The 104,733-nt window shown below is 54.2% G+C and overlaps 4 protein-coding genes across 5 annotated transcripts; 1 reads left to right on the top strand and 3 right to left on the bottom strand.

Moving 5' to 3' along the window:
• Nucleotides 1-21,351: 21,351 nt before the first annotated feature.
• Nucleotides 21,352-22,350, bottom strand: POP7 (POP7 homolog, ribonuclease P/MRP subunit). The gene is made up of 2 exons (XM_083376866.1): nucleotides 22,258-22,350; nucleotides 21,352-21,899 (listed from the first exon to the last, which is right to left on the bottom strand). The coding sequence occupies exon 2, from the start codon at nucleotides 21,892-21,894 to the stop codon at nucleotides 21,517-21,519; it is 378 nt and encodes a 125-aa protein (XP_083232992.1). The 5' UTR covers nucleotides 21,895-21,899; nucleotides 22,258-22,350; the 3' UTR covers nucleotides 21,352-21,516.
• Nucleotides 22,351-27,382: 5,032 nt separating this feature from the next.
• On the bottom strand, nucleotides 27,383-35,408 carry ACTL6B (actin like 6B; the record flags this gene model as incomplete). Its single annotated transcript, XM_083376862.1, has 14 exons — nucleotides 27,383-27,746; nucleotides 27,955-28,041; nucleotides 29,093-29,188; nucleotides 29,761-29,841; nucleotides 30,621-30,735; nucleotides 31,634-31,695; nucleotides 31,922-32,011; nucleotides 32,351-32,457; nucleotides 33,388-33,482; nucleotides 33,736-33,833; nucleotides 33,923-34,023; nucleotides 34,245-34,410; nucleotides 34,496-34,572; nucleotides 35,384-35,408. The coding sequence occupies 14 exons, from the start codon at nucleotides 35,406-35,408 to the stop codon at nucleotides 27,666-27,668; spliced, it is 1,281 nt and encodes a 426-aa protein (XP_083232988.1). The 3' UTR covers nucleotides 27,383-27,665.
• Nucleotides 35,409-38,273: 2,865 nt separating this feature from the next.
• GNB2 (G protein subunit beta 2) lies at nucleotides 38,274-49,378 on the top strand. 2 transcript variants are annotated; one of them, XM_083376863.1, is made up of 10 exons: nucleotides 38,274-38,491; nucleotides 43,931-44,054; nucleotides 44,353-44,391; nucleotides 44,484-44,590; nucleotides 44,750-44,813; nucleotides 44,918-45,080; nucleotides 45,177-45,243; nucleotides 46,194-46,395; nucleotides 47,335-47,551; nucleotides 48,347-49,378. In XM_083376863.1, exons 2-10 carry the CDS (start codon nucleotides 43,998-44,000, stop codon nucleotides 48,451-48,453), a joined length of 1,023 nt encoding a protein of 340 aa, XP_083232989.1. In that variant the 5' UTR covers nucleotides 38,274-38,491; nucleotides 43,931-43,997; the 3' UTR covers nucleotides 48,454-49,378. The 2 variants fall into 2 exon arrangements, with proteins under 2 accessions (XP_083232989.1, XP_083232990.1); XM_083376864.1 differs by lacking the exon at nucleotides 38,274-38,491 and adding an exon at nucleotides 39,692-39,709.
• Nucleotides 49,379-50,176: 798 nt separating this feature from the next.
• GIGYF1 (GRB10 interacting GYF protein 1) lies at nucleotides 50,177-77,006 on the bottom strand. The gene is made up of 28 exons (XM_083376850.1): nucleotides 76,868-77,006; nucleotides 68,527-68,765; nucleotides 67,391-67,457; nucleotides 67,101-67,245; nucleotides 66,428-66,557; nucleotides 65,992-66,087; nucleotides 65,799-65,910; nucleotides 65,562-65,676; nucleotides 65,428-65,468; nucleotides 65,094-65,300; nucleotides 64,382-64,617; nucleotides 63,410-63,587; nucleotides 63,115-63,318; nucleotides 62,790-62,932; nucleotides 60,405-60,564; nucleotides 60,134-60,300; nucleotides 59,102-59,202; nucleotides 58,860-58,967; nucleotides 58,589-58,689; nucleotides 58,018-58,100; nucleotides 57,838-57,930; nucleotides 56,990-57,112; nucleotides 56,681-56,863; nucleotides 56,160-56,335; nucleotides 55,895-56,055; nucleotides 55,570-55,733; nucleotides 55,176-55,317; nucleotides 50,177-54,819 (listed from the first exon to the last, which is right to left on the bottom strand). The coding sequence occupies exons 4-28, from the start codon at nucleotides 67,133-67,135 to the stop codon at nucleotides 54,767-54,769; spliced, it is 3,312 nt and encodes a 1,103-aa protein (XP_083232976.1). The 5' UTR covers nucleotides 67,136-67,245; nucleotides 67,391-67,457; nucleotides 68,527-68,765; nucleotides 76,868-77,006; the 3' UTR covers nucleotides 50,177-54,766.
• Nucleotides 77,007-104,733: the final 27,727 nt, after the last annotated feature.

Raw genomic sequence — 104,733 nt, 5'->3', positions numbered from 1 at the left:
TGCTGGCCAGAGACAGGGAGGGACCTTCCAGGCCGCTGGGGGGGGCAGGAATAGGGGGTGAGCTGTCAGAAAAACACTGCCTAAGTGTGAAGGGCTGCTTTACAGGCTCCGGCTGGTTTCCGACGCCTTGGCAACAACTTTAAGATGGGTGGACTTCAGCTCTCAGAATTCCCCAGCCGGCGTCGGTGGGCGTCAGCTCCCAGAATTCCCCAGCCGGCGTCGGTGGGCTTCAGCTCTCAGAATTCCCCAGCCGGTGTCGGTGGGCTTCAGCTCCCAGAATTCCCCAGACGGCGTCGGTGGGCTTCAGCTCCCAGAATTCCCCAGCTGGCATGCTGCCTGGGGAATTCTGGCCCTTGAACGCATTTCACAGAATCGTAGAATCCGAGGGCTGCAAGGGACCCTGAAGGTCTTCTAGTCCAACCGCCTGACCGAGGCAGGCGTCCACCCATCTCAAAGTCACCAAGCCCTGAGAAGCCCTGAGTTAGGCAAAACGGCAGCTACGTCTCTGAGGACGCGCAGAGTGCTTCTCCCATCCCCCCAGCTGACTTGCATTTCCCTCCCCCCCCCCCCGTGCAGCTTGTTTAGTGAAAAAATCAAAGCTGGCAAATAAATGCTGGCTTGTTGGTGAAAGCAGAGCAACTTTTTAATCAGGATAAGCAAGAGCCGTCGCAGCCCCGTCCCGTCCATCCGTCGGGAACCCGCCTCGCTTTTTCCAGGAATCAACTCACAAAGCAGCTGCTCTCGAAGGAAACCCATAAATACTCAGAAAACTGTACACCTTTAACTTAATATCAAATATAAACTCTCAAGAAGTCGCTCAGAGTAGAACTATACATATGTATACAGACCCCGGAAGTCCTTTAAATTAAACTTGGCTGGGCAAAAGCCAGTCACAGGCAGTCCTCGGTTTACGACCACAACTCACGCCAGAATATCCATTGCTAAGCGAGGCGGTTGGTAAATGAGTTCACCTCCGATTTTACAACCTTTTCGTCCCGGTCATTAAGCGAACCACTGCAATTGTTCCATGAACTTCACGGTCGTTAAGTGAGTCTGACTTCCCCTGGAAGGTCGCAAAGGGGGATCACGTGACACCCCTGGACAGTGCAGAGCCGTCATATGTGCGTGCCCGCGGTCAGGCATCCGAATTCTGATCACAAGACTGCAGGGATGGTCGTTAAGTGGGTGAGCCAGACATATGTCCCTTTTTCCAGGGCGGTCGTAACTTTGAGTGGTCACTGAGCAAAATGGCAGTCAGCTGCGGGCTACTTGCAACCAGACCAGAGTCAGCCATTGGAGGGGCCGCCTGGGAGCTGTCAATCACCCCTTCTGACATCCTAAAAAGCCCCCCCCCTTTTCCACCTTTTGTGGGTAGGAAGAAGAGGGGGTGGCCCCTTCTGGAAAAGTCCTTCCTCACATTCTGACAATATATGGAGGCCTCACCTTACGACCACAACGGAGCCCAAAGTTTCTGTCGCTAAGCGAGACCGTTGTTAGTTTTGACACATTTTACGACCTTGCTCGCCACCGTTGTTAACTGAATCACTGCAACTGTGACCCGGTTGTTAAGTGAATCTGGCTTCCCCCTTTGCTTGTCAGGAGGTCGCGAAAGGGGATCACGTGACCCCCTCCTGGGACACCGTTGTAAGTCTGAGACGTTTCGCCAAGCGTCTGAACTTACATCACGTGACCGGGGGGATGCCGTAACGGTCATTAAGTGTGAAAAACGGTCATAAGTCGCTTTGTTTCAGCGCCATTGTGCCTTGAAACGGTCACTAAACAGACAGCTGTAAGTCAAGGACCACCCGTAAAGCTTCAGCCTTTAAAAAAGAGGATTTTTTTTTAGCTGAAAATGCTTCAATGCTGAATTTCCCAAGTCAGCCATGATTTGATTGACAGCAGGGCTGTTCCGTGATGGCTCCCCAGCTGATCCGTTCAGCTCTTATCTCCACAGGCACATGGCAGGGGTGTGTGTGTGTGTGTGTGTGTCATGTTCAGGTCAAGGCTGCCCCTCGGTTCGGCTTGAACAAGTGAGCCCCCTTCCCCAGATGAAACACCTCCCTAGCACCCCCCCATTTCCACAACTGGGTCTCCCCAACTTGGATAGATCCGTCTGACACCCCCCCCTTGGCACCCTCAGTGCTCCAGCCACGGAAAGAGGGGGTGCTGGCGCAGATTTTGGAGGTCAACACGAGCACCTCCGGGGACCGTCCACTGATGCCCCAGTGGGGAACCCCAGTTTTTCAGGCCTTGGTTTCTTCCTCTTCGCACGGATGCTGGTGGGAAACACGGACTTTTGGGGAGAGCCCCCCCCATTCCTGCTTCCTTGGGCTCCCCTCGTCCCGTCTCGTCCCCCCGGCTCTCGTGCCTCGTGACCCGGAGTCAGGTGGCGCCCGGAAGCGGGCAGAAGCGGCTTTCGGCTTGACTGCTGGGATGCCCCTCCCAGCCGGAGGGTGTGCGCTGCCATCTGCACGGCCCGAGTGGCCACCTGGCAGGGGTGTGTGCGCGTGCCAGAGTCTCTCAAGCGGCCAATCAAGCAAGCGGGCGGTGGTCGTCTGGCCTCCGAGGGGCCTCCCCCTCCCCGTCGTAGGGGAGGGATGCCAAGTGGCAAGCAGCCCCTCGCCCCCGGTCACCTGCCACTCCCCTGGCAGGCAGTGGCCAGGAACAGGTTGACCTTGCCACGCAGGAAACTGGAGTACACACTGAAGAGTTTTTGCACAGTTTGCACACTCAGTGTCCGAGGGAGGGGCTCCTCCTGGGGCTGTGCCTGCTGGAGAGAAAGGGAGCAAGGTCAAACAAGAAAGGGCTCCGGCATTGGGGACTGTAGTCCTTGACTTACGGCCACAGGGGTGCCCAGCCAGACGATGATTAAGTGAGCATTGTGCCGTTTTTCTTGCCACAGCGAATCCCTGCAGCTGTTAAGTTAGTAGCACGGTCGTTAAGTGGAGCTGCATTCACAGTGGTTCCTTCCGCTCCCAGAATGCCCCAGCAATGTCAGTGGGGGAGGTCTCTTGACTTTGCTGGGGCATTCTGGGAGTTGAAGTCCACCTCTCTTAGTGGCCACGGTGGGAGAAGAACGGAAGCAAAGTCTTCCCTGCACCTGGCACCAGCCCCTCCGTTCCCATGCAGGTGGGCAAAGTAGCCGAGGCCACCGTTACCTCTGAGCCCGTGCAAAGGGCCCTCCTGTCCCGGCAGGTCCTCACCTGGGCGTTGTGCCTGCGCAGAATCTCGCGGATGCTTCTCAACCCGCTTTCCATCACCTCCAGCTGACGCAGGAAAGGCTGCATCCGAGGCTGCAGCCTTTTGACCTGGCCCACGGCGAGGGACAGAAGCGCCTGGCCCCGCCAGACCTCCCAGGCCTGCCTGGACCTCTGGAAGAAAGAGGGGGGGCAGGAGGAGGAGGAGGAGGAGGAGGAGGAGGAGGAGGAGAAGGCGGTCAGCAGAGTGGCCCTTTCCTAGCCGTGGGGCTCCCGCGTGGCCTCGCCCAGAGACAACTTACCTCCATCGCTCGCCAGTCAGGAAAATTCACTCTGGTGTCGGACACCGTCACGTGTTCCGGTAAGTTGCAGGCATCTTCACAAAGGTCCACCTGTGGGGGAAAGAGGGCCGGGGGTTGGACTAGAAGACCTCTGAGGTCCCATCCTGCTTGCAATCTCTGAAATGTTTCAAGAGATTTCCCTCTAGTTCAGGATCAGGAAGAGCCCGTTCGCGGGCATCTTCTGCAGGGCCCGGCAGATGCCAGCTGGGGCTGGCACAAAAACTGCCCTACCCAGGATCAGCCCTTCCCGGCTTTTAAGGGTTAGGTCAACTTTGCTCCTCTGAGAAACGGGAGGGGTAGGCTACTCGGAGTCTGGCCGGGCAAGGCCGCCCGGAGTAGCAGCGCCTGGACTCACAATGTCCTTCTCCATCTTGCTGGCGTCTTGGATGAACTTGTTCATGACACTCTGGTCGCAGACGGGCTGGGCAGGGGCGGGCAGGGCCGGGTCCAAGGATGCCCACAACAACAGAAATGGAATCAGCCCTGCACAGGGGGGGGGGGAGAAAGGACGGAGGGCTGCGGTCAAGAAGAGGCCAAGAATAACAGGATAGCAGCAGAACAACGGCACAACAGCACAACGTGACACCCGATCAACAGAATAACGAAAGACTAAGAAAGTAACAGAACAGAACCACAGAATAATGGAGTAACAGAATAACAAAAGGGAAGCAGAATAACAGAATAGCCCAACAGAATAACAGAATAATGGAATAACGGAACAACAGAACAACAGAATAACAGGACAGAATAAGAGAATAAGAAAAGGGAAACAGAACAACAGAATAGAATAACGGAATAACAGAATAACAGAACAACAGAATAACAAAACAAAATAACAGAACAGCAGAATAACAAAGGGAAGCAGAATAACAGAATAGCCCAACAGAATAACAGAATAATGGAATAACGGAACAACAGAACAACAGAATAACAGGACAGAATAAGAGAATAAGAAAAGGGAAACAGAACAACAGAATACAATAACGGAATAACAGAATAACAGAACAACAGAATAACAAAACAAAATAACAGAACAGCAGAATAACAAAGGGAAACAGAATAACAGAATAGACCAACAGAATAACAGAATAACGGAATAACGGAACAACAGAACAACAGAATAACAGGACAGAATAAGAGAATAAGAAAAGGGAAACAGAACAACAGAATAGAATAACGGAATAACAGAATAACAGAACAACAGAATAACAAAACAAAATAACAGAACAGCAGAATAACAAAGGGAAACAGAATAACAGAATAGACCAACAGAACAACAGGAATAACGGAATAACGGAACAACAGAACAACAGAATAACAGGACAGAATAAGAGAATAAGAAAAGGGAAACAGAACAACAGAATAGAATAACGGAATAACAGAATAACAGAACAACAGAATAACAAAACAAAATAACAGAACAGCAGAATAACAAAGGGAAACAGAATAACAGAATAGACCAACAGAACAACAGGAATAATGGAATAACGGAGCAACAGACTAACAGATCAGACTAACAGAACAACAGAGTTGAACAGGACCTGGGAGGTCTTCTGGCCGGGGGGGGGCACCCAATTTCCTTGGGGCAGGACGGGTGACTTGGCTCTCCTGCTCCGTCTTTTGGCGCCTCTGTCTCTGCCCCCCCCTGCTAAGGACCCTGCCTGGCCTTCTCCCTTGGCCGGCTCTCCCCCACCCTGCTGGACTTAAGAGTCAACTGGGGGGGGGCACTGGCTCAAAACCGGCCAGCCGGCTCCCAGACCTTCTTCCCAGCGGAAGCCAGCAGGCAGGGGCTTTCCTGCCCCCTTTTTCCCACCTTGCTGGCGCGTTTCTCACCTCCCCTGCCCCACATGCCCACTTCAGCCCTCACCCCTCTCGGCCTGCAGTGTTGACAGGTTCCTTATCGGGGCCCGGCCATTCCTTCACGCTTAACTAATTTGGTTTCTCTCCAGGGTGGCCAAAGTCCATCGCGGTCAAACTTGGGAATATGCGCAAGATTTTTCCCACATCCTCAGCCTGGGGCCACCCAGGCAGCGTACGAGCTACTGGGCTCCCAGAGGGCATATAGACAAGCCTCATTTCTCTACCTGCCGGGAGAGCCACTGCTGCGAACCCACCCACCCCTCTCTGAATCCCCCCGAACTCAGACCCACTTGGATGGGGGGTCTTGCCCCTTCCTTCTCTTTGCAACGGGGGGATTACACCCCAGCCTGCTCGACAGGGTCAGTTTTCACTTCCCCAATCTGATGCCCACCAAGAGGGGTTGACGTCTCCGGCCCCCTGATGGTCGAGGGACCCCCCCACACACACACCAGCAGCTTCACACAGACAGACACACCCCTGATTTAAATGCCCGGTCTTCTGCTGATCTTGGGCGATGCTTGGCCATCTTTACTCAACAGGTGAAATATGACTGCCCCTCCACTGAAGCACTGTGTTCCCGTCCCAGGCCTCCTCCAGGCAGGGGACGATGGGCATCCCCCTCCCAAAGACCGTGGACTTTGACGGATGGGAAGATTTTCCCCGACAGCCAACCTTTTTGGCAAGTGCCCAGCGCCATCGATCGCCACGGTTGGCACGGCGGGCCTGCCCTCCCTCTTGGCAACCTCTGGAACAACACCACTTACCAGGGATCCCCATAGCCAAAACTTCATGGTCCCAGCAACTACCGGACCCCTCCCGCTCCACAGCTCTCCATCCACGGCTGTCGGGGGAGGCTGGCAGGGTTGGTTCCTCTCTGGCGATGGCGGCACGGATAGGTCCCCTTCCTCTTCCTCCTTCTCCGGGTCACTCCGCAATCCGCTGGCTTCCCCAGCAGCCGAGGTCCAGCAGGGGCCACACTCCGCAGGGCCAGGTGAGTCCCAGAGGCTTCCTCTCCCGGCCGGGCCTCTGCTTGACCGGATGAGCTTCTCCAGAACTTTGCTCCCTGCGCCGGCCTTCCTCCGGGGTCCCGGCAGCCCCCTGGCAGTCTCAGCTTCCTCCTCCTCCTCCCCTAGGACTGGGAAGTGATGGGGGAGACCGCCGCCCCGCTTGGGCTCTCACCTGGTGCAAACCTGCCCGCCCGAGTTTGCAGGAGACCCCTGGCTCGCCTCCTGCAGACCCCAGCCAGCACTTCCCCAGCTGCGACACCAGGCGCACGAGGGAGCCCGGTTAATGTTTCATCCGCTGCTCTCTTTGCTCTGCGTCCCAGATGGCCTCCCCCCCCCTTGCACCAGGCACCCTTGCTTCTCTGAAGAGAAGAATGTCACTGGACCGGCCCTGGGAGAGATGGGCAGTTTCCCTCGGCCGGCCGGCCAGGAGGAAGTCGAAGGGGGCTTTCTTCGCAGGTTGCGCCAGGGCTCCGCCGAGGCCTATGCAAGACGCGGCACGTCTCCCCCTGGCCCCCCGCCAGCCACAGGTTAAGGCGTGGAAGGGGAGAAGGTCAGCGGCTTGGCGGCTGGCCACTGACCGGTGCCAGAAAGCAGCCGAGGATGGCCCGTTTCCTCCCCATGGACACTTGGAGGAGGAAGAGGAGAGCAGGAGCCCTCTAGCCTGGGGGCCTGGGCTGTCCGGCTGCCCTCGGGGGCCGGGGAATCCTCTGCCCTCCCCCCCCCACACACACCTCTGATCCCTCAAACGGCCTTGCCCCTTTGACCTTCCTCCGGGGCGGCAAAGCCCTCTTGTGGGAAAGCCCCCCCCAGTGGACCCCGAGGAGGATGCCCAGGTGGGGGCCGTGGGGTTTCACTCCCCCAGGTGGAGGGCCTTGTGTGAATGCAGCCAGCCTGCGGTGGAGTCTCTCCGGGAGGCCGAACGGTTGATGTGAGAAGACGCCCGAGGAGCAGCTGCAATCCCAGCTCACCAAAGCCGGCCAGGGTTTGCCTGTTGTGTGAACGCAGCCGAAGGTCTCCCTTGACCCTCCGTGACAGTTCTGGGGCCGTCTGATGCCCACCCCCCCGGCAGAAGAGAGGCAGGGGAGATGGCGCCAGACTGGTTTTCCAAACCCGTCTCTTGCTAGCAACGTCTGAACGTGTCGCCTTCTTCTGCGTCCTGCCCTTGTCTTAAGCTTTATCCCTTTCAGCGGCTCAGTTTAGTGGGGGGGGGGACCCTGCCAGGCCAGCTTTTACCTAACCTTAATTCTACTTTCGCTTAACTTAGTTTACACTTTCTTTCTGACTTGGCCTGGAGTTCCCTCCAGGTGGAGGAGTGGGGTAGAAATTGGCCAGAGAAGTCGTGCAGCCCTTTTTTGATTTTTTTTTTGCCCAATCAGGATGTCCAGCACTTGCTGTCCTGTCCTGTCCTGTCCTGTCCTGTCCACTCTGTTTCCGGTAAAAGCCATTTATGTACACTTGGGAGGGGGGATCGGGGAGGGGTCCTCGGGGGAAAAAAAGGCTGGTTGTGCAGCAGCCCCTGGAAGGCCCCCCCCCGTCCTCCTCTTGGGCTCTGCCATTTGGGTGGGGGGGTGGGGGGGGCTTCCCTCAAGGAGGCTGGGGAGGGGGGCTTCCATATCCCGGCAGCTCAGATGTGGGGACACCCCAATGCTTCCCCTGGCCAGGGGGTCTGCAGTAACACCGGGACAGCCCTGCCTGGAGTTTGCAAAGGGTGCTGGTTGAGATTCTGGGGGGACGGGGGACGGGGTGGGGGTCTTGGGGCCTTTCGAGTGCTAGGAAGAAGGAAGCTGATCCTGCAAATGGTCACCCTGCGGAGGGCTCGTGCGGCTGTCCTAGAGATACGCAAGCTCAAGCAACTGGTTTAAACCAGTTAAACCATGATCGGCTAACCATAGGCTAATTTGTGCAGACAGGGCTTGAATTTGCAACTGTTTCGTTTAGTGACCAAGTCACAACGGCACTGAAAAAAAGCCACGCGGCCGTTTTTCACACTTAGGACCGTTGCAGCCTCCTGGTGGCCACGTGGTCAAACGTCAGGCCCTGGGCAAATGGCGTGTACTTAGGATGGTTGCCGTGTCCCGGGGGTGGTGGTCACGTGATCCTATGTTGCAACCATTCCGACAAGCAAAGTCAAGGGGGAAGCCAGACTCGCTTAACAACTACGTGTGACTCGTTTAACAGCTGCTGCGATTCACTTAACAACGTTGGCGAGAAAGGTCGTAAAATGGGGCAGAACTCACTTAACAATTGTCTCACTTAGCAAAGGAAATTTTGGGCTTAATTGTGGCCATAAGGCGTGAGGACTACCTATTCTCTCTCTCTCTCTCTCCCTCTCTCTCTCTCTCTCTCTCTCTCTCTCTCTCCCTCTCTCCTCCCCCCTCCCTCCTAAATGAAAAGCCAATTAGCACATCCAAAATTGACAGGTTAGAGCAGGGGTCTTCAAACTTGGCCCCTTTAGGACTTGTGGACTTCAACTCCCAGAATTCCTCAGCCAGGCTCGCTGGCTGAGGAATTCTGGGAGTTGAAGTCCACAAGTCCTAAAAGGGCCAAGTTTGAAGACCCCTGGGTTAGAGAGCACCAGCCTTACCAGGTAGACCAGGCAGGAAGTACAACCAGATCAGCTAATTCTACTTTTATTGAAAAGTTATATACAGAATATTGCAGTCTGAAAGTACAACTTTCCCACTTTTACAGCCTGAGAGAAGGGATGCTTTCTTATGAGCCTCTTGCCTGACCCGTTATCCAGCTGTGGGCTGTACAGCCTCTTCTCTCTTCCGCACCCAGCGTCTCTTCACTCGGTATGACCCCACGTGGAATCCTGCGTCCAGTTCTGGTCACCACAATGTGAAAAAGTTGTTGAGACTCTGGAAAGAGCGCAGAGAAGAGCAACAAAGAGGATCAGGGGACGGGAGGCTAAAACATACAAGGAACGGCTACCGGAATTGGGGATGTCCAGTTTAACGAAGAGAAGGGTGAGGGGTGACACGATAGCAGTGTTCCAATGTCTCAGGGGCGGCCCCAAAGAAGATGGAGCCAAGCTGTTTTCCAAAGCCCCTGAAGGCAGGACAAGAAGCAACGGATGGAAACTCGTCAAGGAGAGAAGCAACCTGGAGAAACTTCCTGACAGTGAGAACAATTAACCAGTGGAACGACTTGCCACCAGAAATTTTAGGTGCTCCAACACTGGAAGTTTTTAGGAAGAGATTAAACAGTCGGTCTGAAGTGGTTTAGGCTCTCCTGCCAGAGCAGGGGGCTGGACTAGATGACCTCCAAGGTCCCCTCCAACTCTGTTGTTCTGCTTTTCTGCTTTTCTCCCACTGCAGAGAGAAGGGAGGAAGTCCCGCCTTCACCCTACCTGACCAGCCAGGTGCTTTCTGGTAATGGCAAACCTGCAAGTTAGCTGGTTTTGAAGAGGGGAAGCTTCAGTGTGTTGTGCGAATGCAGCACATGGATTAATTCTGCCATAAGAGTGCCGGCATTGTGCTTGGCCTCCGGAACCTGCTGCCACAAGATGGGAGTAAAGGAACAGCAATGTGTCAAAAGGTCCCAGGGAAGAGTGGCCATACAGAACCTCCAGGGGCAGGAGCAGTGTAGCTGAGCCCTGCCGAAATGTAAACGGGACAAGGCTTCCTTCAGCTTGGACACAGCCGACACCCCCTGAAAGAAGTCCTGGAATGAGTTCAAGGACCCCCACCCCTCCGGGGGCTCCGTCAAAGTGGCCTTGTGCAATGGCCCTTGGGGGATGCCTGCCTTGAGTCACCTCTCTCTCCTTGAAGGAGACAAGACTCTTTGTGTGAAAAGGTGGCAACTTTTGAAAACGGGCAGAGGTCCACGACACGGAGAGCGTGTCCCTCCAGCCCCCCCCTCTGGGATTCAGATTCTGCTCGGCCCGTTTCTTTGTTTGTGTCTCATCTTTATTCTTTTTACAGATAACTCAAGGTGGAGACCCTATTCAAACAACTTCCAGCTCCTATTTTCTCCACAACAAGAACCCTGTGAGGTGGGCTGGGCTGAGAGAGAGAGAGAGAGAGGAGGGACTAGAACTCACCGTCTCCTGGTGACTGGCCCAAAACTGCCTAGTCGGCTTTCACGGCTGAGGTAGAACTAGAACTCACCATCTCCTGGTGACTGGCCCAAAGTCACACAGTCAGCTTTCGTGGCTGAGGAGGGACTAGAATTCACCATCTCCTGGTGACTGGCCCAAAGTCACCCGGCTTGCTTTCATGTCTAAGGCGGCACTAGAACTCCCGACCTCCCACTTTCTAGCCTGGTGCATAACCGTTACACCAATCTAGCACTCACTTCAGCTGTGGCATCCTGGCGAAACCCCCACTCCACCTGTGGGTCTCTCCGCCCCCCCCAGGTATCCCTCTGCCAATCAGCTATTTCCAAGGTGGGCCTGGCTGGAGGGGTCAGGGGTCTTCCCACCTCTGGAGTGAAGGAGCAGCGGGACAGCCAAAGAATGGCCTCCTCTCCCATTTGCCCCGGAAGGGGAAGGCTGGGTAATCTGGATTGCCTTTGGTCCCCTAAAGCGCCGTGCTAAGGAAGGGGTGTCTGGCTGGGGAGGGGGAGCCCTGGACACTGTCCCCCGTGACCTCCGAGGCAGCAGCAGGCAGCCGGGGACCTGATCTGAGGCCCACAAGAACCACGGGCAACTTCTCCTTGGGTTCCCCGCGAGGGGTTTAGGGGCACCTGCTTCCAGCCCAGAGGCCCCAGAAGACGTGGGGACGAGAGAGTAGACCAGTCCTCCATGAACTTCTTCCAGATAGTGGCCACCACCAGGTCTGACCGGGAAAGCTAAGGGGGTGGGGTCCTTTTCCATCAGCCTGAGGACCATCCTAGGCCAGATGCCTCCAGGAAGAGATGGGGGGGGATGGCCCCCGCAAGTGGGACTCGGAGTCCCCCTTTAAACCCATTCCAGATGATGGCCACCAGCCAATCTTGTGGGAATGAAGCCCACCATCTGGGAGAAGATAAGGCACGCCCTCTTCCGTCAGCCCGAGGGCCAGCCTAGGCCAGGAGATGGAGACGCCTCCCTCTTCATCAGGGCTTCCACGGAAACACGGATGTGGGCATATGTGGCGCAAGCCTTCAAGACTCTACTGAAAGGTGACCATCCAAGCTGTGCCCATCGCCCTATCTTGGGGCGATCAGTGCCAGAGGATAGCAGCCTGGCTGTGTGGTGTGTTTTCTCTCAGTCTCCCGGCCCTTCTGTTGGGGCAGGACCCTGCCATGGCATGGATGCTTCTCCCCCAGCCAAGGTCACTGCCTGGAGGGAGGGTCTCACCTGAAAGGCGTGGGAATTGAAAGGGGAGGGGACACGCGCTTGAGTGCAGATGTGATTTGCCTCTCTGGGGAGGGGCACAAGTGGGCCTGGCCGAGCTTGGCAAACTAAGACCCCCTTTGAAAGAGAATCTCTGTAGCTCAGGGCTGGACCGTTGGGATCCTTGGGGCTCTCTGAGCTGGGTGGCTTCCTTGAAGACGTTTCATGACCCAACTAGGGAACCTCATCAGTGCCAGAAGGGAATGGAGGGGTTTGAGGAGAGGAGGAGGAGGAGGAGGAGGAGGAGGAGGAGGAGGAGGACTGTGGGGTCCTTGGTGCTCTCTGAGCTGGGTGGTTTCCTTGCAGATGTTTCATCATCCAACTAGGGAACTTTATCAGGGAAAGGGAGGGTGGGGTTTGCAAGCCCCGCGCCATCTAGGACCATCTAGATGAGGTTACCTACTCAGGTAATGAAACATCTGCAAGCAAAGCACCAAACTCAGAAAGAATCAATTCCACAGATCCTCTCTGGTTCGTTAAGCATCCTAAATCCCACATGAAGAAAAATTCGTTTTCTGTAATCCTGCAATTTGTGCGAGAAACAAAGGCCCGCTTAACCCAACGCTGTTTTCAAAGTTGGCAGCTTTAAGGCGTGTTGATTTTCCTTCGGCTGGCTGGGGAATTCTGGGAGTTGAAGTCCACACAGCTTAAAGTTGCCAGCTTTGAAAACAGCACTGCTTTAACCCACGCTGGCAGTGGCCAGTTACATGCACAACTGGGCAGCCTCTGAAGGCAACAGGTACGCACGCAAACACACAATCTTTTAGTTGGGCCTTCAGCTCCCTTCTGGGTTGGCACAATCTCCAGGGAAAGCCCAGTGGATTCTCCGGAAATGGACCTGCCCCTCCTCTTTTCCTTCATCTCCGGAAGAAGCCCCAGCTCTTGGAATAGCCGGGAGAGGCCCTAAAAGCGTCCCAAATAAAAATTAATTTTGCCGTAAAAAGAAAACCCCACAATTTTTGAACCAGACAGAGGAGCCAAAGAGAATCATAAATGATTGTGCACCAGGAGCAATCCGTTTGGGTGTGCACTCTCTCTCTCTCTTACACACACATACACACACAGGCACACAGACACACACACACACACCCGTGTGCAAGCAGAGCAAGAAACCCACACCGCCGGGCAGTCTGGTCACAGACGCTGCAGCGTCTCCATTGTTAGGGCGCTTCCGCCCCCAAAGAGGTGATCGAAATACCAGACAGCTGCAGTGTGGAAACATTACACACACACACACACACACAAAACCCACAAGTCAGACTCTTCAGACGCTGCTGCTGCTGTGACTGAAGGCGGCCCGCCTAGTGTCTACGTGCCCCAAGGTCACAGGACAGGGGTCTCCCGGTCCCCAGCCCCCATCTCATCGCAGCCGGGTGCCCCCCTACCCCTCTCAGAAACAGTTGCACCCGTTTCACAGACAGGCATTTCCCAGGGGGCCGTTTCCTTGGTCACTTTGCCCCTTCCTGTCGGGCTGACCAGGTCGGTTCGGGAGGGGATTGAATTCAGCCTCCCCCCCCCACCATCCACCACAGCCAAGTCGCTAGTTCTCGTGAGCCATTTTTCTCGTGGGGCTTTTTTCTCGCACAAGGGGGGCACCCAGCACCTCCCCCTAAGAACAACCTGCTGCTTGTCCAGCGATCGACACCCCCCCTCGGAAAGCCCCCTCCCCAGGACGGAGGCCGCCTCCTCTGGCCCGGCCCCGCCGCCCGGCTACAACTGCTCCCATCATCCCCAGCCGGCAGGGATGCCCCCAGCCGAGGCTCTGCCCGGGGGAGGACTCCCCCCCTCCTTTGCGCCGCTGGGCCGGAGCCAAGGCTGGGCGGCCGCCGGGCGCTCATACGTGCCGGCTCGCACTCGCGGAAGCCTTGATCCGCCGACCCGGCGGCCGGCCGCATCGATCCTGGCCGCGTCTCCAAAGAGGCCGGCTCGCCTGGCGCCAGCGGGAGTCACAGATCAACCAGGCCGGGCGGAGGCAGGCCGGACCTCTGACCCGGCCCGGCTGGACGGAGCGCGCGCTTCCCCGGGAGCCGCTCGCCCACCTGCCCCGCGCCACCTGCGCCCCCCGAGCGGCTGCCCGGCCCGTTTCAGCCCCCTCCCTCCCCCGTTCTCCTCCGGGCGCAGGAGAGACCCCCTCGCGTCAGCCACGCGGAGCGCCAGGATGCCCGTGGAATTTTTTTTTTATTTTTTTAATCCCATTTATATCCCGCCCTTCTCCGAAGACTCAGGGCGGCTTACAAGCTTAGCAGTAGCCTTCATTCTATGTATATGCTTGCTTGTTAGGGCTTTCACACACACCCCAAGCGGCATTATTAGAAAGTCAGCTTAATTGTCCCCCAACAATCTGGGTCCTCATTTTACCTACCTCGGAAGGATGGAAGGCTGAGTCAACCTTGAGCCTGGTGGGACTCGAACCTGCACTAATCTCAGGCAGCTGGTGTTACTTAAGGCAGTGTTTCCCAACCTTAGGAACTTGAAGATGCGTGGACTTCAACTCCCAGAATTCCCCAGCTGGCTGGGGAATTCTGGGAGTTGAAGTCCACACTTCTTCAAGTTCCTAAGGTTGGGAAACGCTGACTTAAGGAGGCATTAGCCCACTGCTCCACCAAGGCTCTGTGCGCGCAGTCGCCAGCTTGCTTCCAGGCAGGGGGGCGGGGGACGACCAAGAGCATCCGACTCAACCAGCAGCGCCCCCCCATAATGTGCCCGAGGGGGGCTGCAACCAAGTGCACCTTTAGGCCAAAATGGGGGAGGGGGGTGGAGGGTTGAAGGATGGAGCATGTCAGTTTCCCCTCCCCCTCAAGCAGGCAGGAAGCAGGAGGATCCACCTGGCTATTTCTGCTCACTCGCACGAGTACCCCCCAAAAAGTGTGGGGTCCTTGGTGCTCTCTGAGCTCGTTTCCTTGCAAATGTTTTTAGTATCGAACAAACTAACATCATTAGACGTAGATGAGATGACAGTGGGGTTTAGGAGGAGGAGGAGGAGAAATAATGTGGGGTTGTTGGTGGTCTCTGAGCTGGGTGGTTTTCCTGGAGATGTTTCATGAGCCATCTAGGCAACACCATCAGTGTTAGAAGAGAGGGACGTTTGTGGAGGGGGAGGGGGCATGGGGTCCTTGATTCTCTCTCAACCTGGTTATTTTCTCCCAGACTTTTCATGACCCAACTAGGGAACGTGATCAGTGTTAGAAGGGGGGGGAGTTCTGTTTATATACCAAAACCCGTTACTGATGAACTGGGGCAGGGTTGTTAAAGAAGGGGCCAGGGTGGGACCCGCCAAGCCGTGTGTGGTTCTGAAATATTTCAGCCGGAAGCTTTGGGCTCTGACCCTTCCTGTCAGGGGAATTCTGGGAGTTGATGTCTGCCCATCTTCAAGGGGCCAAGGTGGGGAAAAAAACGATCCGGGCAGAATCCATTCAAAGGGACTGGATCAAGGGAAGCCCAAAGCCCAATCGGAGGAAGCCCCAGGCAGCTCTGGGGGAGCCCCACGGCACGGCAGCCACGCATGGCTGGGGATGCCCAGAGGGCCCTTTGGAGGCCTCGTTGTGGCAACACTAGAATAGAATAGAATAGAATAGAATAGAATAGAATAGAATAGAATAGAATAGAATAGAATAGAATAGAATAGAATAGAATAGAATAGTAGAATAATAGAATAGAATAGAATAGAATAGAATAGAATAGAATAGAATAGAATAGAATAGAATAGAATAATAGAATAATAGAATAATAGAATAATAGAATAGAATAGAATAGAATAGAATAACAAAATAAAGAATAGAATAACAAAATAAAGAATAGAATAACAAAATATAGAATAAATAGAATAGAATAATAAAATATAGAATAGAAAAATAATAGGAATAGAATAGAATATAAATAGAATAATAATAGAATAGAATAAAATACAGAATAGAATAGAACAGAACAGAGTAATAAAATATAGAATAGAATAGAATAGAATAGAATAGAATAGAATAGAATAGAATAGAATAGAATAGAATAGAATAGACGCTGGAAGGGACCCTGGAGGTCTTCTAGTCCAACCCCCTGCTCAGGCAGGATAACCTCTATCATTTCAGACAAATGGCTGTCCAGCCTCTTCTTAAAAAACCTCCAGTGATGGAGCACCCACAACTTTTGGTGGCAAGCTGTTCCACTGGCTAATTGCCCTCACTGTTAGGAAGTTTCTCCTTAGTTCCAGGTTGCTTCTCTCCTTGATTAGTTTCCATCCGTCACTTCTCGTCCTGTCCTCAGGTGCTTTGAGGTTAGGTTGCCCCCCCTTCTTTGTAGCAGCCCCCCAAATACTGGAACATTGCTACCCTGCCACCCCTGGTCTTTCTCTTCATTAAACTGGACGTACCCAATTCCTGCAACCCTTCTTTGTATGTTTTAGCCTCCAGCCCCCTAATCATCTTTGTTGCTCTTCTCTGTACTCTTTCTAGAGTCTCAACTTTTTTTTTGTATCCTGGTGACCAAAACTGGATGCAGAATTCCAGGTGTGGCCAAATTAAAGGCTTCATAAACTGGTTTTATCCCTTCACGTGATCTTGATTCTATCCCTCTGTTTGCAGAGTTCCTCAAGGACTGAAGAAGCTCCTAAGTCAGACAAGGCGGGCCACTTTGGATGCCCAACTGGGCAGGAGTGCGGGGGGGGGATGCCCCCTTGCATGAAGGAAAGCCCTCCGTTCCTCATCTCCCCAGCAGCACAATTCCAGGAGGGGTTGAGACGTCAGGGCTGCTTCTGGCCCCCAACCAGCCTCTTATCAGCGGTGGCACCTCAGCCGGGCAGTGGAAAAAATGCTATTTCCGGCCATCTGAGATAAGGCTGTCTTCTCACACGCAGCCTGCATGACACAATGCTCTTGCACAACAGCAGAGGTCAACCCCTCCCGTCCCAGCTCTCAACCCAGGAAGACATGTGGGAATCCCCTCCAATGGCTCTCCAATTCCCAGCATTCCTTAGTCAACTTCTAGGTCTTCCTCCCCTTCATGGATTACTGCCTTGTCGTGGCGAAGGGGCTTGCGTAATTCAATGAAGCTATGAGCTATGCCGTGCAGGGCCACCCAAGACGGACAGGTCATAGCAGAGAGTTCTGACAAAACGTGATCCACTGGAGAAGGAAATGGCAACCCACTCCAGTATCTTTGCCATGAAAACCCCATGGACAGTACCAAAAGGAAAAAAAGATATGATGCTGGAAGATGAGCCCCTCAGGTCGGAAGGCGTCCAATATGCTACTGGGGAAGAGCAGAGGGCTAGTACTAGTAGCGCCAGAAAGAATGAAGCGACTGGGCCAAAGCCGAAAGGACGCTCAGCTGTGGATATGTCTGGTGGTGAAAGGAAAGTCCGATGCTGTAAAGATTTTTTCTCCATAGGAACCTGGAATGTAAGATCCATGAATCAAGGAAAGCTGGACGTGGTCAAACAAGAGATGACAAGGCTGAACATCGACATCTTAGGAATCAGCGAACTAAAATGGACAGGAATGGGTGAATTTAATTCAGATGACCATCAGGTATACTACTGCGGGCAAGAATCCCTCAGAAAAAATGGAGTAGCCTTCATAGTCAATAAAAGAGTAGGAAAAGCAATACTGGGATACAATCCTCAAAATGACAGAATGATCTCAGTTCGAATCCAAGGCAAACCATTCAATATCACAGTAGTCCAAGTCTATGCCCCAACCACCGGTGCTGAAGAGGATGAAATTGACCGGTTCTATGAAGCCCTACAGCACCTTATAGAACTAACACCAAAAAATGATGTCTTTATCATCATGGGGGATTGGAATGCTAAAGTAGGAAGCCAAAAGATAACCGGAATAACAGGCAAGTTTGGCCTTGGAGCACAAAATGAAGCAGGACACAGGCTGATAGAATTTTGTCAAGAGAATACGATGGTCATAGCAAACACTCTTTTCCAACAACCCAAGAGACGGCTCTACACATGGACATCACCAGACGGTCAACACAGAAATCAGACTGACTATATGCTCTGCAGCCAAAGATGGAGAAGCTCTATACAGTCAGTAAAAACAAGACCAGGAGCTGACTGTGGCTCAGACTATGAGCTTCTCATTGCAAAGTTTAGGCTTAAACTGAAGAAAGTAGGGGAAAGCACTAGGCCACTCAGGTATGAATTAACTCATATCCCTGTTCAATATACAGTAGAGGCGAAAAATAGATTTAAGGAATTAGATCTGATAGACAGAGTGCCTGAAGAACTATGGACAGAGGTTCGCGACATTGTACAAGAGGTAGCAACCAAAACCATCCCAAAGAAAAAGAAATGCAAGAAAGCAAAATGGCTGTCTGAGGAAGCTTTGCAAATAGCTGAGGAAAGGAGGGAAGCGAAAGGCAAGGGAGAAAAAGAAAGATACGCCCAATTAAATGCAGAATTCCAAAGAATAGCTAGAAGAGATAAGAATGCCTTCTTAAATGAACAGTGCAAAGAAATAGAAGAAAACAATAGAATAGGGAGGACCAGAGATCTTTTCAAGAAAATTGGAGAGATGAAGGGAACGTTTAATGCAAAAATGGGCATGATAAAGGACCAAAATGGCAGGGACCTAACAGAGGCAGAAGAGATTAAGAAGAGGTGGCAAAATTACACAGAAGAACTATACAAGAATGAGCTTAACGTCCCAGATAATCACAATGAAGTGGTCACTGACCTTGAGCCAGACATCCTAGAATGTGAAGTGAAGTGGGCCTTAGAAAAGCTGAGCAACAACAAAGCTAGTGGAGGTGACAGTATTCCAGCTGAGCTATTCAAAATCTTAAAAGACAATGCAGTAAAAGTGCTACACTCAATTTGCCAGCAAATTTGGAAAACTCAACAGTGGCCACAGGATTGGAAAAGATCAGTTTACATTCCAATTCCAAAGAAAGGCAGGGCCAAAGAATGTTCAAACTATCGCACCATTGCACTCATTTCTCATGCTAGTAAAGTTATGCTTAAAATCCTACAAGCTAGACTCCAGCAGTATGTGGATCGAGAACTACCAGAAGTACAGGCAGGATTTCGAAGAGGCAGAGGAACTAGAGATCAAATTGCCAACATACGCTGGATCATGGAGAAAGCTAGGGAGTTCCAGAAAAACATCTACTTTTGCTTCATTGACTGTGCTAAAACCTTTGATTGTGTGGATCATAACAAACTGTGGCAAGTCCTTAAAGAGATGGGAGTACCAGAACATCTTATTTGTCTCTTGAGAAACCTATATGCGGGCCAAGAAGCAACAGTGAGAACTGGACACGGAACCACTGATTGGTTCAAAATTGGGAAAGGAGTCCGGCAAGGCTGTATACTGTCGCCCTGCCTATTTAACTTATATGCAGAGCACATCAGGAGAAAGGCGGGGCTAGATGAATCAAAAGTTGGAATTAAGCTTGCCGGGAGAAACATCAACAACCTAAGATATGCAGATGATACCACTCTAATGGCAGAAAGTGAAGAAGAACTAAAGAGCCTCTTGTTGCGAGTGAAGAAGGAGAGTGCAAAACCTGGGTTGAAACTAAACATTAAGAAAACCAAGATCATGGCATCCGGCCATCTCAATTCCTGGCAAATAGATGGAGAAGAAATGGAGGTAGTGACAGATTTTATTTTCCTGGGCTCCAAGATCACTGCAGATGGGGACTGCAGCCAATAAATTAAAAGTCGCTTGCTCCTCGGGAGGAAAGCCATGGCAAATCTAGACAGCACACTAAAACAGCACACTAAAAAGCGGAGACATCATCACCCTGTCAACCCTGGTCTTCCCAGTTGCAATGTATGGCAGTGAAAGTTGGACCATAAGAAAGGCTGAGCGCCAAAGAATTGAGGCCTTTGAACTGTGGTGCTGGAGAAGACTCCTGCAAGTCCCTTGGACTGCAAGGTGATCAAACCGGTCAGTCCTAGAGGAGATCAACCCTGACTGCTATTTAGAAGGCCAGATCCTGAAGCTAAAACTCAAATACTTTGGCCACCTAATGAGAAGGAAGGACTCACTGGAGAAGAGCCTAATGCCGGGAAAGGTTGAGGGCAATAGAAGAAGGGGACGACAGAGAATGAGGTGGCTGGATGGAGTCACTGAAGCAGGAGGCGTGAGCTTAAATGGACTCTAGAAGATGGTAGAGGACAGGAAGGCCTGGAGGAACGTTGTCCATGGGGTTGCGATGGGTCGGACACGACTTCGCAGCTAACAACAACAAGGTCTTCCAGTCATGGGCGGCACGTGGCTTTCTTGGCACAGCCACGGTGTGATATTTTTTGAGCGGTTTGAGGAGAAAGACCGCTTGACTTCACTGAAATCAGGGGTGTCCAACCTTGGCCACTTTTAAGACTTGTGGACTTCAACTCCCAGAATTCCCCAGCCAGCTATTTCCCCCCCCCACTTTGCTGAAATCAAGATATATTTACCGCATTCCCACCATCTATTAGGTAAGTTACGCTGTCAAAAAATGCAATAAAGTAGCCTAGCCGCCTATGTTCTCATCCTATCCATGCTGAATTCTGGGAAACCCTTGCTGGCTAAGGAATTCTGGGAGTTGAAGTCCACAAGTCTTAAAAGTGGGCAAGGTTGGGCACCCCGTCTTAAATTCTCACAGAATGCAGAAGTCTCACTCACAACTGAGTGCTGACCATTTCAAGTCGTGTCGAGAAAAGGGGGTAACGGCTTCTGTACAAGAGGACACAGCCCCTCCTTTCCCATTAACTGCCACCCCCCAATAAAGACCAAGAAGGGAGCAGGGAATGATGCTGCCAGGCTGCAAGGACCCCAAACCAAGCAGGCATCCCTTCGGAGCAAATTTCGCAGCTGCTGTGGCGGATATAGGAGGCAAAGCCGGTTGGATGGGGGGGGCTCCCCAAATACCCTCTGGACTTCGAGGCTGCCAAGGTCTCCCCTCCAGTGGCTCTGGGGCTGCTGATTAAGGCCATCCCTTAGCTGGGCTGAGAGGAATGAGGCAGTCGCAGTACCCCACCCCTTGGGGGGCAGAAAGGGACAGCTGCCAAGGTCCCCTTGCCCAGGCACATCCTTAGGGAAGAAGGCTGGGCAGAGACCCCACTTCCATCCCGGAAATGCTTTTGGGGCCCTTCCTCGCAGACTTAACCCCGTTCCCCCCACAAACCCAGTCTCCTGGTGCCTCAACTCCACACATGGAATCCAGAAGCAGGCCTCCATCTAAAACACACCGTGACTGAACTTGGGGGTTTCCTTGCCGTTTCATGACCCAGCTAAGTAACATCACCAGTGCCAGAAGGGAGTGGAGTTTGCAGAGGGGATGAGGAGGAGGATCGTGGGGTCCTTGATCCTCTCTGAGTTTGGCTATTTTCTTCAAGACGTCTCAGGACCCAGCTAGGGAATATCCTCAGTCTGATGATCATGGGTGGGCTTCATCTAGCACTGATGACGTTCCCTAGCTGGGTCATGAAAGGTCTGCGGGGGAAAAACCCCACCCAGCTCAGAAAGGCTCCCCCCCAGGACCCCTCCTTTCAACCCCCAGCTCCAAATATTCTCCTTGAGCACCCTTCCCAGCGGACTGAGATGCGTCCCCCTCTCCCCCGCCCCCTCAAGGGAGACCAAACAGCCACATCGCCAAGCTCGGAGATCAAAGCAACAGCCCAGCTACGAACATTCACGCGCGTTTCAATAGCCTCCTTTATTGGCAGACCCCGGTTTTATTCCAGGGTGGGGGGAACACAAAGAGGCCGCCCCCTCCCCAAGTCTTTTCCCGCAGTCGCTGCAGGGGGACCCTCCCGGGGTGGGTGGGGGTCCCCAGGGGCTGCTGCTCCTCCTCCCGCGGGGCTACTCCGGGGCGGCGCGCAGGACGCGGATGTGGATGGCGGAGTTGTGTCGGGCGCGGGTCAGCGGCTCCTCCCGGTCGCCCTCGGGCTCGGCGCCGTCGGCCAGCCGCACGGTGGAGGTGTTGGCGGCCAGGCGGAGGGCGCCGCTGCCGGCCGCCTCCAGCTGCAGGGCGATGTTGACGGCGCGCGGGATGGCCAGCCCCAGCCCGTGGATGCAGAGCTCGGCGCAGCCCCCGCCCGGCGCCAACAGCTTCTGGCAGCGGCCCAGCTGCGCCCTGAAGTCCGTCCGCATGTTCACGTAGACGTCGCCGCGGCGGCGGGGCAGGCGGCGGGGCAGGCGGCGGCGCAGGGCGCGCTCCGGCTCGCTCGGCTCGGCCATCCGCCCTGCGGGAGACACGGCGGCGGTGGGTCAGGGGGGGCCGCGCGGGGACTCCCCCCTCCCTCCCTCCCTCCCTCCCTCCCCCGGGAGGATGGGCTAGCCCAGGGGTCGGCAACCTCGGCTCTTTTAGGACTCGTGGACTTCAACTCCCAGAATTCCTGAGCCAGCATAGCTGGCTCAGGAATTCTGGGAGTTGAAGTCCACGAGTCCTAAAAGAGCCGAGGTTGCCGACCCCTGGGCTAGGCGGTGCCGCGCCTGCGAAAGGCGGAGCGGCCTCCCACCCCCACCCCCGGCGGCGTCCCCTTGCCTCCCCCCTCCCGTCCCCGAGGGGCTGCCCGGGTTTTTTTTTTTTCCCCCACCGACCTCCGACTCCCGCGACCGCCGCAGCCGGGCAGAAAGGCACGTGGCCGGCCGGGCGCCGCTAACCCGGAAGTCCGGGTTTAAAGCGAGGCGAGGAGGGGCCGCTCTGCGCTTTGGTCTCTATTGGTGTGCGGGGGAGGGGTGGGGCGGGACGGAGACGGCGAGTGCGCGTGCGCGGAGGGCTCCGGGGTTCCCCCTGGCGAGGCAAAAGCGGCTTTTTTTCTTTTAATTCCTGCAAAAAGCTTTAGAAGCCGCTCCCTTCGCTCCCGGTGCAACTTATTTGTCTTATTTTATTTTATGTTATGTTTTATAGTATTATTTTATTATTTTATTTTATTTTATTTATTTTATTTTATTTATTTTATTTTTTTATTTTATTTTATATATATATATGAGTCCTTCGGGAGAAGGGCGGTATATAAATTATATATATATATATATATATATAAAGAATTATGTATATGTATATGTATACAATATTTTTTATTTTTTATTTTTATATTATTTTTTAAATTATTTTTTAAATATTTTTTATATTTTATTTTATGTTTTATTTTATCCTGCCTTTATTTTTTTATAAATAACAAGGTGGCAAATATACCTAATAATCCATGCACTTTTTATTTTATTTTATTTATTTTATTTAGTTATATTTATATACCGCCCTATTCCCTGAGGACTCAGGGCGGTTTACAGGGAATTAAAAATCCAAAATACAAAAATTAAGAACAAATTAAAAAGTATTAAATTAACCCTGTAGTCAGTTAAAAAACCCCAAATTAAAAATTCTTCCTCAGTCTGGGCCCGAGAGCTGAAAAAGCCAGGTCTTCAGGCCCCGGCGGAATGATCGGAGGTCGGGGGCAGTCCTCAGCTCCACCGGCAGCTGGTTCCAGAGGGCAGGCGCTCCCACTGAGAAGGCCCTATCCCTGGGTGTCACCCGCCGGCAATCTCTCACCGGCGGAACCCTGAGCAGACCCTCCCTGTGGGAGCGCACTGGGCGAAGGGCGTTTGATGCCGGCAGCAGGTGTTCCCTCAAATATCCCGGACCCAGGCCATGTAGGGCTTTATAGGTGATAACCAGCACCTTGAATTTCACCCGGAGGGCAACCGGAAGCCAATGCAGCTCGCGGAGTAGAGGTGTTACATGGGAGTATCAGGAAACCCCCATTACAACTCGCGCGGCCGCATTCTGCACCAGTTGAAGCCTCCGAGTGGTCTTCAAGGGCAGCCCCATGTAGAGAGCGTTACAGTAGTCCAAACGGGAGGTCACAAGCGCATGAGTGACTGTGCGTAGGGCGTCCCGGTCCAGATAGGGACGCAACTGGCGCACCAGGCGAACCTGTGCAAAAGCCCCCCTGGTCACGGCTCCTATGTGATCTTCAAAATTGAGCCGTGAATCCAGGAGGACGCCCAAGTTGCGAGCCCTATCAACGGGGGGTAACACCTCACCCCCCATCATTAGAGGTGGAATAACATGGTTAACCCGGGACGCCGATACGCACAGCCACTCGGTCTTGGCGGGATTGAGACGAAGCCTGTTTCTCCCCATCCAGACCCGAACCGCCTCCAGGCACCGGGACATCACGGTGAGGGCATCACTGGGTTGGTTCGGGGTGGAAAGAAAGAGTTGGGTATCATCAGCGTACTGGTGATACCCCACCCCAAAACCACGAATGATCTCGCCCAGCGGCTTCATGTAGATGTTGAACAGGAGAGGTGAGAGAACCGACCCCTGAGGAACTCCACAAATGAGAGACCTCGGGGCGGATCTCTGCCCTCCTGTCAACACCGACTGCGAGCGGCCCCGGAGGTAGGAGGAGAACCACCGTAAAACGGTGCCTCCCACTCCCAACCCCCTGAGACGCCGCAGCAGGATACCATGGTCGATGGTATCAAAAGCCGCTGAGAGATCTAATAGGACCAGGACAGAGGAGCAACCCCTGTCCCTAGCCCTCCAGAGATCATTCACCAGCGCGACCAATGCCGTCTCCGTGCTGTATCCGGGCCTGAAGCCCGATTGGTACGGGTCCAGATAATCAGTTTCCTCCAGGAACAGAGGGAGCTGATGCGCCACCACACTCTCAACAACCTTCGCCAGAAAGCGAAGGTTGGAGACTGGACGATAGTTGTTTAAAACAGCCGGGTCCAAAGCAGGCTTCTTGAGAAGGGGCCTCACCACCGCCTCCTTCAAGGCGGCAGGGAAGACACCCTCCTTCAAAGAAGCAGTTATTACTGCATGGAACCAGCCTCGTGTTCCCTCCCGAGCCGCATAAGCTAGCCAGGAGGGGCACGGATCCAACAAACAGGTGGTGGTGCTCAGTCTCCCCATGATCCTGTCCACATCATCAGGGGAAACAGGGTCGAACTCAGTCCAGATAACATGCTCAAGACCGCCTGATTCCTCCACGTCGGACTCTGCCCAGTCAGAGTCCAAGCCGGTCCGGATCAGAGCGATTTTGTCCGCCAGATGGTGACTAAACTCCTCGGCTCGTCCCTGCAAGGGATCCTCTCTCACCTCCTGGTTAAGGAGGGAGCGAGTCACCCTAAACAGGGCGGCCGGGCGATTATCTGCGGACGCGACAAGGGTGGCAAAGTAGTTAGACTTCGCCGTCCTTATCGCCGCAAGATAAGACCTTATAAAGGTTCTTAACTGCAATCGGTCGGATTCGGACCGGCTGGATCTCCAACCGCTCTCTAGACCTCGTCTCCGACGCTTCATCTCCCGGAGCTCCACAGAGAACCATGGGGCCCAACGGGATCTGCGCCGAGTCAGAGGTCGCATGGGTACAACGCAGTCGAGTGCCCTGGTGGCAGCCGTTTCCCAGGCCTCCACCAGAGCATCGACTGGGCTGTGGGTAAGGGTGATAGGTATCGGCCCAAGCGCCCTCTGGAACCGGTCCGGGTCCATTAGGCGCCTGGGGCGGAACCACCTGGTCGGTTCCGCCGCCCAGCGGCGGGGGATGGCATGACGGAAAACCAGCCTCAGGAGGTGATGATCTGACCATGACAGAGGGGTGATGGACGGAGAACCCCCTCCCAGATCATCCAACCAAAGGTGGTTTTGACTTACCACCTTTCATTTAGTGACCATTCAAAGTTACAACAGCCCTGAACTTGCCTCCGTTGCAGGATTCCTTTCTTAAGAGAGGGTGGGATTGCAGGATGGTCACGTGATCAGAGGTCATGCACTTGGCAACTGATTCACACTTATGAAGGCCGCAGGGTTCACGTATCATATGATCCCCTTTTCAGAACTTCCGGCAAAGGGGAAGCCAGATTCACTTAACAACTGTGGCAAGAAAGGTCATTAAATGGGGGGGGGGAAGCTCAACTGTCTAGCTTAATGACAGAAATGTTAAGCTCAACTGTGGCCATAAGTCAAGGACTATTCTACTCCTTCCTCCTCATATTGCATGCTGATGCCTCCCAAGGGTTTGAGTTCAAGACAGAGTTCTCTTTCCTCTTCACAACAGCCCTTTGAGGTGGGATGGCCCAAGAAGTGGCCTGAGGGAGTATCCAGATATCTGTGCTGGGAATGATGGGTGCTGATCCTTTCTGGCATGGATCTCTGTGTCATGTGTTTTGTGCTTCAGAATTGGGTCCCCACGTCCATTTCAAGTGTCTTCCGGCAGTGTTCCAGTATCTGAGGGGCTGCCGCAAAGAAGACGAGGGGGTCAAACTATTCTGCAAAGCTCCAGAGGGCAGGACGAGAAACAACGGTTGGAAACTGACCAAAGAGAGAAGCAACCTGGAATTACAAGAGAAACTTCCTGACAGGGAATACAGTCAACGAGTGGAACAGCTTGCCACCAGAAGTCATGGGTGCTCCATCACTGGAGGTTTTTTAAGAAGAGACTGGACAGCCACTTGTCTGGAATGATAGAGGTTATCCTGCCCGAGCAGGGGGTTGGACTAGAAGACCTCCAGGGTCCCTTCCAGCTCCTATTCTATTCTATTCTGTTCTGTTCTGTTCTCTATTCTATTCTATTCTATTCTATTCTATTCTATTCTATTCTATTCTTCATTCCTCTATTCTATTCTATTCTATTCTATTCTATTCTATTCTATTCTATTCTATTCTATTCTATTCTATTCTATTCTATTCTTCATTCCTCTATTCTATTCTATTCTATTCTATTCTATTCTGTTCTATTCTATTCTATTCTATTCTATTCTATTCTATTCTTCATTCCTCTATTCTATTCTATTCTATTCTATTCTATTCTATTCTATTCTATTCTATTCCATTCCATTCCATTCCATTCCATTCCATTCCATTCCATTCCATTCCATTCTATTCTATTCTATTCTATTCTATTCTATTCTATTCTATTCTATTCTATTCTATTCTATTCTTCATTCCTCTATTCTATTCTATTCTATTCTATTCTATTCTATTCTATTCTATTCTATTCTATTCTATTCTATTCTTCATTCCTCTATTCTATTCTATTCTATTCTATTCTATTCTGTTCTATTCTATTCTATTCTATTCTATTCTATTCTATTCTTCATTCCTCTATTCTATTCTATTCTATTCTATTCTATTCTATTCTATTCCATTCCATTCCATTCCATTCCATTCCATTCCATTCCATTCCATTCCATTCCATTCCATTCTATTCTATTCTATTCTATTCTATTCTATTCTATTCTATTCTATTCTATTCTATTCTATTCTTCATTCCTCTATTCTATTCTATTCTATTCTATTCTATTCTATTCTATTCTATTCTATTCTATTCTATTCTATTCCTTATTCCATTCTACTCTTTTGAGCAGCCTGGGTGGGCAAAGGAGGCAGGGATGCTCTTTGGGGTCCCCACAGACTGCAGTGAAGAGCATCTGGCTCCCACCAGGCCTGAAGACCAGGAGGGACACCGCCGACTGAACTCAAGAGGCCCCACAGTGGGTTGGGTTGGCCATCTCAGGGAGCAGAGGGGGGCACTGTGGTGCAAGTGGGGAGGGGCTGACCTTGGATTTCTGGGGCGAACCTCCTTTAAAATCCCACCTGGATGAAAGGAAGCTTTTTTTCCCCTTAAAAACCGCACACATTTATTCATTTTTTAAATCAGGCCTCCCAAACAAAACACAACCAGGAGCAATTTTTGGAACTCACCCCCCCCCCCAATTCGGGAATCATGGTGCCATCCGGGCAGTTGGCGAAATGGACGAAGGAAAGTTGGAGCACAAACAGGGGAGGCAGCCTCTCTTTCCTGGGTCCCCTATGCCCCCCCTCCTGATCTTGGAGGGGGGGCTCTTGGGCGCAAGAGGGGGTGTGGTGAGAGGAGAGGGAGGGCACAGCAAGGACCGCGGTGGGGAGGGAATTGGGGCAGCCAGGCTGGGAAGGGCTGCAGCCGCCCCAGAGGTGGTGGGAGGGGGCACAGCTGGGGGTGGGCAAGGGAAGACATTCAGGGGCATTTCCTCTCCACACACTGTTTGCCCCCCTCTTCGTACTCCTGCTTGGAGATCCACATCTGCTGGAAGGTGCCCTGGGAAAGGAAATAAGGTGGTGAGTGGGCGGGGCGGCCCCTCCCCACCGCCCCACAGAGTGATGCCCTTTCCTTGGGCGACCCCCCCCCCCAGGAGGCAGACCCAGGTTTACGCGATCTCCAGACTTGACCCCTTGTGGACAGCCCCGACTCCTCCCCTCCTGCTCCCCCCTCCCTCGATTTCCCCCCTCCCTCCCCCCCCACTCACTAGAGAAGCCAAGATGGAGCCCCCGATCCACGGGCTGAACCGCCGCTCCATGGTGCTGTTGCTGGCAATGAGCTTCAGCCGCATGCTCTGGGGGGAAGGGGGGAAGAGGGTCACAGGGGGTGGGGGGTCCGGAGCAACTGTCATTCTGATGGCACGTCCTGACTCTCCCCCTCCCCGTTTTAATTGACATTAGAAACCCCCCCCCCCCGCTCCAGAAGGAGAGCCGTGTGAAGGCAGCCGAAAATCAGGAGCCGGATGGAATCCCTTCCGAGGCAGCGGCGGTTTTATCCAAGCTATGAAGGAGGGCTGCAGGGTTTGGGTCTGGCCAGCCTAGAGGAAAGAAGGGCCGGGGGAGGGAGGGGGGGCTGATAGTCAGATTGCAGTATTTGAGGGGCTGCCGCAAAGAAGAGGGGAGCGGGTGTCCCACTATTCTCCAAAGCAGCAGAAGGCAGGACGAGAAACAACGGTTGGAAACTGATCAAAGAGAGAAGCAACCTGGAATTAAGGAGAAACTTCCTGACAGGGAGGACAATTTTTTTTAAAATCCCATTTATATCCCGCCCTTCTCCGAAGAGTCAGGGCGGCTTACAATTTAAAGCACAAATCAATGTGCTTAGCAACAGCCTTCATTCTATGTATATGACTGCTTGTTAGGGCTTTCGCCCCCCCCCAAGCGGCATTATTACAAAGTCAGCTTATTGCCCCCAGAAGGTGGGGGGGGGAGTTGAAGAAGAGACCGGACAACCACTTGTCTCCTGCTTGAGCTGGGGGCTGGACTAGAAGACCTCCAAGGTCCCCTTCCAGCTGAACCCTGATTGATTGATTTTCAAGGGGAGAGGGTTTAGCGAGCTGGATGCATCGGGAAAGCTGCTTACCGACTCCTGAAGTTTCAGAGCCATTTCCCCCCCCCCCCCGGGCGAGCTCCGGACCCCTCGGCGCCCAGAGACCTGGGGGGCTGCTGGCATCGGAGGGGGCTGCCCGGTCGTCCGCTCTGCCCACCGAGAAGTCCAGCTGGGGGCAGCTGCCCGCTGTGCTTGTGCAGGTGAACCAAGCGGGGCAAACGCCCCCTCCCACGAAGCTCCCCCCCCGCGCCAGCTGACCTCCCGGCCTGACGCATGCGCACAGGTGTGGCTCTCACCGGCGGGGTCTTCTGGGACAGCTCCCGGTTGAGGCGGTCGGTGAAGCCCTGCAGCAGCGTGTTCCCGCCGGTGACGATGACGCTGCCGTAGAGACCCTGCAGAATTGGGCGGCGGGGGGGGGGGTCAAGGGGGCAGGAGATCCGATGGCTGAAGCTCCTCCGCTGCCCTTTTGGCGCACGCGCGCACACACACAAACACACACACACACACACACGCACACAGCCCACTGGGGCGCCTGAGGTTTCTTGTTCAGTTGGCCCCAAGAAGCTTCCCAAAGCTCAGAGATCTTTGTGGATCCATCCTTCCTTCCTTCCTTCCTCTCTCCCTCCTTCCTTCCTTCCTTTTTCCCTCTCTCCCTCCCTCCTTCCTCCCTCCCTCCCTCCCTTCCCATTGCACTATCCAAGGTGACTCTGGCTCACCATACATTAAAAACACAAATATGAAAACCTTAATTAAGACTGACAAGAATTAGAGCTACCTTATCTAGCCGCCCCTTCGTGCTTCTGTGAGGAGGGGGCCAGGAGCCCCTTCCCACCCAGCCCCTCTTCTTCAAAGGCAGAATCTTTCGGGAGCTGCAGCGCTCCTCCTTTGGCTGGGTGGATGGAAAATTCCGTCCTGGGGGGGCTTTCCTAGGGGGCAACCCTCGGGTGGGGAGAGGGGGACTCACCGGACGGATGTCAATGTCGCACATCCCGATGCTCGTGGTGACCACGTGTCCGACACCCAGCATGGTGTTCCCAGACAGACCCTGAGAAACGTGTGTGGGGGGGAGCGCTTGTGACGTCCAGAGTTCAGGTGCGCAAAGCGAAAATCACCCGTGCACAAGTCTTAAACAGCCACACCCCCAAATTGCAATTTCGTGATAATAATAATAGGGGCATAACCTGGGGAGGGTAGAAGAAAAGGAAGGGAACTGGCGGAGTCCAGGGTCCCCCCCCCCAGGCGCCTCTAAAGGAGAGCAAGGAGAGCCACATTTGCACAGCTGCTGGGGGAGCAGAAGCAGACAGGAAGGGCCAATTTGAATGCAAGCCCCCCTCCCGTTCAATCCGGTGCCTCTCCCCAAGGCCTCGATTGGGGGTGCTGGGCCCCCAAAATAGCCCGTCACAAGGAGTCCCCAACCTTTTCGCCGGGAGCAAAGCGGGACCAGCCACGGACGGTTAACTGAGCCAGGAGGAACTCCAGGCATCTGCCTTTGCCGGCTCTGCTCACACTTAAAACAATCACACTGGGCTGGGCTAGATTCACACTGCCCTTCAGGTCCTCAGCTGGGTTGGCCTCAGCCACGTCTTGGCTTGCCCCCCTTTGAGCGAGAGCTCTGGGCCTCCACTAGGGCAGGGGTCTCCAAGCCTGGCTGGGGAATTCTGGGAGTTGAAGCCCACAGGCCACGCTTGGAGCCCCCTGCTCTAGCAAACCAGCAGCCTGGCTGCTGCCCCGCACCACCACCAAAGTGCACATCCCACCTTCCCCGAGACTCTGGAAACACAAGGCCGGCACCCCTCTCTGCCCCTCCTCCACTGCCCCGCTCACCTTCACGTTGGAGGGGTCAAAAAGCCCCTCCGGGATCCTCAGGCGCTCAGCCCCGTAGTCCGTGTTGTAGCCGTTGGGCATTTCGTAGTGGACGGTGGGCATCTGCGCAGCCACCCTGCTCCAAACAAGGGGGGGGAGAACAGAGATCGAGGCAGATCTGGCTGGACTCGCAGTGCCAGGCCAGGGCAGAGGTTCCCCCCCTCACCTTCCTCTTCCCTTACTCCTTCCCCCAATGGCTTTTGGGGGTTTGCAGACCCCCACCAATGTTGCATCCCAGTCTCTGGATCCCCAGAGTGGTGCCCAGGACACCCTTGTCCCTGCCAGGCCCCCCTGCCCTCCCCACCGAATTCCTTTCCCTTTCTCACAACCTGGAAAGATGCAGTCAACCAATCAGAATGGAGTTGGAGGTCATCTAGTCGTCCAACCCCCCCTGCTCAAGCAGAAGACCCTATTTCATTCCAGACAAATATTGTCCAATCTCTTCTTGAACACCTCCAGTGACGGAGCACCTACCACCTCCGGTGGCCAGCTGTTCCACTGGTTAATTGTTCTCACTGTTCTGAAGTTTCTCCTTAATTCCAAGTTGCTTCTCTCCTCGATTAGATTAGATCCTCTTTTTCTTCTTGTAAAACAGTTTCATTTCTCCCATCAAAGACGCAGCGCAATTCCCTGTCATGGCACCCATCTATTTTGGTTTGTTTCATTGGGTTCTGTCTTCTACGGCCTACCTTACAGGGCTGTTTTTCTGGAAAGAACCTTGGGGAGCACCCAGGTCCACAGCCTTGAACTCTCAAAGCAGGAAAGAGATTTTGTCCCTTTTCATCCTGTTCCCAGAATTCCCAGCAACATGCCTGAAAGAGGGGGATTCTGGGAGGTGCGGTCCCAACCCATCCGGAGGGCAGCCAGCAGGCTGGGCAAGACTAGGCCAAGGGACCCCAAGATGTAGCCCCCCCTCCCCATTTATTCAAATGAGACCCTTGCCTTCCGAACTGCCAGACTCGCCTGATACTCACTGCTCGTCATACGGAGAATCAGAAACTTGCAGGACGGATGCCTGGAAGTCCTGTATCACTTCCTGTGGGTGTCAGCAGGGATGGAGAGGGGTCAGCATATCCTGTACAGAAGCCCCCTCCCAACATGCACCCTGCCCACCTTCCCACCCAGGAATAAGTCTTGACCCAAACCTATCAGCTGTCCACTTCAGCTTTTGTGCCACGGGCACTGAGTCAGCCAGCCTTCGGGCCCTTGACAGTGCAGGGGCCCCTCCCTCCCTCCCTCCCCCCCAAGGGCCCTGGGCTCACATTGCACATGTAGCTGTGCCAGGATTTGCTGACTTGGGGCAGCTTCTCCTTCTTCTTCCAGTTTGGGGGGGCTCCTTCACGGACGGCTTCCTGGGGAAGGTGGAGGAAGGTGGGCAGCCTGGCGGGTTGTGGGAACACCCCACTTGCAATTGTCTCTGGACCCAGCTGTTTGTAAGAGAGGAGGGGCTCTCTACAGCCCCTTCCCCACTTCCGGAGACCGCAGGACAGGGCTGGGAAGGGCAGGCAGTGGGGACCTCCTGGTCTGAATGACACCCCCCTCCCATTCCGTGCACTTTCAGCTCTTCCCACCCGCTGCTTCTGCCGCTCCTCCCAGGAGCAGAGTGGACGGACTGCCCAGCCCCCACTCAGCCCCTCCCCCCGGCATCCGTAGCTCTGGGCCGGGGTGGAAGGGGTCAGGGGGAGCCCTACCTTGGCTGCGATCATGTACGGAGGGGCGATTTCAATATTCATCTCTTGGAAAAGTTCACGACACTGCATGGAGATGAAGTCGCCAGCCAGGGGGGATTTGACAATCCCTGCGTTTGGGAGGAAGGGAGGGTGAAAAGGGGAGGGTGGGAAGGAGTAAGGAAATGGAAGGAAGGAAGGAAGGAAGGAAGGAAGGAAGGAAGGAAGGAAGGAAAAGAAAGAAAGAAGAAAGAAAGAAAGAAAGAAAGAAAGAAAGAAAGAAAGAAAGAAAGAAAGAAAGAAAGAAAGAAAGAAAGAAAGACAAGGAAGGAAGACAAGGAAGGAAGACAAGGAAGGAAGGAAGGAAGGAATAAAAAGAAAGAAAGAAAGAAAGACAAGGAAGGAAGGAAGGAAGGAAGGAAGGAAGGAAGGAATAAAAAGAAAGAAAGGAAGAAAGAAAGAAAAAGAAAGAAAGAAAGAAAGAAAGCAAGAAAGAAAGAAAGAAAGAAAAAGACAAGGAAGGAAGGAAGGAAGGAATAGAAAGAAAGAAAGAAAGAAAGAAAGAAAGAAAGAAAGAAAAAGAAAGAAAGAAAGACAAGGAAGGAAGGAAGGAAGGAAGGAATAAAAAGAAAGAAAGAAAGAAAGAAAGAGAGAGAGAGAAAGAAAAAGAAAGAAAGAAAGAAAGAAAGAAAGAAAGAAAGAAAGAAAGAAAGAAAGAAAGAAAGAAAGAAAGAGAGAAAGAGCGAGCTGGTCCTACTGTCCCCTATATGTCTCATTTTATCCCCTTGGCAGCAGCATCTTCTGCCCTTCGGAAAACCCCTCTCCCCAATGATTGGACCCCCAACTCAGGAAGTGCTTTGGCTTTCCTCCTGCCTCTGCCAAGGGCTCCCAGGCCTGGCCAAGCACACCTGAGGACAAGCACCCTCCCTGAAGAGGCAATTCTCCCCCCAGAGGTCCCTGGCATCCTGGCATGCCCCCCCAGAGTTTGGCACCGCACATAGCGGACCTCACAACAGCAGAGGCCAACTTGTAAGCCCCCTTCCGAAGACGGCGCCCCCCACCTTGCTGCAGGATGTAGCCGTCGTGGACCGGGATGGCTGTGGTGTGGGTTGCCCCACTGTCCAGGACCAGGCCGGTGCTGCGCCCGTTGGCAAAGCTGGTGAAGCAACGTCAAGGGCTTGGCGAGGCAGGGGTCCCGTAACGGGGCGCTGGGGCCGCGGAGGGAAGAAGCTGTGTCCCCCTCCCCAATCTTTTCCCTCGGTGCTCCTAGACGGCAGGAGCCTTAATAGGAATCCGGACTTCTGCCCTTCGGGGCCGAGGAAGGCAAGGCCTGGGGGCAGCCAGGAAAGGGGGGAGTCCCGTTCCCGGCCCCGAGCGGCTCCGGGGCCGGGGCAGCGCCGAGAGGATACGCCGTGAGCACCGCCGTCTTGCACAGGAAGAAAGCCGGGATACTGTAATGTTCGAACATCACCTCCGTCAGCTTCTCCCGCTTGGCGCGCGTGTTCCACTGGCGGGCGGGGAGGGGCGGAGGGTCAGGAGAGGGCAGAAGCCCACTGACAAAGGAGGGGGGTGGGGTGCCCCCCCCGAGATACCTACTGGGGCCTCCGACATGAGGACCGGGTGCAGGTTGGGTTCCGACTTGATGTGCTTGTTGTAGGTGTGATCCAAGATGGCTTGGAAACAGCCCCAGTCTTCGACTTGGGGGGGGGGAGGAGAAACGGGGGGGGGAATAAAGGAAAGTGGGGGCTGGCTGCCGGCTCCCCACACTCCTCCCGGGGCCGTCTCAAACCGCCGAGCGGAGAAGCCTCGCTTTCTCCCCTTCCAGGCGCACCGCGACCCGGTGGAGCCAGAATTTGGGGCGCAGGGGTCCCAGCGCAGCCTCTTCTACCTCCCACCCACCCCGGGCCCGCCCTCGTACTCATCCCGTTCTTGAGGGGCGAGACGATCTCCGTGTTCTCCCGCGGGACGTGCAAGGAGTTGGTATCTATGTAGTAGACCTTGCCGCCTTTGCTCTCCTTGTCGCCGTCCAGCTCCATGGCCGACTCGTCGTGGGACAGCAAGCCCACCGTGGTGGGGAAGTCCGCCTGCAAGCAGAGCAGGCGCCGTGGGGCAGGGGGGGATCCGGGGTCAGGGGGCCCGGTCCTCTAGGAAGAGGGCGCCGCTTCCTACCTTTGGACAGTCTTCCCCGGCATAGCCGGCCCGCACGGAGAACGAGCCAATGTCAAAAACCAGCGCGCCGACCTCGTCTGCAAGGAAGGCATCCGCGACGCGGGTGAGGAGGGGGCGAGAGGAGGGGAGGGGGTGCAGCCCCCGTCGGTTCCCTTTCAGCCCAAAGGAGGCGTCTGAACTCGCATTTCAACCCTCATCCGAGGGCTTAATTCCCGCAAGCGCCCCCCCCCCGCGCGTAGAGGTCCAGAGCGCCGGATTTAAGGATACGGGAGCGGCAGCCCGCAGTTTGGATCCCTGGACCGCACCGGGGGCGGGGGGGGGGGGAAGAGCGGGTTAGACTGGATGGCCTCGAGGGCCCCTTCCGGCTCTTTCCGATTTTATCATTTACATTTTGCAGCGCGCAAAGTTGGTTTCTTTTGTTGCTGGCTGTTCAGGAAGCTGCCCGCGGAATTGGGGGTGGGGTGGGGTGGGGGGGATGCAGGAATGGACCCGTCCGGAGCCTCCGAGTCGCCCTCGCACCGCTGGAGGAGGAAAGGCGGATGCTTCTTCGTAGGCCAGTCGCCCAGCGGGAGGGAACCCGACCACGATTCCTCCCCGCGGAGAAGCAGAGCGCCGCAGCGGGAGCTGGAGAGCCCCTTCGCAGGGGCGGCGTCACGCGAGGCCGCTTAAGCAAGTGAGCCAAGCCACACACGGCAACGAAGGGGAGGCCCTCCGATCCTCCCTCGGCTGCTCGGCCGAGGGGTTTCGCTCAAGGACCGGAATCCGGCGAGGCTGCTAGAATTCCCGGCGCCCGGTTGCCCTCCTTCCGACGCCCCGGAGCCAGCCCGCCTAGCCGAGGGCAGCCGCGGGGCAGAGCCGGCGGGGCGAGGGGGCGCCGCGCAGCCCTACCTCCTCCGTAGACCCCTCCGCTCATCCCGCTCCGGATGCGGTGCCGGTGCGCGTCGCGGTCGGGCTGGGCTCTCACGGGCGGCGGAGGTTCAGCACCTGGGCCGGTGGACAGCAGCCTGGGGAGGGGGCTGCGAAGGGAGCGGGGCCGGGAAGATGGGAGGGGGTGGGCGGGAGGCCCGCGTCTCGGCCAATCGGGGCTGCCCGCCCCTCCCCAAGAGGGTCTCCGATTGGCCGCCGTCGGAGACAATGAAGAGAAAGAGCGATGGGTCCTTAAAGGGGCCGAGGCGGCGGGGGCGACGGGCCGGCAGGTAACCGGCAGGGGGGAAGCGGACCCCGCACCCCACCCCGGCCGGGCTTCCGAGGGCCGTATAAATGTCTGGGAAATTCATTTAGCCTCCCCCAATATGGTGCCAGCGCCGCTGCCGCTTGGCCCGGCAGCAACTCCAGTTCCCATCCTCCTCCAAGCGAGCGCCGGCTTGGAAGAGGCTGCATAACTCAGGTCGGTGCCCACGCTACGAGAACCCGGCTGGGCCGGCATGCGTGTGTGGAAAGCAAGCGATTCTCCAAAAAAAAAGGAAAAAAAGAGGCGGGGGGGGGCAGAGGAGGAAGCGGGTTGTGCCTCTGAGCTCGTGCAGAGCAAACGCTTCCCGCCGTGTCGGCCTCCCCGCATCATCCCAGGTGAGGACGCGTCTTCACGAGCCGTGCGCAGAATTCAGTCCGGTTTTAGATCTAAGAGGGGACCGGTTGTAACCTGAGATCGGAGCGGCCATTCCGCCCGCGGATGTGCCCTTTCCTTGCCCCCCCCCCGTTAGGAATTTCCCTCCTTCCTCCTTGCTTCCTTCCTTCATTTGTTCCTCTTTTCTGCCTCCCTCCCTCCCTTCTTTCTCTCTCCCTCCCTTCCTTTCTTCATTCCTTCCTTTTCTCTTTCCTTCCTTCCTTCCTTCCTTCCTTCCTTCCTTCCTTCGTTCGCCATTTTTCACCAAGGGCAGGAATAGCGCTCCCCAGCTACTTAGAAGTGGAGTGCAGAATTTGGGGCTGGGGTATGAGATGGAGGCAGAAGGCTGCCCGTGGATTCCTAGGCCCCCAGTTTTAGGACCCCCCCGTCTCTGCCACCCTCACTACGCTCCCAATTACACAGAAGACGCAGAGATGACCCCACAAAAACAAGGTGCCAGGGTTGAACAACCACGTCAGCAATGGACAACCCTGAATAGGATTCAACCCTCACATGGCGTCTGCCAGGACTCTCTGTATAAATGGGGTGCAGCATCCTCCCCTCGGTGGGACTGTGGGGTCCCGGGTCAAACTCGGGGTCACACCATGCCGGCTGAAAGCCGGGGGCGTCTACCTGTCCGGCATCTGATCTCTTTCGTATGGACGGTGCTTGAGCTTCAGTGGTTAGATGGCCTAGAGATTTTGGGGTGTTTGAACACAGGCCTTCCTATTCCTATTTTAGCATTCCTATTTTACTGTGTTTTAATACTCTGAGTGAAACGATAATATATGCAGGTAATCCTCAACTTATGACCACAATGAAGCCCAAAATTTCTATTGCTAAGCAAGATATTTGTTAACTGAGTTTTACGACCTTTTCTTGCCACAGTAGTTAACTGAATCACTGCAGTTGTTAAGTTAGTGACACAGTCGTTAAGTGAATCTGCCTTCCCCATGGATTCTGCTTGTCAGAAGGTCGCAAAAGGGGAATCCCCTGGCCTCGGGACGCTGCAACTGTCATAAATACGAGTCAGTTGCCAAGAATCCAATTTTTGTGACTATGTGGATGCTGCAACCGTCGTGTGAAAAACGGTCGCGAGTTGCTTTTCTTGGTGCCCTTGTAACTTTGAATGGACACTAAATGAAGCATTGTAAGTCGAGGACTGCCTGTATTGCTAGTCTGGGCATGACAGGCCGTGTGCTAAATAAGGAATCATCACACTCCAGGACATCCCCAGCAACCAAGATCTTGGAATCTGGGGCGAAGACTCGTGGGGGGGGGTCAGAGCTTGTGCTGGGTGCAAGCAGCCCCCCAAACAGGCTCAGACTCCAATTCCTATCATCCCCAGCCAGAGCGGTATGAACCCAGGAGGTGGCCAGAGGGCAGTTCTGTTCCTGGCGATGGACCCGAGAGGCCTTCCCTTGCAGCCAGCCCGCTCTCGGAATCTCTCCGTGCTGCAAGGCAGGCAGATGTTCCCCAGGTGAGGTTCTGCCTGCCAGGATAACAACAGAAGCCCCTGTGGTTCCACTGGCAGCCCACTGCAAGGCTGCCGCTGCGGACATCCGCCTGCTCGCCAGGCTGCTTCTGAAAGCACAGAGCCCACTTTCCAATTTTTGCAGGGACCGATGGGAGTTGTAGTCCCGACGCATCCGGGGAGAGGAGGTTAGAAAGGCTGTTTCAGACTGTACCATCTTTCCTGTCGCCTCCTCCGGAGGGAACAACTCTCCCCTTATAGAAATGCGTGCACTCGCCCCTTCCTGACCTCAGGCGCGAGAGACTACAATCCCCAGAATGCCCAGCTCCCCTCGGGGGTCGCAGGTCTCAAGGCACCTGGATGCTTCTTCCCCGCCCTCAACGTGGGTCACCCCAAGGAATTGGTACGCCCCAAGCGCTTCTCCTCCCCCCGGACTGCGTGGTCTGGCCCTGCCCATCCGAGTTGGTATCGCCCGACTTGAGAATTATTTTCGGAGCGGGGGCAGGGAGGCGCGGGCCCGGCCTCGCCCCACACCGGGAGGCGTCCTCCTTGTCCCCCGCCCGCGCTTGACAGCCTGCCAGCTGCCGTCGCGCTCCCCTTGCTGCACGACTTCCCCCCCCGAACGGGCGGACTTGGTTTCTCCCGCTCCCCCCTCCCTGCGGGGAGTCCTTTCGGCCGCGTCCGACTCTGGGCGCGGCGGGATAGCCTCATCACTGGGCCGGCGGGGCGAGATCGCTCCGCGCGCTCCCGAGTCAAGTCCCGGCCGCCGCCGTCGCGCGCTCTGAGCAGCAGCAGCAGCAGCAGCAGCGGCCGAGCGCGATCCTTCCGCCCCTGGAGCAGCGGGAACGAGTCCCCCGCCCCCCGGCCCCCTCGTGCGGCGGCGGCGGCGGCGGCGGCGGCGCTGCAGGAGCAGCAGCGGGTAGGTGGAGGCCGACCGGGGAAGGCCGTGCAGTTCCCCCTTCTCTCCCTCCTCCTGCTGGGCTTTCCCTCCCCCTCCCCCTCTAGCCTGCAGCCCCCCGGCCAAGCGCTCCCGACCCCCCATGCAAGCCCGGAGAGCCGCCTAGTCCGGGCCGGCCGCTCCCCCCGCCGCCGGTCCCGTAGCAGCGCCCGCCCCATTGCACAACCTCCGGGCGCTCCGCCGGCAGCCGCCCTTTCGCCCCGAGCAGTGGGGAGGGGCCGCCCGCCCGCCCTCTGCCCCCCCCCCGCCCCTTTCTACGCCCCCTACCACGACCCCTGCCCCCGCAGCCCCCGCTCTCCGCGGCCCCTCCTCCCCGAAAGCGCCCAGGACGCTTCCCGGGCGAGCAGCCCCCCCTCCCTCGCTTTTGGGGGGTCCGCGATCGCCCCAAGTGTAAATTGGTGCATTGGGTTGCCCCCTCCCCGTCATTCCCTGCCCCCCCCCGAAGGAAACTGGGCTTCCTCCTGCACCCCCCACCCACTCCCTGGCGCCTCGGGAGGGGCTTCTTGTGCCGGGAGGGGGGGAGGCAGGGCGGAGGTGGGGACGCTGGGCTGGCAGGGGGGCGCCCCCTCCCCAAAAGAGCAGTCGAGGCACCTCCGGGGCTAATGAGCCTGGCTGGAGGCTGTCATTACGGGCAAATGACTCCCCGGGAGAGCCGGCGCTTTCCCCCGGGGCGTCCCAGGGCTCTGCCTTCAAATGGTGTCTGTGTGTGTGTGTGTGTGTTTGCGCGCATGTTTTGTGTGTGTGTGTGTGTGAGAGAGAGAGAGTGAATTCGGTATCTTGCCAGCAGCCAAACAGGATGTACTCAACTGGGCCAAGGTGGGCCTAGTTCAAGGCAGGGAGGGGCATCATGGCACCTGGCAGACTGCAGCATCTTGTGGGGGGGGGGGACCGTGGGGGGTTGCCTCTTTGCAATTGCGGGGGCGGGGGGCTCTGTGCCGTCGTGACTTTTGCAGAGTTAGGCCCAAGAACCCCCCCTCCCTCCCTCCCTTCACCAGCCTTGCATCAGTTCTTCTTGCACTTCCTCCTGAAAACCAGCTGGGCTGGCAAACACACCCACTGCCATGCCTCAGCCCCTCCACCAGTGGGGGGGGGAAAGCAGCTCTCCCAGGGACCCGGGTTGCACTGGGCAGCCCGGACCTTCGGTGGGGACCCCGACAGCGGCAGGACCCCTTGCGCCAGGTGAGATGCCCACCACCTGTTGAGGCCCAGAGTGGGGGGCGCTTGGAGTTGATGCAACACCGCAGAAGGGGAGGGGGTCTACTGCACTCCCCACTCTTAGGGTCTCTGCTGAGCTTGGAGGGTGGAGCCCCAAAGTCGTACTGGAGTTTCGAGAAAGGCAGGGAGAGTGAGAATGGAAGAGGAAATGCCAGCTGCGGAAAGTTGCCCGTGGGCACCGGGAGTCCCTCCCCCTGGGTGAGGGTCACCGATGGAGACTCTGGTTCTGTGGCTTTCCGGTTGCGGGGGGGGGCAGCCCTCTCCCCGCCGCAGCCCTCTGGGGAACCCACTGCTTTTTACTTCCTGTGCGCAGTTTTTTCCGCGTCTTTGTTCCTCTTCGGATGGTGTTTCTCAACCTCGGCTGCTTTCGGATATGTGGACTTCAACTCCCAGAATTCCCCAGCCTTCTTAAAGGGGCCAAGGTTGAGAAACGCTGCTCTAGAACAGGGGTCTGCAACTTTGACCACTTTAAGACTCGTGGACTATAGTTCCCAGAATTCCTCAGCCAGCATAGCTGGCTGAGGAATTCTGGGAGCTGAAGTCCACGAGTCTTAAAGCGGTCAAGGTGGCAGACCCCCACTCTAGAATACAAGTGGTCCTCAAGTTCATTTAGTTACTGTTTGAAGTAACAACAGTTGTGAAAAAAGTGAGTTATGACCGTTTTTCGCACTTACGACCGTTTGCCACAACCCCGTGGTCACATGATCAAAATTCAGATACTTGGCAGCTGACTCATATTTATGACGGTCGCAGTATCCTGGAGTCACGCGATCCCCTTTTGCAACCATCTGGCAAGCAGAGTCAATGGGGGAAGCCAGATTCACTTAACAACCGTGTCACTAACTGAACACTTAAGAAATGTCTCACTTAGCAACGGGAATGTCGGGCTCATTTGTCGTAAGTCAAGGTACGAGTGTGGTGTTCTGCTGCCAAACCAGGAAAGCAAAATATTTATAAAGTTGGATTAATACCGCCGGTGGGGTTTGGCTGGAAATTCGGGGTGCTATGCTATCTCGTGGAAAAGGCATTGCAAATAAAGTATTTTATATTTCAGAATGTACCGCTTTATAAAACCTTGGTAAGGCCACACCTGGAATACAGCATCCCGTTTTGGCCACCACATTACAAAAAAGATGTTGAGACTTTGGGGGGGAAAGTGCAGAGAAGAGCGACAGAGGTGATTAAAGGCCTGGAGATACGAAGAACGGCTGCAGGATTTGGGTTTGTCTACTTTAATGAAAAGAAGGAGGAGGGGTGACATGATAGCAGCCTTCCAGTATTTGAGGGGCTGCCGTGAAGAAGAGGAGGGGGTCAACCTATTTTCCAAAGCACCTGAAGGCAGGGCGAGAAACAACAGATGGAAACTGATCCAGGATAGAAGCAACTTGGAAATTGGGAGGAATTCCCTGACAATTAGAACAATTCAATCAGTGGAACGACTTGTCTCCAGAAGTTGTGGGTGCTCCAACACTGGAGGTTTTCAAGAAGAAATTGGGCAGCCGTTTATCCGGAATTGTATAGGACCTGCTGCTTGAGCAGGGGGCTGGACTAGAAGACCTCCACGGGCCCTCCCGGCTCTGTTCTATTCTAAATAAATACAGGGTTTCCCCCTGTTGTGAATCTGCCAGCCAGGCAGGTTTGCAGCAGGGGGGGGGCTGAGGACTCGGTCCCGCTGGGTTCCCGTTTGTCGAGTCTCTTGCCAGCCATGCCCCCCCCTTGCTGCGCTCCAGGAAGGCTTCCAGATTCCCACAGCGGAGGATCAGAGCGGCCTGCAGCTTCGGACTGCGGAGGAACAGGGAAAGCCTGTGATCTGGGATGAATTGGAGGACGTGTGTGTGTGTGTGTGTGTGTGTGTGTGTGTGTGTGTGTGTGAGAGAGAGAGAGAGAGGGGGGGGGGACAGTCTGATCCTCCTGCCTCCCTCCCTGCAGCCACTTGGGCTTCCCCATAGCCCTCCATTTCTAATGGGGGTGTGTGTCTGGCATCTTGCAGAAGTGCCAGGAGTCCATTCCCTCCCTGCCCACGGCAGAGATGCCCATTTTGGAAGATGGCACCTGGTGCTTCCCCTTCTATGATTCAGCTCTGCCTCCCCCGGTGCCCCCCCCCGCTTGCTTTGGGGGCCCTGGCAACTGGGAGCCGGGAAGTCCCAGCTTGGCCTGTTCCCCGTTCAGATTTTTTAAGGCTGCTCTAGGCTTTCTGGGCTGGAGCAAAGGCCGAGCAGCAGCGGGAAAGGCCACTCTTTCCTTGCCCCCCCCCAGGAAGGAGCAGCCCCCTCGCCAGAGGAAGCCGCACTTGGCTGCCTTCCCTTCCCACTTCCTCCCTCCCTCGAGCAGGCCGGATCCGTCCCTCGCTCTCCGCTTTCTCATCCCGTTGCCTAGGCAACCGCCTCCCGGAGCATAGAGCAGTGTGTGTGTGTCTGTGTGTGTGAGAGAGAGTGGCCGGTCGCCTTAGCAACCCTCTTTTTGGCTTCTTTGGGGTGGCGGCGGGGGGGGGGTGTTCCATAGGGGGTGACCCCACCCTTCTTTGCCAAAGGCTGCAACCACAGCGGCTTTGCCAGGAAGTGAAAATCCAGCTGCTCTGAGTGTCTTCCCCACTTCTCCCCGGCCTCTTTCCCATTCAGAAGGGGTCATGGGAATTGGGGGGGCGCCTACCGTGTTGGGGGGTGACTAGGAAAGTAACTCCTCTCGTGGTCAGTGGCGGGTCGAGATGCCTTCCTGCAATGGATTTGGGTGAGGAGCATTAAGGAAAGATGGGGACGGTTATCTTGGTATTTCTAAGTGGGACCCTTCCCACTTTTGTGTGTGTGTTTGTGTGTGTGTGTGTGTGTGTGCGTGTGTGCCTTCCCCCCCCCTTTGCACCTGTAGGTGTTTGGGGTTGCAATCAGTGAGTAGAGTCACTTCCTTTCTCTGCTTAGCAGCAGCAGCAGACTGGCCTGCCTTCTCCACCCCCCTGCGCCCCCCCCATGACTTGGGGATTTGAGGGGGCCTGGGTTGCAAGGGGGGCTGAGCAATCCCTCAAATCCCCCTTTTAGGGGTCCTTCGAGTGGGGTCAGGCACGGGAGGGTGAGCTTCCTGCAGTGGCAAAGGGTCAGGCCTTGAGTGGATGGCAGATGTTCAAAATCCACTCCCTTCTCGGCAGCCCCGCCTGGATCTGGTCCACCACGGTCAGTCGGTCCCTTTGCCCCCCGTAAAAGGGAGTCGGGTGTCCGGCTGGACCAGGGACAAACAGGGGAGACGCGAGGCACAGTGGCAAATTGTGGCTGCATCCATTTTTTCAGGTGCCATTTGTGGGGGGGTGTCTTCCTCTCTGGTGGCTTTAGCTTCCTTCTTCTGGGAGAAGCATGTGGCTGTTTGTTCCTCTTGCCTGATGATGACGGATGGGACTCCGTCGAAACGTTGCGCCTACACCTTTAATTCTACGCGGGGAAAAACCCGAAAAACCAAGGATCCACATACAGGCACCCGCGAAAACCTCAGAAAACATATATATATATATATATATATATATATATATATATATATATATATATATATATATATATATATATATATATATATATATATTGTTGATTTTTTTAAACGTGTAAAAATATTTTTAATCCAGCAGGCGCTTTGGGCTGCCACGTGGATGCTCTAGCTTTGTATATTTATTTATTACAGGTAATCCTTGACTTACAACCACAACGGAGCCCCACATTTCTGTTGTTAAGTGAGTTTTGCCCCATTTTACGACCTTTCCTGCCTCGGTTGTTAAGCGAATCGCAGCAGTTGTTAATAACTTGGTTAAGTGAAGGTGGCTACCCCGTTGAACTTTGCTCGTCGGAGGGTCACAAAAGAGGACGTGACCCCACCCACCCACCCACCCACCCAGGGGATGCTGCGACTGTCATAAAGCAAGCATCTGAGTTTTGACCACACCATCATGGTGTGATCCTAACTCTGAAAAACATGTCACTTTTTTCAGTGTTGTTGTAACTCTGAATGGTCACTAAATGAGTTATTGTAAGTTGAGGACTGGATGTGCTGTGATTGTGTGTGAATTCTTGGCTGCTGTTCGACGGTTCCCCTTTAATTTGACTGGAAAGCTGTTTGGCGGAAATGCAAGATCTTCTTCCTGGAAATCAGAGTTAATAATTTCCTACGATTGTGGTTTCCTATGATTCCCTCTCTCTCTCTGTCTTTCCCCAGGCAGGATCGTGGCTAAGTGAAAGGGGCTGCTGGCCAAGCCCCTGGGCCCCCCACCCGCCCAGCCACCATGAGTGAACTGGAGCAGTTGAAGCAGGAAGCAGAGCAGCTGCGGAACCAGATCCGGGTGAGTTACACGGAGGAGGAGTGGGGCTGCAGCAAGGTTCTAGTCCTCAGGGAGGTGACAAACGCATCTTGAGAAACCAGGTGGCGGCTTTCACGTCACCACCCTTGTGCTCAGTGCTGGCCATGGGGGTGCTGGAGGATCCAGCGCTCTTGACTTCCCCAGGAAGGGGGGATGAAGGGGCTGTTGGGACCGGGGGAGGCAGTGGGCACTTCCTGGTGGGGGGGGGCGAAGCTGCTGAAGGGCACCCAGGTTGTCTGTGGAGCCGGCGTGAGCCGCCTCTTCCTCCTCTCGCTTGCAGGACGCCAGGAAAGCATGTGGCGATTCCACACTGACCCAGGTGAGGCAGCTGGGCACAGTGAGGGAGGGGGAGGAGGTGGCCTTTGGGGCCCCCTCCCTCCCCCCACTGACCCCTCTCTTCCTCGACTCAAGATCACCGCTGGCCTCGATCCGGTGGGCCGGATCCAGATGCGAACGAGGCGGACGCTGCGTGGCCACCTGGCCAAGATCTACGCCATGCATTGGGGGACGGACTCCAGGTGAGAGCCAGGATGGGGCAGCCGGCAAGGGGGCTGAACCCCCCCCTCCCCCCAGTAAAGAAGGGTGGGAGAGTTGGAAACGTCCTTGGGGGGAGGTCCCCATCCCTGCCCCCCGAACGACCGAGGCTCTGAGCCCCGTCTCCCTCCTTGTCGCTCCAGACTTTTGGTTAGTGCCTCTCAAGATGGGAAGCTGATCATCTGGGACAGCTACACCACCAACAAGGTGAGGCCGAAGGCGGGCGGCCTGTGGGGGGGGCAGCTGGAAACGGTCCACGCAGGGCTTAGGGCCCTGGGGCCGCGCCCCGCTGAACGCCCCTCTCCTTTCAGGTTCACGCCATTCCGCTCCGGTCGTCCTGGGTGATGACCTGCGCCTACGCGCCCTCTGGGAACTACGTTGCCTGCGGCGGCCTGGACAACATTTGCTCCATCTACAGCCTGAAAACCCGCGAAGGGAACGTCCGGGTCAGTCGGGAGCTGCCAGGACACACGGGTGAGGCGACGGACTCGCTCTTCCCCTGGGGAGGGACTGGGGCCTCCTCCGTCCCCCCTCGCCCGCCCTAACGGGCGACCTCCTCTCCTCCACCAGGGTACCTCTCCTGCTGTCGCTTTCTGACCGATAACCAGATCATCACCAGTTCGGGAGACACGACTTGGTGAGTGGCCGGACTTCGATCCAAGTGGACACCAAGCCAAGGGCTGTCTCTGTGTCTCTCTGTGTGTGTGTGTGTGTGTGTTTGTTGTGATATATCAGCGACTCACTTGCTAGACAGATTTTGGAGCTGTCACTGTGGCTGAGACCCCCCCCCCCAGAAGTGGATAAGAAGTAGTCCTTGAACCGTTTGTTTATTGACCGTTCAGAGTTACAGGGGTGGCAGTTCGGCAGTTTGAGTCTCAGCCTTCCCTCCTTCTGAGGTCGGTAAAATGAGGACCCAGATTGTTGGGGGAGGGGGGGCAATATGCTGACTCCACAAACCGCTTAGAGAGGGCTGGGAAGCACTGAAAAGTGGTATATAAGTCTAAGCGCCGTTGACAAAAAGTGACTGACAACCGTTTTTCACATTTGGAACCCTGGCAGTGTCGTCACGGTCACGAGATCAAAATACAGAAAATTGATTGGCGACTGGCTTGTATTTAACAACGATTACAGTGTCCCAGAGCGTTCACGTGATCCCCTTTCTGACAAGCAGTCAAGGGGGAAGCCAGGTTCGCTTAACAAACCCAGTTGATAACGTAACAAGCGACGTGATTCCCTTGACAGCCAGGGGGACAAAGCTCATAAAATGGGGCTGAACCTACTTAGCAGCAGAAAGTTTGAGCTCAATTCTAGCCATAAATCTAGGACTCCCTGTACTTAGCCACGATCATCCCAGGGTATTAGAATTAAGAAAAATCTACAAAAAGACACCGTAAAGTCAGCCGGTGCGGGACAATGTCCCAAAGCGATTTCACTCCGATTCAGCCACATGTTCTCTAAGGCTGTCTGACTGTTCCGCGTCCATCTTGGCACGGTGTATTAACCCCCACCCCACCCCCAGGGAGTGGTCAAATCTGGAGTGCTGAAGCCGCGTGGGGGTCGTGCCTGACTGCCTTTCCTCCTTGCCAGTGCCCTGTGGGACATCGAGACGGGCCAACAGACCACCACCTTCACAGGCCACAGCGGGGACGTCATGTCCCTCTCGCTCTCGCCAGACATGCGCTCCTTCATCTCGGGCGCTTGCGATGCTTCGGTCAAGCTGTGGGACATCCGAGACAGCATGTGCCGGCAGACCTTCACGGGACACGAATCCGACATCAACGCTGTTTGTGTGAGTGCAGAGCTTGACGTGTGTGTATGTGTGTGTGTGAGAGAGAGAGAGAGAGAAAGAGGGAGCGGGTGGAGGGCTTGCAGGAGACCAGACTCGGAAGACACCGTTTGAGATGCTGTCTCGTGGCAAGCATCTAGGCCAGAGCTTCTCAGCCTTGGCCACTGTTAGGCACAAACAACCAGACTTACAAATGTAGAGTTCAAAGTAGCTACTTTATTGTTCTGTGCCTGTAGTGCAGGAATCTTCCCAACTGGCCGTTTGCCTCCGGGAAAGACTAGCTGAGTCTGGAGGGGGAGGTCAGACTTTGTCCTCGCGTGTTTACGTAACGAGTCTGTGCTAATTCAAGGTGCTGGTGAGATTCAAGGTGCTGGTGGTGACCTATAAAGCCCTAAATGGCGAGGGTCCGGGATATCTGAGGGAACACCTGCTGCTGGCATCAAGCTCCCTTCGTCCTGTGCGCTCCCACAGGGAGGGTCTTCTCAGGGTGCTGCCAGTAAAAGATTGCCGGCGGACAATACCCAGGGGGAGGGCCTTCTCTGTGGGTGCGCCTGCCCTTTGGAACCAGCTACCCGTAGAGCTTAGGACTGCCCCTGACCTTTGCTCATTCCGCTGGGACCTGAAGACCTGGCTCTTTGAGCTCTCTGGCCTGGTCTGAGAATATTAATTGGGATTTTAATTGTATTTTAACTGGGGATTTCAAGGTTAATATAATCTTTTTAATTGATTTTTTGTAATTGTTGTATTGTTTTTAAAAAGCCTTGTGAACCGCCCTGAGTCCTACGGGAGAAGGGCGGTATATAAATTGAATAAATAAATAAAATAAATAAATAATTCCCCACTTGATCTCCGCGACAGCCATTTTAAGGTGGGTGGACTTCAATTCCCAGGATTCCCTAGCTCTCTCTCCTTAGCCGTCTCCCCTTTTCCTTTCTCACCCAGTTCTTTCCCAACGGGAATGCCTTCACCACGGGTTCCGATGATGCCACCTGTCGCCTCTTCGACCTGCGTGCCGACCAGGAGCTGATGCTGTACTCGCACGACAACATCATTTGCGGCATCACCTCGGTGGCCTTCTCCCGCAGTGGACGCCTCCTGCTGGCCGGCTACGATGACTTCAACTGCAACATTTGGGACTCCATGAAGGGCGACCGGGCAGGTGAGCGGCCGGTAGAAGCTCGTCCTCATTCCACCTCGGCCTCAGAAACCAGATCAGACCACAGTGTGCCCTGTTTTTGGCCCCAAGAACCACGTGTGGAATTTTTTTGAGTCGCTTCTTTATAGTTTGAGAGGTCCCCGGTGCTCTCTCTCGAGCTCGGTGGCTTCCTTGTGGCCACTTTGTGACCGACGTAGGGAGCCCATCACTGCTAGAAGTGGGGGCGTTGGGGTTGTGAGGAGGAGGAAGCAAAGGACGTCTCATTATCCCAACTAGAAAACATCCCCAGTGCTGGTTGTTCGCCTGTAGACAGATCTTGCCAGATTGAAGCAACTGCCTGCAGTAACTATACGCAGACAGACTCTAGGAGCTGCCGTGTGTGTGTGCGCCCTCTTTGCCCTCCTCCTGCCTAGCAGACACTCCAAGCTCCGCTGCCTCTTTGCCCTCGGGAAAGCCACCCCTCCCTCCTGGGAATCCAGACTGCTTTCCACCGCAGCCAACCTGACAGCCCCACAAGGTGGACTAAATTCTGCACTAAGCCGTAGCTGTGGCCGGCCTTTGCCGCAGCCAGATTGGGTGACCTGCCCATTTGAGCACCTGGAGTCCCCTATCCCAGGCTGTGTGTGTGGGGGGGGGGGAGGGGGTGTCTGGCTGGGCCCATTGGGGAAGCAGGTGAGGGGAGAGCTCCCTGGAGTTTGGAGAGGTCCCTCCAACAGGAGAAGCCTTGGGGTGCTCTGCGCCCCCCGCTACCGTTCCTCCGGGCTCTTCTCCATTGCTAGCAATTCTCTCTCCTTCCAGGGGTCCTCGCTGGCCATGACAACCGGGTCAGCTGCCTGGGCGTGACAGACGATGGCATGGCTGTAGCCACCGGCTCCTGGGACAGCTTCCTGAAAGTCTGGAACTGAACCAGCCTCCAGCTGGATGGGGGCTGGGGGGAGAAGGGCAGGCGGCCCTTGGCGCCCCCCCCCCGGCTTCTGCCCCCTCTGCTGTGGCCTTGAGCCTCTGCCCCTCAGCTGGCTGCCCTCCCGCTGTCCGTTTCTTTTTCTGCTCCACTTCAACATTATTCCAAGCCAGATTTCCACCTGCAACGTGGAAAGGGGGGGGGGAAGGATGTCAGTGAAGCTGCCGAGGGGGAGCAGGGGGTTGCCAGCCTCGCAAATAAAAGGTGTTGAGGGGTTACAACGCAGCACTGTGTGATTCCGTCGAGGGAAACGGCAGGGCTGGGGAGGGGAGTGGGAACTTTTTGCACGGCCTCCTCAGCGCTACCTAAGGCAGGGATCTCCAAACTTGGCCAACTTTAAAACTGGTGGACTTCAACTCCCAGAGTTCCCTGGGACTAATGCATTCCTTTTAATAGGTATTACCCATTATTGGCCTGTTTACTCTCTTGTACCGGTAATCCCTTCCTCTGCAATCTCTACGCTCTTGGCCAGACATGTCAAACTCGCGACGTCACGTGACATCGCACGACGTATTGGAGCTTTTTCTCCATTGCCGGCAGTGGGGTGGGCACCGTTTCCTGATGACGCGTCCGGCCCGTGGGCCAGCAGTTTGACACCCCTGCTCTAGGCGGTAGAACAGCAGGCATGGCTAGCTGAGGAATTCTGGGAGTTGAAGTGCACCAGTCTTAAAGGGGCCAGGTTTGGAGACCCTGCCCTAGAGCAATGGGGTGGGGTGGTTGGGTGGCATTTGGATCCTGGGCAGATGTGGGTTCAGAACACGGGACGGGCCAGGCTGTGCTCGGTTCTCTTTTTTTTGGTGGGGGGGGGAGGTTTCCTGCAGAGATTTCCTCCTTTCTTCAGGGCCCGCCCTCCTTTGGGTCTGCTCTAACCTGCAAAGTGGCTAGAATGCGGTACTGCAGTCTACTTTTGCTGACTGCCAGACGCCAGCAGTTAGATCCAGACTGGCTCAAGGTTGACTCCGCCCCTTCTGTCCGTAAAAAATATGCTGACTCTGTAAACCGCTTAGACTAGGGCCGTGAAGCTGTATGATAAAGGCTGTTACTATTTGTGCCTGGACTGATTTTCTCTCCCGCTCAAGTGGCCAAAAGAGAGGCAGGCCTAAAGGTTAGCGCCAGTCTTGGGGGGAGAGGGCAGTTTTGATGATGCAACAGCTGATCCTACTCCTCAAAGACTGGCCACAAAGGGGGAGGGCTCTGTGCTTCTCCAGCTGCCCTTGGCCTGGCGAGACGGTCAGTACAAAGCTGCCCAACAGGTGCAGTAGGTCCTCAACTTACAACCAGGATTGAGCCCAAAGTTCATGTTGTTGAGAAATGAGTTTTGCCCCATTTTATGACCTTTCCTGCCGTAGTTAAGTGAATCGCGGCAGTTAAATTAGTAATATGGTTGCTAAGCGAATCTGGCTTTCCACCCCCTTGACCTTACCGGTCAGAAGGTTGCAAAAGGGGATCACATGATCCCCCTTGGACACTGCGACCGTCGTAAGCATGAGTCAGTTGCCAAGCGTCCCAATTTTGATTGTGTGACCGCAGGGATGCCGCAACAGTGTGCAAAACGATCAGTCACTTTTTCAGTGCCGTCGTAACATCAAACGGTCAGTAAACAGTTTTGAGTTGAGGATGACCTTTATCTGGGGGGGGGGGGAAGGAGGGGAGTGAAAAAGTCCAGGTAATTCCACAACAGCTAAGCTTTTATTTCCTTGCAGACAGGCAAAGCAGAGGGAGGGACGAAAAACCATTTACAAAACACGCGGCAAGTGGGAAGATATGTACAGAAGGGGAGGGGGGTTTAGCATCACGCCCCCTTCGGAGGGTCTGCCCCCAGCGAAAGCCAAACAGTCTCTATGCAGCTTAAGAGAGCAAAGCCGTCTTGCGCGCAACCAGCAGACACAACATACACACCCCCGTCCCCAGTTTAAGGCGCAGGAGTAGACTGGCTCTGGCTGGCCCCTCCTCGGCAGGCATGTGGGTGCCCCCCACACCCAGGAGGAGGAAGGGCTGCAGCAGGCCCGCCCCCCGTCTGCACCTCGCAGTCAGATTTGGCCAGTCCGGCTGCGGCTTTGTCTTCTGGCAGAAGAGCCAAGTCCCATAGGCAGCCGGGGTGGAGATGGGGGGGCACCCCCCTCAAGTCTTTCTGGCAGGTGGTCCATAGGGAAACATTCGGCACCCGAGAGACAGGGAAAGGTGGGGCCCCTCTCCCGGGCCCTGCCATTCGCTCCGGGAAAAGGTGAAGTCTGTAAACATCTTTCCACTCTCAGTGGGAGCTAAGAGACCCCCGGGCCTCGCACCTCCATCACAGTTTCTCGTAACACTTGGGAAGGAAAGACCGCAACAGTGTCCAGGCCTCGCCTGCCTTTGGGGGGACAGCGGCCGCAGCGGGGAGGTAGATGGTGGCCAGAGTGGGCGGCCGAGCCGGCAGGGCCCTCCCCACGTGGGGCGCCAGGGAGGGCAAGGGCCAGGCTCCCGTTGCTGCCGCCGTCGATGTGGGCAGGCGTCCAGTTGAGGCTCCCAGGCCACCTTCCCGACTCTGGGGGCATCTCGCCTGCTGGCCTCGGTCCGGCTTCCCTGGTCTTCCTCGCCAAGTGGTCCTCGGGCGGACCCCCCCGGTCTGCCCCTCCAAAGAAGTTTGTGGGTACAGTTTTAAGGCATCAGAAAAACACAAAAAGTTGTCAGGAAGTTTTGGAACGAGCAAAAGGACTGGGGGAGCCCGTCACTTCTCCAGGAGCCTGGGGAGGGGGCTGCATCGAGGTTTTCCCTCTGAGGAACCCCCAGTAAGAGCCCCCCCCGAGAGGGATGAGCCGGAGAGCGCACGACGGCTGCATAGCGTTTTAAGAGCCTTCTTCACTTGCTGTAGCTGTTTCCAACTGGACATGCACGGGAGCTATTATTTGTTCTGGCGTACACCAAGCTCAAAATTAAAACACTCCTCCCTCCCACCCACCCACCCCCCCGAAGCCCCCCCCCACAACCCTCCCAACGGTTGCGAAAAGGGACCGAGACAGACACATGTATACATTCATAGTCACATTCCATAACTGGTTGCCCCCCCCTCACAAAAATATTTCAACAGAGGAAAAATAATTGCTACAGGAAGAAAAAACCTTACGCGTTGTCTGAAACTGGCAGCAGTAGTACTAATACTCAAGACTGGCTCCGACTCGGATGCTGCTGGCTGTGGAGCATGGGAGCCGAAAGTCAAGGGGTGTGTGTGTGTGTGTGTGTGTGTGTGTGTGTGTGTGTGAAAGCGGGCCTCCGTTCCAGCAGCCAGATAAGCTCCCCCTCCCCACTGGACGTGGGCAGGAGCCCCCTTTTCCTCCCTTCTCCCCATCCTTGCTTTTGCATGTGCTACAACAATTCTCGTTGAAACATTCCCTCCTTATTGCTAATTTTCTTATATTAAAAAAGCTATATAATACTGAAAACAAAACTTCACGCTGTTCCCCCCCCCCCCCGTTATTTTTCCTCGAAAACTAGTAAGGCAGAATTGCACACACAAGTTTCCCATTTTTGTTCGGTTTCACGGGAGAAAATCCCGACGCGATTCAGAGGCTGAAAAAGAGAAGGGCACACAAGAGGTTTCTATGACAAAAGGGGAAGGGACCCCCCTCCCTCCCTCAAAACAACCATCTTCCAGGGCTGGGGGGGGGGTTCCCCCTTCCCAGGATAGGGACACGCATACCCACGAAAAACAATCAGCCTGTTTTGTAAACTTTTCCCGTACCTTGATTAACACAAACAAAAAGCAAAAGGTCTTAGGATTAGATTTCAATTCACATCCCTCCGCAATGTTTGGTGCAAAGAAAATAAAGGGGGGGGCAGCAAGAAGGGGAGGACCCTCCCCAATTTGCAAGCAAAGCCAGAGATGGGGGGGGCACTCCAAGTCAAGAGGCAGCTCCCAGCCCAAAGGCAGGCGGAGAAGCGATTTTGCGCATACATTCTGGCAGGCGGTGCGTCCCACGGATGTCCACGGCAAGCGGATGCCACGCTGAGCCCCCAGCGAGTGCTGCAGGAGGGTGCCCAGCCCCAGCTCACACCCGCCCCGGTTGGAGGGGCAGGCTGAGGACAGTGACCCCCAAGGGTCTCAATACTGCAAAGGCCCGGGGTGGCGAGGGGCCAGCGCTCCCACAGACTCTACCGGCGCACCAGGAACCCTCCAAGCATCACAGTATTAGTTACAAAAATCACTGAATTCTCTTGCAGATGTGCACACACACGCACACACACGCACACAGACGCACACACAATCCATCAGTCCCGGTTTGGAGTCTTACCTGGCTTGGCATAAGGCAGAAAACCCCAAACACGTCTTTCTTTCGGCATTTGGTCACAACCAGGCGGGCTTTCCGTCCTGCTGCAGTCAAGAGTGGGTTGGTTCGGGTGCCCCATTTCCCCCCCCCTGCCCCCCTACTCAAAACGCACCGCAGGAAAGCAAGCGGCACCTGGCACCCCAGAGTCCTCCTTGCCGCTCAGTGTTTTGTGAGACGCGTTTCCAGGGGAGCAGATCCTATCTCCCCCCCACACACACACACACTGTCACAAGATGCCATGGGTCACTTCCAGAAGGCTTTCCGTGTCCTCTTGCCTTTGCAAGGGGGAAAATCTTGGCAGGCAGGTGCAGGGGGGGAACGGGGTGGGGTCCACGAAAAAGACGACCACATGGCTGCAGGGCACAATCTGGTCCGTCAAGCCCTCGGAGGGCGGCAGGGTTGCCAGGCAGCGTACGCAACCCTCCACGTATTCCAAGTACGCTGTGTCCAGGCAGCCGACCCCCCCCCAGGACTCAGGATGGATTGTAGGCGAAAAAGGTCCTTGCAAGCAAACCAAAAAATCGAGCAGGTGCTTGTGCGTGCGTGCCGCACACACGTAGACAAAAAAGCACATTGGGACGCAGCCCCCGGGTAACGGAGAATGTGCTATGAACATCACGTCTCTCTCCAGCTTGTTTCAAAAAACAGTCCCACACTCACACATCAAGAGTTGTGTCCAGCACCATCGCTGACAACTGGGGGGGGGAGGGAGGGAGGGAAAGAAGGGAGGCCTGGAGCCAAAAGCGTCACCCAAGTAGGATACATTCAAATTTGGCTTTGGGTGCACCGAGTACTCCAGTTGTCGATGCCGCGGGCAGGGCACCCGCCAGAACACACGGTTCACGATTCTCATCCGTGCACGAAATGGGGAGGGGGCTGGAGAAGTGTGGAGACCCCCAACATTCGGCACCTGTTTTCCTTTGCTCGAAAAAGTGCATCCACGCCGCTGGAGAAGAACTGCCCGCTGAGCAGTGCGGGCAGGCAAGAGGCCGTGACCATCTCCGTGGAAGGGCGGACGGACGGATGAGGAACTGACCGCTGGGGAGAGGGAGGGAAGGAGGGGGCTCTGCCACAGATCCTGGAGATCCAGGAGGAGACGACGGAATCCGGGATCAGCTTGGAGAAGAAAGCAGCTTCTGGAGGAGCAACCCACTTCAACAGTAGTGTATATTCCTCGTTTTGCAGTCTTTTTTTTCTATTTTTTTTTAAATCAAACACAATACAAAACTGTTATGTCCAGGGTGGGGTGGAGAAAAGGAAAACGAGGTGGGAGGCATTTTTTTTGTGCAATCTTCTTAAAAAAAAAATTCAACGAAACCAAAAGAAACGTCTTATAAAATGGCCTCTTCGTAAGAGAAAATATACTGTGCGGATCAAAGAGTCTGAAGAGTATTTACATCTGTTCTCTATGCAAACAATTTTTTTTAAAAAAAAATCCTTTTTCTAAGTGCATTTCTTCAAGTTTTTTTTTCTTTTATAAATCTTTTTTTTTATATCAAGCTTCTGTGAAATTACCATTCACATTTTTAAACATATCCCCACGTGAAAAATAAGTGTTTTTTTTAAAGATAAACTTTTTTTTGTAGTTTTTAAGCTTTTTTTTTAAAAAAAAATTCTTCCACAATTTCAAAAAATTTTTTTTTCCTTTTTTTCTTCTTCTCAATTTGTAACAAGAAGTCATTGTAAAAAAAAACAACAAAAAAAAGTTCCGATAAAGTGCATGGCAGAAAAAGGGTGTTGTTTTAAGGTGCTTTTTTAAGGAATGAAGTGCGCAACAGCCTTCCGGTCTGATTGATGACCCACGCGCTCCCTCGCCGGGGGCCCGGACGGCCCCAAACCTGCCCCGGGGCCCCCCCCCAGCAGTGCACACTCAGCCGGAACTGAAATGGGTGGGATCAAGGCAGCAGCGGCAGGGAGGACGACGGGGGTCCCACGGCTGGAGGAGGGAGGGGCTCAATAGTCCTCCACCGTTTCCAGCTCGCTGGAGGCGCCATGAAGAGCGTAGCCTGCAAGGAAGGAGGGAAGGGTCTGCCACAACTCCGCCACGGGGCGACTTGCCGCGGGACGAGAGTCGCGCTAACGCCGGAGAAACCGTGGGAAAGAGCTGTCAGAGGAAGGCTGCCAAAGCAGGGACAAAACGAACAGGCGGACGACACAAAGTAAAACGAATTTTTAACTATTTTAAAGAATCGAACTGAACTGCTGGATTGTCCCGCGGCCGGCTGGGCCGTCCTGAGGAAGGAAAAGCCGGTCCCACAGGGCCAGGCTGCCACCCCCTCCTCCCAAGCAGCCCCCTCCCAATTCCCCGAAAGAAGCAGCCACCTTCTTCCCCTCCCCTCCCCTCCCCTCCAGGCTCACTCACCCAGGATGCTGGGGTCTGCGTGCAGCATCACCGGGCGCCTCTTGATCTTCACGGCTTGGCTGTTCTCGAAGGATGGCGGTTTGGGGCTGTGGTTCGCCTGGAAGAGCGACTGCAGGCTGCTGGAGCTGAGCCACGAGGCCTCCTACAAGGGGGTGTCAAGGGGGGGCAGCTGCAACGTGGCGAGGCCTGGCATCCTGGGACCGTTCGGGTGCCGGCCTCAGGGCCAAGGGGAGGGAGGGCGGGGAAGGCCCACGCCCGGAGACCGGCCGAGGGGGCAGGGACGGCCTCCTGCAACACTCGCTTAAGGCCTGGCAGAGCCGAAACCAACGGCTGCCAACGATGAAGCATGGCTGGGATCCCCCACCCCTTTGGCCCCGTGGCCGGTGCCCCGTACCTGCTGCTGCTGCCGCTGCTGATTGGCTCTCTGTTTGGCACGGCGCTCTAGGAACTGTTTTGCAAACTCTTTGGCTTCCAGGGTGTCTCCCAGGTAGGAGCGGATGCAGTCATGGACGTCGTAGGGCGACTCCATCTCCTTCAGGAAAGCTACCACGGTGGGCACTGGGGGACATGGGACAGCTACTGGCTACACCGGCCCCCTTCCTTGGGGAGGCAGACCGAGCCTGCCCAGGGGATCCCCCCCTCCCTACTCGCCTGGCCCTAACCCCCCACCCTGCCCAGCTGCAAGGGCGCCCTGCCTGAGGCCCCCCACCCCGACGTACCATCCAGGCTGCTGGAAGCGTTGAGGGCGTGCAGCATCTGCTCGCACCACTGGGTGAAGCCGTCCTGCTGAGGCTTGTGGATGCCCTGCAGCAGCTTCAGCAGCTTCTCCTCCTCGTCCGTTTTCTTCCTGCTCTGCCCCCTGGAGACCGAGTACGTGTCCCTGGGCCCACGAGAGAGGGAGAGAGTGAGGATGAGTGTGTGTGTGTAAGGGGGGGCAGCTCGGCCCCTTGGGCGCCCCCCCGGGCATCCCCGAGGCCGACTCACCCTAACGAGGGGCTGCTCCGGCTGTTCCTCAAGCCCAGGCTGCGGGCCAGGGGGCCGGGGCCCTTCATGCTGTCCTCCCAGAGGCCGAGTGGGCCGGCCTTGTCGTGGCTGCCCCACAGCGAACCTGCCTCCGAAGCCCACTGAGAGGGCAGGCTGCTCAGACCGTGTCCGCCATGCTAGCAGGCAGAGCCGGGGAGGAAAGAGAAATGGGTCACCAAGAGCGTCTGGGGAGCATCAGCCGCCATCTCTCCTGGCCATTTGCGAGGGGGGGTGGGGGAACGGAGACAAAAAAGCCGAGGGGAACCCTGGCACCCCTACAGCAGGAAGCCCAGCGGTAAACCACCTCCGTCCCCCTCAAGACCCCCAGGCAGCGCTCCCTGCGCCACTTGATCTGGGGGGGGTGCAGGCAGGAGCACAGGGGGGGGGGCGCGAGCAAGCCAGGAGACTTGGGATTGTCCTCCCCCTCCCGGAAAGCCAGCCTGCTTGTCCAGAGGGCAGAGGGGGTGCCGGGGGCCGCTCACCGCTCGCTGCTGGGCCCGGGGGGGCTGGGCCGGCTTCTGCAGGTGCCTCTCGCTCTCCTGCTGCAACTCCAGCAGGGCCTTCAGGGAGGGGCTCTGCTTGGCCAGCCCCCCCCAGAGGGGCTGCGTGCTCTGCTGCTGCTGCTGCTGCTGGAGGAGCTTTAGCAACATCTCCTGGTGCCGGCACTGGGGGGGGAGGGAGGGAGGAAGGGAGACAGGCAGGGCGGTTGGCATCCGGCACTCGCCCTCCCTTTGCCCGAGGCCCCTGGAGTGGGGAGGGGTGAGGGGGGAAGACTGGCGGGGGGGGCTCACCTCCTCTCGCAGCTCCCGGCAGGCCCGAGCGTCTCCCAGCTTCTGCAGGTCGGCCAGGCTGAAGCTGCTCTGCCCAGAGGAGGCGTTGACAGACTGCTGGCCCCAGGAGGAAGAGGAGGGCAGCTGGAGGGAGGAAGGCCACACTGCTCATGGCCAGGCAGACCCCCTCCCCCGGCCCCCTCCCCAAGGAAGCCGCCACCAGCCTCTTCCCGAGGGGCCCTCGCTGCTCTCTGAGCCGGGGTGTGTGTGTTCCTCGCAGACGTTTCATGGCCCGGCTAGGGAGCGTCATCCGTGCTAGGAAGGAGCGAGGTTGGCACTCTCGGTTGCACCTTCCGGGGTCTTGCCCTGCCCGTGTCGGCGCTCTTGGCCAAATTAGCCCTCAACAGACCCACCGGCGCAAAGGAGGCCTACGTGCCACGCAAAAGAGGCAATCAACCCTCCCAAAAGGGAAGGGAAAGACCACAACCGCTCCCCGCCGGAGGAAAATGAACATCAGACCAACAACTGAGTAAACCACGGAGGAACTGCCAGACCTCCCAGGGCAAGCCAGCAGGACGTCAACTGGGAACGAAGCCCCCCCCCCCCCTTCCAGCCCTGACGGCATTCCCTGGCTGGGTCACGAAACGTCTGCGGGGAAACCACCCAGCCCAGAACGCAGCAAGGACCCCTCATTTGAACCCTTCTCCTTTACAGGTATCTCCCTCCCCCAGGCGTGATGGCGCCCAGTTCTTCACCCCATTCGCCCCCCCCGGGCCGGAATGGGCCAAGGCCGGCCGCAACCCCAGGCGCCCCTCCCTCCTCTACCTCCCTCCCTCTCGGCCGTGGGGCCGCCCGGCACTTGCCCTTGCCTGCTTGCGCCGGTAGAGTTCTTCCTCCTCCCGTCGCTTGCGTTCGTCCTCGTCCCGCTTAGCCCTGAGTTCGGCCCCTCGGCGCTCTTGCAGCTGGAGGAGACGGGGACAGAGCGGGTCACGGGGGGGCCCTCCCGGCTGCCCCCTTCTTAGGGCCACTCTTGGGGGGGGTCAACTTACTTTATGTTGTAGTTGAAGTTGTTCCAAGATCGGACCCTGAGTTGAAGAATTAATTGGAATATCCCACAAACTGGCTTCACCGCCTGGAAGAGAAAATGAAGGTTAGACAAGAAGGGACCCCAGACTGGGGAGGGAGGGGGAGGGGGAGGAGAGAGAGAGAGAGAGAGAGAGAGAGAGAGATAAAAGTCAGAAGAAAGTGAGAGAGATAGAAAGCGAAAGAGACAAAGGAAAAGAAAGCGAGAGAAAGTGAAAGTGAAAGTGAAAGCAAAAGAAAGAAAGAGGGAGAGCTTTCCTCCTGACCCCCACTTCCCTCTGCCCCCCTCCGGGGACTGGGCTCTGCCACCCACGGGGAGAGGAGGACTCTATCCAGAAGACCACAAAGCCCAGCAGCCTGCCTTCCTTCCTTCCGGATCCTGGCCCTGCTGGGCCAAGCCAGGGGTTTCCAGATGGGGACTCTGGATTCCAGCCCTGGCTGCTTGGGGCCTTGCCCGACCTTGATCCCGGGACACACACACACACTCACACACACACACACACATGGAGGTTCCCCCCGCCCCCGCCCGTCAGCGACCTGCTTGCGGTGAGGCTGAGGTATGTGTGTCCCAGAGGGACCCAGTGTCTGGCACAGATATGGATCGGTTCATGGAGGGGATCAGGGCCTGCTCCCCAGCTCTGCAAGAGAAGCAAGACGAGGTGGGGGGAGTAAAAGCTGCCCGGGCTCCCCAAGTGTACCCACCCTCCAGCCCCGTCCCGTCCCTCAATTGCAAGCCACCCTCGGGGCCTCTGCCCGGCTCCGAGTCCGCCTGGGTGAGGGGGTGGGGTGGGGGGCGCAGAGGCCTCACCTGGGCTTGAGCGCCTGCAGCTGCTGCAGGAAGGTGCTGAGCTGCTGCTGCTGGGCCAGATCCCCCGAGGCCGCCTTCTGCTGGACGGCACACTGGGCGTATTGCCGGCTGCAAGACCAAGGCGGAGTAGCCAGGCGGGGGCCCCAGGCGGAGACCCCCCCCGGGAAGGTCCCGCCTGCTGCGGACGCCTCTGCTCGCCCTGGCCCAGCCGGGGCAGCCCCAGGGGAAGCGGCGTGGCCTACCTGTTGACGAGCTGAAGCAGCTGCTGGTGCTGGAGCTGCTGGTAGATGGCGGCGGCCGCCAGCTCCTGCTGCTTCTTCAGGCGCTCCTGGTCCATGTTCCCCTGGGGAGGCGAGAGGTCAGCCAAGACAGGACCCTCCCCGCCAAAAGCCCAGGGAGAGGCTGAAAGGGAGGGCAGGGGTCTTTAACGCCCCTCCTCGGGCTCTGAGCAGATGTGGGGGGAAGGAGGGAAGGACTGCCCTTAACCAAGGGGGCGCCGAGCCCCCCCCCAGAATGGCCCCGAAGGGCTTCAACGAAGAGCACGCCGCATCGACCAGGGGTGTCCAACCTTGCAACTTGAAGACTTGTGGACTTCAACTCCCAGAATCCCCCAGGCGGCTCTTTTTACGCTTTGCTGAAGTCAAGATACATTACATCTACCGCATTCCCACCGTCTATTAAGAAAATTACACTAGCGAAAAACGCGACAAGTAGTCTAGCCGCATTTGCTCTGGCCGTAATCCATGCTGGATTCTAGTCAGCGCTGGCTAGCTGGCTGGAGAATTCTGGGAGTTGGCCTCCATAAGCCTTAAAGGGGCCAAATTTGGAGCCTTAAAGGGGCCAAATTTGGAGACCCCTAATGGAATCTAGCAGACCACTGGGAATTGACCTTCCTTGGCTGTCCTGGTTTTGTTTTTTTTAAGGAACTTTACAGCGGGGGTGTCCAACCTTGGCCACTTGTAACAAAACCTGTGGACTTCAACTCCCAGAATTCCCTAGCAAGCTTTTTCCCCACTTTGCTGAAGTCAAGATATATTAAATTTAACGCATTCCCATCCTCTACTAAGAGTTACCCCTTATCAAAAAAATTGCAACAGTCCGGCCAAATTTGTTCTTGTCCTGTTCATGTCGAATTCTGGCAAACCTTTGATGGCTGGGGGGATTCTGGGAGTTGAAGCCCACCCCTGATGTAACGCTGCCAAATGGGAGAACCTAGGAAAGCAGGCCAGGTGCCCAGCTGCTCCTGCCCAGCCCTCCCCGCAGCCCGTGCTCACCAGTAACGGTGGAGGGGATGGACCGGGCGCGAAAGGCACTCTTCCCCACATCTTGATCACTTCTCCGAGGGGCTGGAAGCCCTCGTCGCAGCCCCGCTTCACCAAGAGCGACATGGTGAAGTAGCCCGCCTGGAACCATTCGGCCATCTCTTGGGTGGTAAAGGGTCCTGGTTTGGGGGGGGGAGAGAGAAAGGGCCCACGTGAGTTAAGTCCGACTGATGCCAACTCTCTCCGACCCCCCGCCCCTGGGCTCAAGGAGGGCGGGGCGCACCTTGGATCTCCCCCTGGGGGTCCTTGTAGAACCACTTCATGGCTGCTTCGTGGGAGAGGGGCAAGGCGGCGGCCGTGTTGCGGTGCTCAGCGATGGCCTGGCCGAAGTGCTCCTCTTCCAGCGAGCTGTCCTGCAGGGAGGCCACCATCTTCTCCGCTTCCTGGAGGCAGAAGGGGACGAGGGGTGGGATTAGGGCCGCCGAGGCCGAGGCTGCCTCACGGGACAGAGGCCGCCAGGACGAGGCTCGGGGGGGGGGCTGATCTCCCTTGGCTGTGGATGAGTTGGGAACAGCCTCTGATCGCCAGCAGGGACCGTGTGTAGCGGGTGCCCAGCTTTAGCTTTAGGTGTCACCGTAAATGAGGCCCTGACCTGGAGTGCTCACATCACAGCAGTGGTTAAGAAGGCCCAGCGGAGGTTGAATTTCTTGAGACTTCTCAGGAAAGAACAACTGAATGAAAAACTGCTGGGGACCTTCTTCCGTTGCTCCAGAGCATTCTAACCCAGGGGTCCCCAACCCTCGGGCCACAGCAGGCCAGCAACCAGTCCACACAAACAAGCAAAGCCCCATCCGCGGGACGCAGGCAGCACACAAAACCACGCACTCTCCGGTCCGTTGGAAAAACTTCTCCCCACGGAACAGGTCTCTGGTGCCCAAAAGGTTGGGGACCTCTGTTCTAGCCTATCGCATTGGTGTGTGGTTTGCAGATAGGAAAGCGCTCCGGAGGGTCATCACCATCACCCAGAGGATTATTCGCTGCCCTCTCCTCCTCCCCTTGGACGAACTGTACAGTTCCCACTCTCTTAGGAAAGCTCAAAACATTCTTAAGACTCACCTCACCCCGGACATTCTTTTTTTTGAACTGTTACCGTCTGGCAGACGGTCCAGGATAATAAAAAGACAGACAAATAGGCTGAAAAATAGTTTTTATCCCAGAGCTGTAACCGTATTAAATACCACTGTATGGTGCAACACTGAAGTGCAATATCCAGGGGAGGGCAAGGGTGAACAGAATGTGAAGGATGTCTTTATATAGTGCATGTTTTTACTTGTTTTTACTTGTGAGTAGCGTGCGCTGTGGACAGCACTTAATTTCATTGTGAGATACCTGCCTGCCTGCAATTAGTGCAGGTTCGAGTCCCACCAGGCTCAAGGTTGACTCAGCCTTCCATCCTTCCCAGGTAGGTAAAATGAGGACCCAGATTGTTGGGGGCAATTAAGCTGACTTTGTAATAATGCCGCTTGGGGTGTGTGTGAAAGCCCTAATAAGCAGGCATATACATAGAATGAAGGCTACTGCTAAGCACCTCCTCAGGGTGCCGTCGGCCAGGAAATGCCGGCTGGCGACCCCCAGAGGGAGAGCCTTCTCTGTGGGCACGCCGACACTCTGGAATGAGCTACCCACGGAGCTGTGGACGGCCCCTGACCTTCGTTCCTCCCACCGTGACCTGAAGACCTGGTTGTTCCAACAAGCGGGCCTGGACTGACTATGTTTTTTAAATTTGGCTTTTATTGAGTTAAATTGTCACGTATCTATTACATTTATTGTTTAATTCTTTTTTAATTTTTTTACTTTATGTTTTTTAATTTTTAGGGTTGTGAGCCGCCCTGAGTCCTCAGGGAGAAGGGCGGCATATAAATTTAATCAAATCAAATCAAATCAAAACAAAAAGGGGAGGACCATTTTTCACCCTTAACCACCGTCTACCACCGTCGCAGCTTCCGCAGGGTCACGTCGTCAAAACTCAGAAGCTCGGCAACCGACACGTACTTAGGATGGTTTGCAGTGTCCTGGGGTGTGTGTGTGTGTGTGTGTGTGAGAGAGAGAGAGAGAGAGAGATGTGATCCCCCTTTGTGACCTTCCGACAAGCAGAGTCAATGAGGGAAGCTGGATCCACTTAACAACTTAACAACAACTTAACAACAGTGATCCGCTTAACAGATGAGGCAAGGAAAGTGGAAAAATGGGACAAAACTCGCTTAACAAACTTCTGGAGTAACATAACTTTCGGGCCATAAGTGGAGGACCACCTGTAATCTACACAAGGGATGAAGAGTGCTCTTGGCCCCCCCCAGACGGCAGGAAGCGATCGTGACCCCTCCCCCCCCGCCCTGATCTCTGAGATCTCTCCTTCCAGGCCTTATTCTTTTCTTTTTCATTCTATTGTGTTAATTCTTTAATTTAGCGTAATTTCTACTCCGCCCGTCTCCCTTGCAAGGTGACTCCGGGTGGCTTAGGATGCCTTGCCCCCCCCCCGCCCAGCTCCCCCCCCCCGGCACCCCCAGGTGGACCCACCAGGCGAAGGCTCCTCCTCCTGGCACAGCTGGCAAATCCCTCTGACACACACACACACACACACACACAGAGGGCGGGAGAGCCTCCTTACCTGTTGCAGGTGCTTCATCCCATCCTCGTCCTCGTTGTCGCCCACTGTGAACTCGGCGGCAGAAGCAGCAGAGGGGGCCGCGGGGAGCGGAGAGACGACGGCCTGGCCGGGCTGGGCAGGGCAGCCGAGAGGGCCCGGGTCCCCTGGGCAGGTGCAGAGTAAGATACAAGAGGGCGTCAAGCCAGGGGCTTCCCCTGCCCTGTCCCTCGCCCCCCTGCCCCTGGCTCCAGGGACCCTTGCCCAACCTACGCCAGCTCCTCCTGTGGGCAGGAGAGGCGGTGCCCACTCAGCCCCACCCGCCCCCACCCTTGCCAGGGCCACCTACCGTCCCCCGCTTCCACCTCGGGGTTGCCAGAGGGCAGCAGTGCCAGCTTCTCGGCTTTGGAAGAGTTCCCCGGTCCGATGCTCTCGCAGTCGCTGGCGGCGCTGGGGGTGGCAAGAGGGCCGAACGGGGGGCTGGGCTGCCAGGGGGTGCCCGGGGGAGCAGGCAGCTTCTTCTGCTCTGGGCCTGGCCCGGGCTCCTTTGCATCTGGGGGGGGGAAAGGTCTCAGCTTCCAAAGCCCGGTGGCTGTGTCTGCCCGACCCACTCCTCCAGCCCCGTCCGTGTGCCCTGCCCTCACCTCTCTCTGCCAGGGCGGTGGGGCTGAGGGGAACCTCTCTGCTGGTCCTGGGGTTCCCCTCCTTGGGCTCGGGCAGCTGCTCCTCCGGCCTCTCCTCCTCCTCCTCCTCCTCCTCCTCTTCCGGCAGCGGCTGGAAACTCAGTTCCTGCTCCTCCAAAACCAGCTCCTTGGGGCCTTTCTGCACAAGGGCGACAAGGGGAGCCTGGGAAGGCCTTGGCACAAGACACCCTCCGACCTGCCCGCTCCCCCAGCCCCTTTGGGGGGAGTTCCACACCCACATCTATGAGGACTGGGGGGGGCTGAGGGGTGGGAGGACGTGATAGCAGTCCTCCAGTATTTGAGGGGGTCCACTTGTTCTCCAAAGCACCAGAAGGCAAGCCGAGAAACTGGTGGAAACTCATCAAGGAGAGAAGCCCCCTGGAACTAAGGAGAAACTTCCTGACAGTGAGGACAATTAACCATGGGAAATGCTTGCCACCGGAAGGCTTTTAAGAGACTGGGCAGCCATTTGTCTGATATGGTCTAGGGCAGGGGTCTTCAAACTTGGCCCTCTGATGACTTGTGGACTTCAACTCCCAGAATTCCCCGGCCAGCCATGCCTGTTTTTTTTCCACCTATCCTTTAAAGCGGAGAGATTGGAGAGGAAGGGATTGTAAGAGAGTAAGCAGGGCCACAGGGAGTATGATGGCTGGGGAATTCTGGGAGTTGAAGTCCAGGAGTCATAAAAGGGCAAAGTTGGAAGACCCCTCATCAAGGGTCTCCTGTTTCAGCAGAGGGTTGGACTACAGGACCTCCAGGGACCCTTCTAGCTCTCTTTCGATTCTGATTGATCTGAGTTTTCCGCGGCACCGTCAAAGCTCTGGGTGCTGCCCAGCCGGCACCTCCAAGCCAGGGGGAGGCACAATGCGGAGGCCTCCCTTTCCAGGGGGCTGCGGGGACCGGGAGAGGGGGCCAGGGGGGAGTAGCACCTACTTTGAGGGACATGAAGGCCCCCGAGGAGTCGAAGGTCCCCATCTCCTCCGTCTCGTCCTCCAGGCACCACTCGGGCAGGCCGTCCTTCTCCTCCTCGAAGCTCTCGCTGCTCTGCCGGTGGCGGCGCCCTCCGCGCGGTGGCAGCTCCTCCTCCCGTTCCCGGAAATCGAAGTCAAACTTCCGCCGACGCCCGTCCCCGCCGTGCTCTCGCCACCCGGCCGAGCGAGGCCCCCCATCTGAGGGGAAGGCAAGGAGAGGTCGAGGCTGCGGGCGGGTCCTCGGCTTACGGCCACAATCCAGCCCATTCCTCTTGCTAAGCGAGGCGGTTAAGTGGGTTTCGCCCCATTTTGGGATGCTTCCTGGCCACCGTTGTAAAGCGAATCGCTGCAGCTGTTTGGTTAGCAATGGGATTAACTGAATCCGGTTCCCCCCGTTGACTCTGCTTGTCCAAAGGTTGCCAAAAGGGGTCGCGGGACTCCCCCAGGACGCTGCGACCATCATCAATATGAACCGTCTGAATTTTGGCCATGGGACCCCAGGGAAGTTGCAACGGTTGTTTAGAGTGAAAAGGTCATAAATCAGGTTTTTTTTGGTGCTGTTGCAACTCTGAACGGTCACTAAACGAAGCACTGTAAGTCAAGGACGGCCTGTATTAGTCGGAGGGCCCCACTCCAGCCCCCTCCCTTTGGAGCCAGGCCCACAGGCAACTCACCTGGGCTGGCCGACCGCCAGCGCTCACTTTCTCGCCGGGATACCCCGCTCTGCCGCCAGCTTCCTCCCGACCCGGTTCCCACACTGCCACCGCCACCGCCCTCTTCCTCCTCCTCGTGCTCCTCGCGCAGTGTGCGCCAGTTGTCGCTATCCGAGCGGGCAAAGTCTTTGCGGGTGGAGGGAGCCCCCTCCTCAAACGGGGCCCGGGCTGGGAAAGAGAGCGGCCGTCAACCCACCCACCCACCCGCTTTGCAGGGACAGCTGCCTCCCCCTCCGCCCCAGCGGGACCCCCTCTCTGCGGCCTGCTTGGAGGACGGGGTGCCTGCCGCACGTACCTCCTTCCCGCCGGATGGGCTTCTCAAAACGCCGATCCCCTCTGTGAGAAAAAGAGGGGGTCAGGGTGGGGAACAGGCAGGCAGGCCCCACCACCTCAGCCCCCCTGCCCCCAAAGCCCTGCCCTCCTACGCACCGGTCATCCCAACTCTGGCTGCGGTGGATCTCACGGAGGCCGCCCCGGCCAAAGGCGCCACCTTCCGTCTCCTCAATGCTTCTTTGGTAAAAGCCGCTCTCGCCTCGCCCGCGGCCTGCTTGTTTTGGGGAGGGGGGGGACAGGAGAGATGTCACCGAAGCCGCCCATCACCCCTGATGGAAAGGGAGCTGGGGCCCAAACCCTCATGGTCTGCCGCCCCCCCGAAAGTCTCCTTACCTCGGCTCCGCGTGCTGCCTCTCCCGCGCGAGACCCCTGCCGGGGCCACCCCAGCCCCCTTCCCCATCAGCCGCAGCACAGCCACGCTGTTCACCGACATGGAGAAGTTCCTCTGAAGGGACAAGGAAGAGAAAGAGGTGAGAGAGCAAGGTGAGGCCATCGCGTCCTCCCGGCCGTCCCACGGACGCCTCACCTGCTCTTCTTCCGTCAACGGGACCAAGGCCAGGGGCTGCAGGGGGTCCTCCTCCAGGATGGCGGAAAATTCCCTGTCTTGCATTTCGTCAGGGACCTGTCCGGGCGGAGAAGAACAGTGGCCTCGTGTGACCGAGAGCAGAGGCCTCTGAACCGGGCAACGTTACGATGTGTGGACTTTAACTCCCAGGATTCCTCATTCTGGGAGTTGAGGTCCGCACGTTGTAACATTGCCTGGTTCGGAGACCCCGACCGAGAGGACAAGAGCAGCGGGTCCCTCTGTGTCCGCCTGGCGACAGTGTGCGTGCGCTTCGCACCGGCTTCCTCGTGGGTGTGTTGTCATCTCTCCTGCAGCCGGGCCAGAGCCAGGCTCCCCAAGGCCAGCCCGGCCCGGTCCCCGAGCACCTCCGGCCAGCTGCCAGGGCGTCCAGGCTCACCTTATTGTCTTTGACGTAAAGTGCTAGCATCTCTTCCCGGCCGTATCGGTACTCGGCTAGTTTGTACTTTGGCATGGCGGGGGAGGACGGCGGGGAAGCCACGCTGCCCCCACTGGAGAGTGCGCGGAGCCTGGGGGAGGAGAAGGCCCAGGTGAGAGCAGAGGAGAGGAGGGGATGGTGGCCGGTTAGAGTGGCCCACCCCGGGGCCTGGCAGCCTGCCAGCAAGGGGCAACCCGGCACGGGGGGAGGTCAAGAAGGGTCAGGTCAGGCTGGAGGACCGGGGTGGGGGGTGGGGGGAGGCCCCTTCTGGGACTCGGGGCTCCCGGCCAGTTAACAGAAGAGGGAAAGAGGAGAGGCCTGGATTCCTAAACTGAAGGAAGGCGGATCTACATGCCCTGGGATCCTGTTGCGGGATCCAGTCTGGGTTGGTCAACGGGACTGGAAGCTCTATCTTCTGAGCTTTCGGACGCCTCGGGGGACTTTTCCCTTAGTCGTCCCAAAAGCTGGGAAGGATAATACTTTGGCCCTGGGGACCGACTCCCACTGGATCCCGCGCGGACGAGGCCCTCAGCACCGCCCAGAGCAGCCTGAAGTGGCCGTTCCAGGACAGGGGTCTGCCCCCCCGGCCCCCTGCCCTCTTGCGGTAGGGCTGGCCCTTCCCTGCCCCACTCACCATTCCGGCCCGAAGGTCAGCATCTCGGCTGCCATCCTCCCGTCCTGGGGCTGCTCTCCGGCCGGCCGCAACCACCTCCGCTCTCGTCCCCAACGCCCTGGGAGACCGCCAAGCGCCAAAGGCCGCCCAAGGAACGGCTCTTCAACTGAAAGGCAGAGGTGGCTACTGCTGCGCCCCGTTTCTCGAGGGAGGAAAAGTGGGGCGGACTCATGGCCCAGGCAGGAGGGGACGATCCACGGGTCAGTTGGCGCAAAATGCCGCTCTTGGGGAAGGGTGCCCTCTCCACGTACCTTAAAGACCGGCTGTCAGTCTCTCCCTCCGGCTTGGGGGTGTGTGTGTTAGGAAAGCCTCAAGGACCTACAAGAGGAAAGGGCACCAATGGGCGATGCCTTCACGCCGATGCCAACCTGGAGCTGCCAGATAGGCGGGGCAGGACCTGAGCAAAGCAAGGTTTGCCTGCTGCCCCGCCTTGCGCCAGCCCAGCCTGCAGGTGCCCTCTGGGCCCAAGAGGAGAGGCAGACGCCCGTCAGCCACCTGCAAGGCGCCCAAAGGTTCATGTATTTTTGTTTCAGGCAAGGGACACGCAATTTAGGCAACTGTCCCGAGGCCAGGGTGGCACCAGGAGCGTCACCAGAGCCTCACCTTGCTGATAACCCTTTTATGATCCTTTTTATTTCCAGGGCTATTTTTAACCTGCCAGCGACCAAACGTGGAACTTATCTCAAGGGGGGGGGAAAGCAAGATAGAAAGACCGAAATAAATCAGGCTTGTTCCCCCCCCCCAAGATAAAAGGTCACTGGGGTTCATCCTACGGGCGGGGAGGGCCGCCTCCAGCCTGCTTCAGGGTCAGCCCCCACCCTCCACAGCTTCTCGGTTTGGCGGGTCCTCAACTTACAGCAGTCCATTTAGCGACGGTTCGAAGTCACAAGGGCACTAAAAGAAATGACCCCGTTTTTCACACTTAACGACCACTGCGGCATCCCCAGGGTCACCTGATCAAAACTCTGTGCCGTTGCGCCCACAGTCAAAAACGACAATGAAGATTGTTATTAAGACGCCTGGCAACGGACTCGTATTAACGACGGCCACGTGATCCCCTTTTGCGGCCTTCTGGCAACCAGAGTCAACGGGGGGAGCCGTATTCACTTAACGACCGTGTGACTAACTTATCAACTGCGGCGGTTCACTTAACAACCGTGGCAAGAAAGGTCGTAAAACGGGACAACATTTACTTAACGACTGCTTCACTTCACAATTTTGGGCTCAACTGAGGCCCGCCTGTCTTTCCATGTGCCAAACGAGCTTCCTGGGGTCTTTCCTATCGCTGGGTGCCCCCCCCCTGCAGCCCGGGTGGAGGGGGAAGGACCAGATCCCGGGAGAGAAGCCACTTCTGGGTGGAAATGACCCCTGTCATCCGGGCACTCACCTGGCAGAGCCCGTGCACCACTGCTGCCCCTTGGCAGGAGGAGGGCAAGCAGGCTGGCGGGAGGAGGGAGGGGGGGGAGGGAGGGAGGGAGGGTCAGCCTCCTCCTCCTCCTCCCTGAGCCGGCACAGTCCCACCGATGCGGCTTCCGGAGCCCGGGGTGGCCGGAGAAGAAAGTGGTTTGGCTTGCCCCCCCCCCCAAGGACGAAGCCCAGCGGCTCCACTCCCGTCCGAGGAACACTCTGGAAAAGAGGAGAGGCCCGAGTTAAAATGACAGACGGGCTCCGTCCTGCAGGCCGGCCGGCCCCCGCAGCACCTCAGCCGGGGGAGCCCCCCCGGGGTGGCAGGTGAGAGCGGAGGCAGACCCCCACCGCCCGGTCTCTCCAGAGCAGCCCCAGAAAGTGGCCGGAGGGGGACCCGGTTAGCACACGAGACGTTACAGGGCCACTACCCGGAATACGATACGCCACCTCTCTCTGGCGCCAACTTTTCCATCAAAGCAGAACCAAAGAGAGGCAGGCTGGTCCAGGGGTTAAGGCCCCAGCTAGAAAGCGGGAGGCTGCGAGTTCGAGTTCCGCCTCGGGCACGAAAGCAAGGCGGTTGCTAGGCCACCGTTTGCAAAACCTTGAGCCTTGCAGCAGCGGCACCTGGAGAACGGGAGCCTCCCGACAGTGAGAACAATTAGCCAGCGGAACGACCTGCCCCATCGCTGGAGATTTTTAAGAAGAGACTGGGCCGCCGTTTGTCTGAAAGGTTATATAGAGTTTGCTGCCTGAGCGGGGGGTTGGACTAGAAGACCTCCAAGGTCCCTTCCGACTCTTGTTATTCAGAGCTGTGGCGCCGCAGGGGTCAGAACGCAGCGTTGCAGGCTGACTCTGCTCGATCCTGACTGGGCTCAAGGATAGACTCGGCCTGCCGTCCTTCCGAGGCGACCCCAAGTGTTGGGGGGCAAATAACACCGACTCTGTCAACCGCTTGGGGGGGGCGGCTGTGAAGCAGCACGTGTCTGTGTGCCACGGCCGTCCTGTTAACTGGAGCAACGTGCCGGGAGCCCCAGAGGAATTTAAAAATCTCACGAAACAGCAGCTCAGCCAACTCCCCACAGCTGGAGCCCCTCCGCCTCCCACTGCGTGGCCAAAGGGGGCACCGGTCCCCACGCAGCGCTTGCCAGGAAGGTCAGCCCCAAGTCCTGCCCCCTCATTCCAAAAGCAAGAAGTTGCGCAACTTCCTCTGCAGGCCTCCCGAGATTTTCCTCCTGGAGCTCGGGACCAGGAGCCAGAGGTCCCGACTGCCACCGTCTTCTCCTCCCAACCCACAGCGCTGTCTTCCCGCCTGCTCTAACCATTCTGCTTCCGCTGCCAGAAAAGTCTGGGCCCCGCCAGGATTGGTAAAAGCAGGAAGAACGTTCTGTTGCCCAGCAGGCCATCGGCAGCGGTTCTGGGGGCTGCAAAGATGGCAAGGGGACCATCCCAGGACAGGGCACGATACGGGCAGGATAACGAAGGAAGCCTTCAGCAAAAGAGGCGGACGCCATACTTACATTCGGAGTGAAGATACTCTAGAACAGGGGTGTCAAACTGCTGGCCCGCGGGCCGGATGCGTCGCAACGAAACCGCGCCCACCCCATTGCCGGCAATGGGAAAAAAGCTCTGATGCGTCGCGTGACGTCATGTGACGTCGCGAGTTGGACATGTCTGCTCTAGAACGGAAGTCCCCAGCCCCTGGTCTGTGGATCGGCACCGGTCCGCGGCTTGCCAGCAAGTGGTCCGCGCAAACCCAGCAAAGCCCCATCCGTGGGATGCAGGCAGTACACGAAACCACGCACCCTCCAGTCTGCAGAAAAACCTCTCTCCACGGAACCGGTCCCTGGTGCTCAAAAGTTTGAGGACCTCTCCTCTAGAACAGTGTCACTCAACCTCGGCAGGTTTAAGACTTGCGGACTTCAATTCCCAGAATTCCCCAGCCAGCACGTTAAGGGGGATCTTCCGTTTTCTATCAACTGACTGCAGCTGTGGTGTCACCTAGCCCCTATTTTGCCCTTTTATGAAGAAGTCTATTCCGAGACAATCTGTCAAAACCTTTGCTGAGGTCCAGATAAAGTATGTCAGGATGTTTCCCCAATCTACTAAACGAGTAGTTAACTTTTTTCAAAGTTTTAGCTCAGGGGTCTTCAAACTTGGCCCTTTTAGGACTTGTGGAATTCTGGGAGCTGAAGTCCACAGGTCCTAAAAGGGCCAAGTTTGAAGACCCCTGAGCTAAACCTTTGAAAAAAGTTAACTACTCATTTAGTAGATTGGGGAAACATCCTGACATACTTTACCTCAGGGGTGTCAAACTCAATTTCATTGAGGGCCGCATCAGCATTGCGGTTGCCCTCAGGGGGCCGGGTGGGTGTGGCTCGGGTGGGCATGGCCTACTGGGTGGGCGTGGCTAAAGTGTGTATGGCCTACTGGGTGGGCGTGGCCAGCTCTACGTCGTTCACATCAAGGGTGCCTATGGGGGCCTGGGCAGGAGTGGGACAGATCTGAGGGTCTCTGGCAGGTGGAGGGTCTCTGGGCCAGGGCCAAGGCAGTGGGGGCCGTTCCCTCCCTGTTTCCAGGATGGCTTCACGGGCCGCATGAAACCACTTCGCGGGCCAGATCTGGCCCCCGGGCCTTGTGTTTGACATGTCTGCTTTACCTGGACCTCAGGCACTCTGACTGAGCAATTCTGGGAGTTGAAGTCCACAAGTCATAAAAGGGCCAGTTCCCTAATGCTGGCTGAGGAATTCTGGGAGTTAAAGTTCACAAGTAATAATAGGGTCAGAGTCCCCTCATGCTGGCTGAGGAATTCTGGGAGTTGAAGTCCACAAGTCATGAAAGGGTCATAGTTCCCTCACGCTGGCTGAGGAATTCTGGGAGTTGAAGTCCACAAGTCACAAAAGGGCCAAGTTTGAAAACCCCTGCTCTAATGCTTGTCACATCTACAAAAAAGGGTCCCACTTTTACGTCTCTTTTATTTGGCATATTTATACATAGGACATGTTGGACACAATTCTGAACTCTAGAGAAATCAGATTTCTAGGTGATAGACAAGGCCTCTGCAATTCTCCAGTGCAGCTAACCCTCAACCCTCAGTTTGACCACAACTCAGCCCAAAATTTCCACTGCCAAGCAAGACCCCTTTGAAGTGAGTTTCACCCCGCTTCACCACCTTTCTTGCCCCAGTTGTTCAACGAATCGCTGCAGCTGGTAAGTTAGTAACCCGGTTGTTAAGTGAATCTGGCTTCCCCGTTGATTTTGTTGGGTCAGAAGGTCGCAAGAGGGGATCACGTGACACCCCCCCGGGATGCTGCAACCGTCGTAAATACGAGTCAGTTGCCCAGCGTCTGAATTTTGATCACACGACCACAGGGATTGCTGCAGCGGTTGTTAAGTGTGCAGAACGGTCACCAGTCACTTTTTCAGTGCCATTATAACTTCGAATGTCACTAAACGAATGGCCGTAAGTTGAGGACCAGCTGTACTCCACAATTCCTAGTCCCCCAGTCAGAACATCAGGATCTTGTCTTAATCTCTGCAGACTGAACTGCAGCACGCCAACTCGAAGGGAAGACCAGGAGCAAAGATGAGAACACAGAACACAGTGTCATACAACCGGAGGGGACCTCAGAGGTCTTCTAGTCCAACCCCCTGCACAAGGCAGGAGGAGATCGCATATCACCCCGGTCAAACTGTTGTCCTATTTTTGAAAACCTCCAGGGACAGAGCACCCACAACTCAACGCCCACAGCATCCTGCAGACGGCACCATCCTAGCTAAGCAAGACAACCCAGGATTTTTCGAACCCCACGAACGATCCAGGCTTATTTTTCTAGAAGAACGTGGCGAGCGTCGCTCCCCTTGAATTTCAAGAGGGTGACTCCAATCGGCAGCCTTCCTCAGGGAGCCAAATGTGGGGGTCATTCATACAGGGAAAATATTAACCCTGGGGCTGGAACACAAATTGCTGTAACCAAGTTGTTGCAGGGGGGGGGGGAGTACACTTTTACTTACAAAAAGTGCCTGAAGGAACATGGCATGTGTAGCTTAAAGCAGTGAAGGCTGAGAGGGGACATGACATATCCAAGGGGCTGTCCCAGAGAAACAAGTCTCCCAGTTAGGTCCTTCGGCATGGCTGGCTAGGGAATTCTGGGAGTTGAAGTCCACAAGCCTTAAAGTGGCTAAGGTTGTGCTCTATGGTGCAGACTGAACCTGTTAGGGCACGGGTCTTCAAACGTGGCCCTTTTAGGACTTGTGGACTTCAACTCCCAGAATTCCTCAGCCAGGCACGCTGGCTGAGGAATTCTGGGAGTTGAAGCCCACAAGTCCTAAAAGGGCCATGTTTGAAGACCCCTGGGTTAGGAGCTCCTACTCTAGAAATGCACTGTGAGGAATGCCCCAGGCGCAAATGGTTTGTAAAGTAGGCTGCGGAGTCTTTTGCTCTGGAAAAACCTATCAGCTCCTAGGTCTACAACCGAAGCGACTGTAAATCTGTCAAGGAGGGCAGCCTGCTGCAATGTCACACTTCTCTCAGCATTAAACCCCAAGATTCACCACCGTTGGCATCTTTGTGAGCGGAAGTCCACGGGTCGTAGTAAAGGGGCCACAGCTGCCCACCCCAGCATCTAACCTACAAGTTTAATAAATAATAATTGCTGTTATGTTTGAAAGTCCCTCTGGCCAGCTCCAAGCATGTTCACCTCTGGGGCTCTGGGTTATTGAAAGCCCACCCTCAGCCACCCAAGCCGCCCTTCTTCCCATTAGGCAACTTCTGCTCCTCACTGGCCTAGTTCTTAAATTCTTACAACAGATTTACCTGACTGAACTTTAAAAAAAACAAAAATGCATAACCTGCGTGTTTGAGTCCCTCCTGGTTCAAGCCACATTTGTGGATTGAGCACTGAAGCGCATCAACCCGAGAGTCAAAAAGAAACCGTGTTCTCCCTGCCAGGACCCCTTGGTGAAATCGAGAAAGAAATTCAACGTTCCTTCCTCCAATGCCGGCCACCCCGCCTCAGGTAATTGGGGCCAAACACCTTCAGATCAGGAGGATTCCTGCTCAATTCCTCCTCGCAACAGGTGACCTTCGGCACATCTCCACCTATCAACAACCAGTCAGGTGCCACTTGCCACTTTTACAATTTTGGAAGACACGCAGGGCTCCTCACAGCCCAAAATACCAAAGAATTAGGCAACACCTGGATTCAATTAAAAAGCAAAGTCACCTTGCCATACTCCTCAGCCTCCTAACTGTTATACGCTCACAACATTCTGCTAATCTGTGAAGATTCTCAGTCCTCCAGATCGGAGTTGCAACAAAAGTGTTTTTTTTTATTTTAGAAAAGGCAACTGATAACGTAAGACAGTATAACATAATATAATAATAACCAAGTAATCTCAACGGTCAATATCTCTCCTTCCATCACTCACAGCATCAAATACAACCGATAAAGCTTCCCGGATAGGAAGCCAAATATATTTTTCTTCTTCCTCCTCCTCAAAAAAAATCAGCCTGGTTGCCTTTTCTAAAATAAAAGCCACTTCTGATTTTCTGCAAACCACCACCATACCTTTTTCCCAACCACAACCTTGTATGTAATCTGGTTTTCTTCTTCATAGACTGGATATTGTGAAATATTGAAAGCAATTCCTGAGCACCAGCCAAGGACACTTTTTTTTTTAGAAATAACCCTACTGGAATAGGGTTATTTCTAAAAAAAAAATGCTCAGCGTGTATAACCAAGAAGGCATCCACCACATTAACAGATTTTGAACATTTTTGCATAGACCTTCCGTTCAAAACTCAATCAGACAGGACAGGGATTTCCACTCCGTGAAATCTTGTTGGAAGCCAATCTTTTCCACGGCTGCCCCTCCGTTGTGAAACTCTCTCTCCTTGGTAATTCGACAGACACCCCCACATACACACAAACCCTTTTGGGAGTCCATTAAGATCCGAAACTTCACTGAGGGGCTGGGATAGGATTGAAGAGAAAAAGTATGTTGCTTTCTTGCCACAGAAAGTATGGTAAGACGGCAGGTGGAGCTTGCTACCTGCCATCCCAACAGGATGATTAAGGCACAGGGTTTTGTCATTGTCTCATTTTATGGTTTTAATGCTTCATAACTGTTTTATAGTTACGGTTTTATTGTTGTTGCGAGCCACCCAGAGTTGCTTAAGATGGGTGTCTGCGTATTTAAAATAAATAAATACTTGCACAACCATTCCTTCTATTTTAAGTGCATGGGAATTAGGGGTGTAACGAAGCGGTAGGAAGGGAAAGGTTGCAGAAGTAACGTGGGTTTTGCCTGGTACTTAAAAGGTAAATGAGAGGCCCAAAGGACTCCTCCCCCACCCCCCATCCCAGCCCCTTCCGCCTTCCTCAGAGGAAGACCCCAGCCCTGGGCAAAGTCTCAGATCCTTAAGCATCCATGTCCCTATTCAGGTATGACTTTACAACTGAGATGGATAAAAGTCAGCAGGTTAAATGCAAAAGAATCGAAACTTTTTTAAAAAGCACTGCCATACAGATAGTCCTTCGTTTACTGGCGATGCAAAGTTACAACGGCACTGGGGGAAAAAATGACTTCTGACCATTTTTCACACGATCATTGCAGCATCCCCGTGGCCATGTGATTAAAATGCTCGGCAACTGACTCGTGTTTATGACGGTCACAGGGTCCTGGGACCACGTGATCCCCTTTTGCGACATTCTGTCAATAGGGGAGCCAGATTCACTTAACAACCGGGTTACTAGTAACTTATCAGCTGCAGCAATTCACTTAACGGTGGCAAGGCAGGTCATTAAAAACGAGGCACAACCCACTTAACTGTCTCACTTAGCTACAGAAATTTGGTCGTTAAGTCGTTAATACTTCCTGTATGAAAATTCTGTTTTCAGAACAATCAAATCTCACTGCCGACCCGATAAACTGCATTAACACCCTGAGAAAGGTAATAGAGTTGGAAGAGAAACCTTGGAGGTGCAGGTGAAATGCTAGCTGTGATTAAGTACAGACACACAGAGCAACCCACCAACTCAACCTTTCCCCATCAATCAATCAATCAATCAGAGCAGAGCTGGAAGGGACCTCGGGGGTGGCCTAGTCCAGAGGCCCCCAACCTTTGGGGCACCAGGGACCGGTTCCGTGGAGAGAAGTTTTCCAACAGACTGGAAAGTGTGTGGTTGTGTGTGCTGCCTGCATCCCGCAGATGGGGCTTTGCTTCTTTGCGTGGCCTGGCTGCCGGCATGCTGTGGCCCGGTACCGGTCCACGGACCGGGGGTTGGGGACCCCTGGCCTAGTCGAACCCCCTGCTCAAGGAGGAGTCCCTCTATACCATTCCAGACAAGTGGCCGTCCAGTCTCTTCTGGAAAAGCCTCCAGGGATGGAGCAGCCACGACTTCTTCCGTCCCACCGGTTAACGGTTCCCGCTGCAGAGGAGCCCTCGCAAGGGTCCATGTTTACCCACCACGTTCAAAATCAGGTCGTGCCCCTGACCGGAGGGCAATCATTAGCCAGGCCCTTTGGACCTCCCTTCGCTAAGCCAACATCTCCGCCCTCCTCGGCCAGGGCTGACCCAGAGCGGCATCCAAAGGGTAAACTTTGCTCAGGTGAAGCCAGGTCAGCGCGGGGGAGAGAAGGCGAGAGGGACCCCCTTCAGGAGGCTGAAACGAAGCGCCAGTCCAGGTTACAGCAGTCCCTGCAATCCTTTCAACACACCCACAAAAGCTCCCTTTTTTCAGGGTCTCCCCCCCTTTTGCAAGTCCTCCTCTTCCAAAAAGACCCCCCCACCCCGCTTTGCAGCAAAGGCCCGAAACGTGACCTGGAAAGAGCCCCCCCCCACAAAAACCCGAACTGCATGCAGGGGGGGTCTATTAGGAAGGGGGGGCAGGCAAGGGGGGGTCCCTCCCTCTCGGCCCCAATCAACCCCGCCTCCTCCTCAAGGCCGGAAAGCTGGGGACCCCCGTTCTGCAACCTCAAGCCCCCCCCCAATCTGCCCGGGCAGCCCCGCTTGCCCCCCTCCCCGCGCCAGGAGGAGGGGGCGCCCCCCCCAAGGGCCCCAGCCCCGAAATGCGCCCCCCCGGGGAAGCCACGCCCCCGCCGGGGGGAAGGGGCGCGGGGGGAGGGGCGGGCCGCTCCCACGGGCCACGCGGGGCGGCACGTGCGCGGAGGCCGGGCAGGCCGGGCGCCGGCGGCGGGCAGCGCGACCGGGGACGCCTCTTCCTCCCGCGGGGCCCGGCGGGCAGGGAGGGAGGGAGGGAGGGGTGCGGGGGGGAGCCCCGGTTCCCATGGCGACGGAGGGCCCCCGCGGCGAAGCTTACCCGCCGGTGGGTGGGTGGGTGGGTGGGGTGGCGCGGCGGCGGGGGCGGGCCGGGGGGGCGAGGAGGAGGAGGAGGAGAAAGAGGCCGCGACGGCGTCCACGGCTCTGCGGCTCCGCGTCTCGCGCTCCTTCCTCCTCTCGCCGCTTGTTTGTGTTTGTAACCAAGATGGCCTCCCTCCTCCCGGTCACGTGACGCGGGCTCCCCGAAGGCGCGCGGGCGGGCGGGGAGGCGTCACGTGCCGGGGGAGCGAGGAGAGGGGGGGGCGGGTGGAGGGGACGTCGTTGGACGTGACCCCGCTCTCCCTCAAGACTGCCGCGACGTCGCGTCAGACGCGCTCCAGGCCCCGCCCACTCCCCCACCCCACCCCCTTTTTTTTTTTAAGTTCCCGGTCATGGCCTCCCTCTGAGGCGTTTCGCGCTGCGGCGCGCGGTGACGTCACGCGGGAGGCCGCGTCTGTATAAAATGACGTCACGCCAGCGGCAAAGGAGGGGGCGGTCTGGGTGTCTCACGGGGCCTCTGAGCGTCCGCAGAGTGCCTTTTGTTCCTTTTCTGCCCAGTTTGGTCCTGGTGAAGCTCAACAGCGTTGAGAAAGAGCCTGGGGGATTTTGGGGGCTGAAGGGAACGCTCTTAAAGCCACCAAGGCTCGGACTGTGCCCTGGAGGTGGCTGTAGAGCCCTGAGGGAGCTTTGTCCTGAGGACTTGAATCTGCCTGCTGGCCTTTGGATTTAAGGCAGAGGTCTTCAAACCTGGCCCTTTGATGACTTGTGGACTTCAACTCCCAGAATTCCTCAGCCGGCATGGGGGGAACTGTGGCCCCCTTCATGACTTATGGACTTCAACTCCCAGAATTCCTCACCCAGCATGCCTAGCTGAGGAATTCTGGGAGTTGAAGTCCACAAGTCATCAAAGGGCCAAGTTTGAAGAGCCCTGATTTAAGCCATCAAAACATGACTCCACAGCCCTATGTGGCAGGCACCCACGTGTGGCTGGTTAGTGCCTCGAAAGCCCTTCCTTGGCCTTCAGACTAGATCGGTTCTCCAAACTTGGCCGCCTTAAGACTGGTGGACTTCAATTCCCAGAAGGCTGGGCAGGGAATTCTGGGAGTTGAAGTCCATCAGTCTTGAGATGGCCAAGTCTGGAATCCTCTGGATAGAGTACAGTAGAAAATGAATAGAATAGAATAGAATAAGAATATAGAATAGAATAGATGGAATAAGAACAGAATAGAAAAGAATAGAATAATAATATAGAATAGAATAGATTAGATGGAAATAGAATAGAATAATAAAATACAGAATAGAATAGAATAATAATATGGAAGAAGAATAAAATAGAACTTTATTGGCTAAGTGTTACCGGACACTACAAGGAATTTGTCGGGTGCATAAGCTCACAGTGTACATATAAACAGCAAGTAATAGGTCATAACCATAGTTACAACAGTTACAAACAACAACTAATAAATCATAATAAAAAAATGAGACATGCTATGGGAATTAAGTCTTCAGCAGAGTGATGGCATGTTGTAAAAAAACATATAGCGGCATGCTGAGAGAAGCTGAAAGAGTTTATGTCCAGGATGTGAGGGGGCCGTAGATAATTTCTCAGCCCTCTTCCTGGCTCATGCGGTGTACGGGTCCTCAACGGAAGGCAGGCTGGTTGCCATTGTTTTTTCTGCAGTCCTAACTATCCATTGAAATCTGTCCCTGTCCTATTTGGTTGCTGTGCCAAACTAGAAAGTTACTGAGGTACAAGTCACAGACTCGGTAATTCCTCTGTAGAACGGTGTCAGCAGCTCCTGCGACGGCCTGATCTTTCTGACTTGATGCAGGAAGAACTTTATTCGTTGTGCCTTTTTAGTGATGGTCCTCATGAAAGATGACCATTGGAAGTCCTTGGAGATAACGGGACCTGGAAACTTGAAGATCTCTGCTGTTTATGTTGTGTTGCCCAATTTCCTTGCCTCCTCCTCCATCTAACTTTTATAGACTCTGTGTAGACTGTTTTTAAATTTTAACACTTTATTGTGCACCGCCCAGAGTCCCTTTCTGCAGGCGATGGCCATTCAAACGTATAAAAAATAAATAGAATGTTGTTTTCCACCCAGTTGCCTTGTGCAGGCTCCCACACCTCCTGAATGCCAGGAATGGGCAAAGATGGACCCTGACCGGTGTCTCTGCGGCCTCTGCAACCCTCTACAAAGCGGGGAGCCCAGCCCCACTCAGCCTGAATCTGCCTTTGCCCATTTTGCAACTGCATTGGATTTGCCGATTCACGTTTGTTTTGCAATCAGAGACTGTTCCAGAATCTTTCTTACAAATGTGGTTACCAAGCCAGTTATTTATAGCTCTCAGTTGGGTTCCTTGTTCAGTTAAAGAACCTTTACTTTTGTCTCCTAAAATTCATTTGGATATTTTCCGCCCAGGTCTTCGTTGTCAAGGTCTTCCTAATTTTTAACAGACTAACGGAAGGGAACTTGGGGGTGGGGGGTGTCTTGTAATCCAACCCCCTGCTCAAGTAGGAGACCCTATGCCATCTCAGACAAATGGCTGTCCAATCTCATCTTCAAAACTTCCAGTGTTGGAGCACCCACAACTTCTGGAGGCAGGCTGTTCCACTGGTTAATTGTCTTCACTGTTAGGAAATTCCTCCTTCGTTCTAGGCTGCTTCTCTCCTTGATTGGTTTCCATCCGTTGCTTCTTGACCTGTCTTCGGACAACATTTCTCTTTTTGACATCTACCGCATTCGTTGTCCCAAACAATTCTGCCTTATCTGCAGGTGTGTAAGCGTTCATATCTTCCTCCAAATTGTACATCACTAAAGTATTCAAAGGGGACGCGGTGGTTCAGTGGGTTAGGATGCTGAGCTTGTCGATCAGAAGGTTGGCAGTTTGGCGGGTCGAATCCCGAGTGCCGCGTAACAGAGTGAGTGCCTGTTACTCGTCCCAGCTTCTGCCAACCTAGCAGTTCGAAAGCACGTAAAAATGCGAGTAGAAAAATAGGGACCACTCCGGTGGGAAGGGAACAGCGTTCCGTGTGCCTTTGGCGTTTAGTCATGCCGGCCACATGACCACGGAGACGTCCTCGGACAAGCGCTGGCTCTTCAGCTTTGAAACGGAGATGAGCACCGGCCCCTAGAGTGACTAGCACGCATGTGCAGGGGAACCTTTACCTTTACCTAAAGTATTCAAGATGACTGACTGCCTGCAGGACCACACCTGTTTTCCATTATTCAACTCTTGTTCCCCCAGTGACACACAGCCCTGTGAAAGAGGATGATTTTCAACCATCAGCCGGGGTCTGCCCAACCACACCCCGTGCACATCGGAACATCAGGCAATATTTCGTGTTACGCTGGGCTGAAGTCACGATATCACCAGAGCGTTCCAGCAATCTGATAAATAAGTTGCCCGATCAAAGATCAACTACGTTCAATATATATATATATATATATATATATATATATATATATATATATATATATATATATATATATATATATATATATATATATATATATATATATTTATCTGGAAAGCAGAAACAAAAACAGGCCACCACCAGAGACCTGGCAGAAGTGGAGAGACACTTTAAAAACAGAGTGAGGTGCAATTTGTTTATCAGTTTAAAGTTATGGCCTGGGTGGGTCCTTGGAGTGGAAGGGAGTAGCCTCCAATTTCTTATCTGGTGACAAGATAATCTGGTCCTTATCTGGTGATACTTGAGAGTCGTTCACCCTGGGTTTCAAATTACCCGTGTGATGCAGAGGGTCTGTGGCCCTCCTTCTAGCCAGCAAAACTCTCGAATCACCCCTCCCTCACTGGACGGCAGCACAGGGGACCCCTCCCCCCTTTGAAACCGGCTTCAAGGATGCTGGCCCTCAAGCCCGGCTCCAGGTGAGATCAGAGGAGGCTGTGGGTGCTTTTTCAAGCCAATCAAAGCCTCTGGAAGCCGGGGCCACATTGCTCCAAGGCCACCTGAGTCTTCTCTGGAGACCCCAGGTAAGTACGTGCCCCAGAGACCCCAACCCCCCCCCCCACACACACACACAGACACTGGAGAAGACCGGGTGAACCAGCAGAGGAGGCTGCTCGGCTGCTGGGGGCTCCACTGCTCCCCAAAACTTCTGCCTGCCAATTCCCCACCCCTTTCTTTGGATCTTTGCCTGGGCCCCACCCCATGAGACATCAGCACGAAAAGCCCCAGCGGTGGAGCGGAAAGTACAAGGTTCGAGAGGGCAGACACTCAGGTTAACAGCCTTGTGCCCTCTGCCCACGGAGGGTGGGTGGGTGGGGATCCGAGCCCAAGTATATTAATGGGAAAGGGAGGAATTCTCCTCCTTTGCGCCAACTGCTTCCCAGGATGGGCTGCCAGAAGGGAGGCCTGCAGCTGCTGCTCCTGACCCTGGGGGTCCTCCTGGCCACCAGACCCACCAGGTAAGCAGCAACGCTTAGATTAAAGCCAGGGACGGCTCCATCTCCAGATAACCTCCTTCCTTCCTTTCCCAGCAGAGCAGCAAAGATAATGAACGGCTTCGAAGCTAAACCGTATAAGCAACGAATGGAAACTAATCAAGGAGAGAACCGTCCTAGCACTTAGGAGAAATTTCCTGAGAGTGATGGACCATTAATCAATAAATCGGCTTGCCCTCAGAACACGGGAGCTTTTTCAGAAGAGGTTGGACAGCCATTTGTCTGAAATGGTGGTCTCCTGCTTGAGCAGAAGATCTCCAGGGTCCCTTGCAGCTCTGCTCTACTCTACTCTACTCTACTCTACTCTACTCTACTCTACTCTACTCTACTCTACTCTACTCTACTCTACTCTACTCTATTCTATATTTTATTATTCTATTCTATTCTATTCTATTCTATTCTATTCTATATTAGGTATTATCTCGCAGCGATAAGGGCGGCGAGGTCTAATCACTTCGCTACCCTTATCGCGTCCACAGATAACCGCCCGGCCGCCCTGTTCAGGGTGACCCGCTCCCTCCTTAATCAGGAGGTGAGGGAGGAACCCTTGCAGGGTCGTGCCGAGGAGTTTAGTCAACATCTGTCGGACAAAATCGCTCGGATTCGGACCGGTCTGGACTCCGACTGGGCAGAGTCTGACGATCAGGACACAGGTGGTCTTGTCGATGTTATCTGGGAGGAGTTTGATCCTGTGACTCCGGAGGAAGTGGACAGGATTATGGGAAGGTTGAGCTCCACCACATGTTTATTGGACCCTTGCCCTTCCTGGGAGGGGACACGAGGCTGGTTCCAGGCCTCTTTGAGTGAGGGCAGTTTCCCCGCCGTCTTGAAGGAGGCGGTGGTGAGACCTCTCCTCAAGAAGCCTGCCTTGGACCCAGCTGTGTTAAATAACTTTCGTCCGGTCTCCAACCTTCGCTTTCTTGCGAAGGTTGTTGAGAGTGTGGTGGCGCATCAGCTCCCCCTGGTTCTGGATGAAGCGGATTATCTGGACCCGTACCAATCGGGTTTCAGGCCCGGGTACAGCACGGAGACGGCATTGGTTGCTCTGGTGAATGATCTCTGGAGGGCTCGGGACAGGGGATATTCCTCTGTCCTAGTCCTATTAGACCTCTCAGCGGCTTTCGATACCATCGACCATGGTATCCTGCTGCGGCGTCTCAGGGGATTGGGAGTGGGAGGCACAGTTTTTCGGTGGTTCTCCTCCTATCTCCTGGGACGTTCGCAGTCGGTGTTGGCAGGGGGGCAGAGGTCGACCTCGAGGCCTCTCGCTTGTGGAGTTCCTCAGGGGTCGGTCCTCTCGCCTCTCCTGTTCAACATCTACATGAAACCGCTGGGTGAGATCATTCGTGGTTTTGGAGTTGGGTATCATCAGTACGCTGATGATACCCAGCTTTTTATTTCGACCCCAAACCACCCCAGTGATGCCCTCAACGTGATGTCCCGTTGCCTGGAAGCGGTTCGGGTCTGGATGGGGAGGAACAGGCTTCAACTCAACCCCGACAAGACCGAGTGGCTATACGTACCGGCATCTCGGGATATTCAGAATATTCCATCTCTTTCTATGGGGGGTGAGCTATTACCTGTAAAGTCGCGTGCTTCACAGAGAGACGGACACAGAGCTGGGTAACGATGCGTTTATTCAGGAACAGAGCGAACTGGGGAAAAGGGGATACCTGGCGTCTATTTGTACCTGTCCAGGTGGATGACATCCAATCAGTTCAAACCTGGGCTTCCCGCCAGTGCAGGTGGCCAATGGGTTTAAATCCTGGCTTCCCGCCAGGGCTGACCATGCCTGGGGCTGTCAACAGCTTAAGCCGTTCAGGCTTTTCCCGCGTGAGCGGTTATAGCCCGGAGCTGTCCAACCTCCTGCTGAGCTGCTCATTGTGTATGCTGAGTGGCATACACTGCACCACCACCCCCGTAGATAGGGCTCGCAACTTGGGAGTCCTCCTAGATTCACAGCTTACTCTGGAAGACCACATAATAACTGTGACTAGGGGGGCCTTCGCCCAGGTTCGCCTGGTGCGCCAGTTGCGGCCCTATCTAGACCGGGATGCCCTGCGTGCGGTCACTCATGCGCTCGTGACCTCTCATTTAGACTACTGCAACGCTCTCTACATGGGGCTGCCCTTGAGGACCACTCGGAGGCTCCAACTGGTACAGAATGCAGCCGCGAGAGTTGTGTTGGGAGTCTCCCGATACTCCCATGTTACACCTCTGCTCCGTGAGCTGCATTGGTTCCCAGTTGTCTTCCGAGTGAGATTCAAGGTTCTGGTAATGGTTTTCAAGGCCCTACATGGCATGGGTCCGGAGTACCTTAGGGATCACCTGCTGCCGGCGTCAACTTCCCTCCGCCCTGTGCGTTCCCACAGAGAGGGCCTCCTCACGGTGCCTCCGGTCAGAGAATGTCATCTGGTGGCCCCCAGGGGGAGGTCCTTCTCTGTGGGCGCCCCGGATTTATGGAATCGGTTGCCGGTTGAGCTCCGGATGGCGCCCGACCTTCGTTCCTTCCGATGCGATCTGAAGACTTATTTGTTCGAACAAGCCAGCCTGGCCTGATGGGGGATGGGTTGGGATTTTATTGTTGTTTTAAATATATTTACTTATTGTTGTAGCTTGGGCATTTCGTTTAATTCTTTTTTAACTTTCATATTTTTGTACTTTTATATGTTTGCCGTGTTCACCGCCCTGAGTCCTTCGGGAGAAGGGCGGTATACAAATAAAATTATTATTATTATTATTATTATTATTATTATTATTATTATTATTATTATTATTATTATTATTATTATTATTATTATTATTACTATTATTATTATTCTGTATTTTATTAGTCTATTCTATATTTTATTAGTCTATTCTATTCTATTCTATTCTACTCTACTTTACTCTATATTTTATTCTTCTATTCTATTCTATTCTGTATTTTATTAGTCTATTCTGTATTTTATTAGTCTATTCTATTCTATTCTACTCTATTCTATATTTTATTCTTCTATTCTATTCTATTCTATTCTATTCTGTATTTTATTAGTCTATTCTATATTTTATTAGTCTATTCTATTCTATTCTATTCTATTCTATTCTATTCTATTCTACTCTATTCTATATTTTATTCTTCTATTCTATTCTATTCTATTCTATTCTATTCTATTCTGTATTTTATTAGTCTATTCTATATTTTATTAGTCTATTCTATTCTATTCTACTCTATTCTATATTTTATTCTTCTATTCTATTCTATTCTATTCTATTCTATTCTATTCTATTCTATTCTATTCTATTCTATTCTATTCTGTATTTTATTAGTCTATTCTATTCTATTCTACTCTATTCTATTCTATTCTATTCTATTCTGTATTCTACTCTACTGTTCTATTCTATATGACGAACAGATGAAGGAGCAAGATATGTCTAACCTATCAAAGAGAAGGAATAGGGGGTGGGGGTGGGGGTGGGGGGCGGGGGGGGGAAATAGTTGTCTTCCAGTATTTGTCATAAAGAAGAGAGGGCAAAGCAGGAAGTAATGGGTGGAAGTTTGTCGAAAAGAGACCCAACCTAGAAGTAAGGAGAAATTTCCTACATTACATTTTTTTATTAGTTTAGCAGAATAGAAAATAATAATAATGAAAATGAAGGGGAGGAAAAGGGAAAAAGTATCGGGTAGAAGTGAAAAAATAAAAAAAACGTAGACTTCTGACTCTTTTAAGCACAGTCGAAGACAGACTAGTCTCAACTTTTTTACTTTTGCACAGTAATAAATACTAGTCATTTCTATAACACCAAACCCATCAATCAGTAAAATCAAAATTTCACGTTTTTTTCCCATCATAAAATCCAGAAGCGATAGACTGGACATCCATTTGGCTGGGGTGGTTCAAGGTCTCCTGCCTTGAGCAAGGGGCTGGACTAGAAGATCTCCCGGGTCCCTCCGTTGGATTCTATGATATTTTCTGCATAGAAGCGAAGACTGGAAGGGGCTGAATTGGATTTGAAGGCAGAGATTTGTACTATTGCTGCTGTGAGGAGCGGCCTTTTAGCCCTCCCCAGGGCAAGGCAAGGCAGGCCGAGCCAAAGCAGGTTAAAATGAAAAGGGTTGTGTTGTAGCACTTTTAGAACAGGGGTCTTCAAATGTAGCCCTTTTATGACTTGTGGACTTCAACTCCCAGAATTCCTCAGCCAGGCACGCTGGCTGAGGAATTCTGGGCGTTGAAGTCCACAAGTGACAGAAGGGTCATCGTTCCCTCACGCTGGCTGAGGAATTCTGGGAGTTGAAGTCCACAAGTGACAAAAGGGTCATCGTTCCCTCACGCTGGCTGAGGAATTCTGGGCGTTGAAGTCCACAAGTTACAAAAGGGCCCAAGCTCCTTGGATAAGAAGCGAAATGTTTTCAAAGAAAAACCAGGAGAGGCCACTTGCCTTTTGGAAAGCCCCTTTGAGGCAGTATCCACCTTCCGGTGCAGGAGAAACGGACTGGATCAGCACCAGCCAGCTGTAATTTCCAAGAATGTTCCCTTTGGTCTCCCTGCAAAGTCAGGATCTGCAGCCCGAGTCACAGCCAGCCCCTTTGCAATGGGCACGTCAGTGGAGACTCAATCGCCCACCCCACCCCACCCAACCCCCGGGGCCAAAAACATGTAAAAAAAGGCTAAATCAGGGCAACTGGACCCACGTTTATTCAACTGAGACGTTTCGTTGGTCATCCAGGCAACGTCTTCAGTCAAAATGAAGATTTTTGGTTTAGGCATAGAGTCAGATCAAGTTTGCTCCAGTTGCCATGATTTAATATTTTTACTCCATTTACAGGTGGCATTTCACTTTGGGGAGAAACCCCTGCAAGAGTTAGCTCATTTCAATGACACCCCCCCCCCCCCGTTTTCATTTTGAACTGAAGAAGTTACTTTAAATTAAATTAAGTTACTTAAATTCGTTGTGAGTTACACAGTGACAGTAAAGAGCTTCTGTTCTGCTTGGGTGAGTAACGAAAGCTCTCAGTCTAATGAACTTTGGCCCAGTTGCCATTATTTAACCTTTTTACTTGCCAGGGGGGCCCTCCACACTCTCTTCGGTGGGTCTCCCGGGGCCTGGGGTTCAGCCCCTCCCCCTCCAAGCTGGCTTCCCCAGAGGGCGAGGGAGACCCACGCCCTGCAGATGGGGGGCTCCAGGTGGAGTCCCAAAGATTTCTTCGTGGTACTTAAACTGACAAGGAGATGAACCGCGGACCCCTTTCCCAGGAAGATCGTGTGGGGCGCAGAGTGAAGCAGCTGCTCTGCGGGATCTCTGGGTGGTAGCCTGTCCCGTTGTCCCCCCTGCTGCAGTAAAGTGGTCGGGAGGTGGGTGTGGGGCAGGGGGCTCTGACTTCTACTTTGCCTCCGTGCAGCGGTTAACCCTCCCTGCCTCTTCCTTTCAGGGCACGCTCGGCCCCAGGCGTGGAGACCCCGCAGAAGGCCCTGAGCACAGACTGTGAGTCGCGTTTCCCTCCCTCCCTGGCTGGTCAACCTGGCCTCTGGCTCACCTCGGGCCTGGAGGGAGCAAGGGGCATCTTCTCTGCAGCTGCCCAGCGGGCACCTGGCAGCTTTGGGGGCCGAGGGGCCGAGGAAGGGGTCCCCCAGCTCCCAGCCCCTCCCTCCCTCCCTCCCGAAGCAGGAGGTGGCTCTGTTGGGTCAGGCCCGGACCTTCCGGCCGCCGGGAAACCCAGCCTCTCTTGCGCCTGGCGGGCTGCATCCCGGTGGCCGGAGGGGCTGACCCTTTGCTCCCCCTTCCCCTCAGACTACTGTGACTTTGACAAGACCGACCGTCCCTTCTGCGACTGGAGCGTGCCCCCCGACAGCCGGTGGCTCCGAGAGCGTGGCGGGAGGCCCGGCGACAGCCCCGGACCCCCCGAGGGAGACATCGCACGGAGTAAGAGCTTCGCGGTGGCCCCGCCCTCCTCCGCGGAGGCTCCTCTCAGGCCAGCACCCCCAAGACGGGCAGGCGCCCCTCGGGTTGGCAGGGGCTGCCCTAGGACCCCGTGCCAGGATGTCTCCCTGTGGCTGCCTTCATTGGGGGCCTCCCCTGGCTGGGCTTCCCCATGGCCTGGAGTGGGCCCTGGCTTCCCAGCAGAGAGGAAGGCCCCTCCTGGGCGGAGGTCCCTGGGCAGCAAGCCGAGAGACCCCCCCCAGGGCTCTGCCCTTCGGGGTGCAGCTGGCGAGGCCTGGCCAGGCCCCTCTTGTCTGCAGCCCCCTAAAAAGGCCAGGGCGTCTCCCCCCCTTTGCAGGAGACTATTACATCCATCCAGCCGCTGGGCAGTTCGCACAACTGGAAAGCCCGGAGGTGGACCCGGCCGGGGCGGAGGTCTGCGTGCGGTTCCTGTATTATCTGTACAGCCTCAGCCTGGAGGGCCAGCTGAGCGTGGAGATCCGGGACGCCTCGGGCACCGTCGCCCCCTTGTGGAACAGGACAGGAATGCAGAGCGCGTCCTGGCTGAGTGGTGCCGTCACGGTTCCTGCCCAGGCTCAGCGCCCCTTCAAGGCAAGTGGGAGGGACAAGGGGGGGGACGAGGAGTCCTCATCTTCTAACCTGTTCTGTACCAGCCTGCTACCGGCCCTGCAGAAAGGGCAGGGACAACCCCTTTTACAAGAAGGCAAGAGGCTGGAACTAAGCCTGCCAAATTTATTAACATAAAAACATAAACAGAGCAAACAGAGCAAAGAGAGCAAACACGAACCATGAAACAGGAGCTATTCAAACGGTTGCCTTCAGCAAACCAGCCCTCCCACGCATTCCCCTTTTAAACAGTTCAGGGCGTGGCTTCTCTCTGCCTCCTTCCGAGGTGCCCCATTGCCTTCCTCTGTTTACTCCTGATTGACTGCCTCCTGCGTTGGGCGTCCTTGAACAGGGCCAGCTGTGGGTCATCTTCATCCGTTGTCAGGCTCACACAGCTGGGTCTGTGTCATGACCAGATGGGAGGGGCCTAGCTGAGGGCTCTGTGGAGCCTCAATATTATTCTCAGCAAGCTCTTCAACACCCCCCCTCCTCCTCTGAATCATCCGACCCAACTGCCGAACCCACAGGCTGACCCTGAATCACAACATAACCGTCACCAGTCATGTGTCGCGATGGTTGTAAAGCAAGTCACCACATGGCCAGAGTCATTACAACCTTTCGCATGGCAGTCGTTGAAGCGAACATGACAGTCACAAAGCAAACGCCCTGGTTGTTAAGCAAATCCTTTTCCCACGATTGTCTGGCTATTTTGTGGGGATCTGGAAGCGAGCCCTGTTTTCCGGCAAAAACGGAAAATGGGCTCAGGGGACCGCAGGGCGTCGCAAACAGCTGTGGATGCAGGCAGATCACCAAGCATCCCACAATGCAGTCACGTGACCGCAAGGGGTGGGGGCCACGTGAGAACTTCGTAACCAGGTCGTAAGTCCATTTTGAAGGGAGTGATTCGTAGCTTCAAGCAGTCGCTAAGCAGTCGGTCATAAGTTGAGGATTGTCTATACCAGGAGTAGGCAACCTTGGCTCTTTTATGACTCGTGGACTTCAACTCCCAGAATTCCAGCTCAGGAATTCTGGGAGTTGAAGTCCACGAGTCATAAAAGAGCCAAGGTTGCCTACCCGTGGTCTATACGCAGGTCCTTCTGCCTTCTTGGCCGCCTCCGGAGTGCCACCCGCGAAGGAGACTTAAGGAGTTTTTGCAGCCTCTTTCCAATTCAGACAAGGCATTCTTAGCTTGCATTTTGTTTTGTTTTGTTTAATAATAATAATAATAATAATGTTAATAATGTTAATAATAATGTTAATAATAATAATAATAATAATAATAATAATAATAATAATAATAATAATAATAATAATGTTGGAAGGGACCTTGTAGGCTATCTAGTCCAACCCCCTGCTCAGGTAGGAAACCCTACACCATTTCAGACAAATGGCTGTCCATTTTTTTTATTTTTTTATTGTTTTATTTTGCATTTTATTGTTCTCTTTTATTTTATTTTTTATTTTACTTTTTATTTTATTTTATTTTGTATTGTTATTTTATTTTATTTTATTATTTTATTTTATTATTTTATTTTATTTTATTATTTTATTTTATTTTATTATTTTATTTATTTTATTATTTTATTTTATTTTATTTTATTATTTTATTTTATTTTATTTTAATATTTTATTTATTTTATTTTATTTTATTTTATTTTGTTTTATTTTATATCTAGCAATTCCATATAGCTGCCCGTCTCATCTAAGTGACTCTGGACAGCATTCAACAAAAATTGGAGAGTTAAAAACATACATAAACTAGTCTTAAAAACAAGGAAACATAAACGGAAGCGAGAGTACAGAAGGACAACCAACATCCCAAACCCAAACATATAACAGAATAACAGCATAACAGATTTGGAAGGGATCTTAAAGGTCTTCTAGTCCAGCCCCTCGCATGTATCTCGGTTATATCTCACAGTTGGCCCATCCTAAGCTCTCAGCAAGTTGATCTTTTACACCGTAAGCGTTTGTCTTTGTCCGATCTGTGTTTCATAAAGCAATCAACGTAACTCTTGGGTTTGTAAATGCCCTGTTTAGAGAGCAGGAACAAACCCTGATCTGTCTTTCTATTCAGGTTGTTTTCAGAGCCAAACAGATCAGCACAAATGAAATTACACTGGCTGTGGACTCCATCTTCATCCAGCTGGGACCTTGTTCACGTAAGCTTCTCACAGGTTCACACTTCAGGGTCGTGTTTCTCAACCTTGGCAAGTTTAAGATTGAACTTCAACTCCCAGAATTCCCTGGCACTAATACATTCATTTCGATATATATACCCATTGTGGCCTGCTTACCCTCTTGTAATCCCTTCCTCTGCAATCTTTCTGCTCGAGGTGGTAGAATTCAGGCTGTGGAATTCTGGGAGTTGAAGTCCACCCACCTTAAAGTCGCCAAGGTTGAGAAACACTGGTTTGGGGAAGAAGGGTCTTGCTGTATAAGGGGGGGGTCTCATTCTTCCCCCCCACCACCACCGCTCCTTCTCCTACAGCCTGTGTGACCAAGTGCGATTTTGATACTCCAACTGACCTCTGTGGATGGAGCAACCCAGAAGACGGGGATGTGTCTTGGGGACCGTGGAATGGCCCCACAAACATGCCTGGTGTGGGGCCATCAGATGACTTCTCTAGGCCTGGAGGTGAGTACGTACGGGTGAGAATGTCCTGAGTAGCTATTGCTAAAGTGCTTCCCTCTAATACAAGGGTGTCAAACTGCCGGCCCGCAGGCCGGAGCGTCACGGAGAAACCGCGCCCATCCCATTTTCGGCAATGGGAAAAAGTTCCGATATGTCGCGCGACGTCACGTGACGTCGCGAGTTTGACATGCCTGCTCTAATGCAAGCAGAGGTTTCTTTCGAGCATAATTCTTAGTCACTTTGCACCTAACAGGTGAGAATCTTCGTTTCCTCAAATTAGCAACTTCTGACCATTTTTGAATTTGGCAGCTGAGAGAGAAAATTTGGGAGAAAACCAGAGCAAAAGGGGACTGTGCTAATTGTCACCAATTTGGCGGCCCAACGTGGGCTCGGAGACGCTTCAGTCTGGATTGTTCACCCTGAGGGGGCAGGCTGTATTCAGATCCAATGTAGACATCCTGATAAACACCCAGACCAGCCGCCATCGGTGTGGTCTACCTGCCCCCCACCAATGCATTAATATTTATTTATTTAGCGTACGGCATAATATACAGGGACTTACAATGTAGATTAACATTTCACCCAGATTAAAAGGAGCACGGCGGCTCAAGTGGGCAGGAGGTTAGCAAGCCCGTATTCAAGACCCAGGAGATCCTGTGTGGCAGAGTTGAGCTCCTGTCCTTCACTCCAGCTCCTGCGGGGGACAGGAAACTTCTCAGCGCTTGTGACACAAGTGCAAATCTAGATTAAAAACACAGTAAAATAGGAATGCTAAAAAGATCTGTGTTCAAATACCAATGTCTCTAGGCCAGGCAGCCATGGCTCTTTTGTGACTCGTGGACTTCAGCTCCCAGAATTCCTGAGCCAGCATGGGGGGGGACTATGGCTTCCTTTAGGATTCATGGACTTCAACTCCCAGAATTCCTCAGCCAGCATGGCTGGCTGAGAAATTCTGGGAGTTGAAGTCCACGAGTCATAAAAGAGCCAAGGTTGCCTAGCCCTACTCTAGGCCAACCACTTAAGCTGAGCACCGTTCATATGAAAGAAATCATACACTGGACGGGGAGATGCCCTCGGCTTACAGATGGCATGATGTGGCCCGTAGTTTGACCTGGGCCCCCCCACAGTCCCACTGAGGGGAGAATGCTGTGCCCCATTTATACAGCGGGTCCTGGCAGAGGGCGTGTGAGGGGTGAATCCTATTCAGGGTCGTCCATTGCTGACGTGGCTGTTCAACGTCTGGAACCTTTTTTTATGGGCTCATCTCTGCGTCTTCCTGTGTCTGGGCGTTCAGCAACCCCTTTGGCTTTCCGTTGGGAATCAACGTTAAAGTTGTTAAGCAGAGGTTGTGCAAGTGCTGGCGGGGACAAGGGTTCAGGTCATGGAACCCGGGCTCCTAGTTGGATCCAGCCGGGAATCTCCTGCACGTTGCTGGTGTCCACCTCTCCTGGCGTGGCGGCATCAAGGAAGCAGGAATCACCCCCACCTCCATCGGGGAGCTTGGACGCAAGGATTGGGGGTAAAGTACCTCATGGGTGAGGTTGACAAGGTGTAGTTTCGGTGAAATTCTTGAATCTTGACTCACCGGGACTGAGCTGCTGTCGAGGAGAGGGTGGACTATGAGCTGTAGGCCTCTCCTGTTGGCTCGCGATGGGCACCATCCCTCCAGAGGTTTTTATTGCCCAGGCCGCCTAGCCTTTTCGAACTCGCTCTTCCCCCCCAACACACCGACTCTTGTCCCAAAGCCAATTCAGATCCTTTTCGACTTTCGTCCTAGTCGGTAACTTCATGTTGCTGGATTCTTTCGATGTGGCAAGCCGAGGAAGCGGCTTTCTGAAGAGCCCCACGTTCAGTTCTCTGGGAGGGTGCCTGCTCCTGAATTTCTTCTACACTCTGCATGGCGTCTCCAATGATACCGCCCTGAAGATCTACGCGGCTCCCCCTGGCAAGTCCCTGGGCTTTCGGAAAGGTCCCCTCCTCAAGAGCCTCCGAGCAGACAAACCCTCGAGTAAACTTCACTTTCTCCATGTGTTTTGTATAAATAGGGGGAGACCTGGGGGTCCCGCTGCTGACTCTCAGAGGGGAGCATGGTCCCGACTGGAGGGGGAGTTCTGCTAATTATACCGGGAAGGGGGACATACAGGTAAGGTGGTCAACGGGGGGGTCAGGGGGGGGAGTGAGGCCGGGGATGTTGAATAAGCTGCTCGCTTTGGCCACGTGGGAGGAGTAGGGACAGAGAGTAGCACTGGTAGTCCTTGACTTACGATCGCAGTTCAGCCCAGAGTTTCCACTGAAAAATGAGACAGTTGTTAAATGAGTTTGCCAACCCCATTTTACGACCTTTCTCGACACCGTTATTAAGTGAATCACTGCAGTTGTTAAGTTGGTAGCACGGTTGTTAAGGGAGCCTACCGTCCCCATTGAATTCGCAAAGCAAAAAAAGGGCTCACGTGACCCCGGGACACGGCAACCGTCTTCCGGGTGAGGTTCAAGGGTGAGGTTCAAGGTCTTGGTTATGATCTTGGTTATGATCTTTAAGTCCCTACATGGCATGGGTCCGGGGTACCTCGGGGACCACCTGCTGCCGGCTTCAACTCCCCTCCGCCCTGTGCGTTCCCACAGAGAGGGCCTCCTCAGGGTGCCTCCGGTCAGGGAATGCCGACTGGCGGCCCCCAGGGGGAGAGCCTTCTCTGTGGGTGCCCCGGCTTTGTGGAACCAACTGCCGGTGGAGCTCCGGACGGCATCGGACCTCCGAACTTTCCGTCGTGGTCTGAAGACCCATTTGTTTGAATTGGCCGGTCTGGCCTGATGGGGGAGCTGGGTTTTAAATTGTTATTTTAGATTGTATTATTGTTTTTTAATTGGGCATTGATTTAATCTCTGTTTTAACTTTTGTATAGTATTGTATTTTTATTTATATGCCCTGTGAACCGCCCTGAGTCCCCAGGGAGAAGGGCGGTATATAAATTAAATAAAACGTAAACGTAAACGTAAATACACGCTTCTGAATGTTGGTCACATGATCCTAGGGACGCTGCTACAGCCGTCAGTGTGAAAAGCAGTCGTGAGTCCTTTTTCGGTGCTGTTGTAACTTCCAATGGTCACTAAACAAAGGGCTACCTCTCTTCACATGACAGATTTTGGGGCTCGAAAAACCAAAAACGAGATCCTTTGAAGCAGTTTTCTTTATTGTTATTGACAGAATCTTGCCAAACCGAAGCAGACTATTTTCACGGTAAAATATATACATTCTGGGAAGTAATGGGGAGGAACTGTCTTCGCCCTCTTTCTTCCACACAAACTGTGCTTTCTCTTTCACCTTTGGAGTGCAGCCTCTCCCTCCCTCCTGGGAATCCAGACGACGTTCCACCACACAGACTTTCAATCTGGAACATCTCACCTGTTGAGAGTGCCCAGCTCTGCATGCCCTAGAACAAGAGTCTCCAAACATGGCAACTTTAAGATTTGTGGACTTCAGTTCCCAGAATTACCCATCCAGCCATGGCTCCGTTTCTTTCTCCTACCCCTCTAGAGCAGGGAGATTGCAGAGAAAGGGATTACAAGAGGATAAGCAGGCCACAATGGGTATAGATATCAAAAGGAATGAGTTAGTGTCAGGGAATTCTGGGTATTGAAGTCCACCCCTCTTAAAGCCACCATGTTTATGGCTTTAAGTGGCTAGGTTTGGAGACCCCTGCCCTAGAATCCAAGGCACCTATGTACTGCTGTGTGAACTCAACTCCTATTCAGTCAGGCGTGTCTTGATCAGCTGGCAGAGAGCCTGCCAACCACACAGCTGCTTACTCTACTGGCTGGATGCGTGCCCACCTGACTAATATGGCACAACATGCCAGGTAGCCTTGCTTTACACAAGTGGTGGAGTAGTTGTCACCAACCTAGGCTGAACCGATTAGGGTTGAGAGCCCCCATTGCAGAACACGAACAGTCAACGGAGAGAAAGGAAGGGAAAGGAAGAAGAGAGGAAAGGAGAAGAGAAGAGAAGAGAAGAGAAGAGAAGAGAAGAGAAGAGAAGAGAAGAGAAGAGAAATATGGAATAGAATAGAATAGAATAGAATAGAATAGAATAGAATAGAATAGAATAGAATAGAATAGAATAGAATAGAATAGAATTAACAATAGGAAAGAATAAAAATAGAACAGAACAGAATAGAATAGAATTAGAACAGAACAGAACAGAACAGATTAGAATAGGAGCTGGAATGGAATGGAATGGAATGGAATGGAATGGAATGGAATAGAATAGAATAGAATAGAATAGAATAGAATAGAATAGAATAGAATAGAATAGAATAGAATAGAATAGAATAGAATAGAATAGAATAGAATAGAATAGAATAGAATAGAATAGAATAGAATAGAAATAACAATAGGAAAGAATAAAAATAGAACAGAACAGAATAGAATAGAATAGAATTAGAACAGAACAGAACAGATTAGAATAGGAGCTGGAAGGGACCCTGGAGGTCTTCTAGTCCAGCCCCCTGCTCAAGCAGGAGAACCTATACCATCTACACAGAAGGTCCAATTTCAGAGAGGGGAATTAAAATAACTCTTGCCCGCAATGCTACTACACCCAGCAGCTGAGTAGCAGCACGTGGGCACCCTTCACAGCTGGTGGTGACTCACGTTTTTCCACTTCTAGTTTGTCTTCGAAGGCATCTATGCAGGGAAACGTGGCCTGGCAGTGGACAACGTGGCAATTCTTCCCTGTGCAGGTAGCCTAACCCCAACGCTGTGGGCAAGTGGTGTGGGGGGGAGTGGGCCTGAAGAGCAGCCAGGGGTTGCTGCCCATCCCAGCTGACTCTGCCTGGCTGGCTTCCCTGCCCCGTAGATATTTTCCCCACCTGTGACTTCAACAACAACATGGACCCCTTCTGTGGCTGGAGTGTCTCTGTGAATAACGCCTGGAAACGAACAAATCAAAGCACCCCAACTGAAGACACCGGCCCCCCTGGAGATTTTCCCCATGGTGGTAAGAAGGGGGAGACACAGCTGGGATCCCAATAAGGCGATTTCATCTCCTCCACCCCGGGGGAATTGGGCAGGGGTCTTCAAACCTGGCCCTTTTGTAACGTGTGGACTTCAACTCCCAGAATTCCTCAGCCAGGCACATGTCTGCCCTGTCTTCTTTGGTGTTGTGTAGTGGGTTCTTTGGCGCAGGAATGAAGACGAGGCAAGTGAGTATAGGAAAACTCATGGCTTATTGCTTGCAAGATCTTAACAGAGAATTGGGCTGTAACCGGCCGCAATATATAGTCTCGCCCCTAGGCGGCAGCCAATAGGTTTGAAGCAGCCATTGCCGCCTACGGACAGCCAATAGCGGCACTGGAGACTTGTAGTCTGAGTTGCTGGAGAGCTGTTAGCTGCTCCAGCAGCCCACTGGTATTACCACTGAGCCCAGTACATAACATTTGGGATCCTTCCAGGAGCCAATTTCTTGTATGATTTCTAGCAAAGCACAAAACACAATATTGTGTATCAACAAAGGAAAATATTTGCAGCTCAAGATTGAAAGGAGAGGTCCTTTGTGCTCTCTGAGCTGGCTTGTTTTCTTGCAGGCATTTCATGACCCAAACATCAGTAGTGCTAGACGGGAGTAGGGTTTGTGGGAGGAGGAGGAGGAGGAGGAGGAGGAGGAGGAGGAGGAGGAGGAAGAAGAGGAGGAAGAAGAGGAGGAAGAGGAGGAGGACTGAGGAGTCCTTTGTGCTCTCTGAGCTGGCTTGTTTTCTTGCAGGCATTTCATGACCCAAACATCAGCAGTGCTAGATGGGAGTAGGGTTTGTGGGAGGAGGAGGAGGAGGAGGAGGAGGAGGAGGAGGAGGAGGAGGAGGAGGAGGAGGAGGAGGAGGAAGAGGAGGAGGACTGAGGGGTCCTTTGTGCTGTCTGAGCTGGCTTGTTTTCTTGCAGGCATTTCATGACCCAAACTGGATAACATCAGCAGTGCTGGAAGGGAGGGGGGTTTGAGGAGAGGAGGAGGACTGGGATAAGACCACTTGCCACAACCAACTTGCCACAGCTGTAGCCAGCTCACCACAGCCCACTTGCTATAGCCATCTCACTGCAGGACAGTTTGCTACGGGACAAAAGTCTCATTATATCAAAGAAACGGTGGAACAGAATCGTTAAAGAAAGGATGCAAAAGGAGGGGCTAAACAAAATGTAAATGACAAAAATTAAAACATTTTTAAAAACTGTTTTCAATAATCCAATAAAATTGTTGAATTGTCCTACGGTGAGTTGTCCCGTGGCGAATTCGCCATGGTGAATTGGCGGGGGTGAGTTGACCGTGGGAAGCTGGCCCTGGCGAGTGGTCCCATTCCGGGGGAGGACTGTGGGGGTCCTTAGGGCTAGATGGGCTTGGCTGTTTTTCTTGCAGACATTTCACGACCCAACTAGGTAACATCACCAGTGTAATGATTACTGATGAACCTCATTTAGCACTGGTGATGTTACTAGTTTGGGTCACGAAATGTCCGCAAGAAGAGCAACCAAACTCAGAGAGCACCAAGGACCCCTGACAGTATTGTGTGGCCCGATCTCCTTCCTCTGGTGCCTTTTTCCTGTCAGTGTTGACACAATGATCCTGGATGACCTGGTGTGTTAAGTTTCCGCCGTCTGGGCTTTGCGAGTGACTCTGAGGCTTTGTTTACCTTAAAAGTCCTTGATTCAGCCTAATACATCGGCAAATGCTTGCTCGAAGGAAGCTGGAATCTGAAATCTCCGCCCCTTGCACAATATATTGAAACACAATTCTCCACCTTTCTAATTTTGTCGTTAATCATACTCTCCAATTAATTTAAAGAATCAGTTTCCCTTCCGTTAGAAGACCCGCCAAGTTCTTATCTTCTTTAATTTCAGTTGGCCTTGAAGGTACAATCCGCCTCTTCCCCCTCCCAACCTTAATCCAATCTCTTAAAGCAATACACAAGTTTAACCTATGAAATGGCTACTTTTTCATCTCTTGTGAACATTCGATGTTAGCAGCGTTGACAGGTGGGTCTCCCTCACCTTTTTCCAGAAGGCTACTACATCTACGTAGAAGGTGGCCATCTGAAGCCGAATGAGTCTACGCGTTTCTCCAGCCCGCCGTTCTGCATGCACTGGGAGTCCTGCGTTGAGTTCTACTACCACATGCACAGCATCGTGGAAGTTGAGACCCAGCTCCGGGTCCTACTGGAGGAGCCTTCGGGAAGCACCGTTCTTCTCTGGAACCGTACAGGCTGTCAGGGTCCCAGCTGGCTCTATGGATCTGCGAGATTGCCGTACGGTGGAGCACAGCCAAGCAAGGTTAGTGGAAGAGGAGGCAGATGGGCCCCAAGCATACACGAGGACAGGCGCAGTTTATTGGCAGCCACCCACATTTGCACGCAAGCCTTGTTGGGGGGACAGGTCAGAACAGATGTCTGCACATCTGCGGCAGTCCCAGTTTTGGGGTAAGACGAACCATGGCTGACTACCAACGAAAGAGAATATATTTGTAGCTCAGGATTGAAATGAGGGTGGTCCCCGAGCTTTGTTGTTTTCTCCATTACCCAAACCAGGTCACATTGTCAGCGCTAGTTAGTTTGGGTAATAAAATGTCTGCAAGAAAACGGCCCAGCTCAGAGAACACCAGGGACGCCCCCGTGATTGACTCTTTTCCTCGAAAACCAGGTCACTTTTGAGGTTGTCAGAGGAAGCAATGCCTACTTGGACGTGTCGTTGGATAACATTTCGGTGCACAAGGGCCTGTGTGCAGGTGAGGCAGCCTAAGCCGGATTGGCACACTTAGGTAGACAGGCATGTGGATTTGGGCAGCACTGTCAGTTTTCTCTCCGGGTGGGTGGAGGGGCACACCAAGGCCAAGGTGTGACAGTCCACCCTGTGCTTCTGTGCAGAGGGGAGACGCTGGCTTGGATTACCTGGTGTAAGGTAAGCTTCCTTAAAAAGGACATGCAAGAAGTTCAGAACAGAAAGGTCAAAACAGAGAAGAATCCCACCCATCTATCGATGCCTCTCGGAGCCCCTGTCAGGGGTTCAGGCTCCCAATGGCACCGGGGGCCCAAGAGGCTTGTCCCTGAGGGTCCTAATTTCAGAATGGCTCTTTCCAGGTCACCCGACAACTCCTGCGCCTCCAAGCACCATCTCAACCGCTCCACCAACTGCGGAGGGACCAGTTGTGACTGTGCCACCTGAACAACCTACCATCTCCTGGCCTACAACACTCAGTGCATCCACTGCCACAAAAAGCACAGGGACCAGGCCCCAGCCAGCAACACTCAGCTCCACTGCCCAGTCCACCAGGCCAGTCGCCGTGTCTACAAGCACTCCTGCACTCACCAGGAACGCAAGTCTGGCCACCACGCCGGTTCCTCCCATCACCACCACCAAGGCTGTCCTTCCCAACATCACCCTACCCAGTGGAGCAGCCTCTACTCCCAAACTGACAACTTCGTTGCAACCGACCACTGGGACCCCCAGACCAAGCAGGCCGTCTTCCCCCAGTTCTACTACTTCTAATCATTCCACCACGCAATGGACACTGACCACCACCCCAGTTCCTCCCATCACCACCACCAAGGCTGTCCTTCCCAACATCACCCTACCCAGTGGAGCAGCCTCTACTCCCAAACTGACCACTGGTACCTCCAAGCCAAGCAGACCACCTACTCCCAGCTCTACCTTGACCGGCTCTACCACTTCTAAGAGTTCCCCCAGCCAGGTTACTCCTGTCCCCAGCAAGAATGAAAGTCTGGCCAGCACTCCTGTTCCTCCCATCACTACCACCACAGGTACCCCTCCCAACATCACCATTCCCATCGGAGCAAACTCTACTCCAAAATTGACAACTTCATTGCAACCGAACACTGCCATCTCCAAGCCAAACAAGCCATCTTCCCCCAGCTACCCCCTGACTGGTTCCACCACTTCTAAGAGTTCCACCACCCAAGGGACTCTGAGCACCACGCCGGTTCCTCCCATCACCACCACCAAGGCTGTCCTTCCCAACATCACCCTACCCAGTGGAGCAACCTCTACTCCCAAACTGACAACTTCATTGCAACCCACCCCTGGGACCTCCAGACCATCAACTTCCACCTCTACCCTGACCAGCTCTACTACTTCTCAGTGTTCCACCGGCCAGGATATTCCTGTCCCCACCAGGAACGAAAGTCTGACCACGACTCCAGTTCCTCCCATCAGCACCACCAAAACTGCCCTTCCCAACATCACCACTCACCCCGGGGCAACCTCTACTTCTAAACTGACAACTTCATTGCAACCTCCCACTGTAACCCCCAGACCGAGCAGGCCATCTTCTCCCAGCCCCACCACTTCTAAGAATTCCACCACTCAAGGGACTCGGAGCACCACCCCGGTTCTTTCCATTAACACCACCACAGCTGGCCTTCCCAACATCACCGTCCCCAGTGGAGCAGCCTCTACTCCCAAACTGACAACGTCACTGCAACCTCCCACTGGCACCTCCAGACCCAGCTCTACCTTGACCAGCTCTACCACTTCTAAAAGTCCCTCCAGCCATCCCCCAGTTCCTCCCATCAGCACCACCACAGCTAGCCTTCCCAACATCACCGTCCCCAGTGGAGCAGCCTCTACTCCCAAACTGACAACGTCACTGCAACCTCCCACTGGCACCTCCAGACCCAGCTCTACCTTGACCAGCTCTACCACTTCTAAAAGTCCCTCCAGCCATCCCCCAGTTCCTCCCATCAGCACCACCACAGCTAGCCTTCCCAACATCACCGTCCCCAGTGGAGCAGCCTCTACTCCCAAACTGACAACGTCACTGCAACCTCCCACTGGCACCTCCAGACCCAGCTCTACCTTGACCAGCTCTACCACTTCTAAAAGTCCCCCCAGCCATCCCCCAGTTCCTCCCATCAGCACCACCACAGCTGGCCTTCCCAACATCACCATCCCCAGTGGAGCAGCCTCTACTCCCAAACTGACAACGTCACTGCAACCTCCCACTGGCACCTCCAGACCAAGCAAGCCATCTCCTCCCAGCTCTAACCTGAGCAGCTCTACCACTTCTCCGAGCGCCCAGCCCTCTGATCCCACCACCACACAGCCCCCGTGGACGGATCCAGTTAATACCCCCAAACCTACAGTGGAAGGACCAGGCGTGGACCAGACAACTCCTGGACAGCCTCCAGGTTGGTACTTTGGAGAGCTTGTAATCTAGTAGGTCTCACTGTTTTGGTCATTACTTCAGACGTGGACATTAGGTAAGGTGTAAAAAATGACAAATCTATTTAACCATGACAGTAGGAACAGAATAACAAAAGATAAAAAAAGAAAATCAGGAGCCCTCGATGATTCATACAAGAAGTAGAGCAAAATATTGTTTTCCTGACGAAAGAAATGTTGTTCACCGTTACACCCGGAAAAAGAGAAATTCAGCAAAGACTCCTGGCATCACAACAATAGCAATAGCCCTTAGACTTATATACCGCTTTGCAGTGCTTTACAGCCCTCTCTGAGCGGCTTAAAGAGTCAGAATTATTTGCCCCCAACAATCTGGGTCCTCAGTTTACCGATTTTAGAACCAACCTGGTTTTTATTGTCGTAGAGAATACCCTTCAGCTTTTTAAAACCTCTTTTTGCTTTCCAAGTACTGATAGGTCCCAAATATCTCCCTTTTGAGGGGCAAATATTTATAGCTATGGGAATCAAAATGGGGAGCAGAAAAAAACAACCAGTGTTGACCGTAGGCACCTCGCGAAGAGAAGAAAACCACTTGGCCCATGCTCAGAAACATAGGCAACATGCTGCTGTGGTCAATCTGTGGGAGCAAACAGCTTTTCATGTGTCCATTGCCCAAGTCGGGGAGGGGGAGGTGGCTAACCCCACTTTCTCTCCCAAACGTCACCCTCTATTATTTATCCCCAAGATTCTGCACCCTGCATAGTGTCTGGAGATCCCCACTATACAACGTACGACGGCCGTCTCTTCCATTTCATGGGGAATTGCACCTACCTGCTCACGGCCACCTGCAATGCCACTCCTGATCAGCCCACCTTCCAGATCCAGACAACCAATGAACATCGCGGGAGCAACACCAAGGTTTCCTACCTGAAGTCGGTCAACGTAACTGTGCACGGGGCCCAGATTGTGCTGCTGAAGGGGAGGAGGGTCACTGTGAGTACTCCAGGTCCCACCTCCTGCAGGGATACTCCTTGTTACTGGAAACATTAGTCGGACCCCGCCTCCTCTTGGCTCTCTGCCGTACAGGTGGACGGAAAGCGAGTTACCTTGCCTGTCTCCGTGGCTGGGGGCCGAGTGTCCGTGCGCCTGAGTGGCACTTTCGTTCGGGTCCAAACGGATTTCGGCCTGTCGGTGAGATTTGATGGGAACCACCATGCGGAGGTCTCCGTCCCATCATCCTATTTTGGGAAGCTGTGCGGCCTTTGTGGTAAGGAGTCAGGCTGGTCACTTTCTCCCTGGGCTGGGGAGACAATCGGGCAGAGGTGCCCAGCCTTTGGGGCACCAGGGACCACCGGTTCTGTGGAGAGAGGTTTTCTCACGGACCAGAGGGTGTGTGGTTTTGTGTGCTGCCTGCATCCTACAGAGGGGGCTTTGCTTGTTTCTGCGGACCGGTTGCTGGCATGCCGCGGCCCGGTACCGGTCCATAAACTGGGGGTTGGGGACCCATGTTCTAGGACTATTCTGGAAAAAAATGGCATGGCCATTTTTCACACTTACAACCTTTGTAGCATCCCCACAACCATGTAATCAAAATCCAGATGCTTGGCAACTGCTTCATACAAATGTCTCATTTAACCACAAAAATTTTGGGCTCAGCTGTGGTTGTAAACCAAGGACTCTCTTTGTATGTGTGTGAAACATGCCTCCTCCTTTTCCAGGGAACTTTAACGGACAAGCAGGGGATGACAATCTTACGCCCGATGGCACCTCCACGGGGGAAGATGCCAACCAGCTGGGGAAGAGCTGGCTAGTGCCAAATATAGCTGATGCCAGGTGAGTCTTAGACCCACACCTCTGTCTGAAACCCCGGCTTCTTCCCCAGCAAGAAATTTTGGATAGGAGAGTTTCCCCTAGTCATTTCTGTAATCATTTCTAAACTGGGCCATCTGAGATTCCTAAAAAATGTTTTTACATAATTTAATGTCAAGATTTGAAACAGAATGTTTTTGTTCTCCGTTAAAGTCCTCCGTTGTCTAAAACAGGGGTCTCCAAATGTGCAACTTTAAGACTTGTGGACTTCAACTCCCAGAATTCCTCAGCCAGCCATGCCTGTTTTTTTTCACCTATCCCTTAAAGCGGAGAGATTGGAGAGGGAGGGATTATAAGAGAGTAAGCAGGGCCACAGTGAGTATGCTGGCTGGGGAATTCTGGGAGTTGAAGTCCACCGGTCTCAAAGTTGCACATTTGGAAAGCTCTGATCTAAAGCAGTGTTTTTCGAACTTGGCAACTTTAAGTGCTGGCCAGGGAATTCTGGGAGTTGAAGTCCAGAAGTCTTAAAGTTGCCAAGTCCCTGAAACCTCCATTCAGACTGAAGCAAACTCTTTCGGGCGGGGAGGCTGAGATCAAGGAAAGGCTGGAGAATCTGCCCAATGTGTTGGATCCCAGCTTCCTCCCTCCCTCCCCCCAGCCTGGTCATGGGAGGTGTCATCCAGCACATCTGGAGAACACCGGGTTGAAGAAGGCTTTCCTTCGGGTGATTTTTGTGGTGTTCGTTTACAGCTGCACCAACTCAAAAGATCCTGAACCATGCCATCCAGACCTTGCGGCTGAAGCTCAGGGATCCACCAGTTGTGGGATTCTTACAGATCCCAAAGGTAAGATTGGGGCTCTCTGGGACTTTTTAGGAGGACTTTAACTGAGCTGGAAGGGACCGTGGAGGTCTTCTAGTCCAACCGCCCGCTCAAGCAGGAGATCCTACGCCATTTCAGACAAATGGCTGTCCAATCTCTTCTTAAAAGGCTCCAGTGTTGGAGCACCCACAACTTCTGGTGGCAAGTCCTTCCACTGGTTAATTGTTCTCACTTTCAGGAAGTTTCTCCTGAATTCCAGGTTGCTTCTCCCCTTGATTAGTTTCCATCCGTTGTTTCTTGTCCTGCCTTCAGGCGCTTTGGAGAATAACTTGACCCCCCCCCCTTCTTTGGTCCCTTCCAGCTTCTATTCTATTCTATTCCATTCCATTCCATTCCATTCCATTCCATTCCATTCCATTCCATATTTTCTATTCTATTCTATTCTATTCTATTCTATTCTATTCTATTCTATTCTATTCTATTCTATTCTATTCTATTCTATTCTGTTCTGTTCTGTTCTGTTCTATTCTATTCTATTCTATTCTATTCTATTCTATTCTATTCTATTCTATTCTTCATTCCTATATTCTATTCTATTCTATTCTATTCTATTCTGTTCTATTCTATTCTATTCTTCATTCCTATATTCTATTCTATTCTATTCTATTCTATTCTATTCTATTCTATTCTATTCTATTCTATTCTATTCTATTCTATTCCTCCTTTTCATTATATTAAAGGTAAAGGTAAAGGTTCCCCCGCACATGCGTGCTAGTCGTTTCCGACTCTAGGGGCCGGTGCTCATCTCCAAAGAGCCAGCGCTTGTCCGAGGACGTCTCCGTGGTCATGTGGCCGGGATGACTAGATGCCAAAGGCGCACGGAGCACTGTTACCTTCCCACCGGAGCGGTCCCTGTTTTTCTACTTGCATTTTTACGTGCTTTCGAACTGCTAGGTTGGCAGAAGCTGGGACGCATAACAGGCGCTCACTCTGCTAGGCGGCACTCGGGATTCGACCCGCCAAACTGCCGACCTTCTGACTGACAAGCTCAGCATCCTAACCCACTGAGCCACCGCGTCCCTTCATTATATTAGACATATTTTCAAGTTCCTAGTCCCTTTGGAGACCCAAACGGCTGGTTTTCTAGGAGCTTGTGGGTCTCCATGTGTCCCTGGGGGTTGATTGTGAAGCCAGCTTGGTTTTTTTCCCCCATAGGTTCATTTGCTCCATGCCATGGCAAGGTGCCCCCCGAGGGGGCTTTTGAGAACTGCTTCTACGACATCTGTGAAACTGGCGGAGATGCAGGGATGCTGTGCTCTTCCCTACAGGCCTATGCCGACCGCTGTGCCCAAGCCGGGGTCACCATCATCTGGAGAAACAGCACTTTCTGCCGTAAGTATATTCCCAGTATTGAGAGACGGGCCTCTGGAGGGG

This window comes from Vipera ursinii, assembly GCF_947247035.1.
Source record: "Vipera ursinii genome assembly, chromosome: Z".
In the NCBI taxonomy this organism is placed as follows: domain Eukaryota; kingdom Metazoa; phylum Chordata; class Lepidosauria; order Squamata; family Viperidae; genus Vipera; species Vipera ursinii.
Note: the sequence above shows the minus strand (reverse complement) of the source record. Positions and strands in the feature narration are given on the sequence as shown.

Excerpts from the sequence above, each read along its gene's own strand:
- POP7 (XM_083376866.1), bottom strand. The coding sequence starts at position 21,894 with ATGGCCGAGCCGAGCGAGCCGGAGCGCGCCCTGCGCCGCCGCCTGCCC.
- GIGYF1 (XM_083376850.1), bottom strand. The coding sequence starts at position 67,135 with ATGGCAGCCGAGATGCTGACCTTCGGGCCGGAATG. Across the intron at positions 63,588-64,381 it reads GGGCCTTCATGTCCCTCAAA|AAAGGCCCCAAGGAGCTGGT; the intron begins GTAGGTGCTACT and ends GCCCTTGTGCAG. Across the intron at positions 59,203-60,133 it reads CATCCCCTCCACCGTTACTG|GGGAACATGGACCAGGAGCG; the intron begins GTGAGCACGGGC and ends TCGCCTCCCCAG.
- GNB2 (XM_083376863.1), top strand. The coding sequence starts at position 43,998 with ATGAGTGAACTGGAGCAGTTGAAGCAGGAAGCAGAGCAGCTGCGGAAC. Across the intron at positions 45,081-45,176 it reads GGAGCTGCCAGGACACACGG|GGTACCTCTCCTGCTGTCGC; the intron begins GTGAGGCGACGG and ends CTCCTCCACCAG. Across the intron at positions 47,552-48,346 it reads CATGAAGGGCGACCGGGCAG|GGGTCCTCGCTGGCCATGAC; the intron begins GTGAGCGGCCGG and ends CTCTCCTTCCAG.